The 138063-nt window shown below is 47.3% G+C and overlaps 10 protein-coding genes and 1 non-coding gene across 16 annotated transcripts in view; 2 read left to right on the top strand and 9 right to left on the bottom strand.

Annotated features, from left to right (window-relative positions):
* Positions 1–2791, bottom strand: part of G6pc (glucose-6-phosphatase catalytic subunit) — an 11201-nt gene extending 8410 nt beyond the window's left edge. Inside the window, exon 1 of the mRNA XM_036194675.1 lies at positions 2562–2791. Within this exon, the coding sequence (XP_036050568.1) occupies positions 2562–2791 (230 nt within the window). The remainder of the gene's footprint in view (positions 1–2561) is intronic.
* A 23671-nt stretch (positions 2792–26462) lies between these two features.
* On the bottom strand, positions 26463–32997 carry Aoc3 (amine oxidase copper containing 3). The gene is made up of 4 exons (XM_036197095.1): positions 31133–32997; positions 28796–29081; positions 28292–28421; positions 26463–27432 (listed from the first exon to the last, which is right to left on the bottom strand). The coding sequence occupies exons 1-4, from the start codon at positions 32730–32732 to the stop codon at positions 27157–27159; spliced, it is 2292 nt and encodes a 763-aa protein (XP_036052988.1). The 5' UTR covers positions 32733–32997; the 3' UTR covers positions 26463–27156.
* A 584-nt stretch (positions 32998–33581) lies between these two features.
* On the bottom strand, positions 33582–39387 carry Aoc2 (amine oxidase copper containing 2). Its single transcript, XM_036194512.1, has 4 exons — positions 37012–39387; positions 34628–34913; positions 34306–34438; positions 33582–34048 (listed from the first exon to the last, which is right to left on the bottom strand). Exons 1-4 carry the CDS (start codon positions 38600–38602, stop codon positions 33782–33784), a joined length of 2277 nt encoding a protein of 758 aa, XP_036050405.1. The 5' UTR covers positions 38603–39387; the 3' UTR covers positions 33582–33781.
* An 842-nt stretch (positions 39388–40229) lies between these two features.
* Positions 40230–47624, bottom strand: Psme3 (proteasome activator subunit 3). Its single transcript, XM_036197637.1, has 11 exons — positions 47339–47624; positions 46614–46646; positions 46432–46494; positions 46089–46193; positions 44195–44243; positions 43672–43784; positions 43432–43500; positions 43251–43318; positions 43098–43152; positions 42898–42984; positions 40230–41947 (listed from the first exon to the last, which is right to left on the bottom strand). The coding sequence occupies exons 1-11, from the start codon at positions 47378–47380 to the stop codon at positions 41867–41869; spliced, it is 765 nt and encodes a 254-aa protein (XP_036053530.1). The 5' UTR covers positions 47381–47624; the 3' UTR covers positions 40230–41866.
* Positions 47625–63612: 15988 nt separating this feature from the next.
* On the top strand, positions 63613–78277 carry Becn1 (beclin 1). Of its 3 annotated transcripts, none has more exons than XM_036196315.1 (12): positions 63613–63765; positions 64039–64167; positions 67409–67476; positions 70612–70670; positions 71475–71565; positions 71671–71807; positions 71924–72118; positions 72939–73085; positions 74971–75120; positions 76046–76106; positions 76604–76746; positions 77539–78277. In XM_036196315.1, the coding sequence occupies exons 2-12, from the start codon at positions 64041–64043 to the stop codon at positions 77705–77707; spliced, it is 1347 nt and encodes a 448-aa protein (XP_036052208.1). In that variant the 5' UTR covers positions 63613–63765; positions 64039–64040; the 3' UTR covers positions 77708–78277. The 3 variants fall into 3 exon arrangements, with proteins under 3 accessions (XP_036052208.1, XP_036052210.1, XP_036052209.1); XM_036196316.1 differs by lacking the exon at positions 63613–63765 and adding an exon at positions 64823–64882 and having other exon boundaries at positions 64104–64167; XM_036196317.1 differs by lacking the exon at positions 67409–67476.
* A 310-nt stretch (positions 78278–78587) lies between these two features.
* Cntd1 (cyclin N-terminal domain containing 1) lies at positions 78588–87031 on the bottom strand. The gene is made up of 7 exons (XM_036196318.1): positions 86822–87031; positions 82715–82790; positions 82300–82471; positions 81230–81392; positions 80354–80498; positions 79608–79704; positions 78588–79126 (listed from the first exon to the last, which is right to left on the bottom strand). Exons 1-7 carry the CDS (start codon positions 86988–86990, stop codon positions 78959–78961), a joined length of 990 nt encoding a protein of 329 aa, XP_036052211.1. The 5' UTR covers positions 86991–87031; the 3' UTR covers positions 78588–78958.
* Positions 87032–87312: 281 nt separating this feature from the next.
* On the top strand, positions 87313–88313 carry LOC118589639 (cytochrome c oxidase assembly factor 3 homolog, mitochondrial). Its single transcript, XM_036197117.1, has 2 exons — positions 87313–87571; positions 87837–88313. Exons 1-2 carry the CDS (start codon positions 87358–87360, stop codon positions 87947–87949), a joined length of 327 nt encoding a protein of 108 aa, XP_036053010.1. The 5' UTR covers positions 87313–87357; the 3' UTR covers positions 87950–88313.
* Positions 88314–88858: 545 nt separating this feature from the next.
* Wnk4 (WNK lysine deficient protein kinase 4) lies at positions 88859–105342 on the bottom strand. 2 transcript variants are annotated; one of them, XM_036197961.1, is made up of 19 exons: positions 104627–105342; positions 103045–103217; positions 101978–102198; positions 101555–101712; positions 100994–101082; positions 100694–100910; positions 98095–98362; positions 97746–97867; positions 97446–97504; positions 97233–97347; positions 96851–96967; positions 91941–92078; positions 91175–91217; positions 90518–91065; positions 90375–90435; positions 89903–90299; positions 89615–89814; positions 89354–89451; positions 88859–89246 (listed from the first exon to the last, which is right to left on the bottom strand). In XM_036197961.1, the coding sequence occupies exons 1-19, from the start codon at positions 105233–105235 to the stop codon at positions 89244–89246; spliced, it is 3636 nt and encodes a 1211-aa protein (XP_036053854.1). In that variant the 5' UTR covers positions 105236–105342; the 3' UTR covers positions 88859–89243. The 2 variants fall into 2 exon arrangements, with proteins under 2 accessions (XP_036053854.1, XP_036053853.1); XM_036197960.1 differs by having other exon boundaries at positions 88859–89451.
* A 1024-nt stretch (positions 105343–106366) lies between these two features.
* On the bottom strand, positions 106367–111987 carry Vps25 (vacuolar protein sorting 25 homolog). The gene is made up of 6 exons (XM_036198346.1): positions 111877–111987; positions 111528–111673; positions 110563–110616; positions 109960–110048; positions 109117–109192; positions 106367–107004 (listed from the first exon to the last, which is right to left on the bottom strand). Exons 1-6 carry the CDS (start codon positions 111984–111986, stop codon positions 106892–106894), a joined length of 588 nt encoding a protein of 195 aa, XP_036054239.1. The 5' UTR covers position 111987; the 3' UTR covers positions 106367–106891.
* Positions 111988–114055: 2068 nt separating this feature from the next.
* On the bottom strand, positions 114056–114163 carry LOC118590445. Its single transcript, XR_004945747.1, has one exon. It is a non-coding gene; the product is annotated as a U6 spliceosomal RNA (small nuclear RNA).
* A 2741-nt stretch (positions 114164–116904) lies between these two features.
* On the bottom strand, positions 116905–132781 carry Ramp2 (receptor activity modifying protein 2). 3 transcript variants are annotated; one of them, XM_036198147.1, is made up of 7 exons: positions 132447–132781; positions 128547–128662; positions 122857–123037; positions 118961–119044; positions 118001–118063; positions 117448–117553; positions 116905–117311 (listed from the first exon to the last, which is right to left on the bottom strand). In XM_036198147.1, exons 4-7 carry the CDS (start codon positions 118974–118976, stop codon positions 117056–117058), a joined length of 441 nt encoding a protein of 146 aa, XP_036054040.1. In that variant the 5' UTR covers positions 118977–119044; positions 122857–123037; positions 128547–128662; positions 132447–132781; the 3' UTR covers positions 116905–117055. The 3 variants fall into 3 exon arrangements, with proteins under 3 accessions (XP_036054040.1, XP_036054041.1, XP_036054039.1); XM_036198148.1 differs by lacking the exon at positions 128547–128662; XM_036198146.1 differs by lacking the exons at positions 118961–119044; positions 122857–123037; positions 128547–128662; positions 132447–132781 and adding an exon at positions 118539–118950.
* Positions 132782–138063: the final 5282 nt, after the last annotated feature.

Raw genomic sequence — 138063 nt, 5'->3', positions numbered from 1 at the left:
CTGATGTCACATGAGTCCTTGACTCAAAAACAAAGCAAAGAATATCCTGGAACTGGGTATAGTTGTACACTCCTCTACTCGTAGCCCCTTGGAGCCTGAGGCTTGAAGATTACAAGTTGGAGGCCAGTCTAGGCTACACAGTAAGAGACCTTGTTCTTTAAGAAAAAAATCCCATGGGACTGAGGATGTAGCTCAGTGATAAAGAGCATGCACAAGGCTCTCCATTCAGGCTCTAGAACTTAAATAGACAAGCTAGGCAGGGTGGTTCACACTTGTACTCCCAGCACTCAAGAGGAGGCATGAGTCAAGACCAGTCTGGACTATTTAATCAGCTCTAGGCTAACCTGGGCTACAAAATAAAATGATTCCTCACCGCTGCATGACCCTGCCCCTCCCTACTCACCCTCATGCCCCATCTTAAAAACACAGTAATCCTAGCACTCAGAAGGCAGAGGCAGGTGGATCTCTGTGAGTTCGAGGCCAGCCTTTTCTACAGAGCTAGTCCAGGACAGGCTCCAAAGCTACAGAGAAACCCTGTCTCCAAAAACCAAAAACCAAAAACAATAAAACACAGTAAAGGGCTGGAGAGATGGCTCAGAGGTTAAGAGCACCAACTGCTCTTCCAGAGGTCCTGAGTTCATTTCCCAGCACCCACATGGTGGCTCACAACCATCTATAATGAGATCTGGCGCCCTCTTCTATATACATAATAAATAAATAAATAAATCTTTAAACACACACACACACACACACACACACACACATAATAAAAAGCCAGGTGTGTTGGTATACGCCTTTAACCCCAACACTTGGGAGGCAGAGGCAGGCAGATCTCTGTGAGTTTGAGGCCAGCCTGATTACATAGTAAGTTCCAGGATAGTGAAACCTACATAGTGAGGTTCTGTTTCAAAAACAAACAAACAAACAAACAAACAAAAATCTGCAAGCAGTGCAGGGAAATGGGCTGGAAGATGCCCCAGTAGGTAAGGTGCCTGCTGTGAAAACACCAGGACCTATCAAAACAAACAACCCCCCCCAAAAAAAAAGCAAACCCAACCTGGGCATGGAGGCATACAGCAATGGGCACACAGGCTGGTGGACACCCAGGGTCCAATCTTCTCAGCAAGCTCCAGTCCAGTGACAGACCCTGTCTCAAAAGGTTTCTGAGGAATTACTGCTTTAGCCCCTACAAACACAGGCACATACATGTACACACATGAACATGTACACACACATCACCTGATAGCAAACAGATAATTCTGTGGATGGTAAAGCTTGTCCTCTTATTTTCTAACTGAGGAAACAGGCCATTCATTGATTCTTTTCAAGCAAGAACCATCAATAGCTTAGATATTGCTATGATGGTAAAATGTACGCCATGGAACCTGGCCAGTGTTAAAAGTCAGGGCTGGCTGGGCGGTGGTGGCCCATGCCTTTAATCCCAGCACTCAGGAGACAGAGCCAGGTGGATGTCTGTGAGTTCGAGGCCAGCCTGATCTACAGAGTGAGATCCAGGACAGGCACCAAAACTACACAGAGAAACTCCGTCTCGAAAAGACCACCTCACCCCTGCCCACTAGCTACAAGTCCACTGTAGAGGAGCTGTGTTCATCATCCCACCAGTGAACTCTTACTCTTGCTGTCTGGCATGGAACATAAGTAGCTTCTCCACAGAAAAACGCATGGCCTACGGCTGAGGGTGCTCCTCAGTGATAGAGCACATTCATGTATACAGGCGCGCGCGCGCGCGCACACACACACACACACACACACACACACACACACACACACACACACGGGGGGGGGGGGGCGGGGAGACCCTGGCATCTGGCATATATTAAGATTCTGCAGAGAATCAAAAATTTATAGACTCTAGAAGCTCAGAAGGTTCATGTAACTTTCCAGGGATACACGATTGGAAGGTGGCAGAGCAAGGTCCTGGATTACTTCTCCCTACCCAACCAAAAGCTTAAGAATCATTTGCTTCCTCCTCCCAGCCTCCCTGCTTCTTCCCTACATCTATTTCTATGGTACCCATTCTCCCGCTAAGCAATAAAACTGTTTCTTTAAAACCTGCCCTCAGGGGGCTGGCGCTGCAGCTCAGTTGGGATAGTTCTTGCTACCACACACAAAACCCCAGGTTCCATCCCCAGCGTGCGGACCTGCAGTGGGAGCACACACCTGTAATCCCAGCACTTGGGAGGCAGAGAGACAAGAGGAGTTCAAGGTCATTCACTCTCTGTTACATAGCAAGCCTGGGCTACACAAGACCCTATCTCAAAACTATAAAGCAAAATAAAGTAGGACAAAGTCTGCATTCTGACTTTCCATTAAATTCAGCTGTCTTTCCACTCCTGCAGGCCTGAGGAAATAAACTGTTCCCTGTTTCCAGGTACTGGTGGGATTCTCACCATCCTTATCCTTTCTGTTGATGTTCTCAAGCCAAGGGAGGTCTAACCTGGGCTTGGTGACCAGTATGGAGTGCCCCTGCTGAAGGACAGTCCTCTCTAGAGAGAATGCAGCCTCTTTCCCTGCCGCGCATCCCTCTGCATGGTTCTTACCACTTAAAGACGAGGTTGATCCAGTCCCCGACCACAGCCACCCAGAGGAGGTTGATGCCCACAGTCTCTTGAATATGGAACCAGATTGGGAAGAGGACATAGAAGGCGTTCCTGAGATCGGCGAGCACAGACACTAAGATGAACCAGTCCTGGGAGTCTGCATAATTCTCTTGGAGGTAGCGGGTTGACTGGATCCCAAAGTCGTGGAGAACGTTCATTCTGTCCTCCATCCTCACTCCCTTGGTACCTCAGGGAGCTGGCAGCAGAGCCCAGGCGCTGAGTCCACGCTTGATGCTGATTGCTCTGCTATCAGTATGTGCCTTGCCCCTGTTTTATATGCCCTGGATTCAGTCTGTAGGACAACCCAGCCGTGATCTTTGGACTCAAAACCCACTTTTGTCTAAAAGCTATTGATCAAAGGTGCATCATCAGGAGGTTGATGCAAACATGTCCAGGGTGATTTACGTAAAATATCAAAACAGGCACACAAAAACAGCCTGATCTGCCACTGGCAGAGCCAATCATTAACTCGGGAACCCTGCTGGACAGCGCGAGGGGCTGTCCTCCCTGGTCCTTGAAGCCAGGCCAGAAGCTCGGGGCAGAGTCTGTTTCTACCACGGCTCCTGCAAGTACCTTTGCCTTTTGAAGTCTGCAACTGCATTTGTTTGGAGGCAAAGGGGAGTTTGTTGCTGTGGGAAATGACGTTTTAAGTTATTAATTTAAAATACATAAAACTTCCAACAGTGGGTTCTGCTGTCCTGGGAACTGTCACTCTGTTGTCTTTCATCTACTTCATGTGGGTCCGGGGTCTACTGCTGGTTTGGGAAGCCAACTATCCTTCCGATACTGATTTTTATATTTCTTAGGGCAAGTAAATAATCAAGTAAACAATTGTTTAAAATGCTTTTATGTATATGTGAGAGAGTGAATACGTCTAGATCAGAGGATGACTTTCAGGAGTCATGTCTCTCCTTCCCTCCTTCCACCATGTGAGTACTGGGGATTGAACTCAGGTCCTCAGGGTTGGCGACAAGAACCGTTACCTGATGAGCCATCTTGTCCAGCCCTAGAGCAATCATATTTTAATATTTTAAAGCAGTGATTAATTCATTGAATAACCTTGAAACTAAGATCTTTTGAATTTTAAGATGTAAGCTTGTGTGTGTGTGTGTGTGTGTGTGTGTGTGTGTGTGTGTGTGTGTGTGTGTGTTGCTGGGAATCCAATATAGGGGGCCTCAAGCATGCTAGACAAGCATGCCATCTCTGAGCTACACCTCCAGCCCTTTAACTGACAGAATGAATGTACATTCATACAATAACAATAAAATGAACATGTGGCTCTAAATAAGAATCTGGGCCAGACAGTGGTGGCGCATGCCTTTAATCCTAGCACTCGGGAGGCAGAGCCAGGTGGATCTCTGTGAGTTCGAGGCCAGCTTGGTCTACAGATCGAGATCCAGGAAAGGCGCAAAGCTACACAGAGAAAAATCTGGTAAATTGGCAACTGGAGACTAGAGAAAAAGAGTTAGGAATTTTTAGTTTTCAAATTTTTGAAGTTTTTGTTCTTTGATGTTGGGTCTCCTGCATCTCAGACTTCAAATTCACTGTATACAAAAGGATAACCATGGTCTTACGACCCTCCTGTCTCCTGGGTGCTGGACCACAGGCATGCTGGACCATGCCCTGTTTAGGTGGTGATGTGTATCCAGCCCAGGGCTTTACACATCCTAGCTGCTTACTCCAGCAAATGTGCTAAGTCTTTGCCTCATCTTAGTCATTTTTGGAAAAAGGCTTTTGAGCCAGATGTGGTGGCACTTGTACCTAATCCCAGCACTCAGGAGGCAGAGACTGGAGGATCTCTGTGAGTTCAAAGGACAGCCTGGTCTATGTATTGAGTTCCAGACTATATAGAGAGAGCACGTCTTGAAAGAAAGAAAGAAAGAAAGAAAGAAAGAAAGAAAGAAAGAAAGAAAGAAAGAAAGAAAGAAAGAAAGAAAGAAAGAAAGAAGGAAGGAAGGAAGGAAGGAAGGAAGGAAGGGAAGAAAGACAGAGAGAGAGAAAGAGGGGGGAGGGAAGGAAGAAAGGAAAGAAGGAAAAGAAAGAAAGAGAAAAGAGGAAGACAAGAAAAGAGGCATTCGTGTCTTGCTTATTCTTTCTTTCTTTCTTTTTTTTTTCTTTTTTGGTTTTTCGAGACAGGGTTTCTCTGTATAGCTTTGCGCCTTTCATGGATCTCACTCTGTAGACCAGGCTGGCCTCGAACTCACAAAGATCGGCCTGCCTCTGCCTCCTGAGTGCTGGGATTAAAGGTGTGCGCCACCACTGCCCAGCTGCTTGTGCTTTCATATATATTTATACAGTCAACCTGAAAGCAAGTGACGGAGCGAAAGGCCATACTCTCAGGTCACAGGGGACTCAGAGGGGAACAGGTGACGGATCCTTGCATTTTTTTCTTTTCTTTTCTTTCTTTTTTTTTTTTTTTTTAACCCAGGGCCTTGTGCTTGCTAGGCAAGCGCTCTACCACTGAGCTAAATCCCCAACTCCTAGATCCATGCATTTTTCGAGGGTAGAACCAGTAGGGATAGAAAACTTGAGAACCCACCTGATATTCCTAGCAGTAGTCCATATTAACTTTCATACAGGGGTTAGAAATCCAGAGTCCCTAAATCTGGAGAGAAAGCTGACAGCATCCCATGCTGGAAGTGATTGACACATCTTCCAGGGTATGTGCTTTGAACTTGGATGTGAGTTCTGGTGTCTCATCTCTACCATCAAGGACTGCCCGCTATCTCTTGCAGACTCTGATTGTCCTGCCCATATTGTCTCTAACCTGGAGAGAGGGTGAGGTGGTGTTGGCTCTGCATGGCCACAGGGGAAGCAGGTGCTCAGTGTGTTGGGAGGCTGGGACATTTATATCTTCCACTGTCAGGGCTTTGGGGGCCATAGGGAGTGTGCCTCACCAGAGGAGAGCCCCTTCCCTCTACCAGGTAAGTCTGCTTAGAGAGTATTGAGTATCCGCTGTGGTGATCCGAGGACTCCAGTTTCTATGGATTGAGGTGAGTTGAGGACAAACAGTGGATTCTCTGACAAAACATCCAAAGGCCACTGTCTGGGTCTCTGCGGGGTGAGAAGCTGGGATCTCTGTGTCAGGCAGGCCTCTGTCATGTGCTCAGCATGTGGAGAGCGGTCTGGGAGCGCTATCTTCTGAGGAACTCCGGGAGAATGCTTGCCTGTGCTGATAAAGGTTCAGAACAGGGTTGATGTCCTCTTCTGAGCTTGCAGAGACTGTGGGAGGCTCTGTTGCAGCCTGCCTGCTATGCCTGGGACGGGGTGGGGGTGGGGCTCTAGGCCAGCTCTGGATTACAGGACAAGACTATTTGCTAGACCTCATCTTTGACCTCCCAGCTCTTTCTTGCTGCTTCCAGCAAATTTTTATCATATGCAGAAAGAGGTGAACCCCAGAGGACCCCAGCCAGTTACAAAGCTGACTGAGGAGAGAAACTTGGATCCTCCAAGGTCTTGGGCATCACAAAAGGCAAATCCTTAGACAGAACATTTGGTTTTCTGGAGGCCTTGCAAAGTTGTTTAAGGAGTTGTCTCACCTGCTCTGATAGTGCATGCTTGTAATCCTGGCAGGAGGTGAACCCAGGAGGCTGTCAGTTCAAGACCTGCTTGGGCTACACAGTGAGACTCTGTCTCGAACAAATCTTTTTCAAGATTTATTTTTAATTATGTTTATGTGTATGTGTCTGTATGTGGTTGTGTACCTGAGTGTGGAGTTGGGGTTTCCGGCAGCTGTGGGCTACCCTGTGGGTCCTGGGAACTGGACTTGCATCCTCTGTAGGAGTAGGGCATGCTCTCAACTCCTGAGACATCTCTCTAGCACCTCCCTCTAATTCTTGCCATCTCCTTTTTAAAATTATGCTCCAATTCAATTTAACCAACATTTCCTGAGCTTCATGCCCCACCCGATCCACAGGCACTCCACCCTAAATCCTGGCTAAACCTTGGGGCACTGGCAGTCTAGGGGGTGGGGGTGAGGGCAGGGAGCCAGACATAGTGACCAACACTGAGGGCTCTTTGTACTGAAATTGTCTCTTATTTGTACAAATGCCAGTGAGCCCCTTATGAGTCCTCAATGGTGAGGACTCTGAACATATAAATACCAGCTGGAATGTTCCAGTGGAAGCTGAGAAGTACCAAGGATGGAAAATGGCCAGACCTCTCTTTGTTAGGTACACTAACCAGCAGGGACACTGGGCATTTTTTCTACAGGCAACCAGAAGTTTGGGAAGAAAAGTCTGGCCCACCCTTAAATAGCACAATGTCCTGGCTGTCACCTTCTCCAGAGTGACATTGACTCATCTCTTGAGGTTTACTTACCAGCAGGAGAGCCAAGAGAGGAAGGAGTCTGGTTCACCACACACACATCAGTGGAATTGTATTTACTACCAAAAAGAAATTCTGGTTTTATTTGAAGCTGAATCCTGCATTCTGGCTGGGACTCGGCTCTATTGAGAGGGGATTCTTATACTTTATAAATAGTACTAGAATAAGTCTTATTTACAAATTGTAGCCAGGACACAGCTTACAACTGTTTCTGACCTGTAGGTAGGTAACGCTGAAGAGTGTGTGTGGGTCAGGTCAAAACTGCAATATAAACAGCTCTGTGTGTGTGTGTGTGTGTGTGTGGGGGTGTGGTGTGGTGTGTGGTGTGTGGTGTGTGTTTTAAAACAGTGTCTGCAGCCAAGGCTGACTTTAAATTCTGTCGCCAAGAATGACCTTGAACGACCTCCACCTCCTGAGTGCTAGGATTGGTTTGGTACCACCACCACCCTTGGCTTGTGGAAAGCTAGGCAAGCACACCTCCAAACAAGCTACAACCCCAGCCATATAGTTTAATTTTTTTTTTCTTTACAACTTTAGGTGGGTTTCTTTTCCCTCTCTCCCACCAAGTGATAGATGGGGGAGGCGTTTCATGGTGGACTGTGGAAACTGGCTGGTTCAGCTGCTGTCACCTTCAGAGTGAGTGACCCAGTTCAATCACCAGAAAAACAAGTCGGGGCTCCAGGTGGAGGTGGGTTAATGATTGTTTGCCAGTGAAAATGGCTGACTTATCTCAGGTTCGGTGAGAAAGTTCAGGCTGAGGACCTTGAACTGTGCACCTGTTGACCAGGCAGCAGGAGTCTGGCTCTCAGGAAGGGCTGGACATTCTGTCCACTGAAAAATACCCAAAGGTGTTTTGCTCCATTGCAAAGGACTAAGAGAACTCACTGTTCACTCCCTTCTTCCTGCCAGCCCAGGATCTGCCTTCTCTCCAAATCAAAATACTCTTAAGTCCCCTTCCCCTAAAGGAGTGGGTGTTTCTGCTAGGACAATCAACCAGTTCCCTCGGGGACAGATGGCAGATTCTTTCCTCATTTCCAGCTCAACCTTTGGTGATGCCAAACTTAGGGAACATTCCTCCTGTCAAATTTGGTCCTTCCCGGTAGCCATTGACTTTGGCTGGTGGTGAATTCCCGGGGTTTTTCTCTTCCCACCCTGAGTATGTAGCTCCCTCTGAAAGTGTCTCCCATGAGGACAAGCCTGATCTATTTCTTTTAAAACCCAGGACCAGGCTGGTGAGACGGCTCAGAGGTTAAGAGCACTGACTGCTCTTCCAGAGGTCCTGAGTTCAGTTCCCAGCAACCACATGATGGCTCACAACCATCTGTAATGAGATCTGGTGCCCTCTTCTGTATACATAATAAATAAATAAATCTTTAAAACCCAGGACCTTGTACATAGGCATACATACACAGTACACCCTCTGCCACAGAGCTAAAGAAAATATAAATAGGGTTCTATTTTGAAAACTGAAATTTTGTCAGTTGGGTGCAATGGCCTGCACCCCTAGTTCCAGCTACTCAAGAGGCTGAGGCAGGTGGACTGCCTGAGCTCGAGCAGCTCAGAACCAGCAAGTCCTGGTCTTTTAAGGAGAGAAGAAAACAAAATCAAACAAACAGAAAAGCCCTTTTCCCAGCACACACACACACACACACACACACACACACACACACACACACACACACAATCTAACGATTCAGGCTGAGATGAACAGCAGGAAAAGGTGGTGCTAACAACCTGAGGACCCGAGTTCAATCCCCAGGACTCAGACACCTGACGGTGCAGGGCGGTCTCTAACCTTCACATGCAGCCCCCCCCACCCCCAAACACAATAAATAAATGTATTTTGAAAACTGAATTCACACCAGGCTGTGGTGGCACAGACCTTCAATCCCAGCACTCAGGAGGCGGAAGATGGCAGATCTCTGTGAGTTCGAGGTCAGCCTGGGCTACAGAGTGAGATCCAGGACAGTCAGGGCTACACAGAGAAACCCTGTCTCGGAAAACAAAACAAGTTGGGTTGGGGATTTAGCTCAGTGGTAGAGCACTTGCGTAGCAAGCAAAAGGAAAAAAAAAAAAAAAAAGAAAGAAAAAGTAAAGAAAAACAAGCAAGCAAACCAAAAGAATTCACACAGTTAAGTGAGCAATTACGCAGGGTTACGTGAATGCCCTGGGAAGCCAGTCCTCTTTTCATGATCCCAGGATGTCTAGACACTGAGGTTACTGGAACCAGGTCAGATCTAAAGGGCACATGATTCGACAGAAGCCCCCACCTGGTGCCTGCCCTGCCCAGTGAGCTTTCTGTGACCCCAACTCAGTCCTTGTCTCCTCTCATCAATTCCTCCAACAGCTCGGCGTGTTATCTCAGGCAGACACCCCTGTCGGACGGAACACTTCCTCCTGCTCTTTTCCTGGAGGCCAGCCTGGAACATCATTAGGACATTAGTAGTTGAGGACCATTTAATGCCCCCCACACGCTGAGAGGTCTTTCAGGCTTAGAGGGGAAGGGGTGAGGTCCCAAGTTGTCAGGAAAACAAACAGTGAGGTTAGGGAGGTCCTGTGAGGTAAGTGGCCTGTGTGTGGCTATTTTTAGACAAGAAAACACAGCAGGGCTCAGCTAGGAAGTGAACAGCCAGCAGGTAGTTCTCCAAGTGTCCACAATGTACCATGGGGTGGAGGAAGTGGAAGCCGGGCTAGAACAGCCTAACCCGCCTCTCTTCTAGAAGGGCAGACAGGGAATGGGTGTTGCTTTTTATTTTTCAGGTTTTAAGCCTCTTGGGGTTGGGATGCACTTAGCTACCATTTAGTTCAACGATAGGACCTGGGAGCACAAGGCCCTGCCTTGACAGCCTCGGAGTGAGCGACACTTGAAGCATCTTCTCTTTGGAAGGTTTGGAGCACAGAGAAGTCCCGAGACTCCAGGGGAACTCTCCAACCGGAAACCCCCATAGCAAGATGTCAGTTGCTCTCCTCTCATGGTGAATCCCAAGTGCCCTTGACCTCCTCTGCTCTGTGGGAAGATGACTATGACCTCTTTGTTGTCAAAACTCACTGGCCTTCCTGCATCCTGCTTCCTCTCTTAATCACCTATCCATATGTGCGGTGTTGGACGCTGTGTTCACTGTGTTCAAGGTGGCAGCCGCGCTCTGCTCTGCCTCAGCAATGTGTGTGTGAGCCTTTAGGGAGACACTCCCCAGACGTCCCGCATGTCCCCCACACCCACAAGTTCCTTCCAGACCTGTTTTTCCTCCAGGCTTCCCTGCTTAGGAAGGGAACCCTCTCTTCTTTGCCATCCTGTGGGCACTGAGCCTGGCACCCTTGGCATCATCTTTGACAGCTTCTCATGCTGTGTTGCTGTCACTCATCAGGATGTGCCCTTACATTTCCTACACTTTATTTATTGTGTCTGTGGGTGCGTGGTGTATGCATTGTGTGTGCACGTGTGTGTGTGTGTGTGTGTGTGTGTGTGTGTGTGTGTGTGTGTGTGCACTGGCCCACAGATGCGCATGTGGAGGTTAGAGGTGAACGTCAGATATTCTGTTCTACTACCACCTTCCGCCTTATTTTATTTTATTTTTTTATATCTTTACTTAAAACACTTTTAGGGTTGGGGATTTAGCTCAGTGGCAAGGCCCTGGGTTCAATCCTCAGCTCAAAACAAAAAACAAAAAACAAAAACAAAAACAAACAAAGTATTTTTAGTTATGTTATTTTATTTGATGTGCATGAGTGTTTTGCCTGCGTGTATGTATGTGTACTATGTGTGTGCCCGGTGTCCACAGAGGTCAGAAAGGACATTGAATCTCCTGGACCTGGAGTTATGGATGGCTGAGAACTGCCGTGTGGGTGCTGGGGATAGCATTTGGGTCCTCTGCAAAAGCAGCCAGTGCTCTTAACTGCTGACACATCTTTCTAGTCCCTCCACCTGGTTTTTTGAGACTCGGTCCTACAGGACCCAGTGCTTGCCAGTTTGGCTAGACTAGCTCACCAATGGCTTCCCAGGATCCATCTGTGTCTGTTCTGGAACCTCAGTGCTAGGATTACAGATGACATCTCAGCTTGTATGGATGTAGGGGACCAGGTCTCAGGTTACCATGCTGTGCAAGCAAGCATGTGACCCACTGAATCATCACCCTAGCCCTGCTTTCTCTCTGGCCACTCCCCTCTCCCTCCCCACCCTAAGCCATTCAATCATTAGCAAGGGAGGCTTTCGATAATTTACATCTTTTCACTCACCATCCAAAAAAGCATTCAGTGGCTCCCATTGCTTACAGATACAGAATGAAATTCAAGGCCAAGTTCACTCATGGTCAGATCCCAGGTTATCTTTTCAGTCTTGTTCCCTAAAGTCCTTCCTTCATGGCCCCGCACTCCATGGACACCCATTTGTCCCTAACTTTGCTTTTCTCTCCACCTCAAATATCATTTCATTTCCTTCATTTCCACGTGTCCAGATTCTAACCGTATGTAAGGTCAAGCTAATTAAGCCTTCCCAACACAGTGACTGTCACCCCTGCCTAAAGGAGCTCTCTAACCCAAACTTCCCTACCTTGGGGCACTGGTCACATTCAAGCCTGCATTGCAATTGTTTTATGTCTCAATCCTTTTCCGTCTACTTTGAGCATCTCTTTCCATTTCTAAAATTGAGTTCTGCTCACCTACCAGGTGCCCAGTGTGATGTGTTGTTCAGCTGGTGGAGAATGCGCTCATCTTAGCCCTGACCTGGGCCCCTTTCCTCTGACGGCCTCTCTCTTCTTGTTGGGGCATGAGTTTATGTCTTTCTCCTTTAAATATGGGTCTGGTCCTGTGACTTGCCTTAGCTGACAGGACATTGGCAAAAGGGAGGCAGGAGGCTGGGGAGATGGCTCAGTTGTAAAGTGCTTGTCAGGCAAGTGTGGGGACCTGAGTTCTGGTCCCCAGCACTCACATAAAGAGTCAGCAACTCTGGGCGGTGGTGGTGCACACCTTTAATCCCAGCACTCGGGAGGCAGAGGCAGGCGGATCTCTGTGAGTTTGAGGCCAGCCTGGTCTCCAAAGAGAGTTCCAGGAAAGGCACAAAGCTGCACAGAGAAACCCTGTCTCAAAAAAAAAAAAAAAAAAAAAAAGAGCAGCATGGTATGTTCCTATAACTCCAGAGCTTCAGCAGAGGCAGAAACAGGTAGACCTCTAGAGCTCATTGACCAGCTAGCCTAGCCAATTAGTGAGGTCCAGTGGCAGTGGGAGACTGTCTCCAGAAAATAAGTGGAGGGCCAGCTAGGTGCTTCACTGTGTAAATGTGCTTGCTGCCAAGCCAAGAGACTCGCTTGGCCTCCAGAATCCACATGGCAGAAGGGGATAAACAGTTGCCACAAGTTGTCCTCACACTGTGGATGTGCACACCCCTTTCCCATGCAAAACAAATAAATGTAAAATAATAATAGAGAACAGTTGAGGAAGACACTGGACAGGTGGCCTCCACAAACAAACATATGTACACACACACACACACACACACACACACACACACACACAATCAAGCTGATGCAGGAAAAGACTTGAAAAGCATTTGCTCAAGAGGGCTTGCTCTCTTTGGGCTGTGGTTGGCATCCCAGACCACAGTGGAAAGCCTCCAGGAGACATGTTGCTGTAACTTCAGCCATGAGACACATACGTAAAGCCACCTTGGATAACCCAGACCCTGTCCACTAGCCAGATAGCTGCAGTCTTGTCAGTGAACCCAGGAGAATCCAGCAGAAGAACTGCCCAGCTGAGCTCAGCCTAGACTGCCTACCCTTAGTGTTGTGAGCAAGGTAAATGGGTTTGTTGATCTAGGCCACTGTTTTTAGAGTGATTGTTTGTACAGTTACTGGACTAGCCTATAGCCAGGCAGTGGTGCTGCACATCTTTGTTTGAGACAGGTTTCATGCGTAGCCCTGGCTAACCCAGAACTTGCTCTGTAGGCCAGGCTGACCTTGAGCTCATAGAGATCCTCCTGCCTCTGCCTCCCGAGTGCTAGGATTAAAGGGCTGCACCACTACCACCTGACTAGGTGATGCACATATTTAATCCCAGAACTCTGGAGGCAGAGGTAGACAGATCTCTATAAGTTCAAGACCAGCCTGGGGTCTACAGAGTGAGTTCCAGGATAGCCAAGGCTACACAGAGAAACCTGTCTTGAAAAAACAAAAAGAAAAAAAAAAGAAAGAAGAAAGATAGCCTATAGATGCTGGTTAGTAAAAAGTTATTTAATAGCTACATGCACTGAACATTTACTGTGTTCAGGACTATTTCAGGGAAATGCATGAATTAATTCACTTAATTCTCATAAAAATCCTGATGTAGGTTTTATGACTGTTCCCATTCCACAGGTGATAAAATTGAGGTACAAGGGTATTGAGAAACTCATCCTAGGTCATATTGACTGGATCCAAAGCCTAGAAGTGTAACTCCAGAGGCACCCTGTAAACCACTGTACCCCATTGCTCCTGCTGTTCAGAGTGAGAAAACAGCAGCATATTGAATGCCCCTCTCCCCCACAGATTTGATGAGTGTTTGGTGAACAGAAGGCCATGGTCTAATTCCTCTGTCCCTGCTCTTCTCTCCATGGTCTCTTGGATCTACCTCCAAGTCGGGGTTCCTTCTGAGCTGGGTGAACGGCTTTTCTGTTCATATGAACTTGCTCATACCCGACATCCCAGGATCCTCTGGCATCACCTCCTTCCTGCACCCTTTGCTGGGCACAAGTTCAGATAATTCCACAATCCTCTGGGAAGGAAGTGCTTGGCCTTGGCAAGTCTACACTGCCCTTTGGCCAGGTGTACCAGGTTGACAGTGCAACCGTGGTGGTTTATTCACCGGGATCTTTGGACTTCCACTCTTCTTGAGGGAGTCAAAACAGGAAACAGATGTGAAATGGCTTTTTAAAGTTTAAGACAAAAGTTATGTGAATGTAACAATGGCTAGTGTCTGGTCCAATTTCAGTAAAGATGCATTTGAGCTTCCTTAAATGGGTGCGATACCATGCTGGGCGCTGTCCCCAAGGCTGGTTGGATATGGCTTGCTTTGAAAACCTGCAATTCTTGTGTATGTGTGTGTGTGTGTGTGTGTGTGTGTGTGTGTGTGTGTAGATCGGAGGTCGCCCTTATGTACCGTGTATCCTGTTTTAACTTTTAAATTACATTGATTGATTGATTTGCTGGCATAGGTATATGTTTGCACAAGTGCCGTGGCACACATATGGGACTCAGAGGACAACTTGCAGGGGTCAATTCTCTTTTTCCGCCATGTGGGACCCAGGAATCAAACTTCGTTTGTCAGGCTTGGTAGCGAGTACCTTTACCTGCCTAGTCATCCTGCAGGCCCTGACCTTGTTTTCTGACACATTTTTTTTATTGGCCCAGTCTTGCCAAGTAGGGTACGGTTGTTTTTCATCACATTCAGTAGCTGCCACTTAAGCAACCGCTGCCTAATCAGCAATTGCAACCCTGAAGCAACCAGTATGTAGCCATAGCCAGGAGGGAATTCTGCTCCCTCAGGCACCGGCTCTATCCCGCTAAAGGGAACTTTATGCAGATCTCTATCCCTCTACAGAACTCAGAATTCAAAGGTTGAGGTGAAATTCTGCTTGCTCAGGGAGGCTGAATAGAAACTAGCTAACCTTCTCTCCTTTCTTGTGGCTCCCCCAAAACAGGGCATCCTTCTGCACAGCCTCCACTTAAGAACCCTAGCTACACATGGTTCCTCCCTACCACTTCCTGTCAGCTAGTCCCTGACTCAGCCTCCTAACCCCAGGTTAATTATATTTAATCAAACAAATGTAACACATCTTTGCATCATTAAATAAATGTTCCACAGCATAAACAAATGTAACAGACTTAAATTAATATTCCACAACAGGGTATGTTTGCTGGCCACCAATCTGCCTGTCTCTACCTCCCTAGTGCTAGTATTATTAAAAGTATAAACTGCCACAGTGGCTGGGGAGAAAGAAGGCGAGGGGACCAGACAGAAGAACCTGCCCAGTGGAGCATGAGGCCTGCGACCCGCAGCGTCAGGAGATATAGCAGGTTTTTTCTTTGGGGCCACCCACCAGCTCCCAAATCACGACACCGAGACTTATCATTAGTTTTGAAGGCTCAGCCTAGCTTAGGCTCGTTTCTGGCTAGCTCTCTTCACTTAAATTAACCTGCTTCTCTTTATCTACCTTCTCTCTTGGGCTTATTACCTTTCTTCCTTCTGTCTGTCTTCCTTCACTGCCTCTCTGTGTCTGTCTGTCTGTCATCTGCCTGGCTTCTTGCCCTGGCTCTGTGTCCCTCGTTCTGTCCTCCTCCTCTTCCTCCTCCTCCTCCTCTTCTTCTTCTTCTTCTTCTTCTTCTCTTCTCTTTTCTTTCTTTCTTTTTTTTTTGGAGGGGGGTTGTTTGTTTGTTTGGTTTTGGTTTTTGGTTTTGTTTTTTTCGAGACAGGGTTTCTCTGTGTAGTTTTGGTGCCTATCCTGGATCTTGCTCTGTAGACCAGGCTGGCCTTGAACTCACAGAGATCCACCTGGCTCTGCCTCCCGAGTGCTGGGATTAAAGGCATGTGCCACCACCACCCAGCTTAATTAATTAATTTTTAATTAAAATTTTGGTAGTGGTCTTATTCTTGCTCAGTGGGATTAATACCTCTTCTTCAAGTTATTTTATCCCAGCAACAGGGGAAGTAAGCAAGATGCCCTCTGTCTTTTATTTGTGTGTGGAACTGAGGATTGAACCCAGAGCCTTGGGCTTGCTAGGCAAGCGCTCTACCACGAGCTAAATCCCCAGCCCCAGCCCTCTGTCTTTGTAAGGGTTTCCATTACTGTGCAGTACACCATGACCATGGCAACTTTTCTAAAGCAAAGCACTTCATTGAGGCGGCTGGCTTACAGTTCAGAGGTTTAGTCCATTATCATCATGGCAGGAAGCAAGGCAGCTTGCCAACAGACATGATGCTGGAGAAGGAGCTGAGAGTTCTTACATCTTGACTCACAGGCAACAGAAAGTGGTCTGAGACACTGGGTGTGGCTTGAGCATATATAAGAATGCAAAGCCGGCCTCCATAGTGACACACTTCCTCCAACAAGACCACACCCACTCCGACAAAGCCACGCCTCCTAGTAGTGCCACTCCCTTTGGGGGCCATTTTCTTTCAAACCACCACATCCTCTTCCAAGATGGTGCATAGCATAGTGGCCCCCATTGCTCATAGCCCTTGGTTGGGGGCTTCTCTGCCAGGTGGTGGACGTGTATGAGGCCAATTGAAGGGAATAAAGGCTGTGAGGGCCATATAAAGGTTCTGACAAAGATGCCAGTGTGGACATCCAATTGACTTGGTTAAGATATGGGATCTCCAGGTGTTGTACCCAGAGTCCTCCAAAGACCACCAAGAGACCAAATCCAGTGCAAAAATAGAGTCTTTGTATTGTTGCGTGTTAACCTGGGTCTCTTGTCTGTCTGACCCAGCAGCTGAGCAGGAGAGACCCCAGTAGCAATCAAGCAGGTTATTTTGTTTCGTTTTGGTTTTGGTTTTGGTTTTCCAGACAGGGTTTCTCTGTGTAGCTTTGTACCTTTCCTGGAACTCGCTCTGTAGTCCAGGCTAGTCTCGAATTTACAGAGATCCGCCTGCCTCTGCCTCCCCAGTGCTGGGATTAAAGGCATGTACCACCACTGCCCGGCTCAAGCAGGGTTTTTATAATGGTTAGGGTAGAGGATCTAGGTGAATTCCGACTCTATATGGTTACAAGCTCAGGAATGGTGCTTACCTCAGGTCAGAGACACTGGTTTGAACTAATTGGAGAGTTGCAGCTGCAAAGAAATTGCCATCTCCTCTAGCCGTCTATGTTATTCATCTATTTTGCCGCAGACCCGTTTCCTCTGATAGTCAGACTTCCCATTGTTAGCAGCAGGAAACGCATTCCCTCTGACAGCTGTGGTAGACAATGTACAACAGCAGAAAACACCCCACAGGACATATGTGGTACTTTGTTTAGTATGCTAGTTATGTTATATCATAGCCTTTAGGTTATGGCAGAAAATGTCTGGTGTGCAGCCCCTAATTGTCTGGGTCTAGGGGCAGCACATCTTCTGATGAGTCTCCCAGGGCCTAAGGGTGAAGGGGGGGCATATTCTCTGGTGAGTTTCCCAGGGCCTGCTGCCCCCAGTCTGACCCTTCTCTAAGATGGCTGCAACCCTGTCATCCTCTCACAGGGACCCCTGAGTAAATAAAAAATGTGACTGTTATGTAACTTGTGATGTAGCCAGCTCTGGCAAGAAGCCACTTTTGTGTGAAGAAAGTATGTCGCATCTGCCAGCAAGATCCCTGCATCAACTTTAATCTCTCAGCTCATCTCCACCTTCCGTTCTTGACCCCTAAACTTAGCTCCATCACCACTGTCAACGGGACAGCCCCATCCTGGGCATAGGGGCTGAGGGTTCCAGGGATGGGATCTGATTCCCTCAAATAGCTGAAGTGGGGGTGGGGTTTATTTTTTACCTGGTGACATGTCCAGGGAGACCTTAAAGACAATGTGTCTGGGGTTGGGGATTTAGCTCAGTGGTAGAGCGCTTGCCTAGCAAGCGCAAGGCCCTGGGTTCGATCCTCAGCTTAAAAAAAAAAAAAAAAAAAAGATAATGTGGCTGGCTGGCACCGAATGGGAGGCTATTCTAGTCAGAGGCAAGAGATTAAGCTGATGGCTGTGAAGTGAGGCAGGGCAGGAGACTATGGGACTAAGCCTTCATGGCTGCTCCTTTTCCTCAAGGTCATTGTAGGAAGATGAGAGCCTGGAACTCAGTCCAGAGACTAAGTCTTCCCTGAAGTCACCGAGTCACTGGCTGGACTTTTGGACCGCTGGTGGCGGTTCCTCCTCCTTGTCCTTCAGAGCTGTAGGCATGAGCTCTTCCCAAAGCTGTGAGAAACAGAAACTCTTCCAGTGGGATGGGATTTCCACACAGTTGTCATATCCCCTGTCTCCCTGTGCCATGTGCCTCCCTCCTGTGAAGGGGCCCCAAAATAGCTTGACCATACAGCAGCCATGACAGGCTTAGGGGCCTAGACACAGCTTCTGTGACAGGCTTCCTGGCAAGTAACACCCAGATCCAGGAAAAGCCTTAAACTGATATCACCCAGGGATCTACCCAGGGGTGAGGAAGTACCTGACATCCCAAACATTCCAACCCTTAGATAAGGTAGCCAGATGTCCCGGAGTCTAGCACACACCTGTTTTTTGTTTACAGATACCCACAATTGTCAGCCAATCAGGGTCCTGGACCCTGGAAATCCCCTCACCCCAACCTCTGCTATGATAAAAAACTCTGCCCCACCTGAGCTCAGGGCTCTCTGCTCTCAGCGCTGTGTCAGACAGACAGAGGGACCAAGCTTCCAGCTTGAAATAAAGGCTCTTTGCTTTTACATGCAGGATTCGGTCTCCATGGTGGTCTTTTGGGGGTTCCTGCGATCTGGGCATGACACCTCCCTCCAGAGAGCAGCCCTCTGGTCCTCCAGGAAAGTGAGAATGGATTTCCCTCTTTCTATTGGTTGACCACTACTACAATTTAAAGCCAAATTTGAAGCAAGCTTTAATTAATACTGGCTAGGTGGTCGGGCTCTGGCCAGGTCCATCTCCAGGTTTCCGGGAAATGGCCCAGAGTCATGTATGGCAAGGGCATAAGAAGGAAAACCCATAATTCATTGCATTTCCCATCAGGTCCAATCAGGGGCAAGCATACATCGTGACATACTTCCTGCCTGTGACCCTCCTGCCCACATGTGATCAAGCCCATCTGATACAGATGGTCAGACAAACTTGTTTAGTGGAGTGAAAACATGTGACTTGTTATTATCTCCATAAACAACAGCCTCTGGCATTTCAGGAACTGTCTGTCCTTGGGCAAGGGACTTGCAGATCAGAGATGTTTTTGTTTCATGTATCTCTAAGGCATTGTAATTAAAACTTAAAACGTAACTTTGGAGCTCACAATCCGATTTTTGTATTCTGCAGTAGCTCTGGGGGTGGAGTGGGGGGCAGGACTGCTTGATAAATATTGTTAATTGAAAACATGCTTTTGGAACACTTGGGGGAGCATTTGGTAAGCAAACGTAAAACATTTGATAAGTGATTTAGGAAACATGGCAGGGTGTAGCCTAGTTGGTGCAGAATTTGCCTCACATGCAGGAAACTCCTGCTCCATCCCCAAGCAGCACCAAGAGTAAGCAAGGCAGTACTTGGCTGTAATCCCAGCACTCAGGAGAATGAGGAGCTTCAGGCTATCCTCTGCTACATAGAGAGCTCAAGGCAAGCCTGAGCTGCAGGAGACTTGGTCTTCATTTAAAAAAAAAAAAGTAGACAGGAAGAGGGGGGCATGACAGACACACTTCTGTCATCCCTGATGAATTCCTTTGATCCTCCTTCATCTTCTTCCATGGAGGTCCCCAGTGGGTAAGGAGGACACATGTAGTGAGAGAAATGGGGAAGGGCTTCCACGGTAGAGAAAAGGGGTGTGGGGTGTGGGCAGGGGTGGGGGGTGGAGAGTGGGGGGGGAAGGCTTTGGAGAGCTTCCCTAACATAGGAAAAGCAGGTTACTGGGGGATTCTGAGGAACCCACTAATGACAGTGAAAGTGTGTCCACATCCTGGGGGGATGAGGAACCAAGGTTTGGAGCAGTGACAGACTCAGAGAGGAGCCGGGTCCCTCCCCCACCATCCCATTGTCAAGGCAGCGGAAAGGGGCCATCACTATGTCATCTAGATGAACCCTCACACTGCTAGCAGCCCAAGTTCTTTTTGCAGAGACCTCTCTCTGCGTGTGAACACAAAACACATCCAAGGGGAGAAGACAGATTTTATTCCTGGGCCAAACGTGCATGACCCTGGCCCGGGATTTAGGTTGCCTTAATAGCATATCCCAACATGGAATCCATTTCCTTAAGTTCTCATAGTTACAGACCTAAAGAAAGCCATGACACTCTCAAGTACATTGATGGAAACATCAGGTTAGCAGGATGCAGCAAAGTGGGGAGATCTCTGGTATAGGTTTATCAGATGCTATCCCACGATGTTATTCTTAGCTTTTGAGGTGTTGGGTGTTAGTTGTTTGCTAAGTGAATGTATCCCCAAAGAGTGAGTTTGTTTGTTTGGTTTGGTTTTGAGACAGGGTCTTATGTTGAGCTCACTACAGGATGGAGAATGACCTTGAACTCCTGATGCTCTTGTCTCCACTTTCCAAGTGCTGGGATTATAGGAGTGAACAACTACACCAAGCCTCAATTTTACCTTATAGTTGCAAAGACATTAGGCCAAACACACCAGTGGGTAACAGATGCCTCTTAAAGAGACTGAAAGTAGCCCAGGATAACTTAGCTCTGGATCTGCAACATTCCAACTCTCAACAACCGTGAATCAGTCAGTCAGCCCTGTAAAGTCCTTAACACAGATGTGGCTTTTTCCTGGGAATTTCAATTCTAGGAGAAGCTATGATTGTTGAATTAAATGCCTATGTTAGTTTTTTTTTTTCTCTATTTTGATAAAACACCATGACCAAAGGAACTTACAGAAGTATTTATTTTGAGTTCAGCTCCATAATGATGGGGACACATGGCCGCAGGTGGCAGACATGGCCTCCACAGGCCGGGAAGTTGAGAATTAATAAAAAGAAGAAAAGAGACTAATGGACATAATGGCGCACACCTTTAATCCCAGCACTCCGGAAGCAGAGGCAGGTGGGTCTCTGTAAATTCAAGGCCAGCCTGCTCTACATAGAAAGTTGTGGGCTATCCTGGGCTACATAGTGAAAATAATAATAAAAATTGTTAAAAAGGACTGGAAATCCTCCCCACCTCCCAAGGTTTATCCATTTCCAGCCACCCTATATACATTGTGTAAATGTACATGGCAATCAAGCCGTTTACTGGGAAATCAGCCTCCTGGAAAGGGGATTGGTCGTAGGAAGGCTCTCTCTTCGATCAGCAATTGAACATGTTCTTCTCTGTCTTGGGGCCTCACCACACTCTCATCCCTCTACCCCTGGCAACTTTTGTTTCTCTGTAAGATCAATGTAGACATCCCATCCTCTAGGACAGTGGTTCTCAATCTTCCTAACGCTGTGACCCTCTAACACAGTTGCTCATGTTGCGGTGACCCCCAACCATAACATTATTTTCCTTGCTACTTTACAGCTGTAGTCTTGCTACTGTTATGAACCATAAGGTAAATACCTGTGTTTTCTGATGGTCTTAGGTGACCCCTATGAAGGGGGGTTCAACCGTCAAGGGGGCTGTGACTCAGAGGTTGAGAACATTGCCCTAGGAGGTCTTTCCCAACCCTTCACTAATTGTCTTGTTACTTTATGACCTCTCTTTCTCTGACTGTAGAAACTGTCTTGTCTATTATTTACTCTCTTCTGTGTTTGGCATGTATAGCAGCAGGCTGAAGTCCCTGAAGAGAGGCCAGGAGAGGCCATTAGTGAGGCTGAAGACCAGAATTGAAGAGGTCATGGAGAGTAGTTGAAGCTTGGCACCCTGTGGCTTGGTACTTCTCTCTCTGAAGAGAGCCCAGGAAAGTCTATTGGTGATGGTGCAGCCTAGTTGCAGGGACCCCAGCATTTTGGAGATGCCAGTACCCTGGGACAACCCCTAGGAACAGCAATAGTTGTGGTGTGGAGCCGTTCTGAGTCCATGAGACAAACTGTGTGTGCCATAGACGGTAGAGCCAGAGAAGTATGACTACCAAGTTCTCTGAAGCCCAGAAGATTGTGAGTGGATCCCACATATTAAACACTGAGTTATTTACACTTTCAGAGTTTGGTCTTGCCTTGTTCAGATTGTGACTGTGTCCTGGTTCCTCCTCCTTAGAGTAAGAAAGCATTTAACATATTTTTCATTTTACGGGAGTCTACAGTTAAGAAACATTGGAATTTTATAGAGATTTTAGAGATTTTAGAGAGGCCTGGAACTTTGAAAGAGATTTTGGATGTTTTAAAGAGGCCAAACTTTTAAAGTCTTTGAATTTGTACAGTGTAGAACTTTTAAAGCTATACTATGTTTCATATTAACATTAACATGCCATCTTGGGGACAGATGAAATGGAAACATTGTAGATGAACAGTGATGTGTGTGTGTCAGTTGAGGAGTCAGTTGTGTTGATTAGTTTTACATCAGTTTGACTAGAGTCATTTGGGAAGAGGGACTCTCAGTTGAGAAAATGCCTCCACAATATTGGCCTATAGGCTGGGGGTCCTAGTTGCTTTAAGAAAAGCTGACTGACGCCAAGAGGAAGTGTGTCACTGTGGGGATGGGCTTTGAGGTTTCCTATGCTCAGAATACCTTCCAGGGTCTCAGACCATTTTCTTTTCTTTTTTTTTTCTTTTCTTTTTTTTGTTTTTTTGTTTTTGTTTTTTCGAGACAGGGTTTCTCTGTGTAGCTTTGCGCCCTTCCTGGATCTCACTCTGTAGAACCAGGCTGGCTTCAAACTCACAGAGATCCACCTGCCTCTGCCTCCCAAGTGCTGGGATTAAAGGTACACCACCACCACCACCACCAGGCATCAGACCATTTTCTGTTGCCTGAAAGATGTAGGACTCTCAGCTACTACTCCAGCACCATGTCTACCTGAATGCCACTATGCTCCCCACCATGATGATAATGGACTGAACCTCTGAAACTGTAAGCGAGCCACCCCAATTAAATGTTTTCTTTGTAAGAGTTGCTATGGTCATGGTGTCTCTTAGAAAGCCAAACTAAGACAGTATTCAAATCATGAATTTATGGAGGACGTTATATATTCAAACTATAGCTTTGTCTGTTCTTGGACTCCTTTTTCTTCTACCACAAGCTCTGAGTGCTGGGATTATAGGTGTACACCGCTATGCCTGACATCAAATATCTTTACTGCAAGAAAGAATTCCTCCAGGTACCTGGAGCTGGAATCTGGAACTGAACTTGGAGGCCTTTCAGAGGAGAGGCAGCTGGTACATCGCTCATAGTGAGTGTCTGAGTCTACATCCTGGAGAAGGTATAGCCACACTCTCTGTTCAACCTCAGGGTGCCCTTGCTCTGCTTCTTCTCAGGACAACAGCTCTCCATCCTAAAAGCTCCAAATGTTGGTGGTACCAGTTCCTTCAAACCATCAGGGGGTCAATCTTCACTTGCTGCTCACTACCCCTACCATCTGACCAACCTAAGGCCAATATTGTAAACAAAGCCAACGGTCTATAGAAGAAACTAGATAAGGTAGGGGGCTGAAGGCCCATTGCGGCCCTCCTGACTTGAGCTGGATTGAGGTTCTAATGATCTAGATGTCCACTTCCCCCATACCCCACCACCATTGGTGGGCTAGGGAAGGTGGTGAGATATAGACACATTTCAAACACATAGCCACGTTTTTGTATGGAACTGTGTGCTCCATCACACATATACATACACACTACTATATATACATACTCTGGCTCTTTGTCTAGAGATGGGCATTAAGCAAATGTGTTTCAATGAACTAAATGGTGGCAGATAGCGGTCCCTTGTTGCCCTTCCCACTAGCAATGATGCTGCCAGAGGCCTGGAGAAGGGACTATAAAAGGATGGTGACTTAGTTAAGAATATCATCACTGGGTTGGGGATTTAGCTCAGTGGTAGAGTGCTTGCCTAGCAAGCATAAGGCCCTGGGTTCAATCCTCAGCTAAAAAAAAAAAAAAAAAAAAAAGAATATCATATCTGTGATGAAATACCATGGCCAGAAACAACCTGAGGAGGAAAGGGTTTATTTGGCTTACACTTCTGTATCATAGTCCATCACTGAAGGAAGTCAGAACAGGAACTCAAACAGGGCAGGAATCTGGAGGCAGGAGCTGATGCAGAGGCCATGAAGAAGAGCTGCTGACTGGCTCTCCCCACATGACTTGTTCAGCCTGCTTTCTTATAGAACCCAAGACCACCAGCCCAGGGACAGTATCACCCACAATGGCCTGGGCCCTCCTCCATCAATCACTAATTAAGAACATGCTCCACAGGCTAAGCCGGGTGGTGGTGGCGCACACCTTTAGTCCCAGCACTCGGGAGGCAGAGGCAGGTGGATCTTTGTGAGTTGGAGGCCAGCCTGGGCTACAGAACTAGTTCTAGGACAGCCAGGGCTACACAAAGAAACCCTGTCTCAAGAAACAAACCAAAAGGAAAAAAAAAAAGAGAGAGAGAGAGAGAAGAAAAAAAGGAAATGCTCCACAGGCTTGCCTACAGTCCAATCTCATGGAGGCGATTTCTTAATGGAGGTTCCCTTCTTTCCCACGACTCTATCTAGCATTGTTGTCGTAAAACTCACCAGCAAAATGGGAACCAAAAGATGTGCATTTAAAGGAGAACTTAATTAAGTTGGAAGAATGGGGAGTTATGAAGTCAGAATGCACAACTGACCACACATCCCCTTGGCCTCCACCTCTTCATCTGCTTGTTCTTCATCCTTCTCTGTCCGCCCCAGGCCCCATTATCAATGAAGCCAGCCACTGTCGGCCCTGCGCCTTGCTGACATCTACCCCCTGTTCTTTGGAATCTGTTTTCTCTCCACCCGCTGACTCCTTCCTTCCTGATCCATAGTTCCACATCAACCTGTGGGAGAACAGAGGATTGGAGCAGGACAGAGGGAAGGAGGCGAAAGGATCCACGGCGTCTGAGCTCTTGAACACCTCATCTCTCTGTTCAGAAACTGAGCAGCACAAAAAACTGTTCCCGGTACCTCACCTTCTGGCCCAGCCTGGGATCTGGCCAAGCTGAAGCCCCCATCCCACTGCTTCTCATTATCCCTCCCCTGAGAGGCAATGGAGATGGAGGGAGCTATCGGCTGGACTTTAACATTTCCTCAGAATTGATACAAGAAAGGCAAGGCACAGGCAGTATTGCGGGCCACCTACTTCTTTAGGTCTCAAGACCTCAGGCTATCCACTCCCCCACCACGCAGGATGTTTATTTAAAAAGAAAAGAAAAGAAAAAAAAAAAAGAAAGAAAGAAAGAAAAGACAGTCCATGATTGAACCCACTTATTTATTTTGATGAAGCAATATAGTCACATGGTTCAAAACTCAGGATATTCCCAGAATGGCATGCAGTACACAATGTCTGCTCTCACCCATCTTCCTCCCCGGAGGTAAACGATGTTACTCATTTTTCAATGCAGAAATAAACAAATATGCACTTTTATTTTTGGTTTTTCTTTTGTCTTTAAAGTATTCTTTTATTTCTATTTATATGTCTGTGTCTGTGTGGGAGTATGTGCCTGAGTATAGGTACCCATGAAGAGGACATTGGCTCTTCTGGAGCTGGGGTATTCCAGGTAGTTGAGAGCACTGAATATGGATGCTGGAAACTGAACTTGGGTCCCCTGCAAGAGCAGTGTGCCCACTCCTAACCACTGAGCCATCTCTCTACTGCCTTTCTTTCATTTTTAGTGGTACTGAGAATTAAGCCCAAGACCCTGTACATAATGGGCAAAAAAAAAAAAAAAAAAAAAAAAAAATCTATCTATTGTAAAGCTGTGCCTTGGAGCCAGGCAGTGGTGGCAGACGCCTGTAATCCTTGCACTTGGGAGGCAGAAGCAGGAGGATCTCTTTGAGTTCCAGGCCAGCCTGGTCTACAAAGCAAGTTCCAGGAGAGCCAAGGCTGTTGCACAAAGAAACCTGTCTTGAAAAACAAAAAAAGATAAAAGGAAAACAAAAACACAAAACAAAATAGCTGTGCCTCAGGTACTCTACCACTGAGCCACATTTCTAGCCCTGGGATTTGTGAGATAAGGTCTCACTATGTAGCTCAGCCAAGCCCCCAACATGGAGTCTGGGATTACAGCTGTGCACCATCACATCCCTCTATATTCTCCTCCCTTTAAAAACACGAGCTGGGAATGAACTATAAACATCTCTACATGCCCTTTCCCTCTGAAGGTTACTACTAACAGTTTTTAGCTTAGTTGGATTGCACTGTAAGACTGTGTCACAATGGGCCTGGCCTGGTCAGTCTGCTTGGGAATGATGTGCCTTGTTTCCAGTCACTTGGTGTTTCCTTGTACTGTCCCTGTCCAGATCTCAAGAAAGTCAAACAGTGATGGGAAACGGTGAAAAGCAGGTCCCTCCAAACTGGGTCTCTCTCTCTCTCTCTCTCTCTCTCTCTCTCTCTCTCTCTCTCTCTCTCTCATAATCATTTGCATGCTTGCCTCTGAGTGCACAGCCTTTGTTTTGGGCATGGAGTCTCAGGGATTTCTGTTTCTCACCTGTGAGGTCAACACATGGTTTCTATTCCACTGTCCCAAACTGACTACTGCAGGGCACAGAGGCCATGGTCATGCAGAGCCGTGGAATAAAATAACCATTTGTCATAACCCCAGCCACTCCAAGCTGCCTGTTGTCTAGGCCGTTTTCTTACACAGTGCAGTGCAGGGCTGTAGCAGGGACAACTCCTACTCATTTTTTTTTTCCTGTGTAGTTTTGGCGCCTTTCCTGGAACTCACTCTGTAGCCCAGGCTGGCCTTGAACTCACAGAGATCCGCCTGCTCTGCCTCCCGAGTGCTGGGATTAAAGGCGTGCGCCACCACCGCCTGGCCAACTCCTACTCTTGATACGTGGTAGATGATAGGAGACAAACAAGCTTGGTCATTTCCAATAAGACGTTCCATTGCATCTTTGAGATTTCCACTGCCTTGGGACCAGAGGAGATGAGGGCTGAGAGGATATGAAGGACAGACATCCCTTTGGACTGAGTTGTAAGAGCAAGCAGGAATCCAGGCGGTGTGGTCGAGAGGAAGGAGAGACAGAAGAGGCTTAAGTGAAGAGGAATGTGGATGGGAACCCTTTCACAGCTCGTCTGGATGGTCAAGAGTCAGGGAGTCCCTACTTTGGGGTCTCTAGAGAATTATCCTCATTGCAGAGTTCTCAAAGTGACCATAACATTTTTAATAAATTCCAAAAAGAAAAAGGAAAAAAGGAACCGTCTGAAAAAGCCCATTGCCATCATTCCAGACTCCTAGCCAGGAACTCAGTACAGCCACTCTCAACAAAGGCCAGTGTCCCTGTGTGTCGGGCATCATGCTCAGGATGTTCCGGGCAGGGAGAGAGAGACAGGAAGTGCAGCAGAAGAGAGAGGAGACATTAGAGATGTGTGGACAGAAGGAACCAGATGGCCCTGTACACTGCCAGCTGCTGCTCTCCCCACCTCTTATCCCAGGGACCTTGGCTGGACTGTCCATCCACGGGACACTTATTTGTGAATAAAGCCTCCATGGGAGAAGGCAGGAAGGTCTGGCGCACAGGTGGCAGTCTGGGACAAGCAAGCCAGGGGGTTGACCTCACAGGCATTGGCATCCTGGTCGCCTTGGAAATAGACGGAGTCAGCAGAGAAGAAGGAGGGATCTTCATCAAAGAAGTTGTAGGGTCGGAGGAAAAAGCCCACCCCGTTCCCCACAGTCACCGTGTTTGGAACGTCTTCTGCATGTGGGATGTGCAAAAAACCAGCTGTCACCCAGGCTACCAAGTCCTAACAGGAGAGAAAAAAAGAAGATGGTGAGGTTGGTTAGACACAGTCTCCCTACACAGTGGCCTGTTCACGAATCTCTGAATCTTTAAACAGTGTCTCCTTTGGATGTCCCAGAAGTTGAAACGTAAAAAGCTCATTCCATTTTAGGAACAATGGCTGCCTCCTTGAGACTGGCTTGCACCTTCATCTCTGATGCCTTTTACCTACTCACCCTGGAGCGTGATCACTATAGGCTACTTCTGCTTTTCTTTCCTAATTCTCTAAGAGCCTCCAGGGTGTAACTCTGGAACCGGGGCATTCAGGCCTTAGAAGGTAGGAGCAGATTGACATGTAGAATGCACCCTTCAAGGCAGGGATGAGAATTGTGGTCTGTGTTTGTCTTCTGGTAACTTCTAGCCCTCTGTGAATCCTCAGGCCTGGAAAGGGCTCAGTCGACAAAGCTGGGACTTTGAGGGCTTTAGGACCCAGTAGTTTGCACATGACTTCTTACCTCTGGAAAAGTCTCTCTAGGGCAGTGGCTCTCAACCTATGGGTCACGACCCCTTTTGTGGGGTTACACACCAGATATCCTGTATACTAGATATTTATATTATGATTCATAATAGTAGCAAAATTACAGTTATGAAGTAGCACTGAAATAATTTCATGGTTGGGGTCACCACCACATGAGGAACTGTACTAAAGGGTTGCAGCATTAGGAAGGTTGAGAACCACTGATCTAGAGGTAAGGATCACATCCAGTAATGTGCAAAAGGCAAACTCCTCTTCTGAGGAGATCAGATGGTTTTCAGGGACCCATCTGAAGGGAGGTTAAGCTCATCCTTGTACCCAATCTCTGTTCATCCCACCATCAGCTCACCTGTCCAGCAATGGTCTCATTGTTGAGGAATTCAGTGAAATCCACAGTGGGGGTCCATGGGTCATTCTGGTTGAAGATGCTAGAGCTACTAGGCTCCTCCTCTTTCCTCCGTGTCACAGCCAAGTGGTACCTAGAAGGGCACTGTTTAGGTCTCCATGGTTGTTAAGCCCATCATGATACCCATTCATGATGGAAGCAAGCTCTGTGCTCTGACAGACTTCCATACCTACTCACACAGCAACACCAGCTTGTAGATCTCCTGACACCACACTGAAGGGTCATGTCATACCCCTGCCATTTCAAGTACAACCTGCCCCTACCACCAAGACAGAAAAGGGCTCTTCCCTGGCTTTAGTCCTCTAAGATGAAATGACACCCCACCCCACCCCTTGTGCCCAGAGACAGGCAGTGTTTGAAACAATATGAACTGTTTCCAGGGTCCCTCTGCTCCTGATGCCTCCCAGGGCTCACCTCCCCAACCTTCTCTGATCATCCGCCACTCACCTTCCCCAGCTGATGGATTTCTCTATGGGGCTTTTCTGGGGCAGTGGCTCCCCAGCAAAGCTGAATATCTGGATGCGGTAGCCTCTCCTATGACCCCACTTGTTGCTGTGGTTACTGGCCAGGTATAGGTAGCGTGGGGTGGCACCCCCCAGGGGGAAGGTAGCCTCTTCTTCTGTCTCCAGTAGCTTCCGAGTCACCTGCAACCTCTGTATCTGGTACTCAGGACTCCAAGGTACATTCATGGGGACAAAAGCCATGTCCTCTGCCCAGGCCCAGTTCTTCAACCCTGTGTAAAGTGTTTATGGGCAAGTTATTCGACCGCTCCGGACATTTCTGCATCCACCTGGCTTCAGAGTAGGGACCAAAGTGTACCCAGGAGTGACTGGTTCTTTGCTTTACTCCCTGTCCCAAGATCTCCCCAGTCCTTCAGACAAAACTATTAACCTTTAAATTGGAATATTCAGGTACTGGAGATCAGGCTCAGAGTGCATACTGCTCTTTCACAGGTCTGGAGTTTGTCTCCCAGAACCCATGCTGAACCTCTCCAAAGTGTCTGGAACTCCAGCTCCAGGGGGATCCAACACCTCTGGTTACCAGGGGCATGTACAACTCATGTACACAACCCATAGACACAGAAGTAACAACAAAAAAGAAATCTGTTTGTTTGTTTGGTTGGTTGGTTTTGGGGTTTTTTTGAGACAGGGTTTCTCTGTCTAGTCCTGGCTGTCCTGGAACACACTCTATAGACCGTGCTGGCCTTGAACTCAGAGATGAGCTTGCTTTGATTCCTTCCTTCCTCCCTTCCTTCCTTCCTTCCTCCCTCCCTTCCTTCCTTCCTCCCTCCCTCCCTCCCTCCCTCCCTCTCTTCCTCCCTCCCTCCCTCCCTCCCTTCCTTCCTTCCTTCCTCCCTCCCTCCCTCCCTCCCTCCCTCCCTTTCTTCCTTCCTTCCTTCCTTTTTTTCTTTTGTGGCCTGCACTTATCCCTGCGGACAGAGTTGAATAAACTATGTCACTACCCTCAGGCTCTCACAGGCTCACAGGGGTCAGAGAATCCACACCCTGGCTTTGTAGGGTGAGGAGGCCTGGGTGAAACAGGATCAGTATTCCAGGACTATAGGTGCAGGCAGGGACAGGGTTGCCTCAACCCCCAGGACACTGTTTCTGTCTACCCTTAAAGGATATCATCAAAAGAAATGTCCTGGAAGGGCCTTCAAGGTAGGAGTAAAGCCTGAATTAAAACAGAAAACCTGTGGACTCTGTGCCCAGGACCTAGGAGCATGTGGGCACAGCCATAGCAGAACACCAGGGAGACTCTTGGGGTGGGCAGAGCTGGCAGAAGTGAAGTAAGTTCTTCTGCAGGCGACATCCTGCAGCTGCAGGCGGGTATTCATGGGACAGCTCTCTGTACACAGAGTGGATCCCAGAATTAAAAGTGCCGAGATGGGCTGACACTGGCGGTGGTGGCGCACGCCTTTAATCCCAGCACTCAAGAGGCAGAGGCAGGCAGATCTCTGTGAGTTTGAGGCCAGCCTGGTCTAGAAAGCGAGACAGCCAGAACACCGAGGGCTATACAGAGAAATCCTGTCTCCAAAAATAGGAATGGAAAGAATGTGACTCTGTGAGAACTCTGAGATATTTCATATTCAGAACAGAAAAAAAAAATCAGGTGATGATTCAATGTAGGGGAGGAAAAAATGGAAAGACGATTTTCAGGAAATCATGGAGCCTTGGCTGTCTGTGTGACCACAAACTCCAGGAGCCTCCTAGAACTCTCCACAGTATTTACTATACCGCTGCACTGAAGCGAATGGTGTCCAGAAAGAAATGAAAAACCAGGGAAGCAGAGGGCCCAACTCCCAAAGAAATGCAGAGGAATGGTTTTTTCAAGCCTGACTTGCATGCACAGGGACTCAGCAAACCCAAACACATCCTCAGACACTGCCGCACCACAGGCCAGGCGGAGCTGATCTGGAAAATAAACAGCTGCTTGCTTGAACAGAGGCCCATGTAAGCTCAAGAGACTCTGTGAAAGCAGATCCTGCCTTCTCCCTGAGCTTAGCCATTCCCAAGACTTCCTAAGGTCACACGTATAGAAACTGGCAGCTTTGCACCCAGCTAGGCAGCTAAGATCCAAGTAAATCCTGTTGCCACCTCTCTCCCAGCCAGCCCAAAAGGAAGCCAAATCTTTCTTTCCAGCAGAGGATTGAACCCAGGGCCTTGCACTTGCTAGGCAAGTGCTCTACCATTGAGCTGAATCCCCAACCCAACCAAATCTTTCTTTTGTGAATGACACTTATTCCCCTCCTGGAAGACCCTTATCTCCCTCAGGATATCTTACCTGCCACATCCAGGTCCACTTTGTAGTGAGCACTGTGGGCATGCACCGTGCCCAGTGTGTGCTCCCCAACTCGGTTTCCAAACCTTTCACCAGCACCGAAGAAGAATGCTGAGCTGATGTAGCCTGTGGCATGGAATTTGATTTCTATAGCCCCGTTGGGGTGGAAGATCATGTCCCACACATAGTCATAATTGAGCAAGGTAGCCACAGATCTGACCACGAGCATGGTTTCCACAACACCCCCAAAATAGTGGGAGTAGAAATCTGAGTGGTGTCGCCGTAGCGGGAGGCCCTGGTTCTGTTCAAACACACAAAATGCATCGCGTAGTGTCTTGGGGGCTTGAGATTCCTGAAGGAAATGCCAGTCCATGTAGGTGGCGAGGTAAGGACAGTCCACCCCACGGGTCAGGGAGGTAGAGTATTTGCCAATGCCAAAGCTACCGTCCATATAGCAGGTCGTCATTGCTGCTGGTGAATTGCCACCATACAGGGCTATGGCCTCCTGGACACTGATTTCATAGGCCACTCTCTCCCCTTGAAAGCGGACATCAAAGACCCTTGGGCCACTGAAAGCTCCAAGGCCAAAAGAGAAAGTCCACAATGAGGAGGCTACTCGATTCCCCTGAACACTGAAGCGGGGTCCCTGGGGATGAAACTGCAGGGGGGGAGCTGGACCTGGTGGCACTGAGGACTTTAGAGACCAGGACCCACCTGTGCCATTGGCTGGTACCACCATCACATTTACCTGGCCGGCCTCAAATTGGTCCTCCAGATAAGCCAGACTCTCAAAGTAGCGGCCTTGATAAAATACCTTCTGGATGGTCCATAGGGCAGGGTCCAGGGCCTTGTGGTTTATCAGCAGCTCCAAGCCAATAGGGTGTAGGTAAAAACCAGCCCCTGAGAGGTTGTAGTACAAACCAAACCAGGTGGCCCGGTCCCCTGATTGAAGACCACGGGGGGCTGAAGTCATTTTTAGCAGGTTGTGTCCCCAGTGTTTGTAGAAGCAACAATGATGGAGAAGCCCAGAAATCTGGGGCAGCTCTCTGTGGAAGACCATTTCCTCGATATCCATATACTCTTTGGCTAGCACAGGGCGCCGGTAATAGGGTATAGGCCCACCATGACGCTCCACAGTCACATCCCTCATGTAGGAGGGGTGAGGCAGAGGCCCCACCACCAGCTCAGTCACATTGGGCTGGGGTTGTGCACCAAAGAAGATGATGGCCAGCGCCTCCCGGGCAGGTGGGGGACCCCCTCTGTCCAGGTGGGCCAGGGCTGCAGACTTAGCAGGCAGCTGCAGCTCCACTGAGAAGACACAGTTGTCCGAGGGCCGAGCCTGGGCTGCATCCACCAGCCCTGGCCCCAGGTGCTTGGTCAGAAAGTTCATCACAGCTGTCAGCTCCTCAGGGCTCAGGTCTGCAAACAGCTGGCTCTGGTCAGGGTGTGTCCAGGGCTGGGCACTAGGATGAATGGAAGGACAATGGGGAGGTGGGCCCATTCCACCTCCATCTCCGCTCCTACCAGCTAACAAGACACAAACCAAGGCAAAGATGGTGATAACAGCCAATGCCAGAAGCACCAGGGTGGTCTTCTGGGTCATTGTTCTTGAAGATGGACAGGCTTTTAGCAGAAAACGTTCTGGACGCTAGCAGAACCGTCTTTGTTTCCTGATGCTTTTGCTGAGGGTGGCGAGCAGGGAGGCTGGAGCCGGAGTTGGGAGGCGGGTCTGAGCTGGCTGCAGTGATATCCACAGACCTTACATGGCTTTGTCCTCCAGCTTCCAAATCAGACTGTGCTCTCTGGGTCAGCGTTTAGGTTGAGAGAAGGGGAGGATTCCAGCCTGTGCATGGAAACCCACTACCAGTAAGGAGTGGGGTCTGCTCCATAGGCCTGTGCCCCTCAGACCAAGTTCTTCCCCAACTCCCACCTGTCTAGGGCCAGAGCTTTCTCTGCTTTCTCTATGAAGTATTGTTTTGCCAAGGAAACCCCCACTTCCAGCCTCTTTCCCAAGAAACATTCCTTGGCCAGGTCTACACTCCCTCCCTGTGGACCTTTCTGTTGCTAAATTTCCTTGGCTAGGGTTCTTAATATTCTCCTGGGAACTCCACATGCCTTAAAAAGCCAAAGAGAATAAACTCAAGTCAAATTTTTGCAAACCATTTTATTGTCAATTACACATAACAACCATTCTTTTTAGATACACATGCATAAGATAAGTCCTGGTATAATGCGAACCCCAGCAAGTTTTGAAATGGTAGGATTTGTGGTATTTTGTTTGAGATTCCAAACACATTTTTAAAATAAATTATCATTTAAATAACTAGCAGGAGCCCGGAGCAGTGGTACATGTCTTTAATCCCGGTAATGCAGAGGCAGAGGCAGACGGATCTCTACCGAGTTGAAGCCAGCTTGGTCTATTTGGCAAGTTCTAGGACAGCCAGGGCTACACAGAAAGACCCTGTCTCAAATAGAAACAAACAACAAAAGAAAACACAGGAGGCAAGAATCAGCCCTGAAGAGAAACCCAAGGGTTTAGTGTGGAAAGAGGCTGTTTTCTAAGGAACAGAGGGTGGGGTACTGGGGAGGGGGCAGGTAGGACAGAAGAGGTGTATGCATCTCACTCCCTGGGGCCTTACCCCATCCTCAGGCCTATAAGCCTTCATAAGAAAAGGAGGGCAAGTTAGGGACACAGGCTGCCAGCTGTGGGGTACAGGCCACAGGGTTGACACTGCAGAGCCCCGCATCCTGGTCCTTCTCAAAGTAGACGCTGCCAGGGGAGAAGATAGAGGGATCTTCATCGAAGAAATTATAGGGTCGGAGCAAGAAGCCCACGCTGTTCCCCACAGTCACTGTGTTGGGGATGTCCTCAGCATGGGGGATGTGCAGGAAACTGGCTGTCACCCAAGCCACCAGATCCTGTAGGAAGGAGAAGAGGGAGGCCTTTGGAGGCAAAGACTCTCCTCTTAGCTACAGTTTCTCAAGCCCCAGCCTGGCTTCTGCCTCTGCCAGCCATATTCCTACACAGAACACCTCATGACCTGTGAAGGGAGCTGGCAGGGTGCCAGGGTCCTAACTAATTCCCCCAGGAGGGATGGCCTGTATTGGGCAGAGGCTGGATGGCCAAGATGCCAGGAAAAGAGAAGACCTTCTCCTCTATCTCTGAAGCCACTGACCTCTCCTAAGAGGGTTTCATTGTTGATGAAGTCAGCAAAGGCCATCTTTGTCGGGGTCCGCAAGTCATTCTGGTAATAGATGCTGCTGCTGAAGCCCTCTTCCTCCTTCCTCTGGGTCACCACAAGCTGGTATCTGACCAGGAATTGTAAGAAGGTAATGTTGGAAAGATCAAAGCTGTACTGGCCTACAAGCCCCTTGGCTCAGATTCTAAGACCATTTCCCATCCCACATCTACTTGAATCTGAAGGCAGGTCCAGGGTCTGTGAGTGCTTCTGGGGGACAAAGTCCTTCCCTCACACCCATTCCCAGGGCCCTCCTCACCTCCCCCAGCTGAGAGCCCTTTCCACGTCGCTCTCCAAAGGTACATGTACACCAAGAGGGCTGTGGATCTGGATTCGGTACCCGCGCTGGTGGCCCCAGGCATTGGTCTGGTTGGTAGCCAGGTAAAGGTATCGAGGAAGGGGGCTCCCCCAGGAAAATGCAGCCAGATCCTCCCTGCTCAGGACCTGCCTGGTCAGCTGTAGGCGCTGTAGCTGATGCTCCGGGTTCCAGGGAGCTGCTACAGGCTTAAACACCGTATCTTCAGCAACCACCCAGTTTTTCAAACCTGTCAGGGCAAGGGAAGGGAGAGTTCTACACTGGGGTGAGGTGGCTTGCACAGGATCCTTGGTCTCATCTCGATGCCTGTATTTCTGGCCTGACCGAAGGCATCAGAGTATCCTGTGCTGGGAGTCACGAGCTCAGGCAAGTGCTAGGCTGGTTTCTTCCAACCCACCATTTCAATCAGATAATCATTAGTCACATGTGGCTACATATATTAAAAATTCAGTTCTCCAGACACACTAGCTGTATTTAAAGAGCTCTCAGTATTGCTAAGCACAGTGGTATATACCTGCAATCCAGCACCTGGGAGGCAGAGGCAGGAGATGATTGCAAAGTCAAGGCCAGACTGATCTACATAGAGAGCTCCAAGATAATCAGGGCTACAGTGAGACCCTGTTTTTAAAAAAGAAAAGGAAAAAAGGAAGTATATCCAAAGCCAGTCTACTATACAGAGCAACCCAGTTTTAAATAAACTGCTTGGCAGTCATATACAGCTAGAGACTCTTATGGACAGCCACAACACACAAGGCTCTATTAGCATCGACCCACCCAGCAGACCCTAGAGCAGTTTGCTTCTCTTACCTTCTGAATCTCTGTGGCAAACATAATACTGTTTTATGGCTATGTTCAATACATGAAAAAGCATATATGCTGACTGAAACTTTCCTGTGACTTGACTGAGAGACTTGAAGTGACCTGGAAGACCCAGACCTCTTCCACGGCCCCTGCATATTCCTCTCAGCTCTAGGACTCCATTCTCTTAGCACAGGGGACGCTACTGCCAATGTCTTTGGGAAGTAAGCTTCACAGCTTTCCACTACCAAGGAGCTTCTCAAATCCTAGCCTGCACTCAAACCCTGCATCTCCCAACACAGTACTTGATCACTTTTTCCTTCAGGCTCAGGACATTTGGTTCCCTTAAATGTGACCATGATACACACACGAGAGAAACCTAGTATCTGGTAGCAGGCTCTATTATGCCCAAAGATGTTGAGGATTTTCTAAGTGGAGAGTCACAGTCTAAGTATGGCAGATTATATTATAATCTATGGCCATCATGTTAGTTTTTGTTCTTCTGCTCCCTACCACCACCACCACCCCCACCAAAAGCCACCACCAACAGGGTGGAGAGATGGCTCAGAGGTTAAGAGCACTGCTTGTTCTTCCAAAGGTCCTGAGTTCAATTCCCAGCAACCACAGGGTGGCTCCCAACCATCTGTAATGAGATCTGGTGCCCTCTTCTGGCTTGCAGTGGTATGTGCAGACAGAACACTGAATACATCTTTAAAAAAAAAACAAAACAAAACACTACAAAGTATAGTGTGCAACACACACATGCCAGGGCTTCATGCTCAAGACAATGTTTCACAAGACATATGCTTTGTCAGACATTACGCTTGGGCAGCCACTTCCTGTTCCATCTCCACTGCCTCCTTAGTTTCCCCAACTGTGAAATTGAGGTCTGGTAGATTTTTCTTTATGGGTCCACATCTGTGCTTTGATGAGTTGTTTTCTCTCCTCCACAGAATCTGCAGAAGCAGCCTATCCCAGGCTTGCCCTAAGAGGGGACTGCTCATAGTGATAACAGGAGAGGATGGCCTTCCCCACAGCGTAGTGTCACTAACCACAGAGCTGCCCCCAATCCCAACACCCTCCTTCCCCATACACAACACAGCATCCCCGACTCCTACTGAAAACTCTTGATTACCTCTGCTCAGGTCCATGCCCCACCCAACCACCTTAAGCTCAAGTAGCCAAGTGCTGGCTGGCTCTAGCTTCATCCAATTCCCATTGGGTCAGTTCACTGACCAAGAGGGTCCCTCAAAGTTAAGGGAGCCAGGCACAGCCATTCCATGTAAACTAGTTTCACAATTGTAAATCTGGGGGGAAGGGGGCAGAGGGTGGGAGCTGGACAAAGAAATAACTCCTTTTCATCTTTGGCCAGATACCCAGTTGTGACTGCAGTGGCACTCAGACAATCCTCCCTTCCCCTTCTGGCAACCAGAGGGTTAGAATGTCCCTCCTCTTAACCTTTCAGATTGCAGCCTGATCTGGGAGCTTCCTGCCCACTCCTATCTTCAAGCCCCAGTCCAAGAACTCACCTGCCACATCCAGGTCCAGTTTGAAGTGGAAAGCATGTGTGTGCACTGCCCCCAGCACTCTCTCCCCCACGCGGTTCCCAAAGAGGAGGCTCTCAGTTCCTCCACTCAGGAAAGCTGTGTTGATATAGCCCGTGGCATGGACACGCCCTTCAAGCGCCCCATTTGGGTACAACATAAAGTCCCAAATGTAATCATAGTTGCCCACTGATGACACCGACCTGACCACAAGGCTGGAGCTGGCCAAACCACCATAGAAATGACCCCCAATGTAATTGTGGTGTCTTCGAAGGGGTAATCCCTGGGCCTCCTCAAATATACACACAGCCCCTGGTAGCAGGTGGACTGCCCCTGTGCCTACTAGTACATGGATGTCCATCATTGTGGACTGGTAGGGGCAGTCCACCCCCCGAACCAAGGCTCGGCTGTTCCGGCCAAGCCCATAGCTGCTGTCCAAGTAACGGATCGTCATCGTCTTGGGGGAATCAGCACCATAAACAGACAGACACTCTTGGACACTGACTTCATAAGCCACACGCTCACCCTTAAACCGAATATCAAAAAGCCTCAAGCCAGTGAACACCCCATGACCAAAGGTAAATGTCCAGAGGGGGGATACCACTGAGTTTCCCTGTACATTGTACTGGGAACCCTGGGATGAGAACTGTAGAGGGGGAAGAGGGGGGTCAGGAGCGACTCGAGACCTCAGGGAGGAAGCCCCATTTGGTGTGGGTAGAGGGACCTGGACCACTTCTAGGCGGCCAGCCTTAAATTCCCATTCCAACTGGGCCAAGTCTGCATAGTAGTGCCCAAGGTAGAAGACCTGCTGGACCACCCAGCGGGCAGGGTCCAGGGCTCTGTGGTCCAGCAGTAGCTCCAACCCCACAGGGTGAAGGAATATTCCAAGACCTGAGATGTTATGGTAGAGAGCTATCCAAGTAGCCCGGTCCCCTGAACGGAAGCCACTAGCAGAAGAATGCAGAGGTGCCAACGTGGAGCCATTGTAGTTCAAGACAGAAGCCAGAAAGGTGGGTGCCTTCGGGAGCTCCACTTCTTTTAAATACCTCCAAATCTGAACAAACTCAGCTGTCAGAATGGGGCGCCGGTAATAGGGTATAGGCCCACCATGACGCTCCACAGTCACATCCCTCATGTAGGAGGGGTGAGGCAGAGGCCCCACCACCAGCTCAGTCACATTGGGCTGGGGTTGTGCACCAAAGAAGATGATGGCCAGCGCCTCCCGGGCAGGTGGGGGACCCCCTCTGTCCAGGTGGGCCAGGGCTGCAGACTTAGCAGGCAGCTGCAGCTCCACTGAGAAGACACAGTTGTCCGAGGGCCGAGCCTGGGCTGCATCCACCAGCCCTGGCCCCAGGTGCTTGGTCAGAAAGTTCATCACAGCTGTCAGCTCCTCAGGGCTCAGGTCTGCAAACAGCTGGCTCTGGTCAGGGTGTGTCCAGGGATGAATTCCAGGAGGTATGGAGGGGCACCGAGGAGGCTGGCCGGAACTGCTTTGCCTGGTCAGCAGGACATACACCAGAGCAAGCACAGTAAGCAGAGACAGTACCAGAAAGCCCAGCAGCACCTTGAGATTCATGGTTGATGCTGAGCCGCAATCAGTCCCAAGAACCGCTCTTTTCTGTTTCTGACATCAGGGCAGGGCTTATATTCAGTATGATGGAGAGAAATGGACAAAACTCCACCCCATGGGCTGGACAGGCAATTTCTGTTCTGTGGTTTGGCTCGATGTTACTTCTACACGCACAGCTTGTTCCTTCCCTAAACTCCAACTAACAGTCACTAACTATGGCATTCCATCATTTAGACAACTACCTTGTAACAAACAGTTCTGAGAAGGCAATTTTGATGCACAATCCTTTCCTTGAGTTACACACAAGTACTAATAAAATGCCTCTTTGGCAGAATGATGCCCCAACCAATAGTTCTTGGATCCTCTGCCCAGTTTAGCATTAAGCACTCAGCTCTACCTGGGACCTAGCAGTACCTGACTTGGGAGTCTCTGGCCTTATTCTATCCAGGCAGTGAGAAATACTGGTTGAGGTTCTGGGCTTTGTGTTCAGATTTGTACAATGAACCCATCTAAATTGTATAGCCTTAAAGGAACTACTTATCTCGAGTTTCTGGCGTATAAAGGCACAGTGGGGCATGGTCACTTATGTCTACAATCTTAGCACTCAAAGAGGATTATTGGGAGTTCAAATCCAGCTGGACTACACAGTGAGGTATAGGTCAGCAACCTCAGTGACAACCGCCTTAAGACATGAAACCTGTCTAAAACAAGACACAAAAGTACTCTACACATTTTGATTAAAATGTAGTAATACAGCCAGACATGGTGGCGCACGTCTTTTAATTCTAGCACTCAGGAGGCAGAGGTAGGTGGATGTCTGTGAGTTCGAGGCCAGCCTGGTCTACAACGTAAATTCCAGGACAGTTAGGACTGTTACACAGAGAAAACCAATAAAATAAAATAAAATAGCTGGGCGGTGGTGGCGCACGCCTTTAATCCCAGTACTCAGGAGGCAGAGGCAGGCAGATCTCTGTGAGTCTGAGGCCAGCCTGGTCTACAGTGAGTTCCAAGATAGCCAGAGCTGTTAAACAGAGAAGCCCTGTCTTGATAAACAAATAAATAAAATAAAATAAATGTGGTCACACACACAAGTGCTTAGTAATCCCACAGGCAGGCAGAAGCTGCTTGCTAGCTAGTGGCACTAAGCTCTGGGACAGAACAGATAGCTGTCCCTTCCTTGCTGGAGACCTTAAACCTCTGCAAAGTCTTACTGGAAAAGGGGAGGGTATTTTATTTCAGAGGGACACCAATCCCTGGGGTCCCTTCAAAGAAGTTCAAGCATTATGTAGAAAGGAAAGCTATAACGACGGAAAAGGAAAACGACAGGGTGAGGCCGAGCCGCTGTTCCCACACGGAGCCACAGCGACCTCTGCTGGTAGCTCACGGGTATCACCGGGAAGGATGGACAGAGGCAGCCTCAAGTTCCTGGAATTCAGCTTTGACACAAAACAGGAGCCACCTCCCTCCCTGGTCAGAGGCTTCACTTCTGCCACCATGATGTGAAAAGGAGCAGTTCAATAGCAAATGTACACACAACAGATTGGCCGGAGCATCTGTGAAGGTGGGTGTCTGAATGCTCCCTCGTGCCCACTATGTCCCTTAGTCACCAGAGTACAGCACCGGGGCCTGCAGCTTTAGAAAGAGGTCAAAGTACCTGCATTTTAATAATTTCTTGACATGGTAAAAGAATTGTACATTACAATCCAAGGGTGGTGGGGTGAGGAGGGGCAGTGGAACAGTCAAACAAAAAGGGAGGCTGAGAAACATGGTGGGAGGAGGAAGGGCTTAGCTGAAGGGATCTGAGGGTGGGTAGGAGTGCTGCCCAACTAGAATGCAATTGGTTTGTTACTGAGCACTGTTCACGGGAAGAGAGCATCCTGACTCCTTTTCCATCGAATACTGGGAGTGAAATGATGCATCCCAGGTGGATATGATTGGGAGTTGGAAGACAGGAATAAAAGCCAGAGAAACACTGAGAGTCACTGGCAGGGTAACTTCAGATAGCAACTCTCACTTCGAGGCTGATGGGGTTAACACAAAAGCTGTAACAAGTGATATCTCTGGAAGATTCAAAAGGAGGCAACTCTTCTATGGGTTTGACCTTCGCAGCATATTTACACTTACACACACACACACACACACACACACACACACACACACGCATGTGTGTTTGTGTGCACAGACACATATACACATGAATTTCTGCTTTCCCTGGAAGCACAATACTATAAATATGAGAACTCTTTCCCAAAGGGAAAGCGCAGCGAGGGTCAGCAAGCAGCCTCTGGACCGCACACAGCTGCCCACACCCTAGCTGATACACAAGCCGGCCTGGCAGAAGGGCAAGGGGGGCCAGAGGGCCAGCTTTTGCATAACACCAAAGGAACCCAGTCACAGAGGGAAGGCCTTTGGGAGCCCTCGGCTCTCCTTCAACTTACCCTGGGCACAACGGCTGCACTGTCAGAAGAGAGGGAAGTCCTGGGACTTTGTCTGGGTGGATAACTATGACAACTGCCACCTGGTAAGGTGTCGAGTGTGTGACAGGGGCTGAGGGGTAGTGGTGCAGGGAAGAAGGCTATGTTCTATAATGGAGCAGGAAGCATGTATACATGTCCCTAGGCGTGTGTACATGCGTACACATGTATATGTGAAAACCCCAGTTATTAAAAACATCCAAAGGAGCTCTAGGGATGCAGCTGAAGGCCAAAGGTATCCCTTGTCATGGTCAGGCTCAAGGTGGGACAGAGACAGGTGGAAAGGCATCACCACCAGGGCAGCTGTGGTAGGAGGACCCCAAGTCCCACAGAAGCAAGAGATACTGGCCTTGTGACAGGAAGAGACATCCTTCCCACCTCCACTCCCCTTCTCTAAAAGACACCTAACACTTTCCCTAGTTCCTCCAGCTTTAACCGACTAACCATTGAAAGGAAGAAATCACGAAACTTAAAACAAGGGAAGGAGGGAGGAGAAGAAAAAACAAAACCCCCACAATTATTCTTGTGCCAATATCTTGCACAAACCTGGAGTTCTCCAGAAATTAGGACAGGCTGGGTGTGGGGTTTGGGGGAAAGAGAGAAGAGTTCCTGAGGCCTGAAAAAAGAGGTAAACACATCACAGAACTAGATGAGAGTTTCATTAGACTCTAACTAAAAACAGAGAGGTGTGGTTACTATTTCCAGCCAGTTTCCCCATCACGATAGTCATGTAACAAACCAAGGCAATGTCGGTCTTGAGCCAGACTCACAGAGTCCCCTGGCCCTGGCCCTGGCCTCAGTACAGGGTCTCTGCATTGCTGCTCCGGGGCCGTTTGATTTTCTCAATATTCTTCAGGATCATGTCATGTAGAGTGACCTGGGAAGGGAAAGGTCAGGGTATCACTCATTTCTTCAACCTCTGCCTCGCCAAGCAATCACTCACCTTACCCTACCATCTCACCTGATGCAGTGAAGGGAGGTAACTCTACTCCTCTGTACCCTGAGCTGGCTCCAAGTGTTCACCACACAAGAGGTCTAAGAAGCCCTTTAACGTGGTGCCTCATTTACCGCTAAAAATCCATGTTTATAATCAGTAATCTAATTCCCATTTCAGAAAAGAAACTAAAGTCTGAGCTTGGACAAGACCAAGATCACATTTCCCAGGCTGAAGAGATGGTTCAGCAGCCAGGATCAGAAATTGCTCTCACAGAGGACCAGAGAACTCACAACTGCCACTAACTCTAGTTCCAGGGAATCTGACCCCTTCTTCTGGTAACCCCAGGTACCCACACTCTCACATGTACACATACTGACACTCAAAGAACTAATCTTTTTAAAAATTTAGCTGGTTAGGTTGGCACACATCTTTTATCACAGCACTTGGGAGACAAGAGTCAGTGGATCTCTGTGACTCTTGACACCAAGATAGTGAGCTCCAAGCTACAAAGTGAGACCCTGTCTAAAAAAACCAAACAACAAAATAAAACAAACAACTCACCCATTACCTGGACTCTGGTTACAAAGCCATCATTCTGATTCCCATACCCCTGCTTAACCATCCATATGCTGTATACAAACCCCACCTAGACAGAACAGCAACTCCCAACTAGATTCCTTCAATGATGAACAGCTATGTGTGTACCCCAGCAGGCCTCAAATTCGGGACCCTTCTGCTCAATCTCTTGAGCAGTTGGCATTATAGGCAGCTTCCACCCTAGCCATTCCACTCATTTTATTCTGAACCTCAGTTTTCAAGAGACCACCACGGACTAAGAGGAGCCAGGACAGCTAGCTACAGGCTGTCTACTCACTACTGACTCTACTCACATACTGATTCCTCAGTTCTGAGATGATGAGCCTGAGGCTGATGTATTCTTTCTCGTCAATCTCTGTGACAGTGCGGCGATAGTCCTCCTGCACAGGAAGTAGGAGAGGCTAGTCTTCCATGCCCAATGCCTGTCCATAGCTCATTCCCAGCATCCCTACCTATCCTGCCATGTCCCCTCCAACCCCAAACCCCTACTTACCACATGGGGATATTTAGCTATTTTAGAAACCAATTTGGCTCTTGTAATATAATATCTGGAGGGAGGGAAAAAATGAGAAGCAGTTGAAGGGGACCCTGAACATGTTTCCCACTTCACCAGCCAGTGTTCTGGGTCCAGCCCAAGCAGCCCTACCTAGAAATCTGGTCCAGATAAGACGCAGCTTCACTCTCGACAGTTCTTAGTTCTGCAACTGTTTCCTCCTGCCAGGAAGGACAGGCAGGTCAGGTTCCTCCCGTGCCGCCTACAGCAGCACTGGAGACCAAAGCAGAGACCAAGCAGGGAAGCAGCTTCCCGTTTGTAGGAGACACATTACCTGAATAGACACCCCAAAGTTGTTCCCGTCTTCTATTCTGGGAATCAAGAGCTGTACCCACATTTTGACCTAGAGTGTGAGAAGATGAAATGCATGTAGGACCTTGGGCTTTCCTACTAAAGCCACGAGATACACGGTACTTGCTGCTGGGGACAGATGGCTCAGCCTGCCAACCCCACCGTCATTCCATAGCTCAGGTGGAGCTATTGGGTCCAGCCCTAGGTCATTAGCCAGTCTTACCGTGTTACATTTCTCGATCAGCAGCCGAATCTCAGGCTTTACTTTCTCAATAATGTCCACTAGCTGCTGGTTGCTTTTCAGCATCCCATTAGGCATCACAAACACCTTGGTTCCTGGAAGATACATCAAGGTCACATGTTCAAGGCAGTGGAAAAGTGAAAGCACCCTCCATCTTTTCCTCTTCCTTAGACCTAGAAGAGGTAATGACCTTTGCCTTTTATCTTTCACAATGCTAAATGACCCCACTGCCCCTTAATTCTTCAGGTAACCACTACTACTACAGGGGAAATGACACAGGACATGGTCTTCTGTGACAACTGTGAGGGGTGGCTCCTGCCTCCAAGCCTTCTCTGTGGCCTCTACACGAAGTCAGTCCCTCCTGGTATACTAGACTAAGCGATGATCATTGTAGGAAGGCACCAAGTGTTGATCCTGAGAAATTAAATCAGACCTCAGCTGGTGAACACCAGCAACATCCACTTCTCAGGACTGCTAGTCAGCCTAGATTATGGGTAGCTCTTACCTTGGAAGGCCTCTTCACATTCATCCAATCTGCGCTTCTTGTAAGTGGGCTAAGGGTATAAGGAAGCAGGAATTAGCTTGCATTTAACACCACATGCCCATTACAAGATACTTTACGAGTAAGTTTAATTCCTTCCTGGACCCCAGAGGTTATCGTACTAATTTCTGCACCAATACATATAAAGCTTTTTTTTTTTTTTGAGCTGAGGATCGAACCCCAGGCCTTGTTTGTACTTGCTAGGCAAGCGCTCTACCACTGAGCTAAATCCCCAACCCCCATATAAAGTTTTTAAAAGAGGTTCTTGCCACAAAGAAACTTACACTCTAGTTGAGAAGGCCAAATGTACAACAAATATAAGACATTAAAAAGGCAGCTGAAGGGGCCAGTGGAGCAGATCAGCAGGTGAGGTGCGTATTGCCAAGCCTAACCACCCGAGTCGGACCCCTAGGACCAACTCGACAGAAGGAAAGGAGCTGGCATGCTCCTACCCACTAAACAGTGTTGCTTTTCAACAGTCAGGAGCAGGAAAAATTTTGTTTTTAAAAAACAGGAGCCGGGCAGTGGTGGCGCACGCCTTTAATCCCAGCACTGGGGAGGCAGAGGCAGGCAGATCTCTGTGAGTTCGAGGCCAGCCTGGTCTACAGAGTGAGATCCAGGAAAGGCGCAAAGCTACACAGAGAAACCTTGTCTCGAAAACCAAAAACCAAAAACCAAACAAACAAACAAATAAAACAGGAGGCAGAGACAGGCAGATCTCTGTGAGTTCGAGGCCAGTCTGGTCTACAGAGCAAGATCCAGGACAGGCACCAAAACTACAGAGAAACTGTCTCGAAATACAAAAAAACAAAAACCATGAAGAAAGCAATCAAGGTAGGTAGAGAATTGAGGGAGTATGAACAAATTTGTTGGTTCTAAAATAAACACAAGATTCAATCCACAAACTCAGAGCAAACAGTACCTTCTGTATACTAGGAGTAATGTTGGGAGCTAAGGACACAGGCAATTAAGATGGTTTCTACCCTAACTGCAGATTTATTTTGCTTTGTTTTGGAGAAAGGATCCCAGTATATGTCCCAACTAGCCTTCAATTCATTATGTATCCCAGGTTGGTCTGGAACTCACAATTCTCCTTCCTCAGACAAGCTGAGTGCTAAGCCACCATATAATCAGTTATAATTAAATAATTAAGATAGTTCAGAAAGCCACTAATATAAATCAGTGGTACAGTGTTTATATAACAAAACACAGGAATCTAGACAAAACTATAGTATCACTGGTGTTCTAACACAATGTGGACATGGAACTAATAAGGTACAGGCATTAGCTGGCATGGTAGTGCACACCTTTCATCCCAGCATTTAGACGACTGCAGAGGCAGGCAGATCTCGATGAGTCTGAGGCTAACCTGATCTACACAGGGAGTTCCAGGCTAGCCAGGGCTACATAGTGAGACCCCCATCTCAAAAAACAAAGCAAAATACAGATGCTAATGAGACAGTAAAGACAGGGTCTGTAGCAAGAATAGCTTCTCTTCCTACCACAAGACACAACGCACTGAACAGAAAAGTCTTATTCAGAAGCATGGGGAAAGCCAGGTAGCTGGGAAAACAAAAAACAAAAAACTATAGCTAGTTTAGAACTAATTAAAACTCAGGCTATAGAGAAACCCTGTCTCGAAAAACCAAAAAACAAAACTCAGGCTAACACTGGAAGCAGCACTAACATACTCACCTTGTTAAAAGTGAAACTAAAGGTCCAAAAATTAGTATTCTGGAGTCACCATACCTGAAACAGAACCCCAGATCCCACAAGCAAAGCCCATGTCCTCAGTACATCCCAAGGCTTACCAAGAAATAAAATACTAAAAACTCAAACATAAATGCAAGACACTCACACCATCCAGTCCATCGTGGCTATTGGTGAGGAGAATGGGGTCAGGGACTGGGAGATTCATGTCTGAGTGGATCTGAGTTAGGTCATGGATATTTAGGATTGGTTCCTGAAAGAGAGGCATTCACCCCAAAACAGTATTAGTGTAAGTTTAAAAAACAAAAAACAAAAAAGAAACAAAACAAACAAACAAAAACGAAAAGAGAGAGAGAGAGAAGTATTTCTTGTGAAGGAAATGAGTGCCTTATAGTAGTACACAAGAGAACAGAATCAACACACAATCTGCCCCACCTGTCTCAAAGACAGGTACCAAAGAGTTCATTTAAAGCAATAAAAACGTCTCTCACCTTCAAAAAACTATCAAGTTCTAATAACTTCTTTGGGAAAAAGTTTGCCACCAAGTCTTCTGCCTAGACAGAGGAAACACACCTGAGTTAATAAACGTGAGACAGTCACCCCCTCCGTATAGCTCTTTCTGGGAAACCCCCAGCTGTTAACCAACACCTGTTTTCTCCTTTACAACACTCACCTCACTTGTGATCCGCTCCCTGAAAGAATCAACCTAAAATCAACAAAAAGAGCAATTCAACACCTGATGACCAAGGGCAAGGATGAGGAACCCCAAATGCAGCTGTTTCTCCCCTCACCTTGAAATTATAATGAGAAGGTGAGAGGCCCCCAGACTGCAAATACTTTATTTTTTTGCGGATCCATTTCTCCATCTCAGGAGAGGATGTCGGAGCTGGAGGCCAGCACCTGTCAGTCTCCCCCTTGCTCTTCTCCCCTTCCACCCCCTCCCTTTGTCCCTCCCTCTCTCTGGTCGTCTGAAATCCTCTGAATTTGATAAACAGACAAAAGCTGAAAGATGTGAGATCACAAACGTGCCAACTCCCACCCAGACCTGGCCTATCATACGCAATAGGCAAGCCTCCAAAGGCAGGGTCAGTAGCAGCGTCCGGGGGCGGGGACGTGGCTGGGCCGGGGGACTTCCACCTGTCACTAGCCTAAAGCACTGAGTTTAACACGTGTCTGCGGAAGAGAACCTGGTGCGCTCCATCACCAGAAGCAGGGCAGAAAGCCACCCTATATCGTCTTCTCCAATGCCGTCTCCAGGCGTGGGGGGCTGGGTTGAGCCGAGCGGAAGCTCAGAGCTGGTGTCCCCAGGGAGACAAAGACGACATGGGGAGTGGGGAGCAGGTCCGACTGCTGGGGGTTCGAAGGGAGGGATGAGGAGGCCCGGAGCTGTGCCGCTACCTTGAGCTTCACTTCCTGATCCACCTTCAGCAACGAGGCCATGGCCGGGCAGGGCCGTGTCCGCTCCGCTGGGTGCTGGAGGTGCTGTGGACTCCGGGGAGGGCGCCGGAGGGGCCTGAGGAATCTCCACTGCCCTCGGGACCCGGCCGCCCTCGCTGGCTTGCTCACCGCTTGCTCGTTCCCTCCCTCCGTGCCGGCCGGCCACCCGCCCGCCTGCCGCCTGCTGCCTGCTAGCTCTCTTGCTCGCCCTCCCGGCTTTCGCCGCTCACGCCGGAAGTTACGTCACAGCCAATCGCCGGGACTCCGGCGAGGATTAGCACGTGCCCCGCGCAGCCGCTCTGCTGCTCGGCTCTTAAAGGTTCCTGATGGGGCTCTTAGTGCTCCGGCCCTTGTGCCCTATGGTGATAAACCTGGGTAAGGGATGCTGAGACCCAAGCCTCCCGGGGACTCGAGAGTGATGTGTTCTATTGCCCCGGAACTCGACTTCACCGTGGGACCTCATGTGCCGCTGCTGCTGGAAGAGTAGCCGTCGCGCCCTAGTGACGTCGACTGAAGAAGCCCGCCGGCCCCGGTCCCTAGTTGGGCGTTCCGGGCTGATTCCTTGACTCCCACTTCCCTCCCCTTTCTTCCTCTCTCTAGTGCCAAACAGAAGGCAAGTTCCATTGCACCGTGCTTTCCTGGTATAGTAGTTATCATAAACACGCAAACCTCAGATATCAAATACCTGAGGGACAAACTCGCCCAGAAGATGATTGTGGCTTATCTAAGGCAACACATTGTTCCCGGTTACTTCACTAGAATCAAACCTTCCCAGTTCTAGGATAAAACTGTTACCATTTTCCTAATGGAAGTCTGAGACAGCGTCTCTTGGTTCACCAGTTTACTTTCTTATGGGTTATTCAATGAAATAAAATGGAGCAGGGTTCTGCACTATATCGCAGAACAGTGTTACACAGAGACTAGAAATGTATTTTTTTCATATTCGCAGTTTAGAAAAAAAAAAAAAAAACTTTAGCCACGTTTAATCCAATTTATATTACAATGCAGTCAGCCCCTTATGTACGTGGACTTCCAATTCACTGGGTTCAACCAACTAAAAATATGGAAAATATTCAGGAAAGCTTGAGCTACTGGGACCTGCGAGAAAGATGGATGACACAAGTGGGTATTAAGGCGCTAACAATGTAAATTCAATCCATTGGACACCCGTGAGAACAAACCCCTGCAATTGACCTCTCTGCACACATGAGCAAGCAAAGAAGCTCGCAGGCGCGCGCGCGCACGCGCACACACACACACACACACACACACACACACACACACACACACACAGAGTAACAAAACAACCACAGAAGCTGTGGCGCATATAGAAACATGTAGTCATTGGCTCCTCTATGGAACACAACCGCTATAGGAAACTGAAACCTAATAATCCACTGAAGGTTTCTGGTGGTCTGTCATTGGTGCTTCATATTGTCTTAGCAAAGTGACAACACAATTGCAAATTTTAATAATAAGAGTAAAGAGATGGCAGACAATAGCAGGAATCCATTTTAGAAAATCCTTTCCTACTTACTCAAGTGCAAATACACCATCCCACCCACCTTGCTCAATCATTTCTACCAGTTCACCTTTCACACTACTTTCCATTAACACATCTGTAGTAACTTTCCATCTTACTGGATACTTGATGTCAAGAATTCTCTCCAAATTAATTTTATCCTATTTTAGGTATGCCACTATTCTATATGTCTTTCCGAATTCTTTTTTTTTTGGTTTTTCGAGACAGGGTTTCTCTGTGTAGTTTTGCGCCTTTCCTAGAACTCACTTGGTAGCCCATGCTGGCCTGGAACTCACAGAGATCCGCCTGGCTCTGCCTCCCAAGTGCTGGGATTAAAGGCTTGTGCCACCACCGCCCGGCTTCTTTCCGAATTCTAAATTCTAAATTAGTGTTTGTGCTTATAATGGCTTTGTTTCCAAGTAATTGTTTTGTCTTCAGATAGTCTGTGAGAAGATACCCTTCCCCCTCTCCCTTCCCATTTTTTTTTGTTTGTTTGTTTTTTAGCTGAGGATCGAACCCAGGGCTTAGCGCTTGCTAAGCGAGCGCTCTACCACTGAGCTAAATCCCCAACCCCCTTCCCACATTTTATATAGTGATCCATCAATTTACTTACTGAGAAAACAATTATAAATGCCACTAATTTTTGTGTGCTAGAAAGTCATGGTATCAAGGATAATTGGCCTTACTTTAATTTATGTACTTTAAATTTAATTCATGTCTACAAGTCTCAAGCAAATGTATGATGCCACCTGAGCTCTTTCTCCATGCTCTTGACGAGTTTTCTCATACTCCAAATGACTGTCACACTTTCTCTTCACCTAAAACCTCCAGTGTTCCTTCTTCACCTCCAATTTTATGGTCTTGGATCGTTTGTCATTTAGAATACAGAAGCAAATGAGAAGTTCCTTATCACCTGGCCTGGTTAGTTTTTTTGTTTTGTTTTGTTTTGTTTTTAACCTTGACACAAGCCTCAGTCATCTAAAAAGAGGAAACTTCAATTGAGAAAGGTCTCCATTAGATTAGCCCGCAGGCAAGCCTGTGGGCACTTTCTTGATTGATGATTGATATGGAAAGGCAGTGGCATACCAGAGCCGGTAGTCCAGGCGTGTATAAGAAAACAAACTGAAGCTGGGCCGTGGTGGGGGCACTCAGGAAGCAGAGGTAGGTGGATCTCTGTGAGTTCAAGGCCAGCCTGGGCTACCAAGTGAGTTCCAGGAAAGGCACAAAGCTACACAGAGAAATCCTGTCTTGGAAAAAAAAAAAGAAAGAAAGAAAGAAAGAAAAGAAAAGAGAAAGAAAGAAAACAAACTGAGCAAGTCAGGAGCAACATTCCTCTGTGGTTTCTGCTACAGTTCCCACCTTCAGGTTCCTGCCTTGAGTTCCTGCCTTGACTTCCCTTTATGTTGGACTGAAAGATGAAATAAGCCCTTTCCTCCCCAATTGCTTTTATTCATGGTTTTGATTTCAGCAATAGAAAGCACACTAAGACATTACCTTACCACCAAATTGCCAACCTACCAATCCTTTCTGTCTCTCTTTCCCTTCTCTGGTTGGAGGAGCATCTCTCCTCTGAAAACCCGTTCTTCCTTTTGTACATTGTAGTCCACCCTCTTTCAGTTCCCAAGGAAAGGCCTCAGGGATTGTCCTTTCTTTTTTCTTTTTGCTCTACTCTTCCTCCCCCAACTCCCTGAGGCAGTGGCTGAGGTGCACCTCAGGGTGACCTCCAACTCACTAGGTAGACTAAGCAAGCTTTGAACTCCCAGTCCTCTGGCCCCCACCTCCTAAATGTTTGCATTACAGGTAGGCACTGCCATACCTGGCTGCAAATAACTGGGCTTTAACAACACCTGGTGTGGTTCTTTTTGCTCTCACCTCTAACAACTACTGTATGAAATAGAATTATTTTAAATTAATTTCAATGTAAGCTTTCCTAGCAATTCTGAAATATCCCAAGATCGAAACTAGAGCTTCTTGCCCTAGAGTAGCCTAGTAAAAAAGAGAGATCACTCATTTGATGATTGTAATTTTTGGAGACATGAATGGCCACCTTTAATGAAATTAATGTTTGTGTTTCCGAGCAAACTAGAAGTTTGCAAGTATTACAAAATTGTAGTATATTCTTAATTTTTGAGTCAGGAAATCATTAGTCTGGGAGGGGACATAAGCAACTGAAAACATAACCTAAAATATAGGCACTGAAGGACAAAAATCAATGCAGTTAACTTAAGGTTGGCCATCCCTACCAGCACCTCAGCCCTTCCTCTCTCTGATGTGAGCATCCCTTGTCCTGAGTTTTCCCCTGAGAGCTGAGCCAACACAGACAGCTCTCTTTAACTCCCAAGTATGGTGAGCTGTGATTGAACCTCTCAGCTGAGATCCCTGAAGGCAGTGATGGGCAGCTACCTGGGAGATGAAACAAAAGATCCCTGAACCCAGGAGTTCAAGGACAGGCTGAGGAACAAATAAGACCCTACATCATGAACAAACCAACTCCGACAGTTGTAACCTTGTAAAGGGACCATGAAATAGGGAAAAAAGCAGATCTTAAGATTAGAATTCCTCCAGGAAATCTTAGGAGTATGAGAGATGAGAACAGCCTGAAGCCCTGCCACTATATGAGAAAATGTCTCCAGGAAAAGACTTAGCATTCCACAGTTGGACCACTTATGTTTTAAAAATAATTTTCAATGTTTATTTATTTACTGGTGGCCCAGTTGCATGCCACAGTGTGCACGTGGAGGTTAGAGGACAACTTGTCAGAGCCGGTTCTCTCCTCCCTCACAAAGGCAGACTACACGTAGGAGTGCACTCCTTTAATCCTAGCCCTCGGGAGGCAGAGGCAGGCAGATCTCTGTGAGTTGGAGGCCAGCCTATCTTATTCTACCTAGCAAGTTCCAGGACAGCCAAGGGTACATGGTGAGACCCTGTGACAGACAGACAGACAGACAGACAGGCAGACAGACACAAAAGCAAACAAACAACAAAACCGAAAAGAACCGTACTCTGAGTGACCGCCAACCTCAATGGAGATTTCTCCATCTCCCCCACTGGCTCTTGACCCTCCACTTCACTTATGGCCTCGCTCCTGCACGCCTGCTGACATTCCTTTCACTTACACTTCTCCCCTGGAAGGTCCCACCCACATTCACAGCTTCAGCATCTCAAAATGAACATGACCCAAACAGAATTCCAATTCTGTTACTTTCCTCTTGTCCATATCAGATACTTCACTGCTCAAACTCAAAACCTAACAGTCCCCTCCCCCCATTCCTCTCGTCCTCATCTTCCCGCGTTCAGTCTGTTAGTGGGTCCCCTCAGGACTTCCTGTCCATCAAGCTCTAAGCCACTGCCATTCTTTCCCGGATATTACAGTGGTTCCTGTCTGGCCTCACTCTTCAATTCTCCACTAAGTATCCAAAGTTATGGTTAATCCTGGCCAGGGAGAACCCTAGCAGTCAACCCAAAGGTGTCCACCAATTGTGCAGAACCTGGACAGCGCTAGATGGGGGCTTTGAGCCTGCATTTCAGACCTGGCAGCTGGAGGTGGCAGATACCACTTGGCCCATTCACTCTTTTTCTTGGGACGTTTTCTTCAGATGTTTCACTTCTCCACTGTCTCTGGATTCCTTAGTTGGATAAAATCAAAACTCTGCTCTAACCCTAACTCTGGAGGGGGTTCTTTTTTGGTAGATTATATCTTTCCTAGGGCAAAATGTTTTTTGGCAACAGAAAAAGTATTATCTTTCAATTTAAAAAGTTATTTTGAAATTTTTAAACTAAATATATCTTAATATGTGTGGATAATTATAGCTATATTCCCCTTTCTCTTTATATATATTTTCAAGGCTTAAGTGTATTTCTTTTTAGATCACTTTGAATTTCAGCATGCCTTTTGTAAGTAGCTTTTAAACTTAAATCATGGGTTGGGGATTTAGCTCAGTGGTAGAGCGCTTGCCTAGCAAGCGCAAGGTCCTGGGTTCGATCCTCAGCTAAAAAAAATAAAAATAAAAAATAAATCATTGTTAGTCTTATGTACCTGCCTCTCCCTCCCAAGTGTTGGGATTAAAGGTATGTGGCTCCCAAGTGCTGGGATTAAACATGTGAACCGACACCTGGCTTTGGATTCCTTATAATAGTTATTGGCTATAGATTCCTTATAATGGTGATTCTCATAGGGTTGTCCTGGTTTATTTTGGTTCTCCATTTTCCCTTATTTTTTAGTGTTAAGGGTAAATCTATCATTCTTGCTGTTTTACTCCAGATTTGTTCCATGAAAAAATTTAATATTCTAGGCTTAATTAAACATGATGCCAATTTGTCCACTATTTCATTATTTTCAGATGTTTTGTATGTCTTGCTGGTGTGAAACACATAAAATTTGATGTCTTCGCTAATTTTGTTAGGTTTCGCCATTTCTGTGCATGACTCCGATGACAAGATAGTTATCATTTGTCTGCTAGTTAGTGGTTCCCGTTTTGATGACGTATAGCTATGCCGCTGCATGCACACCATGAACTGGACAAGACAGAGAGTTTCTTTTTGCTCTCCTTGTTGTCTTATAGTCCATAGTGCGGTTCTGATTTTATGATTTTATGGTTCCTTCTTCTGTATCTCACCACCCCCCACCACCCCTGCACCCCTCCCCCTCCCCCACTACAGTCTAGAGGCTGTCGCTGCCATTAGTTTCCGTTCTATCAGTGGTTGGTTGTAGGAGACCAGCCCCACACTTATTTACCCCGGGGACTCTTGAGGAATGAGAGATAAGAGACTTAGTTAGAAATAAAGAGGAAAGAAAAACAGAAAACACAGGATAGGGGCTGGAGAGATGGCTCAGAGGTTAAGAGCGCCGAGTGCTCTTCCAAAGGTTCAATTCCCAGAACCCACATGGTGGCTCACAACCATCTCTAATGAGATCTGGCGCCTTCTTCTGTGCACATAATAAATAAGTAAATAAGTAAATAAATAACACAAGATAGACTCGGGTTGGATCTGGATCCTTATCCACCAGCCCAGAACTTTATTCCAAAGGTCTATCTATAACAATGCCAAGGGGTGGAGTAAAAGGCCTTCCCCTTGCTAGTTACAGTCACCTGGTACCCAGGCTTGAGGTCCAGTCAACCATTTACGCAGTCCTGCTGGGTACAGCCGCTAGGAAACCTAGTGGGCTATAACAGTTGGTGAACCATCAGTAAACCATGTGTTAGCCAAATGCTGTGACCATTCTATTGATCCCCACAGTCCAATATCCACTACAAGGTGCCTCTTTTGAGGGAGTTTAGGGATGGAGATTATGGGCAACTGAGCTATTTCCTCAGTGCAGGAAGACACAGACCCCTTTGGTCACGAAGGAATTCAGACAGGTACCATTCCACTGTAATGCCTTCCTTCCATGGCTGAGCCTGCAAGGACTCTGCCTTCGGACATATCCAATCCATCATTGTAAGGGGCACCCTTATGACCCTAGGGTGGCTGGCAATGACTGAGTATAAAGTTCTCCATGCCTTGTAAAATGTTGTTTCTCAAAGAGAGACTATTTATTCTTTGTATATGGGAAGCATTTACAGTAGAAGCTACCAGGCAAATGTCAGTGGACACCTTTTTGCTTTATGAAGAGTCCCAGTTGCCAATTCACCAATAAATACAATATCCATAATTAGGGTATCATCTGGTTCAATATTGGTCAGGGTTGTCTACTCAGAGAAGAACTTACCAGAAGTCACAAAAGCTGCTCTTTGTTCCTGTCCCTATTGGAAATTAGTTCCCTTTCTAGTAACCCTGTAGAGTAGAGGGTTTTTATAATAATCTGTAAATATGGCATGTGATTTCTCTAGTGTGCAAACATACCAATTAGGAGCTGTATCTGAGTTTTGTCCCTGGGTGGTGAGATTAAAGCCCCACCACCACCTTGTTCACTATAACTCTAGAATTCAGAAAACAAGTAATTATAGAGGTGTCCCTGTCTCTGCTGTGATTAAAGCTATCACCCTGCTCAAATATTTTATCTCAGCTCCAAATCACTCCAACTCTTAGAGGTGTAGAAATCAAGTTTGAACTATAGTGTCCCTTTGAATTACTTAAAACATTTAAAACCTCTTATCTGTATTTTTAATACCAAACAACAAAACAAAACCATCCCTTTTATTTAAGAATTAAACTCAAAATCTGACGTCCAAGATGGTCGGGGCCGTGTGGCCTTCTAACTTGGCATTAAGACATGTGGTTTATTTAAGAAAGCCCAGTTTTCATGTCATGCCAATAGGGCAAGTATGCCTTTGGTAAATTTTCTTTTGAAAATATTACTATTTTTTTATTTTTATTTTTTCATGCTTGATCAAATGAAAGGCATTTGTTGGTGATAGGTATATTTGTATGCCTGGTAGTAGGTTTCTCTAACGACACAGTAAGCCAGATCTAGCCAAGTAAAAAGTAGCAGACCAGGTTTACAAAGCCCTCCCAGGTGACTTTCAGGAAAGGGAGCAGGAGAGAAACCACACTGCTGTTCTATAGAGGGTGGTTCAAATGCCCTGTAGGGCTTGGGGTGATGACGTGCCCCAAGGTGGTTTAATGCCATGGTAAGCTTTTGGGCAGGGTCTTGGGCAGCCCAGGAACTGGGCTTTAGGTTGTTTCTGGGAGAAGATGGTGCTTGGAGGGGGAGGGGTGGGGTGAGCTGTAGGTGCAGGTCAATGACACATCCTCCACAAACTGGGTGGAACTCGACTTTTGGCAGTTTCTCTGAGAGGTGGGGTTTGGAGAGAGAGGAATGGGGTCTTCTTAGCTGAGGCAAGCTGTTCTAGTTCAACAGTTAGTCTTTATAAGTTAGTTTGAACTGAATGAGCAAGCTGTCTGATGAACTATCACCTCTCCTGATCAAACGGTCTCTCCTATTTAAATCTAGTCTTTATCTTTTTTTTTTTTTTTTTTTTGAGCTGAGGATTGAACCCAGGGCCTTGTGCTTGCTAGGCGAGCACTCTACCACTGAGCTAAATCCCTAACTCTTAAATGTAGTCTTTATCAATCTTGATGGTATCCACAGCTTTTCTTATCCTGTGGAAACAAAGGCAAACCCTTTTCCACAATATAACACATATCCCGGTTTCCATTCTGAGGTCAACACATCATTAAAATATAAAGGCTGGGGGCTGGAGAGATGGCTCAGGGGTTAAGAGCACTGACTGCTCTTCCAGAGATTCTGAGTTCAATTCCCAGCAACTACATGGTGGCTCACAACCATCTCAAAATGAGATCTGGTATCAGGGACTATAGGGGTCCAGCCCCTTGATAGTCCCCTCCCAGGGTCCAGGAAGAATCTACAACCAGCTGATAATTAATCTTTGATGAAAAGAAATGAATCTATGTACATGAAACTCCTCAGTTCATACACTTTATTATTCTGTGATAGTTTTCTCTTCACACAGCTTCTATTCTGCTCTCATGTCTAGCTCCTTTCTTGCCTGATTTCTCTGTATATTTATCTACTGTCCCTCTAGGTTCTATCTTAATTCCTTCATCTAGTTCTGTCCCTTCTAGGTTCCTATTCATCTAGTTCTTTTCCCTATCAGCTCCTCTCCCATCTCCTCTCTCATCTGACTCTTACTCATCTTCCATCTCGTTCCTCTAGTACTCTCTTCTAGCCCTTCAATCTAGTTCTTCCCCATCTCAGTTTGTTCCTCTCCTCTAGCTTACTCCTCTAGCTCTTCCATTCTCTTTTCTCTTCTCTGTTCTCTGGCCTGGAAGTCCCGGTATAAAAAAGGGAGGGTCCCTGATAAATTGTGTAAAGCTATTACTTAATGTCCACCTGACCTAGGTGGTGTCCCCTTGTGGAATTTACCTTAATTCAGGAGACTTGTATATGGGCTGCTATCACTGTTAGTCCTTGAAAGTTGGGCACCCACCTGGGCGGTGTCTCCTTGTGGAATTTATGTTAAATCTGGAGACTTGCTCGTGGGCTGTTATCATTGTTAGTCCTCGCAAGTTGGGCGCCCACCTGGGCGGTGCTTCCTGTAGTCCTTGAAAGTGGCTAAGGGAGATATCTGATTCCAGGGAAAGCCTTTCCTGAGGCTGTTCTCCAAATTCCTGGAATGTGCATGTCCAGAGAGTGATCAGTCCGCACTGTTAGCCCTTCTAGGGGAAAAGTCAATTGGGAAAACTATGAAGGCACACATGATTTTCATAACAGAATACAGCTGATATATAACAAGCCAAGTAACACCAAAAACTCCTTGGGATTTGGCTTCCTCTGGAGGAATTCCCTGATCTCTCCAGGTAGTGACTTTGCCATAACCAGCCGGAGTTCTGATATATTCCTGCAGCCCGAAGCAATCTGGTGCCCTCTTCTGGCCTGCAAGCATACATGCAGGCAGAACATTGTATACATAATAAATGAATAAATCTTTAAAAAAAAAGATTTATTTATTTATTATGTACACAGAAGAGGGCGTCAGATCTCATTACAAATGGTGTGAGCCATCATGTGGGTGCTGGGAATTGAACTCAGGACCTCTGGAAGAGCAGTCGGTGCTCTTAACCTCTGAGCCATCTCTACAGCCCTAAATAAATCTTTTTTAAAAAAATATATACAGGCTGATTTAATTCAGCAGTTTTTCTACTATCCAATGTCTCTCTGTAGCCATTGTTCCTTTTTCATTACCATTTAAAACATTTAAAGTTAATAAAGTTTTGTGTAATCTATCTCTCGGGATCTTCATTATTCCTTTCTGTTTATTAAGCATATCTTTTAAAGTATGATTAGATCCTTCTATAACTGCTTGTCTTGTAGAATTATGTGGTGTACTTGTAATATGCTTTATGTTGTAATATGCAAAAAAAACGGTTTCATTTTCCTAGAGACATAGCTGGAGCATTGTCAGACTTACTTTGTACAGGTGTTCCCATGATAGCTATAATTTCTAATGAACATGTAATTACAGAATCAGCCTTTGCAGAACTTAAGCAGTTGTCTGCTGAAATCCTGCATATATATCTGTGGTATTGCGCGCATACTTCAATTTTCCAAACTCTGAAAAGTGAAACATATCCATTTGCAAAATTTTCTTTCTTTTTCTTTCTTTTTTTCTTTTTTTCTTTTTTTTTTTTTTTTTTGAGACAAGGTTTCTCTGTATAGCTTTGTGCCTTTCCTAGAGCAAAGCTTGGTAGCCCAGGCTGGCGTTAAACTCACAGAGATCCACCTGGCTCTGTCTCCTCAGTGCTGGGATTAAAGGCGTGTGTCACCATCGCCCAGCATTTCTTTCTGTCTTTCTTTTTTTCTTTTTTTTTTTTAAGATTTATTTATTTATTTTGTATACAGAAGAGAGTGCCAGATCTCATTACAGATGGTTGTGAGCCACCATGTGGTTGCTGGGAATTGAACTCAGGACCTCTGGAAAAGCAGTTGGTACTCTTAACCTCTGAGCCATCTCTCCAGCCCTCTTTCTTTCTTCCTTCCTTCCTTCCTTCCTTCCTTCCTTCCTTCCTTCCTTCCTTAAAAGAGATTTATTTATTTATTATGTATACAACATTCTGCCTTCATGTATTCCTGCACTCCAGGAGAGGGCACCAGATCTCATTATAGGTGGCTGTGAGATATCATGTGGTTGCTGGGAATTGAACGCAGGACCTCTGGAAGAACAGCCAGTGTTCTTAACCTCCCAACCATCTCTCCATCCCTCAAATCTTCATTTCTTTGAATACCTTTTGAGTTATTTCCTGTAGGTAATGGAGTTTGGCTATACAAAGAACAAGTAGGACATTTCCTGATAATTTCCTTGGCTTGTTGCCAAGTGATAGAAAAATCTCTCTTCAAACCTTTGCTTTTTCTCATGAAATTGAGACTTCTAGCACATTTCCTATTAATAGCTGATCAATTTCATCATCACCCTTTGCCAGAGGGCCTGGAAGACCCATATGGGATCTGATGTTCATTATACACACTGGATGATTTCTATTTCTGATTACTTGTAGTTGAATAAATATCAAAGTTAATTCTGAATCATCTAGAATAAGTTCAGTTGTTTCAATATGTAAATCAACTCTTTCTGCACATTGAGAGCCAGTAACTATATTAAGAGATTCAGGAAAATCTAATAATACCATAAGAATGGCATTTAGCTCTGATTTTTTTAACTGAATAATAAGGGATTTGAGCCACATTGCTTATTTTTCCAGACTTGAAAACTTGCCTTTCCTGATTTATTTGCCCCAGTATATAATGTAGGGGCTCCAGAAATTGGTGTTCCTTTTATTATATGAAGAAGACTTTAATTAGTTCTTTTCATGAACTAAAGTCTCTTGCTTTGGGGTATTTGTTGATAATCTCTCCCAAAATAATTACTGCAATGTTCATTTTCTGCCCACAATGAGGCAATTTCAGCATTAGTAGAATGTGCTACAATTTCTGTTGGATCTATTCCTGCTAATTTGTGAACTCTCATTTTTCCTTTCAGAATCAATTCAGAAACCTTTTCTACATAGGTCTTAAAATTTTCACCTTGTTGGTGTGCAAAAAATATCCATTCTAAGATAGTATCTTCTCTCTGCATAAGAATTCCTGTGGGAGAATGAGTAGATGGCAAAAATGACTAAAATACAGTCAAGCTTTGGACCCAAGCGATCCACACGTGCATCTTGTAATTTTGTTTCTACTGGAGCCAATTCTGTCTCGGTCTCAGTTGATAATTTTCTTGGACTATTTAAGTCCTTATCATCTTATAAGGTTTGACCTAAAATACTTAGCTCTTTAGTAGTTAATTCAGTTGTAGGCCGTAGTCAGTTAATATCTCCCAGCAATTTGGAAAATCTTTAAGAGTTTGTAACTGATGTCTCCTGATTTGTACTTCCTGTGGCTGAATTTTCTGTAGTCTTATCTTACATCCTAGAAATTTGATAGAATCTCATTTTTGTGTTTTTTTTTTTCAGGAGCAATTTATAATATCTAGCAAGGCAAAATTATCTTCACTTAATCAAACATTTTTCCTAAGGTATCTGTGTCTGAATCACATAGACTTTAGATTGAGGAAACTATATATGAATTATTTCTAACAGCTGTTGTACAAAATGTTGACACAAGGTGGGGCTGCTTAGCATTCCTAGTAAGAGAAGTTTCCACTGATAACCTCTTCACAGCTTGAGCATTATTATAAGTAGTTACTGTGAAAGCAAATTTTCTTTATCCTATTCTTGTAAAGGTATAGTAAAAAAAAAAAATAATCTTTTAAATCAATCATTGGGGCTGGAGAGATGGCTCAGTGGTTAAGAGCACCGACTGCTCTTCCAGAGGTTCTGAGTTCAATTCCCAGCAACCACATGGTGGCTCACAACCATCTGTAATGAGATCTGGTACCCTCTTGTGGTCTGCAGGAACACATGCAGGCAGAATACTGTATACACAATAAATAAATAAATCTTAAAAAAAATCAATCAATCATTATAATAGATCATCCTTTAGGTAATAAAGAAGGCAAAGGAATTCCAGGCTGTAAAGTGCCCATTGGCTGAATCACCTTATTTATGGCTGTTAAATCTGTAAACATTCTCCATTTTCCAGATTTCTTTTTAATGGCAAATATAGGGGAATTCCAAGGACTCGTTAGTTCTTCAATATGTTGAGCATTTAGCTGCTCCCGCACCAGCTTTCATAGTGCCTGTAATTTTTCTGATGTCAATGGCCATTGTTCCACTCACACAGGTTTTTCAGTTAACTATTTTTTTTCTTAAGAAACTAAGCTGGATATCTTTTTTTTTTTTTTTTTTTAAGATTTATTTATTATGTATACAGTGTTCTGTCTGCATATATCCCTATAGACCAGAAGAGGGCACCAGATCTCATTACAGATGGTTGTGAGCCACCATGTGGTTGACTGGGAATTGAACTCAGGGCCTCTGGAAGAGCAGCCAGTGCTCTTAACCACTAAGCATTCTCTCCAGCCCCTTCAGTTAGCCATATTAAAGGTAGGGCAGTTGGTACCTTTGAAAGAGCAGCAGCTATTGTGTCCTGCTTATGTACAACCTGAACAGTCTGTGACTATTCTTGATAATATCTTTTAATATTTTTCTCAGAAGCATTTTTTTCGTTTCTGATTTGTGTCCGAGATAAAAGGAATGTTAATCTTCATTTTCTATTGCTGTAACAAATCATGTCCCCATAAATTCATTGCAATGTCAGTCACATATGGCTTTAATTTTCCTATTTATCCCCTTGGCCCTACATACTCACCCATCATGTACTTTGTTTTATCTGAGATAAAGTTCCAATCCCTATAAGCTGAATATTTACTTCCTGAAGAGGCCAACTAGTTGCCAAGATTTGTGTGAAATTATTGTTATATCTGCTCCTATGTTGACTAAACCTTTGATTTCAATGCCATTTATTTGTGTTTTTAGATTTTGTCTCTGATCATTTGTAGCAGTTTACCAAAATACTTGTTTTCTGGTATTTCCTGAATCTTTTGTTTATCTCCTGAAGCTGTTCTGTCCTTGATTTCATCCAGAGCAGTGTTGTTTTTAATAATAGGCATTTAGTCTTTTAACTACTGTGAATGAGTTTCTCTGATGCAGACAGGGAATGAGAGAATCAAATTTGATATGGGGCCTATGGGAGGCCTTTTAGGGCATTTCATGATGGCAAAGGGTTGCCTTGCCTGTCTCTTGTTTATCTGCATTCATTAGTTCAATGCACGCTCCAGAAGGCTGGGGTCTTCTTTTTGGATTCTCTATTAACAACAACAACAACAACAAACATTGTTTCTAGGAATACCTTGCCTACAATCCATTTTTTTTCTTTTCTTTCTTTTCTTTTTTCTTTCTTTTTCTTTTTTTTTTTTTTTTTTTGTTTTTCGACACAGGATTTCTCTGTGTAGCTTTTAGAGCCTGTCTTGGAACTCATTCTGTAGACCAGGCTGGCCTTGAACTCACAAAGAGCTACCTCCCTCTGCCTCCTGAATGCTGGGATCACAGGTGTGTGCCTCTGGGTTTGGTCCTCAGCTCCGACACACACACACACACAAAATTAAAATACTTAACATGTATTTACATTGTTGTCATTCTTTCCCACTAGAATGAAGCTCTGAAGGCATAGATAGTTGTCTTTTTTTTTTTTTTATTTTTAAAAATTTATTTATTTATTATTTATCCCTGCAGGCCGGAAGAGGGCACCAGATCTCATTACAAGTGGTTGTGAGCCACCATGTGGTTGACTGAGAATTGAACTCAGGACCTCTGGAAGAGCAGTCAGTGCTCTTAACCTCTGAGCCATCTCTCCAGACTGATTGTTGTCTTTTTTGTTGCTCCTGAATCTCCAATGCCTAGAATAGTCTTTGGCACATGGCAAGCCTCAAGAACTTTGTTGAATAAATAGATATTATTTTACACCTAGGTGTTTATTTCCTTCTCTTTAATAGTTACAGAGTTTCTGTTGAATATGCTATCCCTACAACTTATTTAAACAATCCCATTCTTTTTTCCTGTCTTTTTTTATTTAAAAAAAAATGTATTCATTTTGCAGACCAATCACAGACCCCCCCCTTCCCCTCCTCCCACCCCTATAGCCTCCCCATCTCCCATTCTTTAAAAAAAAATTTTTTTTTAAAGAAAAAGGAGGGAGGGTTGCTTCAGTGACTAAGAGGGCATCCTGGTTTTCCAAAGCATCTGAGTTCAGATTCCCAATACTGGGCAGCTCTCAATGTCTGTAACCCCAGCTCCAGGGGATCCAACACCCTCTTCTGGCCTCACCAGGCAACTGCACTCATCTGTATCTCTTCACTGTTGGTTTGGTTTGGTTTTTCGAGACAGGGTTTCTCTGTATAGCTTTGTGCCTTTCCTGGATCTCGCTCTGTAGCTCAGGCTGGCCTTGAACTCACAAAGATCCACCTGCCTTTGCCTCCCAAGTGCTGGGATTAAAGGCGTGTGCCACTACCGCCCGGCCTGTTTTGGGTTTTTGAGACAGGTTTTTCTGTGTAGTCTTGGCTGTTCAGGAACTCTCTCTGTAGACCCTCGAACTCACAGAGATCCACCTGCCTATGCTTGTCACATACTAAATCTGTCCGTATCCTTAGTGTATTTTTTAATTCTGTTCTGGTTCATTGACCCATCTATTCCTGAACCAACACAAAAATGAGTGAGTATATCTGTCTCTGTAGGGGGTGGGAGGGCCTTATGGGCTCTACTACTGAACCACATCTCAGTTCCCCTCAATGATTTAGCTTTATAATTTTATAAAACTTCCCCAAATCCGAAAGTGCTGAACATTTCCTAATTAATAATTGGATTTTTAAAAAAGGCTTGTATGATCTCCAAAACAGGATGCTCAACCCTTTACCACTATCACCGTCTTATTTACATTTTATTATACATAGTAAATGTGTGTATATATATATAAAATTTACCATCCTGCCGAATGCACTCCCTCAGAGGGGTTCAAAAGACAACTTGAATCTCCTAAAAGACACCTTAAAAACTGACACCAGAACAAACCAAAAACAAGCAAGCAAACAAACAACAACAACAAAAACCCTTGACACCGAAGGAATAATAGAAGTGGCTCCACTTGGAAGTTAACACGTCTAAATTCTTAGGACTCTCCATCAGAGCAGAGCATGGGCGGCTTCAGCCCAGCGGCCGGCGCATGCTGCGCTTCCCCTCTCCGCCTCTGGATGGCGCCCCGAGCCGGGTGAGCAGGGATCTGGACCAGGGCTCCTTGCGTCAGCAGCCGTCAAGACGTCACGTCTGGTCCCGGGCGGAAGTCTTCAGCTAGCAGACCGGGAAGTAGCTGAAGACCCGGCGATGGGAACTCTGGAGGTCTCGCTCCGGGGCGGACCCGAGGCTCCCGTGCCCCCGCGGTAGAGCGAGCCTGGGCGGCGGGCTCTGGGGTCCTGAGGTGAAGAGCGTCGGGGCCTGAAATGAGACCTTAGGAAGAAGCCCAGGGACCCTGACAGTCGCTTTCATGGCCCCTTCCCCGGCCCGGGAGTCCCCACTGCTTAGCCTGGCTCTGCCCCGGAAGCAGGTCCTCTGGGTGTCATACCACTCCCAGAGGGAAAGGCGCGGACCGGGATTTTCCTCTTTACCTCCACCACCGGGGCAGAGGGTGGCCTCGGGTCCGAGCTTCAAGGGCGCAATTGTTCTTAATATCCTCTTCTCTCCGCTGCCGCAGGCATGGAGGGGTCTAAGGCGTCCAGCAGCACTATGCAGGTGAGCTTCGTGTGCCAGCGCTGCAGCCAGCCTCTGAAACTGGACACGAGCTTCAAGATCCTGGACCGAGTCACCATCCAGGAACTTACAGGTCAGCAGGACCCTTGGGAAGAGGGTGGTCAAGAACGTGGGAAATGGGCAACTTTAGGGACATTGGTCTTGTGGTGGCAGTCTCTGGTTTTCGGTTTCCTCATCAGGGATCTAAGAGTTCTGACACTGTCTCCAGAGCAAAGGAAAATATCCACATATAACAAACAGTATTTCTTGAGTGAGGACTTACAGTGTACCGAGCGCATTCTATTTATTATTTCCTTTAGACCCTGAAGCAATGCTTGTGGAAACCAGGCGTGGTGGCTCATATCCATAATTGTATCACTTGGGGGCTGAAGCAAGAGCTACCTCAAGTTCCAGGCCAGTTTGGGATACATACAGAATGAGGCCCTGTTTCTAAAAAACAAAAGGAATAGAGAAGTGCCATGGTTGCATCCTTTTACAGGTGAAGAATTGGAGTTTAGAGAGGTCAAGTGACTTAGACTCTTCTGAGGTCCACCTAAGTTTGGGAGTCTTGAAGTCTGAAGAAGTGAGAGGTCATTAGAGTCTAAACAAGCTCATGGACATGGCATTAGGCTTTGTTGGAGCTCTCTATACCTTGGTTTATTTTCTTCATTATTACAGTTATTTATGTGCATGAGTGTTTTGCTAACATGTGTATGTCTCTCCACCACATGAACGCCTGGTGCCTGAAGAGGCCAGAAGAGGGTGTTTGATCCCCTGAACCGGAGCTATGGGCGGTTGTAAGCAACCTTGTGAGTGCTGGAAATTGAACCCAGGTCCTCTGTAGGAGCAACAAGTGCTCTAAACTGCTAAATGATCTGTCCAGCCCCTATTTTCTTCTTACTTTTATTTTTTATTTTTATACAGAGTCTCACTCTGTAGCCATTGCTGGCCTCAAGCTCATAGAGATTGTCCTGCCTCTGCCTTCTTAGTTCTGGGACTAAATGCATGCACCACCACATCAGGCTTATACTTCACATTTTTGTTTTGTTTCAAGACAGGGTTTCTCTGTGTAGTTTTGGTGCCTGGCCTGGATCTCGTGCTGTAGCCCAGTCTGGCCTCGAACTCACAGAGATCCGCCTGGTTCTGCCTCCCCAGTGCTGTGATCAAAGGCATGTGTCACTGCCACCCCACCTATTTTTCCACATTTTTAAAGGTAAATTGCTGTATATTGAAAGTATAAGAAAGGTAAAGACGGGACCCATGCTTCATCTCCCAGGTGTTGGAGTAAAAGCATGTGTTACCATGCCCAGTTTTATATATTTTTTAACTTTTCGGTACATTTTAAAAACCTGATACATTTGTGGATACCATTTGATGTTTTAATATAATTTTAAAATCAGGGCTAGCACATTTGTCTCTTCCAACATTTACTATTTCCATGAGGTAAAAACATTCCTAAGCCGGGCGGTGGTGGCGCATGCCTTTAATCCCAGCACTCGGGAGGCAGAGCCAGGCAGATCTCTGTGAGTTGGAGGCCAGCCTGGGCTACAAGTGAGTTCCAGGAAAGGCACAAAAGCTACACAGAGAAACCCTGTCTCAAAAAACAAAACAAAACAAAAACATTCCTAATCTTCCCTTCTGGCTTTTCAGGGCTGTGCAGTGACTATTGCTACCCATGGTCACCACTGTACAATAGAATGCTAGAACTCATTTCTCCTACCTAACTGGCCTGTTGGCCTTTACACATCTCTCTCACACCTGCAGCCCCTAGGAACTGGTGCAGCCCCATCATTTTGCTCTCAACATGAATGAGATGAACTGCAGAGAAATGAGATCATTCAGTGCTTGCTTTTCTGTGCATGGGTAGTTTCATTTAATGTATGTCTAAATGACAGGAGTTCGTGCTTTAAAACACATAGCTGAGTCGATTTCTGCTGTGTGTATATTAGCTATGTTTTTGTAGTTGCTGATCTGTCTTTGAGATAGAGTCCTACTACATAACCCAGGCTGGCTTTAAACACATGATTGGCTTTTCTCTGCCTCCAAAGCACTAGGATTATAGCCATGTACCTGGCTCTCCTCTCCCAATGCCAGGGTTTGAGACTAGGGCCTAGCTCATGCTAGACAAGTGTTCTACCAGTTAACCACACTCCCAACTCTACATTCTTGATACATGGATACAGACAGGTTATAGCTTCCCAGGAATTTCTTTCATTCCTTCCCAGTTATGCTACCCCTTGTGATGGAAAAGGGACGGAGGGATGGTTTTGTGGCTAGGGGAGCTTACTGCTCTTCCAGAGGATCTGAGTTCAGTTCCTACATCAGGTCACTCACAACTGCTTATAACTCCATTTCCAGGTGATCTGACACCTTCTTCCTGTCCACAGTCCCTACACTAAGGTGCACAACCTCATACTCAGACATACACACATACACATAATTTTCTAAAAGTTTTAAATACATAATGAGTTCCTACATGCCCATCACCTAGTTTCAACAATTACTGAAACATGATCAATCCTCTCTACCCTGACATACCTTGAAGTAAATGGCTAGGACATAAAGACTGTAACTCTTTCTGTATAACTGTTGTTTCTTGAACTCACAGAGGTCCGCCTGCCTCTGCCTCCCGAGTGCTGGGATTAAAGGCGTGCGCCACCACTGCCCGGCTCTGTGTGACTCTTAATGTCATGATACCCATGTGCTTTTAGAATTTTAACATTCTCATAAGAAGAAGGGGAAGAAAACTGATCTTTCTTTAGGTAAAGATTTAAAAAAAAAAAAAAAAAAAGGCCACAGTGGCACGAATCTTTAGTCCCAGCATTCAGGAGACAGGCAATTGTATCTCTGTGAGTTCAAGACCAGTCTGGTCTGTCTACATAGTTCCAACCTTGTGGGTGCTGGGAATCAAAGCCAGGTCCTCTGCAAGAGCAACAAGTGCTCTAAACTGCTAAATGATCTGTCCAGCCCCTATTTTCTTCTTTTTAAAAAACATTTTGGGTTGGGGATTTAGCTCAGTGGTAGAGCACTTACTAAGGCCCTGGGTTGATCCTCAGCTCAAAAACAAAAAACAAAACAAAAACAAAAACATTTTATTTTTATTTTTAGACAGAGTCTTACTCTATAGCCATTGGCTGGCATCAAACTCATAGAGATTGTCTTGCCTCTGCCTCCTGAGTACACAGTGAGACCCTGTCTAGAGAGAGAGAGAGAGAGAGAGAGATTATGGTAGGGTTGGGGCTGGTAATGCGGCCATTTTGGGTTCTTTCCCATGCTTTGGGAAGCTCTCCTGCTTTGGTAAGACTGTTCTGACCCAGGATTTTCCTTGCCCTTAGCTCCATTACTTACCACAGCCCAGGCGAAACCAGGAGAGACCCAGGAGGAAGAGGCTCACTCAGGAGAGGTAAAAGGAGGATCCTCCCCCACCCTCCTCACGATAAGCTAAATGGGAGGGCAACATGAAAACACGGGGTACAGACTGGATTGCTGCAGAACATTTGGTGCCCCAGACTTTGGGGTTAATAATAAAGACTGGTTAATAGATATCCCAGCCAGACATGGGGTTGCCAACCTGTAATCCCAGCACTTGGGAGACAGAGGCAGGTGGATCTCTGTGAGTACGAGGTCAACCTGGTCTACAAAGTGAGTTCCAGGACAGCCAGGGCTACACAGAGAAACCCTGTCTTGAAAAACCACACACACACACACACACACACACACACACACACACACACACACAAAAGATGATGATGATGGTGAAGAGATATTCCAGCAAAACACTGTGCATTGTGTTGCTCACCTGTAATCTTAGCATTTGAGAGGCTGAGGCCCTGAGGGTCATGAAGTGGAGGCCAGCCTTGGCTACATGATGAATTCCAGACCAGCCTGAGATACATATATCAAAAACAAAACAAAAATAGGGGCTGGGTTGTAGTTTAGTTAGTTAGCAGAGAGCTTGCCTATCATGCACAAAGCCCTGGTTTTGAGCCCTAGCATCACATTAACTGGCACAGAGGCAGGAGGGTCAGAAGTTCAAAGGCATTTTTATGTTTGTAGCAGGTTTGATGTCAGCCCAGTATATATGATACCCTACCTCCAAAACAACAAACAGAAAGGCAGTTAAGGACTGGGGTTATAGCTCTGGGGTGTGCTTGCCACAGTCAATCAACACCCCCCCACCCCCACTGCAGAAAAAGAAAGAAAAAAGTTGCTCATGGTCAGTCCACTATGGGTCATTGGAGGTACCAAAGTGTACCCCAAGGCATAGGGTTACTGAATAAGGCATCCATTAAAAAACACAATTATAGCCAAGCAATGATGATACATGCTTTTAATCCTGGCACTTAGAAGGCAGAGCCAGGAGGATCTCTGTGAGTTCAAGGCCAGCCTGGTCTCCAGAGCGAGTTCAGGACAGCCAGGACTACTCAGAGAAACCCTGTCTTGGGGGGATGGGGAGCACACGATGGGACATGGACGGACATGACAATGACACACGACAGTAACAACAACAAAAGTATAAGGCCATCAAGATGGTTCAGTGGGTATGGGTGCTTGCCACCCATCCATCCAGACCACCTGAGTTTGTGTGTGCACTTGTGCACACACATACACACACCAATAAACAAGTATTTTTAAAATGGTTAAAAAAATGTGGTTATAGATCAATATAGTGGTTCTTGTAATTCTAGCTCAGAGCCTTACAATCTGAGTTCAAACCCTGGACCCCACACAGCAGAATGACAGGATAGCTGACTAAGTTGCCCTTTGTGCTATAGCATGTGCACACACCCACACAAATAGAGTGTAATTTTTAAAAGTAAATGACTAAGGCCACAGATGGGCTGTGTATTTGGGTTGCTCCAGGGCATTCTTGGTTCATATCTTCTATTCTCTATAGTTAGTCTCCATTCCTCTCTGTTCACAAACATATTTTGTTTGGACAGTGGGTTGTATGTTTACCATAGACATAACAGATCAGCAGTGTTAGAATACATGTCATTTTAAAATTTTAATGCTGTCAGTGATAAAGCTGGGGTGTAGTTCAGTGATAGAGCCCTTGCTTTGTTTGCATGGGCTATGCGCAGTGATGGTAATAAAATAACAATAATAATAATAATAATAATAATAATAATAATAGAAGAGATGGTTTTCGTTAATAAAGATAGATGTTTGGAGTTGCTTTTCTTTTGCGGGGAGCAGCTCATTGTTTAAGTAGAAGTGACTTATTTGGGAGAGCATCCTAGGGGACTCTAGTAGGAAGCAGAAAAGGGAGATGGGAAGGGAAGGAAGCCTAGGAAGAAGACCTAGTCAAGCCCCGGTGGGCATCTGGGGCTCCATTCTGTGGAGCAGCTCCCTGGTAGAGGGCGTTGGCTTCACCCCCAAGATTTATCTTGCCAGAGTAATGAGGCAGTATATCCACCTGGCCATCTGTCATCAGGAAAGCAATCCTGAAGTGCATGGGGGGGCTGTTAATTCTGGCCACATGCTCTGCATGCAGCGTAGGACGCAGGGGCTGAGAAAACCTGCCAAGAAGCAAAAGAGGCAGGCAGCTGCAGCCAGGGGTACTATAAAATGTTGAGTATGAAGAAATTTTGTACAAATGTTGACAGGAGGCATGCAGTCCTGGTACTGGGGCCCACTGCTTTCTTTCAAGTGCACTAAAGTAAACATTGTTTTCCTTTCTAAAAAGAAAAAACGTAAGTGGTCTACTTTGTGCTATGGCAGGCTTCATTTCACTCTGTCCTGCCTTTTTCTTTGTATCATGATTTAGGGTGTTTGCTTCTCTAACTGGTAAGTGTTGAGAAAATGCAAATTACCACAAATAAAGTGTAGTATCCTTAGGAAATGCTGTTCCCCACCAAAGAATGCAATCATCAACTTATACTTGGAAGTAGTCAGTGCCATGGACCCTTTCTTAGTTCACATATACAAAGACTGTGTGGGTCTCCACCTTTGTGTTTGAGACAGTCTTTAGCCTGGACCTGATCACTTGCAGATTAGGCTGGCTGGCTGCTTAGGCCGGGGGTGGGAGTGGCAGGATTGGGGGGAGGGGTAGGAAGATCTGCCAGTTCTGCAATTACAGGTGCACACCACCCTGCTTACCCTCTTTTCTTTTTTGTTTTGTGTGTGTGTGTGTGGGGGGGGTTGTTGTTGTTGTTTTGGTTTGTTTGTTTCAGGGACTGGGTCTCATATCACCCTGGCTGGCTCCTGAGCTATGTAGACAAGTCTGGCCTTAAACTCACAGAAACCTACCTGTCTCTGCCTCTCAGAGTGTTGGGAGCAAAGGCATGTGTCACCATGCCCCATTTATTTGTTTGTTTAACTGGGGATCTGAACTTGGACCCTCTTCCTTGAATAGAAAGAGTGGTATTTACTTAGCCATCTCCCAGCCCAGACACTACCCACTTCTTCAGTTGCTCTGGTTCATCAAGTTTTGTGGTTATCAATCTAAGCTAAAGTCAAATAGTCTCAGGCTTTGGGGGAAATAGATTCCAGTTTAGGTTGCCAGAATTCTAATGCTTTCTCATTTCTTTCTCAGGAGCCATTTGTTGAAGCTCGCCAGGATGGTGTCTCTCGAAGAGTCATCCCCCCAGCCAGGTGCTTACTAGTCCTCAGTCCCCTGTTCCTTGCCAACGGCCAAGGGGTTTAATTAAACCAGGGATTAGGACTTGGGCCCAGGTGACGTAGATGAATTATCATCTAGTCTTTTGGCTCGTTTAGGAAAGGTGTGTTCCCTTCTACATGACCTTTCAGCTTTGATTTTTTTTCCTTCTTTTTTCCTCTGTAGCCATTCCCACAGTGAGAAGGGTTAGTACCACTACTGTTGAAGAAGTGAAGGATGTTGAGGGAATGATTGAGATGGGTTCTTGAGAAGTTTTTTAGTAGTACTTGTTAGATGTTCAGGTTCTTAGTACTCATGAATGTAGCAGGTAAAAGTTGCTGTCAAGAAGTGTAATATTAAGCCGGGCGATGGTGGCGCACGCCTGTAATCCCAGCACTCGGGAGGCAGAGCCAGGCAGATCTCTGTGAGTTTGAGGCCAGCCTGGGCTACCAAGTGAGTTCCAGGAAAGGCACAAAGCTACACAGAGAAACCCTGTCTCGAAAAACCAAAAAAAAAAAAAAAACAAAAGGTCTTTCTTGATTCTCCTTCCTTTCTGCTGTAAACATACAGATCAATTTTTGATGTCCCTCTCTCTCCTTAGTCCATCCAGGCTAACCTGCTGAGTAGTGCCCCTGTGGAAGACCAGCATGGCCTTCCCTTGGGAGATAGGTGTCCCTGGGCGGTCCAGTCGGGCTAGGAGTGGGTATGAACCTTGAGGCCCCTCAGCCAGTGTTTGAGCAGTAGGTGGAGGAGGCCTCTCTGCTCCCTCATGTGGCCCATGGGTGGGGGGCTATCTGCAGGATGATGTCTACAGAAAGCGCTAATAGCTTCACTCTGATCGGGGAGGCATCTGATGGTGGCACCATGGAGAATCTCAGCCGAAGACTCAAGGCAAGTTGGCCTCGCTTCACTGTCAAGAGTTATGTGTAGTTGTTAGAGGGATTGGCTGGGCAGATAGCCCAGGTCGGGCCCTAGCTGACTGTCCCATGCTTCCAGGTCACTGGAGACCTTTTTGACATCATGTCGGGTCAGACAGATGTGGATCACCCACTGTGTGAGGAATGCACAGATACTCTCTTAGACCAGCTGGACACTCAGCTCAATGTCACTGAAAATGAATGTCAGAACTACAAGTAAGTACCTCCAGGGCCAGGGAGACTGCTGGGCCCTTGGGACTCCAGAGCACTGCTCCCTCAGGCACGTGGGACAACAGACGCCCTCTAGTCAGCAGACCTCATGTGCTTGGCAGACGCTGTTTGGAGATCCTCGAGCAGATGAATGGGGACGACAGTGAACAGCTGCAGAGGGAACTGAAAGAGCTGGCCTTAGAGGAGGAGAGGCTGATCCAGGAGCTAGAGGATGTGGAAAAAAACCGCCAGGTAGTGGCAGAAAACCTGGAGAAGGTCCAGGCTGAGGCGGAGAGACTGGATCAGGAGGAAGCTCAGTGAGTGCCTGCCCTGCTCTTCTGCCTTCCTGCCTCTAGCCCCAGGAGAGGGAATGGTTTCCAGCTGAACATGTCTGATTAGGTCAGCTGTCAGTGCCGGTCTGCTCCAAATCCTGCATGTTGTTTCTGGGCTTGTGTCCACGAGTGGGGGGGGGGGCATGGATGGAGACTTGACATAATAAGTGAAGAAAGGATGTTGTTAGTTAAGTAGAGTGATGGCACCAGGGATCTGAAAGCATCCCTTGGGTCAGTTAAGTGGTTCAGTGGGCTAAAGCACTTCCTGTCAAGTTCAGTCCTTGAGACCCACTTGGTGGAGGAGAGCCAACTCCCACCCACACACAGACAAATCAGTGTCATCAGAGACCCAGTCTTTTTGGTTTTTTGAGACAGGGTTTCTCTGAGTAGCCTTGGCTGCCCTGGATCTCACTCTGTAGACCAGACTGGCTTCGAACTCAGGAGATCCACCTGCCTCTGCCTCCTGAGTGCTGGGACTAAAGACATTCGCCACCATGTCTGGCTAAGAGACCCACTCTTAACTTAATTATTTCATGTCTGAAAAAAATAAAAAATACGGAAGTTTTTTTTGTCATAGTTCACAAGAGTCCTTTTTTTTTCTTCTGTATTTTTAAATATGGACATCTGGAATTTGAGACATTTTTATACCTTGTAGGCAAAATTCCTCTGAGAGGAATCAGTGCCAAATGTAGAGTTCTGTAATTAGACATAACTACACCAGTAGAACAAATCCTTCAACAGAATGATGGGAAAGAGCTGGCAACCTCCACGGTCTGCCTTTTATGGTTCCCTTGGCTGCTCACAGGTACCAGCGAGAATACAGTGAATTTAAAAGACAGCAGCTGGAGCTGGATGATGAGCTGAAGAGTGTAGAAAACCAGATGCGGTATGCCCAGATGCAGCTGGATAAGCTGAAGAAAACCAACGTCTTTAATGCAACCTTCCATATCTGGTAATGAGCGCTGGGGGGTTGGGGGAGGCACATCTGGGAGGCATTTCACATCTGTTAGCAACCTGCCAGGGTGACCACCTCCCCATAGAAGAGGCACTGTAGGTCATCTTCCCCAAGCCAGGTGTACGTCACTCCTTGTGACAGGATAGGCATAATGTGTGGTGTGTGTGTGCGCACTCGAGTGTGCACAAGACTCTAGAGTGCTTAGCCAAGCAGTAGTGGTTTGCAACTTTAATCCCAACACTCTGGAGGCAGAGGCAGGAGGATCTCTGAGTTTGAGGCCAGCCTGGTCTACACAGAGTGAGTTCCAGCACATCCAAGGCTACACAGAGAAACTTTGTCTTAGAATAAACAAAAAATAAAACAAAACAAAAACCACCAGGAGGGTTGGGGATTTAGCTCAGTGGTAGAGCGCTTGCCTAGCTTGCCCTGGGTTCGGTCCTCAGCTCCGGCAAAAAAACAAAACAAAAGCCAACAGGAGTTTAGTGGTGTCTGCCCACCAAATCCTGTGGCCTGGTGCTGCTTTGAAACTTGTATTATGTTCATGTGTGTGGGTGTCTGCCTTCATATATGTCACTGTACCACATGCATGCCTAGGACTCACAGAGACCAAATGAGGTGGTCAGACCCCTTGGGATAGGAGTAACAGAAAGTTGTGAGCTCAGTGTGGGTATAGGGAATCAAATCTGGGTCCTGTGGAAGAGTAGCCAGTGGTCCTAACAGCTGAGCCATCTCTCTAGCCCTGGTGCTGATTATAAACCTCAGGCTCATTCATATATTGATCATGAATTAGTAACTGCTGAGTGTCTGCTGTGTGGAGATTACTGTGCTAAGCACCGGGAGAGCACAGCAGACACTATACAGTGCACTAGTCACTTATTCCCTGGAAAGAAGGCATAAGTTATGGGCCTGTGTGATGCAGTGGGACACCGGGCCCAGCGTGCTGGGGGAACATGACAGGGTACCTTCTCATTTGGGGAAGCTGCAGGGAACACTTCACCCAGAGAAGGCCAACATGACTGAGGGGTGAAATAGATGTCTACAGAGGAGGAGTTGTTCTGACAAAGAGAACATCGTGTGCAAAGAAACAGGAGCAAGGGAGAGGCAGGTTGAAAGAACTAAAAGATCTTCTTATGACTGAAGGTTGAGTATAAAGGGGCACGGGGCGGATATGAAACTGGAGAATTACCATTCTTAAGGTGTTTGGAATTGATCCCAAAGGCAGAGGGAATTACTGAAGCATTTCAAACAGGGACATGGCATGAGTACATTTGCATCTGTGGATGGTAGAAATAACCTGGGAGGAGGTTTGTCGCTGGGACTGCGAACTGGGAGAGAATAGCAGCACCGAGATGGAGGGAAGTGGGCAGACTGCAGACAAGTGGGGGTGCTAGAGAGATGCTCCGCAGCGCGTGAGAGCAGGTGTTGCTCCTGCAGAGAACTTGTTCAGTTTCCAACACCCACATGGTGGATGACAACCATCTGTAACCCCAGTTCCAGGAAATCCAACAGGCATGCATTGGTGCAAATTCATGCATGCAGCAAAACATTCATACACATAAGTAAAAGTAAATAAATCTAAAAGAGAGAAAGGTAGGAGGCAGACTCAGTGGAGCCTGGTGGGTTTGTTTGGCTTTGATATTTGTTTTTGTTTGTTTTTCATTTGGGAAGGAGCGTGAGAGTATTCAATGACTCAGTTCTGCTTGGACATCAAAACAGCAGGGGAAAGATGATGCTTTAGGTTTGGGGCAGCCAAGGAAAGCTTAGATATATGCATCTGAAGATAAGGAAAAGAATTTATGCTAGGTTTTAGGTGAAAATGGGAAATCTCCAATGTTTTATAATCTCTATTTCTCCCCTGATCCCCTTTTGCCCTTCTCTGTAGGCACAGTGGACAATTTGGCACAATCAATAACTTCAGACTAGGTCGCTTACCCAGTGTTCCTGTGGAGTGGAATGAAATCAATGCTGCCTGGGGTCAGACAGTGTTGCTGCTCCATGCGCTAGCCAATAAGATGGGTCTGAAATTTCAGAGGTGAGAAAATGCAGCTCTTCCATAGCACCTTGGGTGAGGTGTGTCTTTGACGTAATCTGTCTATACCACATGGTACTGCTCCACTATGGCAAGAGCCCTTGCTGCCAGCAGACAGAATTTCCTGTGGGTGAAGGGCCTGTGCACTGGTTCCCTTCAGCACAGGGCTCTTGCCTATGATGTCATGGAGCAATCGTCATCAAACTGGGTAACTCCAGCAGTGGTCCCAAAAGTCTCCAGAACCTAATTTTCCCTCATGAAGTTTCAGTGTTTGCTTTTACAAACCTACCAGCGTGTTCAACCTTTTGATACTTTGACATGATATTGTGGTCTACAAATGTGTTGAACCTCATTCATAGCTATCCTGGAACAAGGGCAATCCACAGGCTTCAAGTTGTACACACCTTCTAAACCAAAGTACCGGGCACAGTGCTGAACACTTGTAATGTCAGTACTAGGAGAGTTTAGGCAGGAGGATCAAAAGTTCAAGGTCAGCCTGGCCTACGTAGGGAGACCCTGTCATTTTAAAAACAAAACAAAGCTAAAACACTATTGATAAATACCCTGTTATATAATAAAGGAAATCTTTTTAGTTAAGTCTTTAAACATGGACTCTATAGGGAGTTGGAGGTAGGTGGGAATAATAATAATAAAGTCCTTGGTTAAGATGCAGCTTGAAGCTGGGCGGTGGTGGCGCACGCCTTTAATCCCAGCACTGGGGAGGCAGAGGCAGGCAGATCTCTGTGAGTTCGAGGCCAGCCTGGGCTACCAAGTAAATCCCAGGAAAGGAACAAAGCTACACAGAGAAACCCTGTCTCAAAAAAACAAACAAACAAACAAAAAAGCGGATTGAAAATTACTGGGTTGCAACTTGCAATAATCACTGTAGGAGGAGTCCTGTAGCCATCTCTCTGCATCTCCACTTTAGGTACCGACTTGTTCCCTATGGAAATCATTCATATCTGGAGTCTCTGACAGACAAGTCTAAGGTACTCTGGGAGTTAGAGTTCTTGTTTATCCTAACAAAATGGGTTCATTTGGGGCCTAGAGATGTAGCTTGGAGATAAAGCATTTGCTTAAAGTACATAAGACCTTGTGTTTCAAAAAAAGGTTTAGTTTCCAGACCTGTTGACATTTTTCAGTTTCTTTCTCAGAGTATCTCATAAGGAGCCAACATCTTACTCAGACTTAGCTCTTTGGAGTTGATAGAGAAAATTCAGGTTCCTACAACAGCCTGTTGAGAAAGGGTCTGGGCAGATCAGAGGAGAGCATGCACTTGAGGGTGGGAATATACTGGAGTTCAGTAAATTTCCATTGGTAGGTAGCTGTGTGAGTGGATTTTGACCAGGGCTGTTGGAGTTGTTGAAGGTGATAGAAGACATCAGTCAACTGTAATGCATGTTCTGGCGGGTGCAGACAAAGCTTGGGTGGTTGGAGGGCAGGGAATGACAGGGACATGCCCAAAGCCAGTGCTCTTCTTGGGCAGGAGTTGCCGTTATACTGTTCCGGGGGATTGCGGTTTTTCTGGGACAACAAGTTTGACCATGCAATGGTAGCTTTTCTCGACTGTGTGCAGCAGTTCAAAGAAGAGGTGGAGAAAGGCGAGACACGATTTTGTCTTCCATACAGGTGAGAGTTCACTCTTATCCTCTTAGGGCTCAGTGAACTAGTAGCAGGGACTAAACTGAATTAAAGGGCCAGTGAATGAAAACAGATGGGGAAACGGCAAGCAAGAAAACAGTGCACAGTCACATGACACTGATGGGCAAGGACTGATTAGATATCGCAAGCAGAACAGAGTGCAGCCCCCTGGTCCCTGCAGTAAAAGAAAATGGGGATTTTCTTGGCACAGAGCTCAGGTTTGCAGGCTCATTTCTGAAAGGCTTTTCATGCAGCCTTTGGAAATATACAAGAATGCTTCTCTTAGTGTAGCAGCCCAGCATAGAGACTGAGTTTGAGAGCCAAGTGAGATGGGCACACCTATAATCCCAGCACTCAGGAGGCTGAGGCAGGAAAGAAGTGTGATTTGAAAGGTCGGTTTGTGTTTCGTAGTGAGAAAAGGAGAAAAGGTGAACTTTCTCATACCCTAGTACGGAGTTTCCCTTCCTTTTGCTTCCCTTTCTGCCCCAAGTTCAGGGATGCCTAGGCAGACAGTGAAGAGTACCGTGACCTTCACTCCCCTCCTGCTCCAGACTTCTCATGTGTGGGTGTGTGTCCTGTCCTTGTACTCTGCAGTGACAATGACAGCCTTCATTTTAGGGTTTCAGGCAAACCCAGAATACACACTGGCAGCAGTTCTCTGCCAAGTGTTCTCCATTAGATAAATGACGTGACTGGTCTCATGACCCCGTCCCTGCCCATTTGCCTGAGCTGACTTAACTTGGATCTGTTTCTAATGAGCCCTGCTCTGTCCATCTGCAGGATGGATGTGGAGAAAGGCAAGATTGAAGATACTGGAGGCAGTGGCGGCTCCTATTCCATCAAAACGCAGTTTAACTCGGAGGAGCAATGGACGAAAGCACTCAAGTTCATGCTGACGAATCTTAAGTGGGGTCTTGCTTGGGTGTCCTCACAGTTCTATAACAAGTGACTTATTCCCTAGGGGATGTTTGCCTTTAAGGTTTTATATTTGGTTTGGTTTGGAAGATGCTTTAAATTAAATCTGGGTGATATTAAACTACATGTTTACAATACCAAAAGAAACAAAAGCCACTTTATTTTAAAATGCCCTATGACAGATAGTTTCCAGAGCGACAAAACGCCATGGACAGCAAACAGCCCTTGCCATGGTTTTCGCTCAACCCAATGTTTTCCTCCCCCCCCCCCAAAACAACTAATTTAAATTTGCTTTTTTTTTTTTTTTAAAGTTAGTTAAATTGACATTGATGTGTTTTCACTGGATATTATCTCTCAACTTCCTGCACTTAAAATATGAAACAGAAAAGTTTTGAGATGATGTTGGTGGCACACAGCTGGATGATGTGGGAAAAGGACAACTGGGTCAGAAGCTGGAAGTTTAACTCTTTCCTCACACAGTTCTAGTATTGAATGCCTACTCTGCTATCTGTTAGAATTACAAAATGGTGTTTGATACTGTTTGAGGCATGGAGAGATTTAATTATTTGTAATAAAGGATTTGCTATGGTCTGTTAATTACCAAGAGGTGTGATGGTAAGATTTTCCTTAAAACTGAGATTTTGTATTCTGGAAGAATTGAGTTCCAGTCAGTTTTGTAGAAATTCTTTTGAAACATGTTTTAGTTTAAAAAATAAAATAGTAAGCCAGGCATGATGGTACTTACTCCCAGAACTCAGGAGGCAGAGGCAAGTGGATCTCTGAATTCCAGCCCAGTCTGGTATGTACAGTGAGTTGCAAGCCAGCCACGGCCAAATAGTGAGATCCTGTCTCAAAAAAAAAAAAAAAAAAAAAAAAAAGAGAGAAAGAATGAATGAACAGTTGTTGGGTAGCAAAGGAAGAAAGGCTACTTCTGAGATACCAGTCAAAGTCATTCGAAAGTCTGTTTTAAAACTCTGGGTAATACTTATCTCTATATCTGATGTTCCCAATTAATCAGATTAAATTAAGAAATATTATATGTCTTGTCAAACAAAAATGAACCAATTTCATAATCTAACTCTCTCCAATTCTTTGATGTTTTTAGCCTGCTATGACACAAGAGGACATGTTTGTCCACCATAACTCTCTGATATAGAAAAAAAGTGCCTGAAATTGGAATACAAAGTACTGTTCAAAGGAAACTTGGAACTTTTGTACCCTGAGTATGAAAGTAAACGAGGAGGAGGAGGATACAGTGACAGGCTGTGTGGCGGGTTAGCCAGCCTCATGTGTTAGAGGACTCAGCAGTCCGCAGAGCTCTGGCGGCCTTGTGGGGAACAGGCTGCTGTTGCCCAGGAGTGTTGGTTCCCACGCTGTGAGTCAGGATTGCATAAGAGAACTCAGCAATGCTTTCCCAGGCAATGCTAGTGATGCTCTGCAAGTGTCCTACAACCTTCAGAAAGACAGGGTCTGATTACTAGACGATCTCAGCATATTAGTGCACAAACACTCTCCTGCACACACAAACATAACTACTTCTTGACATATTCTCCCAAGCCTAACAAGCTCTCATTTTTCTGAACACAAAATTAAATCCAGATTCCTAGGTTTGCTGATGGCCAAGTGTCATGGCCCTGATAGTGTTAACATGGACTCTCTAGTTAGTTGTTTCCCTCTGTTACAGTTAGAACAGTGGGTGATAATTACAAAGAGAGATAACAAACTGAACTTGAGCCTCCATTTCCAGTTTCATAGAAGAAAATGGGAACACTTCCATCCTGCTCTAGTTTCCCAGCCCTCCTTCTTGACTGTTCACCCAGTCCCTGGGTCCTGGCACTTCTCTTCTGCAGACTGTCCTCTGTTCCTTTAACTGATGGGGAATGCTTTCCATTAAACAACTTCTGACCATGCTGGCCCTGCTCGGTGGTGCGTACCTGGCTCCAACATTCATGGTTTTGGATGAAAGCGCTTGCTGCAATGATTCCAACTGCCAACAGCATGAAGTCTTCCTTCACAGAGATAAACTTTTCCCTGGATAATGAAAACCAGATTAATTTTGGAAGTAGTATGAGATGTGACTCTAAAGTCCAGGGTCATAGAGCTTCAGCTGTGAGTTGTTCACGTTGCTCATCCTGGACTTTTGGACCCAGAAAGAAGTGGTCAGGTCATAGCTGATCTGTCCCATTGTCCCCCAGCTCAACTAGGATTAAAGCATGCACCTGTGTCCTGGGTGGCTGATAGGCCTTTTATTTTTCCAGCTCCCTTCCAAACAACTAATTGTGAGGCTTTGGCCAGTCTGACTTGACAGTAATCAAATACTTTTGTCCAAGTTACAGCCATGTGACGGGCTTTGCCCCCTCAAGTGACTATAAAAGCAATCCAGTACTCTCAAATTTTAACTAATTGCAAAAGAAGAACTAGAAAAGAATGTTAATTGTTTGAAGTAATTTACATTTAATAGTAAAAACCTTTAGAGTTTTCCTGATTGGGTTAGTCATCAGCATGTGAGCCACATAATGAAGTCAGTAAGAACCAATTAACCTGTGTTTTCTCAGTGCTGGGTATTGAATTTCCTGGGCAAGTATTACATTAAGCTCCAAGCCCCAAAGGCCTCATATCCATATGATGAGTCCCCTACTACAAAACCCTGGAAGGAGCCTACCCTAGAAAAGTTTCTTACCCTTGCAGCTGACTGGGTGTAGAATTCTCAATTGAAGCCCTCAGCAGGCTCCCATATATGGGTTCATGCAGAAGATAGACCAGGTCAAGGAGGGTCAGACAAGTTGCATGCAGTTGTGTGGCTGGGACCAAACAGCCATTGTACCCTACACAGAGTTTGGGCATGAAAGAGAGCATGAAGTTGTGTTCTCTAGTCATAATCTTGGGACATACTGCTGATACATTGCTAATGTGCTTCCTGATTGTTACATACTACTATGAAAGCTCTGTTAGCAGAAGGTCAGTTTTATTTTATTTGAGACAGGGTCTCGCTGTGTAGCCCTGTCTGGCTTGAACTTTGTGTAGACCAGGCTGGCCTCAAGCTTAGAAACCCACCTGCCTCCCAACTGTTGGTATTAAAGTTATGTGTCTGGCCAGAGGTTAATTTTAAAGAACAGATCTCCATCTGTAATACAAATATACGATTACAGTACAGTTGTTCTGACTTGTGCTTCTCCATAAACCCAGCTCTTGGATCCTGCCATAAGAAATGCCTAATGAGCCCAACATGGTGATGCACACCTTTAATCCCAGCACTTGGGAGGCCAGCCTAGTCTACAAAGAGAATTCCAAGGCAGCCAGGGCTGTTACACAAAGAAACCTTGTCTCCAAAACAAAAAAGCAAGTGCCTAATGAATCCAAATAGAAATCAGGTGCTGAGACCTCTGAGCTACCTTCCCTGACTATGCTGGGGGAATGTTTTCAGCCATCCAGAAACACACAGGCTTCTTACTGCTCCTCATTGGTAGGTTGTCTCCTGTTCCCAAATTCCTGGGCACATTTGTATTCCCCTCTGGAAGTCTCCAGCCCACATCTCCTGACACATTTAATAAAGTACCTAGAACTTCAAGAAGCATCTCCACATATGCCAGAGGAGTGGGCAGATTTATTTGGAAGTTCAGGGACTTCAAAACATCAAGCTCTGATTCTAGCAATTCTTCTTTGGTGCATATATAACCAAGAGCCTGGAGGAAATTCAGGACTGTAATGTTGCTGATTATCTGAGGCAAAAAACAACAACAACAACAACAACAAAAAAAAAAAAACAGAGGAAAGATGTCAGCTGTCAGGATGCAGGTCATACGTCTCAACAGCGTCCACAGAACACTTCAAGGCCACACCAGTCTTCTCTCTTGGTAATCCACTAAATCATGCAAGCGGGATTATTTGCAGTTAGACCAGGGTTCTCCCTTCTCCATGCTGGGTTCCCCTCCCATTCTGCCTGTTCCTTTCTCCCTGCCCTCCCTAGTTCTGCTTCAATTTTCTCTGTCTCCACTATCTCCCACCTACCAACTTCAATAATTCATTTTCTCTAAATAAACTTCCTTGACTCCCCAAGCTGATGAGGTTCCCTCTTAGCCCTGGGTTTACACTAACATCACCTTTTCACCTTGTTTACACCTATGCCTTTTCCCATTGGGTAAGGGATTCCTTGAGAGCACAGGCAATATTTTTTACTGTGGTAGCTAGCCATGGTATCTACTGAAACATCTAGCCATAGAAGAAACTCAATAAATATTTGCTGAACGAATGGTTTTTACTGTACAGGCACTGGATAGTAGTAATGTGGAAACATTGTATCCTTTTTAGGTGTAAAATTTTCCTTTAATGCTGATAGACATGTTGGTAATTCAGGTACCTTATGTAAACTGTCCTTAAGTCCAAGGGGAGGAAAGGTGACCTGTATGAATGACGGCATCTGTCCAGCAGTTATACTTTGGGAACAGAACTTCGGGCTATTTAATAACTGCCTGTGTGACCGTGTGTGGATTCAGGGGGTATGCTTAGGAAGCGTAATTACGCTCTGGAATTTCCACATGAGTAGTACCACCTAGCTTAGAAGCGGGTTTCCCACAGCCACCTACCCTGAGTGCTTTCCTTTCAACACTCAGGTGCCCAGCTCCTTACTTTGTAGTGGAAAGACAGTTTGCTGGCCAGCTGGACGCAGGACACCACGCGCAGTGTGAACTTGTTGAAAAGCTGCTCTTTCAGAGTCCTCCAGTTCTGCAGTTCTGTCTTACCATCTCTCAGCTGGACTGTGGCTTGCCGACAGATGTTCTCTGCCTGCTTCACCATAAACCTGTAAAGGAAGAAAGGGATGGAGAGTAAAATCACAATCACACCAACCAAAGGGACTCTGTGCTGTAGACATGCTCCACTGATCCTGTTGGTAACAGATGCTGGCTAGGAGGTCTACATTTGCAAGTCAAAGAAGGGCGCAAGGCCAGCTTCTAGGTAAGGGGCAACTAGCGCTGTGGAAAGATCTAGGCACCAGCCCATTCTGAGGGGCACTAACACAAAGGCCTTCTGCAACAGGCTTTACCTTTCTAGGATTTCTACAGCCTGGTAGCTCACAGATTTCTCCAGACACCATTGTTCAGACAGGAGAAAAACAAACTCTGCCAAAACAGGAGAGAAGAGCTTAATTCACAAGATGCAACCCAAGCCACTCTGTGAACTCGGCATTGTGTAAGAGCTGTGACGGGCGAGGAGAGGGCAGGGTCAGGAGGTGAGAAAGACGAGACCTGAGCAACCAAAGCCCAGCTTAGTTCCCTTTGCTGCCAGTAGGCAGATCAGAGGCATGGGAGGGGGCCGACTCAGCGCCAGGGTCAAGGGCTTACCAAGCTCCTTCCGTGACCCTTGAGCCTTCCTGTGAGTCTCAGCTGATAAAAGGTTTGGTCAGTTACACACAAACATACCCGAGCTGGCCTAGTTGGTCTCTACCTCCTGCTGGGAACCCCTAGCTTCATGGAAGATTCTTGGATGGATGAAGAACCCTAACCCCTATATTCTGTTTTCAGTGGAATGTTGGCAGGAACAGAAAGGTCTCTCCTGGAGCTTCAACAGTCTTTATGACACTGTTTGTTTAGTAACCACCCTCTGCATGTTTAGTAACCACCCTCTGCAGAACTCCCATTGCTTTACAAACACAATTCACCTTGCAGCTGGTCACCACCTCTCCACCACCAGTTTGTTGTGTAAATCTCTATTGTTACTGTGGACTGACTTGTTTGGAAGGAACGTCCCCTGACTCAGAGAACACAACCCACTTTAGAGGGGAAGACTCATTGAGAGGCTGGGAGGGTAAGATACTTTGGCAAGATTTTATCCTGCTTCGTTTTTCTTTGAAAGAGCAGCCTCAGATAAAATTCTATTTAGTTTGCAATATCATTAGAGGGTGGAAACAGGGTAAATGTCAGTTCTCAGTAAAGAAAACTGCAGATCCAAGAACCTTTATCATTGATCAGCAAAGAATTACAGATCGGAGATCCTTGATCTCAGCCTGTATGCACATAATCATATTGTCATATGTCTTCCAAGAAAATCTGACTTTCTTAGAGGAGAAACAATTTATCGGGTATGATGGCAAATGCCTGTAATTTCAGCAGGTGGAGGCAGGAGGATCAGGAGTTCAAGGACATCTTCACTTACATAGTAAATTGAAGGCTAGACTGGACTACATGAAACCCAGTCTCAAAAAAATTTTTTTAAACCTACAAAAAAAACCAAAGTCAAGCTACCAAAACACAATTTAACAATATACTCAGCACAAGTTACATATAGCTTTATACACAAAGCTTTGTTACAAAGACCACAGCCCTGCTAACACTCTCCATTGAGGAACAGAACTGAACACAGCTGTATGTTACCAGCCAGACCACTGTCTTTTTATTTGCTGGACCTTGGGCTTTGTTTCCTCGTTCAGGGGATACTTGTTCCCAGATCTTTGATTTTGTTTTGGATTTGTTAGGACTTATTCAGAGAACTGTTTCTGGTTTTTTATTTTAGTTTCTCAAGGAAACCAAGTTTGGTTTAGGCAGAAAGAACCATGTCACATCTTGCTCTTGTTTCCACCTCCTCCACTTAACATGCTCAGATGGACTACCCCATACAAGATCTTCTCGTCTCTGAGATACAGCTCCACCTCGCCATCTCGGCACGGCTGAGTTTCTTTAATGCTTGACTCCTGCAACTTCTACTTCATCATTCGCTCCCTGAACAAAATTTCTGCCTTTTCCTCCACTTTTCCCAGTTTGCTCAAATTATTGTGCCAAAAGTCAGCAAATTTTCCAAACTGTAAAATAACATGGTACTCTTCCAACCTTTATTTCTGTTGATACCCTGGAAGCATCTGAGACTGCTGACCACCACCCTTCCCAACCCTCCTGGTGGCTTCAAAAATGTTTGGTTCTATGCCTGTCTCCCCAACTACTGTTTGTTGGTGGATTTTTTTTTTTTTTTGCTTTGTTTATTATTTTACTTTTTAAAAGGTTTTAAAAAATTGTATATGTGTGTGTGAGTGCAGTGCCTTTGGTGGTCAGAGGAAGTTGTTGGATCCCCTGGAGCTGGAGTTAGAGGCAATTGTGAGCTGCCTCATGTGGGTTGCAGGGGACTGAATTTAGGTGCCCTGGAGGAGCAGCACAAGCTCTTAACTATTGAGCCTTCTCTCCAGTCCCTTATTTTATGTGTATGTGTGTGGGACTGAGCATGTATGTGCACTACATTCATGCAAGTGTCTGCAGAGATCAAAAGAACAGATTGGAACTGGAGTTATGGGTGATTTCCGACTGTCCATGTGGATGCTGGAAACCAAACCCGGATCCTCTGGAAAAGTAGCAAGTGCTCTTAACTGCTGAGCCATCTTTCCAGACTCTTGGTTTGGTTTTTGAGATGGGGTACTGGTGTATCTTAGGCTAGGCTAACCTGAGACTCATTATGTAGTTCACTTTGGCCTAGAATTTGCAATCCTCCTGCCTCAGCTTACTGGGATTACTGCATGGGCCACTACATGCAGCTCATTGTTTATTGACTCTTCCCTAAGCACAAAATGTTTCTCTAAGGAATTGCCCTTGACCTGCTTCTCTTCTCTCCTTCTTGGAGTATCATGAAAATAATTTAAAAACCGTTATTTCTAGTTCTGACCTTTTAAAATAATCTGCTATTAACCTTCTTCTGGATGATCTTCAAATATCTTAAACTCAGTAGATCCAAATCAAAACAATTTTCCCCTCAAACAAAAGTCACATTTCTGTATTTTTGTATTTCACATGTGTGTGGATGTAGCTCTCTTAGTGGCACCGCAATGTTCCCAGGCCCTGGCTCAGCCCTTGGACAGTCATCTTTACCTTCTTTATTTCTTACATGAAGATTTGGCTTTCTAGATTTTTGTCTCTGGGACATTTTAAATCCATTCTTGTCACACACACACACACACACACACACACACACACACACACACGTTATCACTCTTTGACTACAGATGGGCTCCTCTAGTCCACCTTCTCCAGTCAAGTCCATCCTTTATACATACAAAAATCATTTTTAACAAGGCAAAAATTACAGCCACACTGCTTTCTCACTTAAATTTCAGTGTCTTCATGCTGGAAAGATGGCTTAGCAGTTAAGAGCGCTGCTCTTCCAGATCTGAGTTCAGTTTCCAGCACCCACATCAGGTGGCTCACAACTGCCTATAATTCCAGTTTCAGAGGATCTAACACCCTCTTCTGGCTTATTCTAGCCCCAAGTATACACATGGTGCATATATACACATGCTGGCAAAACACCCATACACATACAATAGATTAAATTACAAATTTTAGTAACTTTCATTTTCCTGCTAAACCAAGTATAAAGACCTCCCCGTTGACATTCAGATTTCTACTTGAAATATCTCCAAACTACTTTCTTGGTCTTAATTTCTATTGCTTTTCTACATGCTCTGGTCCAACTGGGCTACAACTGTACCCTCCACTCCCTCTCCCCATGCCTGCCTTTCAAAGCAAAGCTTTATTCATGGTATCCTGTTCTGGTAGAGATGCGATTCCCTCTATCTTCAATCAAAATGTCACCATTCATTCAAGGTGTACCTCAAATGTCACTATCCCTGGACCGCAGCTTATCACTCCTTTAAATGTTCACAATAGCTTGTATCCTCTATGCCAATTATTCTAACCATACTTGTACCTACTTGTTTGTATAATCTCCCCACCCAAAGTACACAGGTTGAGAGCAGTGACTATATTGCTGTTTCATCTTCCCATCCCAGGCAATGTCAATAATAAGCACTCTAAGCATATTTACAAAAAGAAGTGTAAAACTCTGCACAAGGCCACACGCCTTTAAATCCCACCACTTGGGAGCTAGAGACAGGCGGATCTCTGTGAGTTGGAGGCTAGCCTGGGCTACAGGGAGAGTTCCAGGCCAGGACTCTACAGTAAGACCTTGTCTCAAAAAAAGAACAAGAGAAAGGCCGGGGTTGGGGTGTGTGGGGGGGGGGTGGGGGCCTTATCAAGAGTAAGAGTGCTGGTAAGCCTCGTCCATCACTTACAAGCCCCACGACCTAGTATAGAAAGAGTACAAACAAAATATATTTGAGTGGGAAAACAAACAAAGGTCAGTGCTCCCAGGACTCCCCACTCTGCATGCACACCCACGATCCGGGTCTCCCTGAAGCTGCCCGTCCGTGCCGCGGCCTCCTTCACTGCTTGCTCATTCTGCTGGGCCAAGTGAAGCAGAGCGTTTTCGATGGTCTCTGTGGGAACTGCTCCAAACTGGAAGCCGCTGGAGCTGGCTAGTCTTGGCCGCATGGGGCCTTCCATAGTCAGAAGTCTTCCGGAGCCCTGGGACAGTCCACGGGATGCACAAAATTATTTCCAGAATCTTCTGCCACGCCTCGGATTCTTCCTTTCCTTCCAAAGTTTGTCCTTGCCTCGAATCTGAGGAAGACGTAATTCCCACCACAGCCTCGAACTATCAGCAGCTTTTCGCGCCCCAACTGCCACGAAGCGCTCAGCCAATCAGAAAACACAACCGCTTCACGCCTTCCCTGCCCCTCCTCTAGGGCAGAGAGACCCTGTCTCTACCCAGAAAACGCCACGAGGACTACAACTCCCAGAGTCCCTTGCGGCGGTCAGACTCCTATTCCCGGCGAGTTCCGGGCTGGGCGGCTTAGGGAGGAGCAGCAACATGGCGGCCTCCGGAGCTGGTGACCCTCTGAATGCTAAGGATGGAAATGCCCCGTTCGCTCAGCGCATCGACCCATCGCGGGACAAATTGACCCCTGCGCAACTGCAGTATATGAGGCAGGTGCAGCTTTCCCAGTGGCAGAAAACACTGCCACAGCGGCGGACCCGGAACATCGTGACCGGCCTGGGCATCGGGGCCCTGGTATTAGCTATTTGTATCCGTCCTGCTATACCACTTATCGGGCTAGGGACAAGGGAACGATACGTGTAGCCTTTTATGTGTGGGCCAAAATGGGGTTAATACCCAATCTTACTATATGTACGCTGCTCTTAGTGGTTTCGTAATAACAGTGGAGTTAAAGGTTCAAAAGGAGCAAAAAAAGGGTGGCACTCCGAAATCATTAATTCAGGGTATTAACAAGGGTGGTAGAAGGAAGGAATGTCCATATGCTTTGTGGTTTCCTGAACCCACCCCGCCAGATGGTTACACCTTCTATTCAGTGGCTCAGGAACGTTTCCTTGATGAGCTGGAAGATGAAGCCAAAGCAGCCAGAGCCCGAGCTCTTGAGAGGGAGAGAGCGGCAGGACCCTAACTGTACGGACCATCTTCAAACTGCTGGAGCCCCTGTACACGTTACATGACGCCTGGTGAGCTCACAGCATCGCTGGTGTCCTAACTTCGGACGATGATTGAGCCTAAGAAGCCAGAGACTGTGCATTTGGCCACTGCCAAAGGGGGCTTGCTCATTTTACAGGCAGTTTGTACAGTTACTCAGCCTTATTTCCTTGTTTGAGAGGTATGCGACCTTGCCTTTCCCCAAACTTTGTGGTTTACCCCTTCACCTCCCAGGGGCCCAACTGTTAAGGGGGAGGGTGTGGCTTATCTGCAAAGTTGGAACCTAAAGTGGGAAAGGTAGGGTCAAGTTAAGAGTAATAAAATGAGTCATCTCTCCTGAAGCCAAGCTAGTGTGTGGGGGCCCGAGAGACACATGGCACCTCATGCTGGAAAGCTCCCTGGCAGTAGCTGCAGTGGTGGCATTGCCCCAGGGAGCTGTAAATGTTTAACTAGAATTACTTTTTCCGTGAGATCTTTCCACCTGATTTAAGGGAGAGATTACTGGACTGTTTGAGACTGAACCAGGTCTTAGGAAAAGGAAGGTCACTCTCTCATTCTCTGCCTTCAAGAACAGACGCTAATGTCACACAGCCTTTTCCCGTCTCTGGATGGGTAGATGAAGGATGAGAGACAAGCACCTTCATTCTTTTAACATTCACTGGTCCTGCCTGTACAGACCTAGGGTGGGGTCTGGAGGGGATCATAGCTTGGTCAGGTGGATCATTGGTCATGATCATTCCTCATGACCTGGTGGCAAAAAGCCAGAAACTGGGCAGCTTCTGTCCTGCCTCCCATTGTGAGAGGAGAATGGCTTCTAGACCCTCACCTACCTCACCCCACAAGTCTTTGCCCCCAGTTCCTAAAGCATGGCAGATACAGACCCACAATCCTTTCCAGTATTTTTATTGGTTGCCCTTAACATTGGTTGGTGATGTGAGCACACCTCCTATACTCCCAGCTGGAAGCTGGCCTTCTAGAAGCATCTGGACTTGAGTGGGATTGCTTAGTGGTTGGGCCCTTGCCTGGGGAGGAGCGGAAGATGAAGGTGGGGTAGGCTACAGAAATGACATTTCCACACAGCAAAGAGTTCCCACATGTTTGCTTCTTCGGGATGAGGCAACCGCACTCTCCATGCCCAGAGGCCTTCTACACCCTCTCAGTGCTGGGGTGTTCTGTGCTGAGTTCAGTTGGTCACAAAAGCATCAGATTCTGAGAGCCCAAGTGCCATGGTGGGCCTCGTGTTGGGGAGACATAGGACTTCTGTTCTGAATTCACTGGAGGGAAAAGAAACGTGCTGAAGAAATATGCCCAAAGGGGAAGGAAACAAAGCTGCTACCAGTCACCATTCCCTGGGCTCTCCCTCCCTTGGGCCCGCCCTCACCATCCTGCCAACATCCCCGGCGAATGTCACCCCCTTGCTTGCCCGCTGCTCCTGGGAACCAGTGCTGCTGCCACTCAGAGAGTTCCTTCGCATGATGCCTGGGAGCAGGATGAGGGAGGGAGAGCTCTAAGTGAAGGAAGGGGCAGCCAGGGGCGGGGCTGGTCCCCCAGAACCAAGGGTAGACCACCAGGGCCTGCAAGATGGCGGCAGTAGGGAAGGAGTCTCAAGGGAGAGATGAAAGCTGGGTGGCTGCCATCTCACCAGGGCCAGGGAGATCGGAGCGCTGCAGGCTGTTACGGCGGGAAGTGGGGAAGCTGCCCTTGGAGAGGCGGCGCCGGCGGCAGGACAGCATAGCGGCTGGGGCCACGATGCCGGGTGGGGGCTGCTTCCCGAGCCTGCTGTACAAGTCCTCAATTTCTTTTTTCTGTAAGGTCTGTAGTGCCTCCACTTCCGATAAGTGCCTGAGGACGCACCGAGGGCAGGGGAAGGCTAGTCACGCACTCTGTTCTCCAGGTTTACCCCCAGCCCTGCCGGCTTCCCCAGGCTCACTTCTGCCGAAGGGTCTGCAGCTCAGCCCAGAGCTCCTCGTCCTCTCCACTGCTCTCCGACTCCTCACTGCTCAGACACAGGCTGCTGTAGGAGTAGTTCATCCACACCGGGCTGGGATGACTCAGGAGTGGGGAACTCCCCCCCGTTGGGACCCCATCGTTCCCTTCCTCTTCGACCGCCACCCCAAGGCCCTCGGCTGCTCGGTCACTCTCTGCCAGAGCCTCCCTGGTCTCTGGTCCTCCGGCAGCACTGTCCTCTGTGTCCGAGCTCTCTGAGGTCAGCTGAGGGGTTGGAAGTTTTAGGGAACTGGAGAGAGTTGGTGCTGGTTGCAGGGGTGGCTCTGCTGGTTCCTTGGATGAAGTCACTTGGAAACGCCCAACAAGCTGGGGCTTTCCCTCTGCAGGGAGATGAGGAGGGAAGTGAAGGAGGATGGAAGAAGTCTAGCAAAGGATAAAGAGATTAGAGGCCTCACCTTCAGAGATGGGCGCCAGTCTAGCTTCACCCAGTAGTGGCTGGGCAGAATTTTGGGAAGCCTATGAAGTGTGATACCATGAGGAAGGAAAGGATCCAGAACGGAGCTCTCCCACCCCCCATCCCTCTCCATGCCCGACTTACCTCACTCCCTGTCTCAGCTGTTTGGGGTGAAAGGCTCTCCTGGCCACCAGAAGCAAGGGGAAGGGGCAGGCTAGGCAAAGGACCTGGAGGAGACTGGGAAAGCAGCCCAGGGGAGGGGGACAGCAGGGACTGGGCCACAGTCATTACAGCCAGAGAGAAGGCGCTAGCCAGAGAGAGGAGAGGAGCCGCTGTAGTAGAGGGGAGGGGGGGAGGAGAGGGGCAGACAGGAAAAGGAGAGGGGCTAGGAGTGATCTGGGAGCAACAACGAGGAGAGAGTGGGTGAGGAGAGCTGGTGGGGAGAGAACCCGGAGGAGGGTGAGAGGATGGGAGTGGTGAGCTGGGGGCCTGTGGACAGGGGTGTGAGGGGGCCTGGGAGAGCGGGCAGGGATGGCATAAGGGTGGACTGACAGGAAAGATGGGGCATGGGAAGACAGGAGGGGCTCCAGGGGAAAATGGGGTGCCAGGGGACAGGGGGGTTCCAGGAGAAGATGGAGAGGTGGAGAAGGCTGCCCAGCTCCTCTGTTCCAGGGAGATGCTTCTCTGGGGCTCTGCCGAGGAGGGAGGAGGGAGGGTTGAAATTCCAGACCCCCATGCCCCGTGCCCTCCACAAGGTCTGCCCCGGGGTTGGGATGGACAGGAACAGAATGCAGAACCTACCACTGGATGGGCCTGGAAGGGCAGGCAGTACTGCTGGCTCTTCCTGGAGGAGAAAAGAGGCCTTTAGTCCCAGTGGGGAAAAGCCAAGTCCCAATGGAAAAGTTGCAGGCTGGGATTCTTAAGCTAGGACCCATGAGTTTCTAGGAGTCCAGACATGAGCTCCTTGGGATTCAAAACTGTACTTGCTGAAATATTTGGAGGTGAAGAAGTTTGAGATCTGCCAATGTATTCTCAAGCAGTTCAAAGGAACATAACGTATAATACAGAGGAAGACTGGGAGAGCCAGTCAAAGGGTCTTAACTACCAGCAAATCTGGGCAAAGGGAATCTAGGCATGCGCTCCACAGTTCTTGCAATTTCTCTCTGCGGGTCCTCACTTATTTCAAAATAACAAGCTAAAGGTCTTCATTCACTGCTTTCTAGAACAAGAGTCTGTTGTAGCCTTCATCATACTCGGAAATAAGAGTTGAGAGTTGCTGGGCAGTGGTGGTGCACGCCTTTCATCCCAGCACTCAGAAGGCAGAGCCAGGCGGATCTCTGTGAGTTCGAGGCCAGCCTGGGCTACCAAGTGAGTTCCAGGAAAGGCGCAAAGCTACACAGAGAAACCCTATCTCGGAAAACAAAACAAACAAACAAACAAACAAAACCCAAACAAACAAACAAACAAAAAAGAGTTGAGAGTCAGCCTTGTTCTCAAGATCAAGAGACGTTCATCCACACTCTGCTCAGGGCAGTCTGTTCCTGCTGGGGATGTCTAGAGGCCTGACCTGAGGGCTCAGGGCATCTTCAGCAGCCTCTGAGGGACCAGGATCTCTCTTCAGCAGGGTCTCCACTCGATGGATAATCTCCCGGATCCTGCTCAGGAATCCATCTCGCTCGGAGGGCAGAATGAACTCATTGTACACCTGGCAGGGATTATGGGATGGGAGGAGGCTGTTACCTCACTGTTACCGCCCTGCTCCTGGTGTTTCAACCCAACTGTTGGCACCACTGCATCCTTTGCTAAGGATGTGTTGTGTGCCAGACACTTGTGGTCGAGGAGAAATGTAGTCCAGGAGCTAACATGCCTAGGATGTGTGTGTGCTGTATGCACCAAAGCTTTCATGCAACGTCACATTATCACCAACAACCTGCTCTGGTCTATTAATATCCTCCCTTTGCTGTAAAGATAACTAATACACAGGTTAAGTTCACCTGCCCTGAGCCTGGAGCAATGGCTCAGTGCTTAAGAGTACAAGTTGCTCTTCCAGAGGACCTAGGTTCAATTCCTAGCTCCTGTAATTCCAGTTCCAGAGGATATGACACCCTCACATAGACATACATACAGGCAAAATACCAATTCACATAAATAAGCTCTTAAAATATTTTTTAAAAGTTCAGTTGGCCCAGCCGGGCAGTGGTGGCACACGCCTGTAATCCCAGCACTAGGGAGACAGAGGCAGGCGGATCTCTGTGAGTTCAAGGTCAGCCTGGGCTACCAAGTGAGTTCCAGGAAAGGCACAAAGCTACACAGAGAAACCCTGTCTCGAAAAACCAAAAAAAAAAAAAAAAAAAAAAAAAAAAAAAAAGAGTTGGCCCAAAGCCACACTATTTGAATATTTGAACCCAGGTCCACTGAAAGCCAGAGTCTGAATTCTTTTCACAGTTACATACTTCTGCACACATATAAAAAACATGGGGTCCCAGTCACACTTGGCAAAGTTAAACAAAACAGGGCATCAACGTTAAATGTCACTTTCCACTCCACAAACATTGAGTACCTGCTGTCTACCATGCACTGTGGGAAATACTGTTGAATGCAGGGAAGTATGAAACAACATCTTGGTCTTCCACCTTACATCAATACACAGCAGGCTGTGAGTTGTCCTGGGATGGGAAGAGCACTTCCGGGCCTTGCTAATAGTGAGTATGGGTTAAAAAAAAAAAAAGGCCAGGTGGTGGTGGTGCACGCCTTTAATCCCAGCACTCGGGAGGCAGAGGCAGGTCTTCAAAAAACAGAAACAAAAAAATTCTGGAGGTGGGAGGATCTTGGGATTTTTTATTTATTTATTTATTTTTAAGACAAGGTTTCTCTGTGTAACAGCTCTGGCTATCTTGGAACTTGCTGGGTAGACCAGGTTGGCATGGAATTCACAGAGATTCTCCTCCATAAGGAGTATTGGGATCAAAGGCATGTACCACAACACCCAGTGGGAGGATCTTCTTTAGCAAGCATTTCAGACTTTGCAAGGTCTGGAGATCTGGTTCACAACAATGTAGATACGTACTATTGAACACACGCTCCAAAGTGGTTATGATGGTAAGTTGTACATTGTGGTTTTGTCTCGTATTTGGTTAGTTGGCTTGGCATTTTGTTGTTGTTTGGAGATGGGGCGTCTTACTATGTTGTCCAGAGAGGCTTCAACTTGTGGTAATCCTCCCACCTCACCTTCCTGAGGGCTGGCATTACAAGAATATGCCACTGTGCTCCACTTACAATGTGTTTGGATTTTTTTTTTTTCTTTTTTTAAAACAATTTAGTCAGGCATAGTGGCACACGCCTTTAATCCTAGCACTCGGGAGGCAGAGTCAAGCTGATCTCTGTGAGTTCAAAGCCAGCCTGGTCTACAAAGTGAGTTCCTGACAGCCAGAACTACACAGTGTGACCCTGTGTCAAAATTACCAAAACCCACCAATAACAACAAAAAACCCCACAATTTTAAAAATGCTAATAATCTAATTGGGATATCGAGATGGATGAAGATGTTTGTCATCAGGCTTGACTATATATGCTCACATGATCACTCAGTAAAAGGAGAAAAATGACTCTCGTGGGTTGTCTTCCGACCTCCACATACAAATAAGTAAATGTAATAAAAAAAATCTGTAATTGATCATCCCCACAATACTATTCCAATGAAGAAACAGGTTATACACCTGAGGGATGGGAGAACCTGGGATGGTGTCACACAGGAAGTATTTGATGCTGAACCTTACAAATGTGAGGTAAGAAAAGCAACCCTTCACTGAGGATCCATGGGCCCCTCAATGCCTCACCATATTAGATCACATCTTTGAAAAACAAATAATAATGGATGAACAGTTGAGGTTCAGAGTTGAAGAAACCTACCACAGAAACTAGAGGGTAGCTCAGTGATACAACACTTGCCCAAGACCCTGGATTTGATCTCCAGCACCACAAGAAAAGAAGGAAAGGAAGAGGAGGGATTAGAAGAGAAACCTGGCCATGTTCACCAAATGTCAACACCTGAAACTTGAACTCAGGTTACATAAAAGCCTAGTAACGAGGCAGTTCTCAACCTGTGGGTCTCAACCCTTCTGGGGTCACATATCGGATATTTTTTACATTAGGTTTCATAACAGTAGCAAAATTACAGTTATGAAGTAAGAATTTTATGGTTGGGGGTGACCACAACACAAGGAATTAACTGTGTTAAAGGGTCTCAGTGTTAGGAAGGTTGAGAACCACTGCTGGTCGTTCTTCTGTAGCACCCTGCCTGCCCATCTGAAGAGAAAGGATAACAGCTGAGGCCAAGACAGCCTCGAGGCATGAAAGACACAGCCCATTCTGAAGCCAGGACTCTGATGCAGCTGGGTGGACAATGGTTATAAAAGCCATGCTTCCCAATTTTAGAATCGCAAAGAGCCAACAACGATGGTGAAAAACAGCAAGATTAGGTCCAAGTCTCAAACTCTGCTGCGGAGGAGTTAACTAGAGAGGAGAGGAAAGAAAATGGAGCCTGGATCCAGGGGTGGGCCACTTGGATTGTGTGGGTTCTGAGTGAGCATGGAAACCATGGGGGAAATTTTTCAGACCTCCAGACCCCTGAGTAGAGAGAAGCAGAGGCAGGAAGGCACCCAGCCTCTTCCAGGAACTGTTCAGAAACCTGTGTGGCTTGATAAAGACTCTGGGTCACGCTTGGTAGACCCAGGGAAGGGTCACATGGCTTGGCAGAAGATGACAAGCCTTAGGTGTCAGGTGATACTTCTCTTTGATCTGGAGACGAGGTGAATAGCATCCAGGAGGAGGTGCTTTGTGAAGAGTTCCCAAAGACAGATGTTTTTCCCACCATCTCAAGGGCTGACATCTGCAACCCCACTCTGCTGAAAGTGTCTCCCACTGAGACTTCTAACAAAAGCCAGTGTGGTCTTGCCTCAGGAGACCCCCCACCCAATGCCACCTGCTTGAAACTCGTTTTCACTGACATCCTTCTACTTCTTTGGCTCCAACCTGCTGCCCTTCAGTAACTCGTCTCCCCACTTCTCATTCTAGAACAGGATGTTTTCAAGACACACAGTCTCGAAGCTTCTCTCACCTTGCAGGTCTGTTTTCACCCATCATCTCTAGGCTGAGGACTCCTAAACCCAACTGTCTCCAGCTCTGCCTGGCCATATCCTGTTGCCATGGAGGACCTTGACTCAGCTGTTGCTCAAGCTCATCATGACCCTTAAGACCCCTGCTTTCATTCCCAGCTTTTCTCATTCAGTAGTCTGCTCCTTTTTGTTCCTCTGATACAGGTTGCCCTTGATGTCCCTTCTCCCTAACTCCCTAGCATATCAACTCAGCAAATATTTATTGGGCATCTACTACCCACACTGTGCTACGTCAAGAACTCACTGGATTACACAGCAGTTTTCCTGAAGCAACCCTTAAATCCACCCTTTCTTCTCCTCTGTATTCCATCCCCCCTTCATTCCTGTCAGGCTTCTTGTGTCCACCCCTCCCGCCAACCAGATCCTTTTTCCTAAAAACCCTGCCACATCCCACAGCAAGAATGGTCTACTTAAAACCCATTCTCAGGGCTGGAGAGATGGCTCAGAGGTTAAGAGCCCTGGCCACTCTTCCAGGGGTCCTGAGTTCAATTCCCAGCACCCACATGGTGGCTCACAACCATCTGTAATGAGATCTGGTGCCCTCTTCTGTCATGCAAACATACATGCAAATAGAGCACTCATATACATAAATAAATAAACCATCAAACAAAAAACTGTTCCTAACTTCGTTTGCTTTATAAGGTCTCATGTAGCCTGGGTTGTCCTTGAACTGCTGTGCAGCCAAGGATGACCCTGAACCCCTGATCTTGTCTCCACTTCCTAACTACTCAGATTACATGCACTGCCAGAGCTGGCCTTCGTGTGCACTTATGATCTGTGCCCAATTCTATTTTCCAGGATTTCTTGTAGGATCCCTTTTCTCCTGGGACAGTTTCCTCCTTAGGTCCTCCCAACACTCAGCTCTAGTGCTCTTTGCTCTCATGCTGTGCCTCAGCTGGCATGCCCTCCTTTCAGCCCTTCCCTGCCGTCCCCACTCCTTTGCTAGGGCATGGGAAAATCCCACTCTTTCCTGTGCTGCTCCAGTCCACCTTTTACTTCTAGTCACAGCGTGATGCCTCTGGCAGGAACAATGTATACACACACACACACACACACACACACACACACACACACACACACACACCACTCATGTCTACCCAGCCCTTACTGATCTCAAACTGTAAAACCTGACTGGATAAACAGAAATGTCCGTCTCACAAAGGCTGAAGCATCTTTGGTGTCGCTCTGCCAGCCAGTGTTTATAAAGGCTTGCTGTGGGGCCGGGGTGTGTCAGCACCGGTGGGTACCAGGAGGGATGTATAAATGCTTATATCCACATCTGTCCTATCTCCCTCCCTCTTACCATGGCAGCTGCAATCTCTTCTGGGCTGTCCCCGTCCAGGTCAAATCGGAAGGTCACCATCTTGCTGTTGTGGGTCTGTAACTGGCACTCCACAACTCTGTCACTCTGGTCTGAGACCTTCAGATTCAAAGTCAGCAGAAGGGAAGAGATCAATGCTTCTGCCTTAATCATGTGTTTCCACCCTACGCCAGCCAAAGCACATTGACCAGAGTGGACACTGAGAACAGATTCTACCCCAGAGTCTGGCACTGAAACTAGACCAGATGCCTCATGGTTACCAATCATACACTGCAACTCTGCTTTCCTAGCCCACCTCCCCCATCTCTATGGCGGTTCCCTACTGGTCCGGTAGATTATTCCCCATCTCCTATGCTCTCCTTACACTAGTGACCCGAAGCCGGGATCGGGGTCTCCGACGAAGATTCTTCACTGGAGTTTTCCTCATTTGTCCCCCCTCTCCCATGTCACTGAGGCCGGATGCTGCATCTGAGGCATAGCTGGACAGGGGAAAGAAGATTGAAGTGTTTAAATGGACAACAGGAACCCAGAACTTCCTGTGTCTCGTCCTGGTACCCCAACTTAAACCAGAACATACCTGTCCCCAGGAGAAAAGTCGCTGCCAGGACCAGAACGTGGAATGGACAAGGCGAAACCCTGAAAGAGGACATGATTCATGAGATCAGGCGAGGATAACTGTTGATGATAACTGTAGTGACCCAGGGAAACGGGGTCAGGGATGTGGGGAGAATATGAGGGGAATAGAATTGGAGAAGATAAGGACAAGCATGGTGTGTTTCAGGAACAAGGGAACAGGTTAGGGGGTTAGGATTCAAGAGAAAGGGATAGGCCATGGACTTTGAATGACTGGAAGGTTGCCGAGGGACCCCCCTCTCACCGAGGGCAAGCAGAGATGGGACTCAGCGGGGCTGGATGGCACCCCCCCGGGGGCTTGAAGGGCGGGGTCTGAGGCATCCAGGAAGCCAGAGGAGCTGAGGTAGCCATCAGTCTCGCAATCAGCTGGTAGGGGAGGGAGTGGATCAAAAAATAATAATAATAATAATAAAGGACTGTCGTGGTAGAGGAGGGGACCTGTCTGTGCAAAGAGGGGCCTGGAGCCAGGAGGGAATTGTGGGAGTGTTTGTCCCCAAAGGAAGGTTTACAGCTAGAGTTGGAAAGCTGGGTAAGTGACAGTATTTCTGGGCTGGACTTCTGGGACCTAGAACTCTTAAGTCGGGGTAACTTACAGGTGGTAGACGAGTAGCTTGCATGGCGAAAGAGGAAGGATTGGTGCTGGTCAGCCTCTGGCTCTTCGGGCTCTGGGGGGAAGGCACTGGGGGGACCAGGAGCTATGGACACAGCAGTTGCTGGAGGAGGGCCTGACTCCGGGAGGAGAACCTTCAACTCCCTAGCTTTTCGAAGCTTCTCCCGCTTCCGCTGGATGGCAGCAACCCTTTCCCGAACTGCACGGGCCACTGGCTGGTAGTCGGCTTCACAGACTAAGCCCAAGGCTACCTGGAGTCAGGATAGGAAGGGAGACAGTTTCAGATTCCCCCAAAGACCCACCAGGGACTGGGGAGCTACCTAAGTTAGTAAAATACCAGCTCCATAAGTCTGACCCTCAGTGCTCACATAGAGTCAGTCAGGCATGCATGCTTGTAATGCTGGTGCTGGGGAAGCAGAGCCCTGGAGCTTGCTGGGCACCCATTCTAGCCTGATTAGCAGGCCCCAGGTCCCAGCAAGAGACCCTGTCTCAAAAAACAAAGTTGCTGCTTCCTGAGGCATGACACCCAAAGTTAACTTCTGACTTCCACATGTATGTACAAGCAGAGAGACAGACAGACAAAGATAGAGGATGGATCCAATCAGGACACCTTTAAATTGCCTTCACACATATGCACATTCACATCTGTACATTCAGAGAGAGAGGAATCTATTAGAACAACTTTTTGAGGCTTCTAGGAATGAGGAAGGAGCTATCTATTGACTAATCACCCTTCTCAATAACATTGTGGAACAAATTTTGTTGTTGTTTTGGACATGGTAGTGCAATCATGAAGACCTGAATTCCAACAATGAGCACCCATGTCAAAGCATGCACATGCATACATGCACATACCCACACAGAAAAGTACACACACACACACACACACACACACACACACACACACATCCCTTGCAGGTAATAAATAGATCAAGACTTGATCTTCAGGACAGGCAAAGCCAGGCAGTGGTGGCTCATGCCTTTAATCCTAGCACTTGGGAGGCAGAGCCAGGTGAACTCTGTGAGTTTGAGGCCAGCCTGGTCTACAGGGCAAGATCCAGGACAGGCATCAAAACTACATGGAGAAACCCTGTCTGGAAAAAGAGAGAGAGAGAGAGAGAGAACAGGCAAGATGGCCCTGTGTATAAAGGTGCCCACTGCCAAGCCTGACAGCCTGAGTGAGTTTGGTCTCAGAACCCACATGATAGAAGGAGAGAACTGACTTCCACAAGTTAACCTCTGACCTCTACTTGCATGCTGTGGCACGTGCGCACCCACATACATACCCTCAGTCACATACAAAATAAACAAGATGTAACTCTCCCCTCCCCCTCAGCTGAGGACTGAACCCAGGGCTAAACCCCCAACCCCAAGATGTAACTTTTAAAAAGACTTAATCTAGAGTCAAGCTGGATGGTGCTTTGGTGATTGCATTTCTGCCACATTTCAGTCTCGTTTATTTTATTATTATTATTATTATTATTATTATTATTATTATTATTACCATAGATAGGGTTTCACTGTGTATCCCTGGCTGGCCTGGAGCTAACAATGTAAACCAGACCCATCAAGATTCACCCACCTCTGCCTCCTGAGTGCTGGGGTTAATGATGTGCCCCACTAAGTCAGGACAGTCTCAGGTTCTTGACCCTGTCATCACAGATGACCCTTGACCTCCCAACAGCCATTTCTCTACTGAGAATCCAGTCGCCTATTCAGGCTCTCCTCAACAAACTTTCAAGGTTCTACCCTGGCATGTCTAGCCCCACACCGGCTTTCTCCTCCGCCAGTGTCTGCTCATCACCCTCTCTCTCCTTTTCATTCAGTTTAGCTGTGAGCTTTGCTGGGTGAGGAAAAGTGTGGCCGGCCGGGCCACCTGGCCAAATCTGAATGGCTTGAGATTAAATCCCACTTTGTTATTTGTTTACTTGGGACTCCAAACAAGACAGTCAATCTCTCTGTGCTTTCATTCCTTCATCGATAAGTTGGGATAAAATTGCCTTCCAAACAGGCTCACGTGAAAATGGTTTCTTTAAGCCATGAGTGGTGTTAAGGAATACCTCTCACCTGCCCAACAGTAAAGGATTGGAGAAAAGATCAATAAAGTATTGTCTGGTCATGGATGGTTCCTAGTCTAGCAGAAGAGAGAGAAATGCATTCAGATAGGAAACAAAGCCCACAGTTTGAGGCTATGGAGAGGCCACACTGATTTGGAAAGAAGCATTCAACTTTCAACTCCACGGGAGTGACCTTTCCTGGAATTGATGGTGCTAAGCATAGAGAGGGGAAGAGACTCAGAAGGTGGAGAGGGAAAATAAATAGATAAATTGCCAAGAAGGGCATTCTGTGATAAATAAATCTGCAAGAAGTAAAGAAGCGAGATTAGAGGACCCAGGGTTTGTTCTGGGGAAGAACCCTAGAGTGTGCAGGTGAATTAGGCCGAGAGACACAGGAAGACCCCTCCCTGAAGGAGATGGGGACCTCCTCTCCTAGTGCCCCGCCCTGGCCCTCGGATTGACTGATGGCAGGTTGACAGAGTCCTTCACGCGGCCCAACCAAAGCAGGATCTATCATCTCCTCACCATCTCCTGAGCCACCTCCTCAGCAGCGTCCCGGCCGAGCTGGAACAAGAACTCGATGGCCTGGTTGTCCCGTGGGCGCCCCCCGCGCCGCGCGTCCTCCATGCGCAGCCAGAGCTTGAGGCCGGGCTTCTCGCCGTCATCCTCTTCGGCCAGCTCCACGTGCACACCTCGTTCCTCGCGGAAGAACGCGTGGGCCAGGAGATCCTGAATGGTGAACCTGGGGACCGTGGGGGAAGTGAGCCGAGGCCGCTGCCACCCGAGCTCCGTCTCCTCCGTGCCCTCTCTGCCCCAGGACCCCACCTCTCGTTCTTATCCGTGCGGATGCAGCCTTCAATTATCTCCTTCACTTCTGGCATCTTCACCTTGTAGAAGCTGTTGGGCTTTGTGCCCTGGGAGAAGAGTTGCATGAAGCCTCGGGTTGCCAAATCTCAGGAAGTCTGCAATGCAGGCAGTCTCCAAGGCTCGGCTGGGGGGAGGGTGCTGGTACTGAAAGACTCGATTTCAAATCCCATTCCCTCTGCATATTGTTGGAGTGGCCTTGCCCAAGACTGCCCAGCTGGTTGTTTTCTCATTTGTAAAACGCAGAGCGGAACATTTGCCTGGCTCACCTGGTGGGGCTACTAGAAAGATCTACTGAGACTAGATGTGAGGTTGTCTGTAGACTCTTAGGATAACACATCTTTTTACTAGCTTGTGTGAAGGTTATGTGCATACAATACATTTGCGCTTCACTGAGGCATCTTTCTGTCTGGCCTGTTTTTATTAAGATAAAGGGTACGGGCTACACGCAGGCTAGTTAGAGGGCAGGAGAGTGGGAGGGCCTCTGGGGGTCCCTTCTTCCCCGAACCCCACCCTTCTCACCGAAGTGACCTTGCGGTAGATTTGTGCTGCATTCTGACACTCAGAGTAGGGATACTCAGATGTAGCCATCTCCAGCATGCACATGCCAAAAGCGTACACGTCCACCGCCTCATCGTACTTTTCCTCATACATCTCGGGGGCCATGAATTCCGGGGTCCCTATTGGACCCACAGAAAGGATCAGGCATCTTCCTCTTGCTTTCCTCCCTCCACTCGGGTATCATGGGCTAAGAAGTAGCTCAAGGGCAACCCCAGGAGTTCTGGTGACCAACTCTTGCCCAAAGTGTATGTTGGGAGCAGGAAGAATGGGGTCGCCCTAGCTCGGTAGCTCTCCAAAGCCCTGTTGGAGCCGAGGGGGTCCCGCGCTCTTTCCTGACGCAGGGAGCTAGTAATGGCAAGGGCCCTGCTGGAGAGACAGACGCACCAATGACGCTCTTGGCAAAGGAGGCGCGCTTGAGTGTGGCCAGTCCGAGATCTCCGATTTTGACAGAGCCTGAAGGGCCGGTAATGAAGACGTTGTCACACTTGAGATCTCGGTGCAGGATGGGGGGCACTCGAGAATGTAGGAAATGAAGTCCCCGCAAGATTTGGCGGCTCCAGCGCTGAAGGACTCGGGGCTTCATTTCGCGGAACCGCCTCAGGTACCTGGGAGAGGGCGCATAACCATGGTCGCCGTGGGGATATCTATTCCTGGAGTGGGAAATTCCCTCTCATCCCACCCTTACCACCATCTCTGCGTCCCCTGCCAGCATTCTTTTAACTTAGTTCTGTCTGGGCCAAACAGAAACGGAGTCAATGAGTACAGTAAACAGGTTACAAAATGATTGTCATGGTAAATTCGTAGATAGGGCCAACGCCAAAGAGGAGCGCTGTGGGAGCGCTGGGAGGGATGACTGACTGTCCCAAGTGTGGGGGAGGACCTCACTGAGGAAATAACTTTTGTCTTGAAGGAGGAGTATAAGTTCAAGGGTGAAAGACTGGAAGGGATGGAGATTTTCCAGGCTGAAGGGCCACGGGAGTTACAGAGGAGGGTTGGAGGAGTCACTGAGAATCGGATTTGTCTGTAACTTAAGCTAGAGAGGAGAGTGTATTTTAGGGACTTTACCCCGGGGCAGTGGGAAATCTTGGAGAGGTTTAGGGAGGGAGTCAAAGGGTCAGATTTCCTCTAGGTTGCAGGAAGTTGGGATAACTTGAGGGGTGGGCAGACTGGGAAAGGCCCTTTAGGAAGGCTGCTGTTGTGGGGGTGGGGGAGGAGCACCGGCGGTGTAGCATCAAGGTTGGGGCAAAGATGAGCAGTGGAAACCCAGCTAAAAGACTTAAGAGACCCTACAGTCGAGAGTGGGGCCACAACAAAAACACATTTTTGACTGGTGTACTGGGAGATAGCCTGGTTTTAGCTGTAGAAGTTTGAAGTGATTGGGAGAAGTTCCCCGGGGTCTCAGAGTGACAGTGACGTCCCATCCTCCCCCTCCCACCCAGGCCAGAGCTCACGTCTTGAGCGTGCCCGAGGTCATGAGTTCAGTGACCAGCACGATGCAAACCTGGCCCCTCAGCACCGACTTCCAAGAGTCATAGAAGCGGACGATGTTGGGGTGCTGCAGCCCCTTGAGCATCTCAACCTCCTCGGAGAATCGCTGCCGTTCAGCTCGAGACAGTTTCCGAGTCTGTGGGATGGGACCATGGGGGTCACATCAGACCCAGACCCCCAGAAAGAAGAGCACGGGACATTTGGGGTACAACTGGGGTGGGGGGGGGGGAATAAGGGCAGGAGCATATGGCTGGGGTATGGATAGTGAGATCGCTAGCCAGAAGGGCAGCAGACCCCCAACTTCTTATTGCTCCAAGAACACACCCATCCTGGGCCTGGGGCAGCACTCTGGACCCCCCGCTGGACACAAGCGTCTTTATGCCGCCAGGTCTGGGAGCGGTGCGCTCAATAGCGCCTTTGTGGCCTCCAGAGCAGACCGTGGAAGTTGGGTGGGGGCGGGCTGTGCCCCGGGGCTGGCAGCCGGCAGGCAGCAGGCAGACCACGGGCCGGGAATTGGGGCCGGCAAGAGGTTGGCCCTAAAAACTAGGAACTGCAGCCTCTAGACAGAGGTAGAGGAGGGTACCAAGAAAGAGAAGATCCAGGATCAGGGCCAGGAGACCGCCCCCCATGGCTGGGGCTGCCTCATCCCTCCTTTTTCCCCTCTCCCTCCCCCTCCCCTGAGTCTGGCTGATTCTCCTGGCCTGGCTTAGAGCCTGGGGCGCGGCACTAGCAGGCACTAGGAGAGAGCCCTGTGCCAAGGCCAAAGTGGAAGGACCCTTCCTCCTGATCTGAATCTTACATTTCCAGGGCCATTCACACTTAGAGTGGAGCAAGCAACCGGAGGAAGAAAGTGCCAACCCGCATCTTCCCGAAGTCCAAAACTTGCAAGAGCTCAGCTCCTTTGGCAATGGAAAGGAAGACCTCAGGTATGTAGAGGGGTGAGAAGCTGGCCTGGATTCCAGCTTGAACTCGAGCTAACTGTCCCTGCTCCTTGAAACTGTTGAGAAGTCTGTAAGGCTGACTGCTTAAGAAGGGGCTCAGGGAGCCCCCTTCGGTCACAACTGCCCTAAATCTTTTTGGAGGTGGAGAGGACCTTGGCCTCAGCTCCGGGCCTCCCACATCCCAGTCTCTAAGTTTGTAAAGAGGAAGGAGGGCGAGCAAGAGGACAAGGGTCACAGCAGAAAGTCGCAGGTCTTAGAGGAAAAAAGAGTAAGAGGAGGCAGTGGTGCCCAGGGCAGGAGACTGGAGGGGCTGCCCCTCTACCCAGCATTCAGTTTCCCAAGCCTCAGATTTGTATGGAGGCTTGAAAGTGAGGCTGCCTATGCGCATTGGCTCATCGGGAGGCACCATATACCACCAGCCTCAGTTTCTCCTGAACCCACCCAGAGTCAGTGAGATCATGCCAGCAAGGGGAGCAAGGGTGCCTGGATATCTTGACAAGAAAAAAAAAACGATCCTTCCCTGATGTTGTCCTCCCGTTTTCCCAACCTACGACCTCTAAAGGGCCCCATCCCGAGGTACTACAGAGGGGGCGCCCAGCCACACCTGCAGCTCACACCAGGCCACCTCGACCGTGGTGTCGGTGTCTAGCCCTCGATACACGGTCTTGAAGGAGCCTCTTCCAATTTCAATGTCAAACTTGAGGTATCGGCCGTCCGGAGACGTTGCCACAGCCTGGGTCTCTGTGTCTTCTTTCTCTTCCTGCTCCCGCCGCCGCTCCCGGGCTGCAGCATCAAGAAGCCTCGGTGGTTCCCGGGACCCGGGACCTCCCGAAGGACCCGTGAGCTCAGGACTTGCCGAGTCTGCAGCCTTCACCAGGGCTGCCCCGGTCCATGTGCCCTCGGGGGTTTCTTTGGAGCTAGGAGGTGGGCTCCTCGAGGGTCCAGCAGAGTCCGGAGGATCCGAGGGTTCTGGAAGAAGTGAGGCTGGTTGAGACCAGGAGCTCAGCAATCCCAAATCGACTGAGCTGCGGCGGCTGGGTCGCGAAGAGCGAGGCCGGGGTTCAGTCTTCCCAGAGAAGCGGCGCACTCGGCGTGGAGGTGGCCCCAAGCGGATGGGCCCGGAGGAGGTGAGAGACGGCGGTGGCCGCAGAGCCAAGTCAGCCTCGGTTTGGGACATGGGGACCCCGGTCTCCGTAGTTCCAGGTGCTAGCATGGGGAAGGGCCGGGCGCCGAAAGCCAGGCGACTGGAGGCGACGGCCTGACAGACGGATCGGCTGGGTGCACAGCGCTCCGGCTGAGCTGTTGGGGCCCCAGCCCCCGGCTGGCCGTCCTGGCGACCCGCCCCCAGCTCCGCCCCACGACCCGCCTCCGAACGGGATCGGTTCTCACCCCCCCAGGGCCACCCCCTTGTGAGCCTGGCGCTATGCACCGTGTGGAGCTGGGGTGCTGCCCTCACCTCTGCAGCCCGCCTGCTTAGCCCCCAGCCGCATGCCCTGCTCTCCAGAGTCCCCGCCTTCAAGCCGCCTTCCCTTCCAGAGCTGAGTGAGTGGGAGGTAGCAGCGGGTGTGCTCCCACACAAGGAGAGCGCAAACATGTTTGGGGTGGGGGAGTTGGAGGACACTGAACAGGAGATGAAAAGTGACCGTGGCTCCCATGCCTCAGTGGGGAGGAGGGTGGCTGGGGAGGGGCACCACCAGTCTGCACACCCCTGATAAGGCAGCACTGCCCGGTCCTAATCAGAAGGAGTAGCCCTAGGCCTAACATCAGTGTTGGAAAGGTAAGGTTTTCCTGACTCAGCTAGACCCCCAGGTCTGCACAAAGATGGGTGTGTGTTCTCCAGGACAAGCCCCCCCGTAGCTCCCAACCAAGAACTGGTCACCCATCAGCTCCACCCCACCTTGGCCTGAGTCTGGCCCTGGCCAGAACGGCTGTTTTTGCTGTGGGCTCTCCTTCCTCCCCTTCTGTTTGCCAAAGTCTTCAATAAACCAAAGTCCACATCCGGTTTACCGCCCCCCCCCCCAGCTCCCCTTGGCCACAACTACCCCACCCAGACCAGATGGGTGGAGGGAGGGGCTTCAGAATAGTTCAGGACTTCCAATGGGGGAGCAATTAAGTGACTACAATTTAGAGAGCAAGCAGTCTGTCCCTAAACTGTGTTCCAATACCACTCCCCCACACAACCCACCCAGCACACGGAAAACTACAGGCTCACTGGAGACCCCAGGCCCAGAGGCCCTTCTCTTGTACAAAGGCCAAAGGATTCTTCTCTTTCCTTGGCTGGGACTCAATCAGGTGGAACACTGCCCCGCCTTCCACAGTCCTATTCCAACAGTAGTAACAGGCAGACAGTGGGAGTAGAGATTTTAATATCATAAATCGGAGTGGGCCTGCCTTTCACTGCCAAGCCCCCTCTGGGGCTTCCTATCTCTGTATTGCCAGGAAGGCTGCCTGCAGCCAGGGCTTCCCCCACCCCTAGGAAGATCCAGCACCAGCCTGAGAAGGGAGGCAACAGCAGCTAAGGAGTGGGAGGGGGGAGGAGAAAGAAGCGTGTGCAGACGCATATGGGTGTGTACTTATGTGTGAGAACACATGTAAAGTGTCAGGTTTATAGACCCTGGTCCAGGGACAGTCTAGGATGGGAAAGGAGGTAGGGCAAGAAACGTCCCTTTCCCCTGGCACCGTGGGCTGGCTCTGTCCCGGGGACAGATAGAATGGACTAAGCGGGAAATATCCCCAAGTCTGAGCTTTCAGGACTTGAGCCCTTTGAGTCGGGTGGAGTGACTGGTCCAGTCTGTGGGACACTTGGTCTGTCTCCTTGTGAAAGCCCTGGAAAGGTGGGAGGTAAGAAGCAGAGGGAGACAGGTCTCTGCTAGAAGAACTTGACTCCTCGGCCGTCACTGACAGTGATGATCTCAGCCTTGTGCTCCTGCTGTAGGGCCTGTAGAGCACGAAGCAGGGTCGCCTCATCCAGCCCGTGGAACTCTAGATAGGAAGAGATGGTCAGTCAGGACACTCAGTTCTTTGGGTGGTTGAGCTAGAAGCTCAGATCCTCCAAAGGCAGGATATTCTATTTGTATGCTATCTCTACGGCTACAGCCATCACTCACACTTCCTGGGTAGTCCTGGGCGTCAAGTGGAAGGGAGCCTGGGTCAGCAGGAAATGAAGCAGGCTTATTTCACCCTTCCCAACTCTGCCCCCAGAGCCCTCTTTCTCTGTGCTGTTACCAAAAAGCTAACATACCACAGATACCTTTTGCCTTTAGGACCACAAAATAACCTTGACAAGCTGACCTAGGCCAGGGCCCGTGCACTGACAGTGACCCCATCCAAACGTCTGTATAAACCAGGAGGATCTGCCTTAATACATGAAGCATATACTCAGCACTCCCTAGCCAAGAGACTGCTAAATTTTGTAGCCAGTATCTGCCCTTTCCTAGTTGAAAGGGAGCCAAGGGCCAGCAGAGTATCCAGAGATAATGGGAAGATACTGTAGAAAGATGTGAGAGGCAGCAGACAAGCCCTAACACGCTTGCTCACCTCACCCCCTGAGGGAGCCCAGCTCAAGTCAAGGAGTGAGCATTCTGGGGAAGCCTCCAGCTTTGTACAGGCCCAGTGGTGGGCTGGGCCAGGCTGCAGTGCTGAATTCATGGGGTGATGGTGGGAACAGCAAGCAGAGGCCTGCAGGGAAGGGGGAGATAGCCAAGAGGCGTAAAGTCTGCTGGAGCAGTCACAGCCTGGCAGGACCCTCACACCCCCTTACCCTGGCAAAGACTGAAACTTTAGGTGATCCTGAGGATCAGAATGAAGAGTCACAGGGGGAAAAAAAAAAGAGCTAAGAAGTGTTTACCCTATGTAAAAATCAAAGGCCACACAAATCCTTGCCTGGCACAAACCCACCATTTTTAAATGGGCAGGGGGGTGGGGCTGGGGGTGTTGGCCCAATCCCTTCAGCTGACACCTACAAATCTTGAGCCTTCTATAAGAAGAAAGGGTGAAGGAGAGCTTGAGTCAGCAAGGAATGGATTCCAAGTTTAATCCCCCACGCTGGTTCCTCAACTGGCTTCCACAGCAACAATTCTTAACATACTCCTGAAAAATCTTTTAAGAATACACAAACATCCACACCAACAAAAAGAGTTGTTTTGTTTGTTTGTGAATTCCAGTGGTATGGAGAGTTTGGATGAGAGTTAAGATGTTTTGAACTTCTCTGGAGAAGTGGCTCAGTGGTTAAGAAGACTTGCTGCTCTGTGGAGGTGATGGGTTTGCATCCCGGCACCCACTCAACAAACATATCCCAACAGTTCTAAGGGATCCGTCCAATGACCTCTTCAGCCCCCATGGGCACCAGGCATGTATGTGGTGTATACACATACATACATTCAGGACATAACATAAAAATAATCTTTTTGTTGTTGTTGTTTTGAGACAGGGTTTTTCTTTATAGCCCTGGCTGTCTTGGAACTTGCTCTGTAGACCAGGCTGGACGCACACTCAGAGATATCTGCCTGCCTCTGCCTCCTAAGTGCTGGGACTAAAGGTGTGCGCCACCACAGGCCAGCTAAAAATAAGTCTTTTTTGTTGTTGTTGTTTTTGTAGACAGGGTTTCTCTGTAGCTTTGGAGCCTGTCCTGGACTAGCTCTGTAGACCAGGCTGGCCTTGAACTCACAGAGATCCACCTGCCTCTGCCTCCTGAGTGCTGGGATTACAGGTGTGCGCCACCACCACCACCACCCGGCTAAGTCTTAAAACAACAACAAAAAACCCAAACCGGGCTGGAGAGATGGCTCAGAGGTTAAGAGCACTGACTGCTCTTCCAGAGGTCCTGAGTTCAATTCCCAGCACCCAAATGGAGGCTCACAACCATCTGTAATGAGATCTGGTGCCCTCTTCTGGCCTTCAGGGATGCAGGCAGGCAGAACACTGTATACATAATAAATAAATAAATCTTAAAAAAAAACAAAACAAAAACCCCAAACCTCAGGACTTTGCACTATGGAATCCAGAGACTGAGAAATGGCTAGTCTTAAGACAGATTAAACCGATACCAGAGAGCAGAGGACTCTGTTAGAGAATTAGGAGGAGAAAAGGCATCACCTTCATCCTCTGTGTCTTCCCCACTGGCCAGTTCATAGAGGGTGAACACAGAGTTGTTCTGGCCGCTCCTGGAGACCTGAGGGCACAACCAACGAGGGCTAAGTAAGGACCAAGACTCTCCTGGGAGAAGGTAAACTTCAGCTCTGCCTTTTTTCTCCAGTAATGGTACCTATTCCCAAATCAGGACTGCCACCTCTGTACTGTCCTCACCCCATAAACCTACAGGTGCTATATTTGTATGTGGGTACACACATTTGGAACCACTAAGCCACAGCCGTTCACGTGTCTCAAAAGTGACCTCTCATCCAGGTTGTTTTCTGTTCAGGAATGGGTGGTGTGTATTTGTTATATTTAGGTTGTTGATGTTTCCCCCCTCTCCTTCTCTCTTGGGAATGTTTGGGGGCAGTGGTGACTAGGAATTTGAGGACAGAAGACTCTGTCCTCTCACCCACCCTGGTTCAGAAGGCCTCATTCATGTGAACAACACCATGAAGGCACAGTGGGAGAGGGAACCCAGGGTTTTTCCCCCTCCCTTCCTTTCCCCATTTATCTCCTGTGGCCAGAGGCTCCAGCCAACAATAGCACTTATGGTTCCCAGTACTACATTCTCCAAACATGGCCTCACGTAGCCTCTGGCCTCCTACAGGCAAAGAAAGGGAGATTCTGTGCAGGAGAGACATTGAGTCACTAAAGGATGGTTGCCAGGAAGGCCCGTGCTTCCGGTTTTGCCCACTCCCCACTCTGCCAAGTTTGCATCTGAAAAACACCAGCTATCGGCTGGGCACAGGCAACAATTCTTCTTTGCCATGGGTCACTGCTTAGTGCTTAGCAGGGTGGCCTCACCCATTGATAAATGAGCTTCCCCCATTCTTCTGGCCTCCGCCACATGATCAGGAAGCTAGACTTATTCTTATCCAACCACTCGAGGTTCCCTGAAAAACAGATACTTATGAAAGCATCGTGCTCTAAAAACAGGGACAGAAAGGCAAATACCAACATGGGACAGCGTGGAGGACTCTGCTTTCAGAATAAGAGATTCAGTATTAAGCCAGGCAGTGGTGGCGCACTCCTTTAATCCCAGCACTCGGGAGGCAGAGCCAGGAGGATCTCTGTGAGTTCGAGGCCAGCCTGGGCTACAGAGTGAGTTCCAGAAAAGGCACCAAAGTGACACAGAGAAACCCTGTCCCCAAAAAACCAAACAAACAAAAAAGTGACTCAGTACTATTCTTATAAAACATCCTATTCTCCTCAGTCCATCTCTCTTCAGGTATAGGCCATAGAGGGATTTTAATTTTGTATATTAATGGGGGGAAGAAGGGGGTCACCTCAGAATGCTTGAGGCTTCAAGCTGGAGGAGAGAAAGTCGTTAAAATGAAAGAGATGTCCTGCTCTGCCCCCAGGGAAACCCAAGTAAGAAGACAATAGGTATCTAGGGATTGAACCCACCTTTCTTCCTTAGTTCCTCTAGTACAATCTGGATTGACTCTACAGGAAGTTTCCCTGGTGTAAGGTTAAGGGGATGGTCTATGTGTGAATTGGGTTAAATAAACATTTTCAGAGCAGGGCCCATGATGAGTGTCATCTGGACCCTTCCTTTCCCTGCGATACATACATGCAATTTTTGAAGAAGATACAAGTTAGCATTTTCTGAATGTTCTGGAAAGGAAGGTAAAAAATAAACTTCCACTTGGAAGGAAGACTTAGCAGAGTGGTGGCACAGGCCTGTAATACCGACTCTTAAGAGATGGAAACAGAATCACCCATACCAGGCTGGGCCGGGCCACAGAAATCAGGTCTCAAAATAAATAAATAAAAGGCAAGAGTTTTAGAAAATAAAGAGTATTACCATTCCCCTCATTCTCTGTCATTTTCTCTACATATTTTATCTATGACTCAGTCAGCAAAAATAAATGACCCTCACTTCCTGAGAGAGGTGGTGTAAGTACAGAGAATTACTAAAGGTGGTTTAGGGGTTTGAGCCTCACAGAGAGGAGATTCCACATATTTTACCTATGAATCAGTCAGCAAAAATAAATGACCCTCACTTCCCGAGAGAGGTGGTGTAAGTACAGAAAATTACTAAAGGTGGTTTAGGGGTTTGAGCCTCACAGACAGGAGATTCAATAGTTTAAAACAGTCCAGGATATAAAGTCTGGGACTCCACTTAAAGGCCCAGATTGTAAGACCCCAGCACTTATTAATGCTAGGGCAAGGGGTGCTGGCACTGCCTGGGAGGTATGTGTAAAATGATGATCTGCCATGTATCTTAGCCTTCTCCTAAGTCCAGTTTGAGTAGAAATCTGCCTACTGTGGGTCAAGGGAGGCGGGGAGATGCAGTCTGAACTTGTAGAGAAGTGTGGGAGTGTGTGTGTGTGTGGGGGGGGGGTATGGAAGAGCCTGAGGGAGGATACGCTGTAGCTTGACGTTGTTGAAGAGAGGGCTCTCCTGGGCTTCCATCACCGTCATGCTGGACTGTTTGTGCAGGCGGCAGAAGGTCAGAACCAGAGAGCACCAGGCGGCCAGCTGCTTCTGCCGAGTGTCCACGTTCGGCTGTAACCTGCCGGGTGAAGGGAGTGGGACGCGGGATTAGCGTGAGAGGGCGAAAGCAGCACCATTAGGGGAGAAAGTGAAGGGCTGGCTGGACGGAAGGCGGCCGGAAGCTCCTTTCTCCCCCGGATCCCCAAGTGAATCATCAGAGCTGAGCCCTGGGCCCCGGGGAGGGAGGGGGGTACCCGGGGTTTCTCGGGGTCTGAGCCTCACGTAAAGAAGGGCGGGAAGCGGTACTGCCACGGCCACTCGAAACTCATCGCCATCGTAGTAGCCCAGAAAACCCGGAACTGACAATTGGCTTCCGGTCTCCTTCTCGGCATGTCCGGGCAGACAGCACAGCAGAAAGGTTCCGACTCCTCTCCGGAGGCGCGCAACGGGGATGGGAGCGGTCGTTGTCACCAGCCAATCTAAGACAGTCCTAAAAAATTTCACCATGCAGAGCAGAAAGGGCCCTGGAAGTCTCCTGGTTTAAACCCAGGAAAAAGAAATGGCTTCTGCAAGTGCGCAGTTAGCAGAACGCAAGAAGAGCTCCCATCTCGAGGCTTCTTTACATTCGTGTCAATCACCATTCCATATAAACTCTCGATTCCGCAGTCTCCTGCATTCCCACCCAGGTTGACTTCACTCCTTCGTTTCCTGTAGAACGGTGGGAACATATTGTGTGGTTTGCATCACTATAAGCGACTTTGCTCTCTTCCAAGACTCAAAACTAACATTTAGTTCTCATCTTTCCCAAAATCTCACCTTTCTAGACTCCAGACTTGGAATCCCTGCTGGCTTTATCTGACTCATAACTCAACGTACACTACCCAGGTCTGTGCCTTTGCCTGCCTAAATTACTGGTCAGTTCCCAAACCAGAATTATTGTTCCGTTCTCCCAACACTACCCCCACTCCTGAGCTATGGAAAATTGCTGAAGGAGGAAAATACCCAGACCTGTTTACTAAATCCCAGGCTCCCTGAGTAATCTCACTACTAGGCTCTCAGGGGAGTTTGTTGAATCTAGAAATATAAGTTTGGGAGTCTTCTGATCTGAAATATAATATGAAATATAATATGAACCCATCTGAGGGATGAGAATGCTAAACAAAAGGTGTATTGAAAAGAAGGCTGACGTTTGACTGCTCAGAAATGCTCAGCTGGCTGTTTTCATTGATTCCTTGTCATCCTCATTCATCAAGAGAGTCCACCTGTGTCTATCCTCTTGCTCCCTGCTGAGTGATTATGAGAATCCCTTCATCTTTCTGTCACATGTTTATTTCATACCTCAAAAGTTCCCCTCCACTTTTCCTTTCTCTTCCTTTAAACTCAAAAGTATCATTCTTCCTTTTTAAGAAATGCCACCGCCCTTGCCTCTCTTTTCCAGTTTCCTACAGGACATCTCTATCATCTTTATCATTTTACCTCTCTTCCTTTCTCCACAGCTCAGTTTATTCCTATTTAAAAGTAATGTTAGCTGTGGTGATGGTGGTGGTGGTGGTGTTGTCACATGCCTTTAATCCCAGCACTCGGGAGGCAGAGGCAGGTGGATCTCTGTGAGTTCCAGGCCAACCTGGTCTACAGAGCAAGTTCTAGGACAGCTAGAGCTGTACACAGAAAACCCTGTTTGGGGTCGGGGTGGGTTGGGGGTGGAGATGGGAGGTGTAATGTCAGCCGAGCACGCCTTTAATACCAGTGTTCAACCTTTAATCCTACTGCCTCCACCTTCTAAGTACTGAGATTATATACATGTGCCCTATCTATGGTCTTGTTTATTTGTTATTAATGAGGTCCTACTAGATGGCCAGATTGGACTTGAATTCTCTGTCCCCTTGCCTCAGTTTTCCCAGTGCTGCGTTCAACAGGTGTGTTCCACCATACCTGGCTCCCTCTGTCTCTGTCTGTTGTTTTGTTTTGTTTGTTTTGAGACAGTTTCTTTTTGTAGGCCTGGCTATCCTAGAACTCACTCTGTCGACCAGACTGGCAGGGAACAACCTGCCTCTGCCCCTCAACTGCTGGGACTAAAGGGGTGTGCTGCCACTACCACCTGGCTCTCTTTCATTCTTTAAAGATTTAGGGCATTTCCCTAAAGTCAAACCTCAACTATCTTCTTTTTAATACACTTTTTAGCATTTTTTTTTCTTTTTTCAATAAACTTTTAAAGCTTTTATACTTCCTGTGGATGCATATTGTGGTTGAGGGTGGAAATAATCCCTAAATGGTATTTCTACCTCCAACCTTCTTTCTCCTCCCCCTACCCCATTATTGATTCTCTATGGGATATAAAAACTTGTCCCATTGTTCCCTCATGTTACACATCCTTCCTTTCTTTTCTTTTTCTTCTTTCTTTCTAATTTGAGACAGAGTCTCATGCTTCCCAAACTGGCCTGGAACTCTTATTTATTTATTTTTAAGTATGGAGCGCTTCACGAATTTGTGTGTCATCCTTGCGCAGGGGCCATGCTAATCTTCTCTTTATCATTCCAATTTTTAGTATATGTGCTGCCAAAGCGAGCACAGAACTTTTTTTTTTTAAGATTTATTTATTTATTATGCATGCAGTATTCTGCCTGCACGTATGCCTGCAGGCCAGAAGGCACCAGTTCTTATTAGAGATGGTTGTGAGTCACCATGTGGGTGCTAGGAATTGAACTCAGGACCTCTGGAAGAGCAGCCAGTGCTCTTAACCACTAAGCCATCTCTCCAGCCCTCCCCCCCTTTTCTTGAGAGGTCTGAACTCTTTATGTAGCCGAAGATGATAATACTTTACTTCTGATCCTCCTGCCTCCACCTCTGATTGCTGAGATTAGAAATGTTCACGACCACACCTGGCAATATCCTTTCTTTCTTTTTTAAGAACACATTATTTTATTTACACATACATACACATTTGTGCAGGTACCCATGGAGACAAAAAGAGGGTCCCCTGGAGCTGGAGTCACAGGTGTTTGTGAGTTGCCTGATAAGGATGATGGGAATTGAATTCTGGTCATGTGCAAGAGCAGCGGGCACTCTTCAGTCTTCTTCATCCTTTTATTTAGGTCAGTTCTGAAGGTCAAAGTCTAATTCAGAGGTGAAGAGCACTGGCTGCTCTTCCAGAGGTCCTGAGTTCAATTCCCAGCAACCACACGGTGGCTCACAACCATCTGTAATGAGATCTGGCGCCCTCTTCTGGCCTGCAGGCACACATGCAGGCAGAATACTGTATACATAATAAATAAATCTGTGAGTTCAAGGCTGGCCTGGTCTGCAAAGCAAGTTCCAGGACAGCCAGGGCTGTTACATGGAGAATCCCTGTCTTGAAAAAACAAACAAGCAAAAAGAAGATATGGCCTGGTGGGAGGAAGTAGGTCACTGGGGGGGGGGGTGTGCCCTAGAAAAATATACCTTGTCCCTAGTCTCAGCCACCTTGTGCTTTCCAGCTGCCGTGTGGGCTCTGCTTGGCCACATGCTTCCTGCCATGACGCTCTTGCCTCACCATGGCCCCAGAAACAATTAAACCAAGTGGCCATACTCTGGAACATTAAGCGAAAATCAAGCTCTGCTCCTTTGTTTCTTTTGGCTGGGATTTTATCACACGGACAGGGAAGCTGACACCACATCTCTTGTGATCGCCTCAGCCATATGTGCTCTCCTCCTTCCTTTGCACTTGGACACATGACTGTTTCCCTTGCATGACTGCCATCGTATGTTCTAGGGTTTTGATTTATTTGTACTTGTCATCTTTCCCAGGGGGTGAAAACCATTGAGAGTAGAAACCAGAATTGCTCTAACCTGCCTTTCCAACACTATGCTGCACACAGTGTTTTACACCAGCAGGCCCCTGCTAGATAGTAGTCCTAGTAGTCCTTTTTTTTTGGAGCTGAGGACCGAACCCAGGGCCTTGCGCTTGCTAGGCAAGTGCTCTACCACTGAGCTAAATCCCCAAACCCCCTGGTGCATATTAGTAAAATGAACAAAGACAGATATATATTCATGGGAATAAAGCAAATATTTATTCCAGCTAAAAACTAAAAAATATCCTTAGGTTGCTGGTCTGTGATAGCACGTGCCTTTAATTCCAGCACTTGAGAGACAGACTCAGGTGTATCTCTGAGTTCAAGGCCAGCCTGGTCTACAGAATGAGTTCCAGGACAGTCAGGGCTACATAGAGAAAACTTGTCTCATAAAAACAAAACAAAAATCCTTAGATAACAGATGTGGCCTGAGAGAAGCATATCTTTGACAACAAATAGGTAGGTTCCAAGAAAAACAGGCATATATCTATAAAACAGATAAGCATGTGCCTGGAAATGGGTGTGCACTATTTAGGGAAGCAGATATTTTAGCAGGGAAAAAAGAAGCCTCTAAAGAGCCCAAGAGTGCTGCAAAAATCAGATGTTTCTATGGAAAGTAAAGTTGCTTTGCATGTGTTTGGAGGGACCTAGTAAATGTAGTTCAGGAAGGATTGGAGATGAGAGGTGAGACTGGTCCTCACTGTCTGGGAAACACTGCTCATATAGGGAAATGATGAGTTGCAGAGAAGTAGGTGTGTCAATGGAGTATCTTACCCATATTTCTCAAGAAGCTCTAGAAGGGCCCAGCTAAGAATTTGGTTGTTAAGGAGATAACATGTTTCTGAACCCCAGGGTCCAGTTTCTGTAGCAGCCTGGAGCTTCCTCTAGATCCCATACATTGTCTGGTTGTTGGCTTTAGTGGACACCAGGGGGCAGTGTGTGGCCATGATGGATCTAATATGTGGGATGAAGGCTAGGAACCTAGAGGGGACCTTAGACTCTTATAGACGAAGCCCCCACTGCCTTGGGCCTCAATCCTGAGGTCCTTAAGGATAAATTCTGTTGGTAATCATATTTCTTCTTTCTGTCTCTAGAGTAAATTGAGGCACAACGAAAGGGCAAAGCTGGGCTCCTGGGTTGTCTTTCTTCCTTGCTGGAGAAGAGATTTCTTGCCCCTCCTCCCATACCTCCCCAACTAAAGGCCCCCAGCTGCTGTCCAGACCGGAAGGGAGTCTCTTCCTGCTTGTTTCCTGGAGCTGGGTTTGGAGAGGGACAGGAAAGGCCCCTCCCTGGGAGGAAAGAATATAGGAACATGGCTTTCTTGTGGAGGCGGGGGGCAGGTGAAAGGACCCTAAGTAGCAAGGCTATCTCGATTCAAACTCTGTTCCCAGGAATGAGGTCCTGTAGAACTATCATCAACACAGACCCCACTAAGAAGGAAATATTGTACAAAAACACTTAAACAAAACAAAACAAAACAGACTACAGAAATTGTGCCATGACTCTACTTGGCTTCCATTCCCACCAATCCAAAGGTCTGTGGGGAAGACGAGATCGAGAAAAGGAGACAGGAAGGGGAGATACCCAGTTCCAGCAGGGGCAAGGGGAAAGGTGGCTGCTGAGGATCGCACCGCCTAGCCCTGGGCATCGCTGTCTTTACTCCTCCACACCACAAGAGTGACCAGGAAAGGGATGAGGCAGATGGGAGCGACGATCATGGCAAGGAGCACATCCTCTGGGGGATCGGAGAAGGTGGGCTGCACCAGGGAGCAGTTGGCAAAGTGTATCAGGTGAGTCTTAAAGATGATCCTTTCTGCAAAAGGATTTGGGAAACCCCGGCCAAACCTCTCCGCCTCGTACTCCAAGCAAAATTGCAGGTTGCTGTAATGCCTGGGGGGCCGCAGAGGATTGAATGAGGGAATCGTTGGGCACAGGGAGAAGGGTGTCCCACATTCGCTCAAGGTCCACCCACGAGGAAATGGCCCAACTCCTGGCCTGAGCCACCCACCCTTCAACATTGCCCTACCTGCTAATCAAAGTCCAGTTACACCAGTCCTTGACCGAGTCCATATGATTCTTATACTCAAACCAGCAATATTGAACATTGTCTTCATAGCTCTCCTCCATATTCTCTGTAGGGACAGATGCTTCACAGTGACCACACGTCTTTGGCCCTCCCTCCAAGCCTTCTGACCCAGGGATTTACAAAGTAGAGCCCTTTGCCTTTAGACAAGGGAATCCCTCCGAAAATTTCCCTAGCAGGACACTTGTGGCTGCGGGGGAGGTCCGGGCTCTGGAATCCTGTAATGGCTTCCATGTGCACAGTATCTTCCTTCCCAGCCTCACAAGCACATCCTCATACACCTTGTCTGGGTCTTTTTTACCAAGCTGGGGCAAGATGCCTTAAAGCTGGATTCAGGCTTTGTGGGATAACATAGAAAGGCCATGGGAACCCTAAGAGACACCGGGGAGGTTAGTGGGGCATCACTTGGCCCTGGGCTTGTCTTGTGAAAGGACCCCTCCCCTGTGCCGGCTTTATCCTTTCGCTAGGTCGTTCTTCCTCAGACTTGGGCACCCACCTTTCGACCAGCTGTCCTCAGTGGAAAGAGACTGATTCAGGGACTCCGGAGAGGTTGAGACAGCTGTATAAAGAAATGAGTGAGAAGGGTCAGGTGATGTGGGAGAGGGAGGTCTGAACAGCGGTGCCTGTTTAGAGGTAGTGACTAAGACTCTGGAAAGTCAGCACTATTTTGGAACATAGAGAAATGATCTCCCCGATCCCTACCGGATTGTCCTAGGGCGGGAAGGGAGCGGCTGGTACCAGCTGCGCCCGACTCGCACCGGGGCCCAAAGCCCCCTCCCTTCTTGTCAGTCCCGGACCTTCCAAAACCTCTCCGGCAGGTCCTGGCAGGCACCCCAGCTTTCCTAAGGCGGGAAGCGCGGTCCCGTGCCAACTGGGAGATGTGTTCTGGGCCCATGTGCAGGTCAGAGCTGCTCCGCATGTCGATTGGTACTCTCACGGTGGTCCCGTGCTGGCCTCGGTAGCCCAGGCTTCGTCCCCCCCCCCCCACCCCAACCTCCCTCATCTCCCACACGGGCGTCCGGGGTTGCGCTCACCACCCAGAAGCAGCAGCAGCAGCAGCAGCAGCAGTGGAGGGAGGCGGAGCGCTGCCGATCGCCCGGCGCGGATCAGAGTGAGCCGCGATCCACCCGGGGCGCGCTCCACCAGGAACCCGGCCATCACGCCTTGGGCGAGAAGGCGAGGAGGGGCGGCTGAGCTGAGCTGGCCCGGGCGGGGGCGCCTATATCCCCAGCCCGAGCCGCAGGAAGCCGCGCCGCTTCCTCGGAGGGGCTGGGACGGCGACGGCCACGTGGGGAGCGGGCTGCAAGGGGGAGTCACTGCCGCACCCGCGCCTGGCGCCCGCGCCTTGCTCCGCCTGGCGCGCCTTGGCCCACTCTCCTTTCCAGCTGGATCTGCGGGGCTGGACAGCTCCCCCTGTAACCCCAGAACCGGGATCTACTTCCCGCCCCGTACTAACTCGGGTCTCCCAGCATCAGCGGAGGGATTCATGTCGCCCCCTCCTTCGCACGCCGAGGGGTGGGGTCCAGCTGCTGTTCCAGACCTGGGGAAGAGGGAGGTGGCTGGTCGCTCCAAAGGCCTCCCGCCGCTCACTGTCTGCGGCAGGGGGTTTGTGGGAAGCGGTGCCAGGAGCTGCGCCCGCCTGTTTTTCCCAGGGAACACCCACTGATGTCAGCCTGTCTGCCGAAACTCGGGGAGAAGAGGGGCCTGGCCATATCAAGAAATGGAGAAGGCCAGGGAAGCAGGGTAGGAAGGAAGTAAAGTCTAAATAACCTCCCTTCAAGGCAAATTCTGGGTCCTTCACCCACAAACCTGATATGGCAGTTACTACATTTCCAGGGAAATGGAGGGATTAGAACTTCCTATGTGCCGCTTAGTGTTTGAGGTGAGTTATCTTAGCTGCTGTAGCTGTGGGTGGAACCTCGGGCCCCAAGGTATGTATATTATCATCACCACTCGGAGGAGGAGGCAGCTAAAGGTCAAGGAAAGACCCCAGGACTTGAACTGAGACGTTCAGGTCCTACCTAATTCAACGTTCCCACTCCCTGGTTATAGAGCCTTGAAGTCCACATTGGTCATCAGGACTTGCCATGCAATGTCAGGACCTTGCTCTCCTAACCTGTTGTGAGGGACTTACCTCATCTGGGCAAAGAGATTGATCGTACTTATTCCACAGAAGCCGGTTTTCCTTTTTCCTTTCCTGAGAGACTTGACTAAGGTCACATTATTGGGAAGCCCCAAGGCTCAGCTTAGGCCCCCAGGGACCCAGCTTACTCTCAAAGCTCAGCTGTTGCTGTATATTGGGCCAGAGATTCATTAGCCTAAAGCAGCCCAGGAGCTGGTTTGGCCGTGTTGTGCAACTGCAGGCACACAGCTGTCAGCACAAAACTTTCCCAATTACTCCCAGACGTTGACCCTTGAACTCAGCTGTTGCTGTTGTCACAGTTTACTGATTCCTGTCTACCAAAGTTATCTTTTTTTTTTTTTTGGTTTTTTGAGACAGGGTTTCTCTGTAGCTTTGGAGGCTGTCCTGGAACTTGCTTTGTAGACCAAGCTGGCCTCGAACTCACAGAGATCTGCCTGCCTCTGCCTCCCAAGTGCTGGGATTACAGGCATGTGCCACCACCACCTGGCTTTTTTTTTTTTTTTTTTTGGAGCTGAGGATGGAAGGATGCTAGGCAAGCGCTCTACCACTGAGCTAAATCCCCAACCCCCAAAGTTATCTTTTATGATCTCTTTAAAGGTTCTTGTCTCAGGACCTCCAGTGGCTGCACTGTGGCCATGGCTAGCTGGAATCAACGGGCAGCTGTGAGAGAGGTGGCCCTTTGAACACCTCAAAGCTCTGTTCGTAAGGATCATTCCTGCAAAGGAGCAGAGGAGAGCCAGCTAGCCTCAGAGCCGCTTTAGACTGGGACCAAGTTTTCCACATCTTACATTCTTTCCAGAATTGCCCTTTTCTTCTTTTAATTTTAAATACTATTTTATTTATGTATGTGTGTGTGAGTGGACATGTATGTATGTGCATATGTGTACAGGTGCCTGATGGGCAGAGTATGGTGTGGGATACTCTGGAGTTGGAGTTACAGAAGGTTGTGAGCTGCCTGATGTGGATGCTGGGAACTGAGCATCCTGTGCAAAAGCAGAAAATGTTCTTAACCACTAAGCCATCTCCCTAACTTGCTTTTCTTCCTTCCTTCCTTCCTTCCTTCCTTCCTTCCTTTTGCTCCCCCCCTTTTGTTGTTGTTGTTGTGTTTTTTTGTTTTTCTAGACATGGTTTCTCTGTGTCATTTTGGCGACTTTTCTGGATCTTGCTCTGTAGACTAGGCTGGCCTCAAACTCACAGAGATCCTCCTGGCTCTGCCTCCCAAGAGCTGGGATTAAAGGCATGTGCACCACCATCACCACCACCACCACCACCACCACCACCACCACCACCACCACCACCACCGCTCCTCCCTCCCTTTTGGATTAGTATCTTTTTCTTTTCTTTCTTTTTTTTTTTGTTTTTTGTTTTTTTGTTTTGTTTTGTTTTTTGTTTTTTGTTTGTTTTTTTTTGTTTTTTGTTTTTTTTGTGGAGCTGAGGATCGAACCCAGGGCCTTGTGCTTGCTAGGCAAGCACTCTACTACTGAGCTAAATTCCCAACTCCTTGGATCAGTATCTTATAAAGCTCCAACCAGTCTAACACAGCCAGGGATGACTTTGAACGCCTCCTGATCTGCATGCTCCACTATCTGAGTAAAGTATTGGGATTACAGATGCACACCACCACACCGTTTATACTATGCTAAAGGTAAAATCCAGGGCCTCATGCATGCTAGGCAAGCTCTCCATTAATGGAGCTACATTTCCAGCCCAGGATTGCGCTTTTCAAGAAGGAAACGTGGTCAAGAGGGAGGTTTCTGGGCCATAAAAATAAGAGAAAGAAAGATAGAAAGACTGATTGGCTGAGAGGTAAGGCAGGAGGTGCAGGAAGCAAAATGAGGACATTTCCTGGGTGGGGCCAGAAGCACCAGAGCCCACTGTGGGTTGGGGCTGGGTCAGGGTCAAGGATAAAAGCGACAGAAGCAAATATGGTTTTAAATGGGACAGTCTAGAATAATGGCTAAAACAGCAATCGGTGAGGAGGATGCTGAGGTCAGATCAGGCCTGTCTTTCTGTGGAATCTGGGCATATTCATCTTCCTATCGCTGGAGCTCAGTATTTTCCTAAGTAAAATGGTCTTAGAATCAAAGGAGTAAAAATATAGTAGCCTGCCATTAAGGGCAATTTTAGTTGGGACTTGGAGTTAAATCAGCATTGTGATGTTGAGCCTCCAAAGGATAGTTTGGGTTTGGGTTTTGTTTTTGTTTTTTTCTAGATTAAAGCATTTATTGTGTTTGGGAAAGCAGATGTTTATCATCTGTAACATCTTGCAGACAACCGGAAATTAAAATATCTCCACAATTCACATTTGTTTTTGTTTTTGTTTTTGTTTGTTTATTTGTTTGTCTGTTTGTTTGGGTCTCTCTATGTAGCCTAGGCTGTCTTGGAACTTGAGCTGTAGACCAGGCTGGCCTTGAACTCACAGAGATCTGCCTGCCTCTGCCTCCCGAGTGCTGGGACTAAAGGCGTGCGCCACCGCCACCTGGCTATAATCTAGACTCTTAAGTGAAAGAATACATGATATTTTAGACTGGGCATGGCGGTACATGCCTGTTATTCCAGCACTCGGGAGGCAGAGGAAGGAGGATGGTTGCAGGTTCACGGCCAGCCTGGTCTAATGGTGAGTTCCTGGCCAGCAGAGCCACTTAGCCAAACTCTCTCAAAAAAGGACAGCAAAACAAAACACACAGAAATATGTATTTAGTCTTGCCAGGCAAAGTGGCACACGCCTTTGATAGCACCACTCGGGAAGCAGAGGCAGGCAGATCTCTGTGAGTTCGAGGCCAGCCTGGTCTACAAAGCAAGTTCCAGGACAGCCAGGCTGTTACACAGAGAAACTCTGTCTCAAAAAACCAAAAAGAAAACAAAAAATTGGGCTTATTTATTTCATATGTATGAGCATTTCATGTACATATATGCATGTGTGTGATGTGCCTGGTGCCCACAGAGAGCAGAAGAGGGTGTCTAAATCCTTGGAACTGGAGTTACAGATGGTTGAGAGCCACCATGTGGGTACTGGGAATTGAACCCAGGTCCTCTGTAAGGGCAACAAGTGCTCTAAACAAGTGAGTCAGCTCTCCAGCCCCTGAAAAATGCATATTTCACCCCCTCCATTATCTGGCTTCCTTTCCTTCTTCTGTTCCCTTTTAACCCCTTCCTTTCCCCATCAGTCTCAGTGGAGGTTTAAATAGGAATGGCCCCCATAGACTCACATGTTTGTCACTGTTGGTGAAACTGTTTGGGAACGATTTGGAGGAGGTGTCTCACTGGGGCAGCAGGGAAGCTTTGAGGTTTCAAAAGATTCATGCCATTCCTAGCATTCTCTCTCTGAGTGTGGGTCAAGATGTGAGTTCTCCGCTGTTCCTTCACTGCGATATCATGGACTCCAACGCTCTGAAATGATAAGCCAAATTAAATGCTTCATTGTCTAAGTTGCTTTGGCCGTGGTGTTTTACCACAGCAATAGAAAACTAAGACAGTCTCCTTCTAATTTCACTTCCCTCTGCTCGCTCTCTCTCTCTGTCTCTCTCTGTCTCTCTCTCTGTGTCTCTCTGTCTCTCTCTCTGTCTCTCTCTTTGTCTCTCTCTGTCTCTCTGTCTCTCTCTCTGTCTCTCTGTCTCTCTCTCTGTCTCTGTCTCTCTCTGTGTGTCTCTGTGTCTCTCTCTCTGTCTCTCTCTCTTTGTCTCTCTCTGTCTCTCTGTCTCTCTCTCTCTCTCTCTGTCTCTCTCTCTGTCTCTCTCTCTCTGTCTCTGTCTCTCTGTCTCTGTCTGTCTCGCTCTGGTGTGTATGTGTAGTTAAATCTAGATAGTACATATAAAACTTGCGATATTTGTCTTTTTGAGCCTGGCTTATTTTGCTTAGCATGTTATCTCCAGCCCCTCCAGTTTCCTGTGAATGACATAAGTGTTGCCTAGTTCATTTTCTTTATGGCCAAATAAAACTCCACTGTGTATGAGCCACATTTCCTCTTTCTTCTGTTTTATTGTTTGTTTTGTTGCTGTTTTAGAGATAGGGTGTCACTTAGGAGCTACCACATCATGACATTTTCTTTGTTTCTTCTTTTGTTTATTATATTATTGGTTGGGGGTTATAGGCATATGTCTGTCACAACTTACATGTAGAGGTCAGGAGACAATTTTTGGGACTTGGTTCTCTCCTTACACCTTTACATGGGTTCAGGGGATTGAACTCAGGACTGCATGGCAAGTGCTTTTCCAGCTGAGCCATCTTGCCAACCCTTATATCACATTTTCTCAGCTGTTTCCACTTTTTGGCTCTTGTGAGCAGTGCAATAAACATGTATGTTTAAGTGTCACTATGTTAATGTGACAGAATCTTTTGGGATATTCCCAGGAGTGATATAGCTGCATTAGATGGTATGTATGTATGTATGCATGTATGTATATATTTGATGGTATGTATATATCTATCTAGCTATATATATTTGTTTTGTTTTGTTTTTGAGGATTCTCCACACTCATTTACATGCCCACAAAGGACAGCCTATTAAAATCATTCCTGGCCAGGCAATGGTGGCACACACATTCTTCCCAGCACTCCAGGGGCAGAGGCCAGGTATATCTCTACGAGTTCAAGGCCAGCCTGGTCTACAAAGAGAGTTCCAGGCCAGCCGGGTTTCCCAGTGGAACCTTGTCTCAAAAAAGCCAAAAAAGAATGGTTATTCCTGAACTTAGGAGCCCAAACCCTCCCTTGCAGAATCAGGAGTGTTCCTGCCTATTGATTTTGCTCATCCTGTTTTCCCATACCAGTTGGATATTTGGATATTTGATGACCCCTTGAGTGCATCCGGGTAACTCAAGATCCCTTGAGGAGGGGTGGATCCTTTGAGGTTAACAGGGGACAACAGACCTCAGCTTCCTCTTCCAAGAAGCTCTAGGACATAGTCTTATGATCCTGAGCTATTGGAAGGTGAGGCTTCACCAGCGACCTAGCTGGTCCCTTCGCAGAAGTCCTTTGTTTTTCTCCTGAGGGGTTCTTACTTTCCCCTTCCAGTCTTCACTTGTGTTGTTAAGTATATACTTAGTGGAGGTCTTGAGAGATGGCTTGGCCAGTCCGCAGGTAAGCGCACTTGCTGCCAAGCCTAGTGACCTGGGTTCGATCCCTGGGTCCCGCATGGTGGAAGGAGGGAACTGACTCCTACAAGTTGTCCTCTGAGCTCCACACGTGTACAGTGTGTGTGCACATATACATGTGCACACAAAGTAAGTAAATAGAAAGTTGTGATAAAAATTAAAACATTCGCTCACACACTTTGTTTTGTTTTGCTTTGTTTTGTTTTTTTTCTGAGAGAAGGTCTCAGTCTTATAGCCAAGGCTAGCCTGGAATTCACTATGTCATCCAAACAGACCTCACACTCACAGAGATCCTCCTGGCTCAGCCTCCCAGGTGCTAGGATTACTGGCATAAGCCACCACCTCTGGAAAAAATATACTTTCTTACAAATAACACATGAGTGTATACCAATTGCAGGATGTTTAATACAGAAAATTTTATACCTTTACTCTTGTCTTCTCAACATTTTCAATTAAAAAAAAAAACAAAAAACCCTTGCCAGGTGGTGGTGGCACATACCTTTAATCCCAGCTCTCGGGAGGCAGAGCCAGGCGATCTCTGTGAGTTCGAGGCTGGCCTGGGCTACAGAGTGAGTTCCAGGAAAGGCACAAAGCTACACAGAGAAACCCTGTCTCGAAAAAACAAAAACAACCCTCATACCACAGAGACTATGTGGAGGTTAAGGGACAACTTGTCAGAGTCCCTTGTTCTCTCTTTCCACATGGGTCCAGGAATTGAACTCAGGTCATCAGGCTTAGCAGGTACTATTACCTGCTGATCTATCTTGATGGCCCATTCAGTGCCTTTTTTTTTTTTTTTTTGGTTTGTTTGTTTGTTTGTTTGTTTCACTAATAGTACGTCTTGGACAGCATCCATGATACTGCGTATAGATCTGTCTCTTTCCTTTTAACCATGGCACTGTATGGTTTTATTCCTTTTTCCTTTTATGTTCAGTGGAGTCTAGTCTTTAAGGCTCTCACACAGTCCTTTATTCCTCTGTTCCTACCCTACTCCCTAAGCCCCAGTGCTTGCAAACAGAGGAATCTGGTTCCGGTCCAGCTGGATACTATCCTGAGATTTCTTACCCAGCGTAGATTGATTCCTTCTGAGCAGGGATCTTACTGCATATGAGTTCCCCTCTCATTACAGGCCAAGGGCTGTCTTGCCGGGAGCAGAGAAAGGGGTGACTCAACTCTTTGAAGGGGTGCCATTTATACTCTTGAACCTCCCCCCTGCACACCCACAAACCCAGAAAAACACAGAAGGGAGTCAAAGCCACCAGAGGCCTCCTACACCGTGAAATTCTCTGCAGAGCATTCTGCTGTTAGCTCACACATGCTGGCCTCTTCCCCAGCTGTCTGCAAAATAAAAAGTGGAGCAGGAGAGAAGATGAGGGGGAGAGGCAGGGGTAAGGAAAACCAGAAGTTCTGGCTAGGAAGGGTTGACCCTTCCAAACCAGAAAGAGGAGACAGACTTTTTGGGGGGGGGGCGGACTCCACAAAGGAGAGAAGCTATCAGCCTGGAGCCAGCTGGCAAAGAGAGGGGACATAAAGTGGCTAGAGACACAAGGACTTTTTCTCCATCCAGCTTCTTCATCTCCAGAAGGCTGGCACTCCTAGTGTGACACCTAACTCTTGCTCAAGGAAAAGGATGGCTATTGGAGGAAACTTTGGCTCATGAGTTTGTAAAAGGCAAATGGTTACGCCTCTAACTTGACAGTTGTGAGTTTAAAATGAAGCAGTTTACTTCCAGTATTGAATGCCTTACACAGCATTCTCGGGACTTGAAAGTGTTATGCCCTGTATTATATAACACCCCGGGCCTGGAGTGCTAGGACATGGGGATGGCTTCACAGGACAGCTCTGAAGAACAGGGAAGGAAACAGCAATCCTGACATCTGGCATGGGGTTCTCGCAGCAGCCTCAAGAGTCCCTGGTATTGGCTGGGCAGTGGTGGCACACACCTTTAATCCCAACACTCGGGAGGCAGAGGCAGGTGGATCTGTGAGTTCAAGACCAGCCTGGTCTACAGAGTGAGATTAAGGACAGGCACCAAAACTACACAGAGAAACCTTATCTTGAAAACAACAACAACAACAACAACAACAACAACAACAACGAGTCCCAGATATTGAGAGACTAACAGCTACTGGGTGTTTTCATCCAGTGCTGGGGATTTGTTAGTAGCTAACATTTTTTTTTTTTTTTGAGTGGGGGTGGGGAATTTGAGACAGGGTTTCTCTGTGTAGTTTTGGTGCCTGTCCTGGATTTCGCTCTGTAGACCAGGCTGGCCTCAAACTCACAGACATCCAGGGTGTTATATAAGTGCTGAGATTAAAGGCATGCGCATGCGCCGCCGCCGCCACCACCACCACCACCGGGCATAACATCAGATTTTTATTCTCAATGGGGGAAATAAGATAGTTGAGGTAATAGCAGAGCCAAGATTTGAACCTGGGATAGCTTGACTCTAAGGGCCATGCATAAACCATATGATTTATCACACCCTTCTTACTCCAGACCAAAATCTTATTCCTTAATGGGCCTTTTTTGGGGGGGTCAGTTAAGTAGTAGATTGGTCCCAGGGTCTCCTTCATGCGCACCATATACTCTGCTGTTGAACTATACCACCAGCTCTCTTTACCGAGTTCTGAGGGGAAGACAGAAGTTCTTTTTAGACCAGATGGATTCATCGGGAAACAAACATGTGTGCAAACTGCTTCCTCCTCCCTCTCTGACCCAGGCTGGACCATGACATCACATAATAGAAGCTGTTTTTCTAAAAGGAACCCAGACCAGACTTACAAGAACGACACTCAACAGCATGACTGAGGAGGACCGTGGCCAAAATGACCACAGCCTACGCCCAGCGATGCTGAGAACACAGCCAGTCCCTCAGCACCTGGGGCTGACTCACTGTCACTCTCAGGACCCAGTGCCAGATTCAAAGATTGCTATGACCCTCGCCCTGTCCCCTCATGGCTGTCCTGTGAAACCACCCTCAGGAATACTGCCTCATCCTAGCATCCCAAGAACCTGGATATCACATAAGTATACTACACTGATTTACCAAGGCCTGGGGATGCCAAGCAGGATGCCCAAAGCGTCACACAACTTGTTTTCTTTGAAATGTGACTATTAAATGAGGTATGGTAGTAACCCCCATTCTAGACAAAGAACCTGGAGCTCGGAAAAGTTGAGTAACTTGAGGCCGGAGAGACGGCTCCGTGGTTAAGAGCACATCTTGGAAGCTTAGTTCCCAGCACCTACTTCAGGCAGCTCCCAACCTTCTGTAACTCCAGCTCCAGGGAATTTGATACCCTCTTCTGGATCTTGTGAGTACCTACACTCGCTCTCACACACACACCCATAGTTTAAAAATAGTACAAATAAATCTTTAATCCCGGTACTTGGGAGGCAGAGGCAGGTGAATCTCTGTGAGTTCAAGGCTACCTTGGTCTACATAACGAGTTCAAGGGCAGCCAGTGCTTTGTAGAGACATCCTGTCTTGCTGGGCAGTGGTGGTGCACACTTTTAGTCCCAGCACTCGGGAGGTAGAGGCAGCCAGTTCTTTGTGAGTTCCAGGCCAGCCTGATCTACAGAGCTAGTTTCAGAACAACCAAGGCTACACCGAGAAATCCTGTCCTGAAAATCCAACTAACCAACCAAACAAAAGATGACAACAGAACACGTTGAATGGACAATGAAAATAATAAACAAATCCAAATATGTTAAGCAAATATGATACTAATGGCCCCATACATGCTTAATATACAGTATCTGTAATACAAGCTGAACTAGTATTGTAAAAGACAGTATGTTTTTCTCACCTGTTCAATGGGAATTATGAATTAAAATGTGTTTGGGTGACAAGTTGACAAGCGGTGGACTTCTGATGGTGGATCATCATCGTCAACTTGGTTAGACTTGGAAGCATCTAGGAGGCCTGCCCAGAGACACGTGTGTTTTCAGAGAGGTTTAAATGAACAGGGAAAACCTAGTGTGAATGGGGGAGGTACCATCCCATGGGTGGGGGCCTGGACTGAACCAAAAGGGAAAGAGAAGACAGCCAACAGAGCACTGGCATCCATATTGCTCTGCTTCCTGACCCTATAGGCAATGTGACCAGCTGCCCCATACGACCTAGAGCAGCTCTCACCGCCATGCCTTTCCTAGCGTGATGGACTATAGCCTCCACATGTAAGCCAGAAATGAACCTTTGCCTCCTTAAGTTGATTCTGTCAAATGTTGGGTTATAGCAATGAGAAGAATTAGTAATACTGGAGGCGTTACAGTTTGAATCTCTCCTACATTTTGAACTCTTGATTTCCAGATGGTGGCACATCCTTGGGGAATTCTGAAAACATGGGGAGAAATGAATGCTGGTGCTCAGCTGTCTTCTTTTTCCCTTTTCCATCTTTTCTTCAATCTCAGACCCCAGTCCATTTGATGGTGCCATGTGGAATATTCCTTTACACTGTGTGAATATATGTCACTGTGATTGGTTTAATAAAGAAGCTGCCTGGACGATAGCTGGACAGGTAGAGGTTAGATGGGACTGGCAGACAAAAGAGCATAAAGAAAGGGAGGAGTGTTCCGGGAGTCTCGAGATGCAGAGGAATCAGGAGATGAACTTGCCGTGTTGAAAAAAGGTACCAAGACACGTGGCAGAGCACAGATAAGAAATATGGGTTAATTTAAAATGTAAGAGTTAGCTAGTAACAAGCCTGAGCTACTGGCCGAGCATTTGTAATTAATAAGTTTCTGTGTGTTTTTTTGGGAACTGGCTGACAGTACAGTACAACACACATTCTGAATTGTTCTCTCCTCAGTGAACCTCTCTAGAAACATCATCAAAGAAGTAGGTCACTAGGGGAGGGCCTTTGCACCTTGTATATGACCCTGCCCATGATTTCTATGCTTCTCTCTGCTTCCTGGTCTACCATGAGGTCAACAGCCTCTGCCACATGGTCCAGCCACCATGAACTGGGCTGCTCTATCTCTGCCCTTTCTTTTCTGCTGTGATGAGCTAGAACTGCGAAACTATGAACCAAATAAAATACATATTTCCTTAAATTGGTTCTATCAAGTATTATGGTCACAGAAATGCACAAGAGACTAATACAGGCAATAATATGAATAAGTTATAAGACATAAAATACTTAGAGAAGAATTTGGCTATTGTCAATGTGTATTATTATTGTCAATGTGTATTATTCTTGCTGCTGCTGCTATTGCGAGCATACTCTTTGGTATGAAGTAGGGTTGGGTGTGTATCTCAGCCTCATTGCTTATTTACCTGTGTAAGCCTTTTTTTTTTTTTTAAGGCATCTGACCCCTCCAAGTGTGTTTCATATCTGCCAAATGGGATGACTTGATGGGCCTCACTGATCAGTACAGATAATATATGTAAAAGCATTTGGCCAAATGCCTTGGACTGTGTGAACATGCATGTATCTGAATAGACAACGTTACCAGGGATGCAGCTCAGTCGGTTGAGCCCTTACCTAGTGTGTGGCAAGCTTTAGGTGTGATCTCCAGCGCTAGATGAAGCAGGTGTGGTGGTGCACACCTGTAATCCCAACACTGGGGAGGTGGAATCAGGAAAATCAGAAATTCAAGGTCATTCTCCTCCATGATATAGCAAGTTCAAAGCCAGATGGTGATACACAAGACCCTCTCTCATTAAATAAATTCATAAATGGCAATTTTTTTAAAGAAAATTTAAAAGAAGCGATCCATAATGTGTATCACATATAACAATATGACAGCTATATTTTAAAGATGTCGCTGGTCAGTGGTGGCACATGCTTTTAATCCCAGCAATGAGAGGCATTTGGGATCTCTCCAGTCTCATAATTGTATTTTCATTACATAATACTCCTTTTTTTTTTTTTTTTTTCCAAGACAGGGTTTCTCTGTGTAGCTTTGCGCCTTTCCTGGAACTCACTTGGTAGCCCAGGCTGGCCTCGAACTCACAGAGATCTGCCTGGCTCTGCCTCCCAAGTGCTGGGATCAAAGGCGTGCGCCACCACTGCCCGGCCATAGTACTCCTTTTATTGTAAAGAGTGCAGTCAGTTAGATTTAATCTGGGTTGGAATTTCAGCTCTCCATAAGGTCATGGACCATGTGGCAATTTCTCTGAGTTCAGTGTCCTTCTCTGTAAAGTGAGGATAATAATACCTATTTTTCAGGTATTTTGCAAGGATTACATAGATTTACATTCACTATAACAAATTATTAAATGTGCACACGAGCGCCTAGATGCCAGAGAAGAAGTCAGATCCCTGGAGCTAGAGTTACAGAGTGAACCACCTAATGTGGATTCTAGGAACTGAACTCTAATCTGGAAGATTAGTATGTGTTCTTTCTTTATAGGGGAGGGTTTTGAGACTGGGTCTCATTATGTAGCTCTGACTGTCCTGGAACTCACTATGTAAACCAGGCTGGCCTCAAACTTAGAGATCTTCCTGCCTCTGTATCCTGAATACTGGGATTAAAGGTGTGCACTACCACTGCTGGGCTGCAAGTCTTACACCTTAGTTTCCTGTACTGGGATAACAGACACTCGCTGCCATGCCTGGCTTATGTGTTTTATTTTTATTCATTCATGTACAACATCATGTATAGATGTGCATACTTGTTCTGAAAGTTAGGTGACCCATCCTAACCTCAGTGTGTTACAAAGGACCAACCCTATCAGACTATCAGAGGAATGACCTGGTAAACCAGGAAAGAGAAAGGGGAAGTCACTCAGCCAAGGGGAACTCCCCTTTCCTGCCTGGCTCGGATTTGTTTGTCTTCCACAGAAACTGTTCCCTGTTGATAAGGGGGTCTGTAGAGTGTCTAGCTTTGATTGGCATCTTTAGTACAGAGGAAGTGAGGAGCCCCTTATCTTTCAACTATTTCCCTCTGGATGAGCAGACTGGAGCCCCTAATAGAATCAGTTTCTGGCGCCACTGGTCAGAGCAGAAAGCCAAGGAGTGGATCCAGAATCATGATGTCAGAGTTAGAAGACCTCAGAGGGAGGAGGTGAGGTTTAGAGCATGGGCTAAGGAGGCAGAATGAAGGCCCAAATCCTGGCCATGCTACTTTATAGCTGCATAACCTGGAAGAAAGTTCTAGAATCATGTAAAGCCCTAGTTTCCTTAGCCGTAAAATGAGGATAAGAATATCCCTGACTCTAAACCGGAGGCAGAGGTGGTTGGATCTCTGAGTTTGAGGCCAGCCTGGTTTACGGAGTGAGTTCCAGGACAGCCAGGGCTACATAGAGAACACCCCCCCCCCCACCCCCCCACCCCCCCCCCCCGTCTCGAAAAACAAAGAATGTCCCTGAATCTATATGAAATGAGATGATCCTTGCAAAGAAGAGCACATAATGAGAGCTTGATCTTGATCATGGTAGGCTCCGGTCTTTTTTTTTTTTTTTTTCCCCCAGCTCTGCAAATTCACTTTTATGGTTGAGGCTCCTGATGGCCAGAAAGGAAGCACAGCTCATTAGCTGTCCAGCTGACCGGAGCTACTTCCCAGGCGGGGCTATGCCAAGGTGTGTCCTGAGAGATCAAGGCTCTGCATTAACTGAGCTGAACTGAGTCAGATGGGTAGCACTGCCCTAGCTGTGGAGCTGGACCTTTTAGGGCACCACAGATCAGGGCATGACTCCCTCCCGGTGTCCTCCCACTCCCATCCCCACCCCCCCCCCCGCCCCTTATCCGCCCCCAGCTCCTCACCGAGAAATCTCCCGAAGAGGCAATCTCTTCCTGCTGGAATTATTTATTTTGTAATTAACAAAGGCTGAGGAAGCCCTGTTTATGTTTTGGCTCGGAGGCTCAGAGTTGAAGTTTCTAATAAGCCGTGGACAAGGGTTTATTGTAGGCTTGCTCTTGCTTGTTGAACCAACGGCATTCTTACGATCCCTAAGCCTCCAGGGGCCAGAAGCTAAGTACCTAAGGCAGAAAGTGAGTTTTCTGAGATCAGAGGACAAAGCGTCCAGCAATGGAAAGGCTTCGAAAAATCAAGCCATGGTTCCTGGCTCCGTAACGCCCAGCCCTCCACTCGCTTTGGAACTGTATTGGCCCCTAAGCATTCCGGGAGTGGTCTGGCTGTTTCACTGGTCACACCACGTCCTGGGCAGCAGCCCCAGTTTCTGGTGACCTTCCTGCCGGGCGTTTAGGCTTGTGCTTTGCTTTGTTTTCCTGTTTGGTTCCTCCTCACTGCAGGGCGGCCTTTCCCTGCTTCTGGGTGGGAACTGGGGCGGGAGGGCGCTTCGCTCCCATCGCCACAGCTGTGTTTACACTTCCCTGTTGGGGAAATCTGGGGCCCAATCTTTCCACGGCCCCTCTGTGTCCCCCTCCAATACTTGTTATTTGAGATCCCTGGGGGCTTCGCAAAGGAGGGTCAGGATGGACTGCGGGGGTAGGTAGGGGTGGTGTCACCATCTGAAGGGAACTCAGGTTGGAAGGGAGGAAAGAACAGTACAGAAGCCCTATTGAGAAGCCTCATCTGGTTCCCTTTCTACCAGGAATTGAGGACTAGCAGGCGATGAGAACGCACTTAGCACAGGGCCCATCCCAGAAGGAACTGAACACGTGGTGTGCCATTTCTAATCACTGGGTTGAACAAAATCCTGCTTTGTGAAGGGGGACGAGAGTTCACAGAGCAGGGAGTTCTCCCCGGCTTCATTGGGGCTGGTGGTCAGAGACAGAGCATGTTAATACCAATATGATTATCCCGAAATACAAGCAAATTAAAGAGGATTTAAGAAAACAGTCAAGTAAATAACACTCTTCTCCAGGGAGCAAGTTGAGCTGGTATTAATCAGTCGACTTGTGTTGCCAGACTCTCGGCCAAGCCCGGGAGAATGGCTGCCAAGGCCAATGAGGCATTAGGTTTCAGAAATTAAACACATAATTTTATTTTTCCGCAATAGGGGACACTCAGAAAAAGAACCCGAACTATTAGACTACTCGGCACACTGTGTCCAGTTTCTCTCGGCCCCAGAGGCCTCCAATTTAAGAGCAAGATGAGCAGCAAGAAGCCAAAAGTGACACAGTTATTCCTTTCTCTCTGTAGCTTCCTGGGGGTGTGGCTCCGAGAGGAGACTAGGGCTGGGATCCTGGTTGTGTCTTTCAAAGGTCCAGCTGTTGACCACTGGCCAACAGTTGTTGTGTCCTTGTTTTGGTTCCCCACCCCCACCCCAAGACAAAGGCCTAAAGCACTAGAAAAGAAAAAAGAGGTTCAGAAGGAGAGCTGGCCAAAGGCTGGCTGATGGTATCTGGTGGAACAGGGTCAGCTGAGAAAGTGCCTGGACTCAGGAAAAATACCTGGCCTTGCACACCGAGGAGGAACACACTGGCAAACAAATTTTCCCCTAGGAACCTCATATTCACAGATAATGTGGAAACTTGTTTTTATAGTCCTTCAATGACAAGGATTACTAAACCTGTGCTCAGTTCCCATGCCAATTATTGTGAGTAAGAAAGAGGGAAAATTGGAGTTGAGAGTCAGGCAGTGGTGGCACCCTCCTCTAATCCCAACATTTAGGAGGCAGAGGCAGGCTGATCTCTGTGAGTTCAAGGCCAGCATGGTCTACAAAGTGAGTTCTAGGACAGCAAGGACTGTTACACAGAGAAACCCTGTCTCCAAAAGCCAATTGAAAAAAAAAAATGGAGTTGAAAGGGGAAGCTCAGTAAGGCAGCTAGACTGAACGAGGAGGTGGGACTCTGGGCTACCCAACTCTCATCCTCAACCTCCACACAAATCTCCCCAACTTCCTTCCTCGCCACTTCAGAAACATCCCTCTAATCAATTTCCTGTTATCTCGTTTTTTCTTTCTTCGTCTAGGCTGTTTCTTGGCGAGGTCCCCTCCCTTGGAGTCAGTTATTGAAGGGGTTAAACTTGCTCCCACGTTCACAACTTAATTTAGGTCCCAGATCTCTGAGGACAAACAGGTGTCTTTTCCAACAAAGGGCCATTTATCCACAAGGCCCTCACATTCAGGGTCGAGGGAGAGAACAAACACAGAAGGTCTGAGTCAGCCTCACAGTGTCTCAAGGACAAACCCAGCAGCCCCCTTCTGAGTCACGTCCAAGCTTGTGTAGACGTACCTCAAAAACCATAAAACTAAGCCTCAGCCAATTGAAAATACACTAACCAATTAGGTAACTGACCCTGAAATTCCCCTTAGCTGTGCTTAAAAGGAGCTTGCACGTCCCCTCTAGGGGTCGTCACCATTTTGTTCAGGTGAGCGACCCATGTGCATGAGGTCTAACAAACGCTCTTTGTTCTTGCACACTATTTGAGTGTGGCGTCTTCCTTCAGCAGTTCCTCAGACCCTACACTACCATCAATATGGTGATGGTTCCCACATCTCTCATTGGTCTCTCCGATATTCAGATCTTCTGAGCATCTCTTTAGATCACTCCCTTTATTTTGAGAAAGTCAGGTTCTGCCACAGAGGACAGAAGGCAAATAAGTGAAGCCCCTTGCTTAGCCTGCTCACTGTTAAAGGCTTAGCACGTGTTTTCTTTGATCTCAGCCTTATTTTTTTTTTTTCCTGCAGCTGCACCAGCTTAAGCACCTGAAGTCCTCCAGGCAAGATGGGGCTGGCCCGTTAGCCCACCCCAGCAAATCCATAGAAGCGTATTCGTCTTTGTCCAGGGAGATGTCTGATCTCTTTGGTCAGTGCTGCGTCCTTTCTGCTCATGAGTCGAAGTTCCACGAAACTTCTCACACATTTGGCTCAGTCTCATTTTGTCGTTTCTATGACAAAAGATTCTGTCTCTGGGGGTTGGGGATTTAGCTCAGTGGTAGAGTGCTTGCCTAGCAAGTGCAAGGCCCTGGGTTCGATCCTCAACTCAAAACAAAACAAAAACTAACAAAACAAAACAACAACAACAAAAACAAACAAAAAAAGATTCTGTCTCTGGCAACACTTCACCAATTATAAATGCAATGCAATGGTTCTCAAACTTGGCTACATGCTATAATTACTTCAAATGTTTTTAAAACTCTGAAAACCCATGCTGTCCCCTAGACTAATTAAACAGATTTTCTGGAGGGTGGGAGGCAGGCCCCTTGAGTTATTCGCATTCTCCAGATAATCTTAGTGTGATCCAAGTTTGAGACCCACATATACAGAAGGCATCAGAATAAAGAGAATACCATTGCAAGTTGCAGATATGCTATAAAGGAAGGCCAGGTGGTGGTGCATGCCTTTGATCCCAGCACTTGGAAGGCAGAGATAGGCAGATCTGAGTTCGAGGCCAGCAGGGTGGGTTCTAGGACAGCTACACATAGAAACACTTGTCTTGAAAAACCAAACAAATAAAAATAAAAAATAAAGGAATATTTATTTCGATTGGTTATTGAACAAATAAATATAAGAGGAAAACAGTAATGTGGCTTTTTTGTTTTTAAATTTTTTTATTATATTATAAGTGTGTGTGTATATAGGTGTGGATGGGTGGGTGGGAGTGCGGCAGCCACATGGATGTCTGGGGATTAACTTTGTATAGGTGATTTTCTACCTTCATTTAAATAGATATTCTAGGGATTAAACATAGGTCACCAGGCCTACACAGAAAGTACCTTCACCCTCTGAATGGTCTCACTGGTTTAGAAACCTGAAGTTTTTATTTATTTAATTTAATTTATTTATTTTTTCTAAGACAGGGTTTCACTATGTAGCTCCGGCTGTCCTAGAACTCACTTGGTAGATCAGACTGGCCTCAGACTCACAGAGATCTGTCTGCCTCTGCCTCCCTAGTGCTGGGTGTTAATTCCACCAATGGAGAATAAGACCACTACCAAATTTGAAGCAAGTTTTAATTAAATATTGGCCAGGTGGATAGACTCTGGCTAGATCCATACCAGGTTCCCAGGAAATGGCCCTGAGTCAAGGTTTGCAGTGGCTTAAGAAGGAAAACCCATAATTCATTGCATTTCCCATCAGGTCCAATCAGCAGCAAGTGTACATTCTGAAGTACTTCCTGCCTGTGAACCTCCTGCCCACATGTGATCAAGCACATCCAGTGCAGATGCGTCATGCAAACTTGTTTAGGAGAGTGAAAACATGTGGCTTGTTATTTCCCATACACAGTAGCCTCCAGTATTTCAGGAACTATCTGTCCTTGGGCAAGGGGCTTGCAGAGGGTGTACAGGTGCCCTCTGTACCCATCCAGCAGTTCCCTACTGAAGACTGAGTGCCCAGCCAGCCACTGAGGATTGGTCAGCATCTCCCACAGCGCAGGCCACCGAGTGGGTTGGAGCCACCAATGAGTGGTCCTGAGCTCCTTTGCAGACACCTGAGCAAAGGGGAAAAAGGTAGAAGGAAAATAAAGTTCCTAAAAGCTGGGGGGAAAAAAAAAAAAAAAAAAAAAAAAAAAAAAAGGAAAAGAATAGCAGGGGCTGGCGAGATGGTACAGTAGTTAAGAGCACTTTTCCTTAGGACCAGGGTTTGATCCCCAGCACCCACATGGTGGCTCACAGTGGTCATCAACTCCAGTCCTGGGCCCTCTTCTGGCCTCCAAGCATGCCTGCACACATATGGTGTACACATATATACACTCAAGCATACACATATATACAATAAAATAAATAAATCTTTAAAAATTAGTTGAGGTCATGTATTTTTGTCAAGGACAGAGAGAAGTGAATTTGTGCCCTTTTCATTGCATCGTATTGGGAAGTCTGCTGAAGCTGGCAAGGTAGCTTGGCGGGGAAAGGGCAAGGGCACTTGATACCAAGCCTGACCTGATGACCTGGGTTCCATCTCTAGGACCCACATAGTGGAAGGATAGAAACATCTTCTGAAAGCTGTTCCAAAGAGACACCATAGCATGTATTAATGCACACACACACAACTAAATAAATTATAATATTTTAAAGAATAACCGGGTTGGGGATTTAGCTCAGTAGTAGAGCGCTTGCCTAGCAAGCACAAGGTCCTGGATTTGATCCTCAGCTCAAAACAAACAAACAAACAACAAAACAAAACAAAACAAAAAAACCCTGCTAAAGATCTCTCTCATCCCTGGTGATTGATGTTTCTTACCTCTAAAGTTACTATTTCCCTCTTGTAATGTTAAGTATCTTCTTTGGGCAGGTGGATCTCTGTGAGTTCAAGGCCAGCCTAGTCTATAGAGCGTGTTCCAGGACAGGCTCCTATACTGAGAAATCCTGTCTAAAAAAAAATAAATAAATAAAAATTAAAATTAAATATCTTCTGGAGAGGTTTAAAAGAAATTACTGAGGCTAGTTGTGGTGGTGCATGCCTTTAAGCCTAGCCTTTAATGTATTTGTAATATTTTGCCTTCCTGTTTGTCTGTGCATCACTTGTGTGCCCGG

This window comes from Onychomys torridus, chromosome 8, assembly GCF_903995425.1.
Source record: "Onychomys torridus chromosome 8, mOncTor1.1, whole genome shotgun sequence".
Taxonomy (NCBI): domain Eukaryota; kingdom Metazoa; phylum Chordata; class Mammalia; order Rodentia; family Cricetidae; genus Onychomys; species Onychomys torridus.
Note: the sequence above shows the minus strand (reverse complement) of the source record. Positions and strands in the feature narration are given on the sequence as shown.

What these genes read in the sequence shown, in the direction of transcription:
- Aoc3 (XM_036197095.1), bottom strand. Translation starts at nt 32,732, where the DNA reads ATGACCCAGAAGACCACCCTGGTGCTTCTGGCATTGGCTGTTATCACC. An exon ending in AGTGGACCTGGATGTGGCAG is followed by an intron (nt 29,082 to 31,132) that starts GTAAGATATCCT and finishes CACTTTACACAG; the next exon opens with GGTTGAAGAACTGGGCCTGG. An exon ending in ATGAGACCATTGCTGGACAG is followed by an intron (nt 27,433 to 28,291) that starts GTGAGCTGATGG and finishes CTCTCCTGTTAG; the next exon opens with GACTTGGTAGCCTGGGTGAC.
- Aoc2 (XM_036194512.1), bottom strand. Translation starts at nt 38,602, where the DNA reads ATGAATCTCAAGGTGCTGCTGGGCTTTCTGGTACTGTCTCTGCTTACT. An exon ending in ACTGGACCTGGATGTGGCAG is followed by an intron (nt 34,914 to 37,011) that starts GTGAGTTCTTGG and finishes TTGCCCTGACAG; the next exon opens with GTTTGAAAAACTGGGTGGTT. An exon ending in ATGAAACCCTCTTAGGAGAG is followed by an intron (nt 34,049 to 34,305) that starts GTCAGTGGCTTC and finishes TCCTTCCTACAG; the next exon opens with GATCTGGTGGCTTGGGTGAC.
- Psme3 (XM_036197637.1), bottom strand. Translation starts at nt 47,380, where the DNA reads ATGGCCTCGTTGCTGAAGGTGGATCAGGAAGTGAAGCTCAAG. An exon ending in ACTTTGGGGTGTCTATTCAG is followed by an intron (nt 43,319 to 43,431) that starts GTAATGTGTCTC and finishes CCTTCCTGGCAG; the next exon opens with GAGGAAACAGTTGCAGAACT. An exon ending in TAGCTAAATATCCCCATGTG is followed by an intron (nt 42,985 to 43,097) that starts GTAAGTAGGGGT and finishes CTTCCTGTGCAG; the next exon opens with GAGGACTATCGCCGCACTGT.
- Becn1 (XM_036196315.1), top strand. Translation starts at nt 64,041, where the DNA reads ATGGAGGGGTCTAAGGCGTCCAGCAGCACTATGCAGGTGAGCTTCGTG. An exon ending in AATGAATGTCAGAACTACAA is followed by an intron (nt 71,808 to 71,923) that starts GTAAGTACCTCC and finishes TGTGCTTGGCAG; the next exon opens with ACGCTGTTTGGAGATCCTCG. An exon ending in ATGGGTCTGAAATTTCAGAG is followed by an intron (nt 75,121 to 76,045) that starts GTGAGAAAATGC and finishes TCTCCACTTTAG; the next exon opens with GTACCGACTTGTTCCCTATG.
- Cntd1 (XM_036196318.1), bottom strand. Translation starts at nt 86,990, where the DNA reads ATGGAAGGCCCCATGCGGCCAAGACTAGCCAGCTCCAGCGGCTTCCAG. An exon ending in GATGCTTCTTGAAGTTCTAG is followed by an intron (nt 80,499 to 81,229) that starts GTACTTTATTAA and finishes AACTCTGTGTAG; the next exon opens with GGTACAATGGCTGTTTGGTC. An exon ending in ACACCCAGTCAGCTGCAAGG is followed by an intron (nt 79,705 to 80,353) that starts GTAAGAAACTTT and finishes TTCATTATCCAG; the next exon opens with GGAAAAGTTTATCTCTGTGA.
- LOC118589639 (XM_036197117.1), top strand. Translation starts at nt 87,358, where the DNA reads ATGGCGGCCTCCGGAGCTGGTGACCCTCTGAATGCTAAGGATGGAAAT. An exon ending in GGCCCTGGTATTAGCTATTT is followed by an intron (nt 87,572 to 87,836) that starts GTATCCGTCCTG and finishes CCACCCCGCCAG; the next exon opens with ATGGTTACACCTTCTATTCA.
- Wnk4 (XM_036197960.1), bottom strand. Translation starts at nt 105,235, where the DNA reads ATGCTAGCACCTGGAACTACGGAGACCGGGGTCCCCATGTCCCAAACC. An exon ending in CTTTGCCAAGAGCGTCATTG is followed by an intron (nt 101,713 to 101,977) that starts GTGCGTCTGTCT and finishes TGGGTCCAATAG; the next exon opens with GGACCCCGGAATTCATGGCC. An exon ending in CGCACGGATAAGAACGAGAG is followed by an intron (nt 100,911 to 100,993) that starts GTGGGGTCCTGG and finishes CACGGTCCCCAG; the next exon opens with GTTCACCATTCAGGATCTCC.
- Vps25 (XM_036198346.1), bottom strand. Translation starts at nt 111,986, where the DNA reads ATGCCGAGAAGGAGACCGGAAGCCAATTGTCAGTTCCGGGTTTTCTGG. An exon ending in CAACAACGTCAAGCTACAGC is followed by an intron (nt 110,617 to 111,527) that starts GTATCCTCCCTC and finishes ACCTTACACCAG; the next exon opens with GGAAACTTCCTGTAGAGTCA. An exon ending in AGAGGAACTAAGGAAGAAAG is followed by an intron (nt 110,049 to 110,562) that starts GTGGGTTCAATC and finishes TCTGTTTTTCAG; the next exon opens with GGAACCTCGAGTGGTTGGAT.
- Ramp2 (XM_036198146.1), bottom strand. Translation starts at nt 118,662, where the DNA reads ATGGCCGGGTTCCTGGTGGAGCGCGCCCCGGGTGGATCGCGGCTCACT. An exon ending in GCTGCTGCTGCTTCTGGGTG is followed by an intron (nt 118,064 to 118,538) that starts GTGAGCGCAACC and finishes TTCTTTATACAG; the next exon opens with CTGTCTCAACCTCTCCGGAG. An exon ending in TGAGGACAGCTGGTCGAAAG is followed by an intron (nt 117,554 to 118,000) that starts GTGGGTGCCCAA and finishes CTGTCCCTACAG; the next exon opens with AGAATATGGAGGAGAGCTAT.